Source organism: Phoxinus phoxinus, assembly GCF_949152265.1.
Source record: "Phoxinus phoxinus genome assembly, chromosome: 7".
In the NCBI taxonomy this organism is placed as follows: domain Eukaryota; kingdom Metazoa; phylum Chordata; class Actinopteri; order Cypriniformes; family Leuciscidae; genus Phoxinus; species Phoxinus phoxinus.
The window spans coordinates 5958993-6103171 of NC_136882.1; the positions used below are offsets into that span (position 1 = coordinate 5958993).

Below are 144179 nucleotides of genomic sequence, written 5' to 3' on the forward strand. Positions count from 1 at the left end.
ATAAAGGACAGAAAGATTTGTTGCATTACAACATTTTCCTGACGAGCACAATGTGTCAAAATGTTGTACTTTTGATTTTGTTGGTAATTCTCATTATTTTTTATGATTTTATTTAGATTCTCATTATTATACAGTTATAAAAGTCATCCTGTCTGGTCACAATTAATATTATTATTATTTATATATTTTATTTGAATACTTAATAATAATATGAATAATATATATATATATTTTTTTTATTATCATTGATTATTTTTTTTTAGTTTACCAGCATTACATCAGTAATTGGTCCATCCAGTTGGTTTATGGTATATTTCATATTCAATAACACAGTACAACTGTTAAATTCATGTTCAGAATGCTTTTTCCTTCAGTGTTTCTCTTGACATCACAACTCAGGATGTCTAACACCACATTTGAGGTTTATGTAATCAAACAAAAAGTGTTCACAGCTGGAAAAAAAAATCCAAATATCTTTAAATCTAAATGCAGATTGTCAGCACAAATGGATGCTTATTATCCAGTCGTTTTATTTTCTGTTTTCCTGAGTGAAGGGGGAATTCTAGAACTATGCCGTAGTATTTGGGGAAAAGAAACCCCCATTTGGGTTGTCATGGATGGACTGGCTGTAGGGAGAAACTTCGATAAAGCTAAATTTATATAAGATGTAATCATAAAAGTTTAAAGTTTTTAAGTCGCTGTTCACTGGGATCAAACGTGATAGAATCCTGATTTCCAGAACTCTTAGAAGGAAAGGTTCTATATGGAACCTTAAAGGGTTCCGTCAGGCACTTCATATATACAGCAGAACCTTTTAGGAGATTCATTTTATGGATTTATTTTGAATTAATTTGGTTTTAACTGATTTTTTTCATTTTGATTAAAGGGGTCATAAAATGGATTTTTGTTATGTTCCTTTATAATGCTCATCCTTTATAATAGGTTAATTTACAAAGTTACAGTTTTTTTGCACAAAAAGCGTAAAAAACTATTATTTTCAACCCTCATTCTGTCTGAAATGATCAGTTTTTAACGCGTGGCTCCTTTAAGGCTTGTCAGTAAACGGCCACTGTTATGATTGGCTAACATCATTGCATAGGAAACAGAATCGACGCACACTCGCTATTGCACGCAAGTAAGTGATTTGAAAACATTATCCATATAAAATCATCATTTACATACAAAGCATTGTGAAAACCTTTAACAACGGTTTGTGATGAAGCTGCTGTCAGATCCAATACAGTTGCTGCTTCATCTGTCAATCAAAGTTTCTTTGAATTCTCCATTACTCTGTGCCTCATTCACAAAGCAAAATGCTCCGAACTAACATAATCCTCCGACGCCATTAAAGTAAACCATCCACTTGTTTCTGACGCCGGGATCCTTCTGAAGTCTGTACAGAAACACAAACGAGATGTTTAAACTGGACGTTCCTTCACTCTTCCATTTGTCGTTGTTGTCGGCGGACTCAAGCGTGTATACGTCAGAAACTGAACACACACCTGTATACCGTATCAGTGTAGACAGCGTCATTGACTATAATGGCTTCTGTTTGCTTTTGACGTGACACACACATCCACTGTAAGCAAATGCCAGCTGTTCAGCGACAGAACGCCAGTGGGCGGAGCCTGATGTGATGATGTAAAACTATTGGTCGATGTCTTGCTCAGGAGGCGGGCATATGCAAATGTATTTGCCCATGAGACATCACAGCTTGATTGAATAAATGCTTTGTTTATAATGAGGCGGATGTTTTAAGCTGAAACTTGCAGAATGTTTTAATGGTGAATGTCAGATCAAGGCAAATTTGATTTCTCATGTCATGACCCCTTTAAAATGACTGGATTAAACAGCTCGCAAACATACTTTATCACTAGAAATAATTGCAATTACCTGTTAAATGAAAGTATTATGCAATCATTTAAGAAATTTCACTTAATATAGAACCTTTCTGGAATAAAGAGTTCTTTAAAATGGAGTCAGGAACCCGAGAGTTCTAAATAGAACCTGAACCTTTTCTTCTAAGAGTGAAGTCTCCCTCCACCAGAAGGGTAGCTATAGTCCACATATAACCACACATATTCACCTGGATCAGAACCTGTGTTTCTTCCCGGTCTCATGTCCGGATTTATATAATATGTGACTGCACTTTGATGATGTGTTGTGGTTTTGAAAGCAAAACGTCCACATGCTCTCGGGAAACTGAAGATAAAATGCCAATTGATGGAGAATAAAATTGAGTTGCATGAAGAAGTGTCTGAACAGTCACGCTGTAATGAGATTCATCTGTACTTCATTATTCAGTACTTGAGTTATTGTACCTGCATGAAAGCAACTGTTGCATCAGTGGGGGGAATACTTTCATATTGTGTAACTGCATTATTCAGAAAGTTTTGCATTATTCAGAATGATTTCTTGGGGGGTTGGTTATTGCTGTTACCACTTCTCTGAGGCGTTATGTAAGTGATGAGGCTGTCTTGAATTGTCTTGTTCTCTTGGTTCAACTTTCCTTTTGTCTGGCAGAGATTTCTGGAGAATCCTGAAGCATGATTTCTGGAAGTGTAAACTGTCCGATTCAAATAAACGTGCTGCTAGAAATAATGAGTTGGAGATTTCTGCGAGTAGTTTGGAGAATTCAGGTGTAAACTTCTCGCAGTTGGTCCGACACTTGTAAAATCCTATTTACTTTGCCTATAAAGCTTATGTAGCTCCGCCCCTTTTCAGCGCTTCCGGTTTGTGTTTCCACAGCATGAAGGTGAGATCTTACGGATTTATGAATGAACTTATAGTTTTAAAATCTTCCCGGTCTACTGACATTTGTTAGGACATCCGCTTCTTACATTATGATCATGATAACTTTCATTAACTCTACAGTAAGTAAATCCACTTCACCAGCTAATTACTCTTCAACAGTGATGCCATATAAATATACAGAGCTACCGCAAAATTTTTAATTTTTAAAGATCCATTCTAAAGAACTTATTCCAAAGATTTTGTGTGCTTGTTTCTCTGACACATAAGGTCTATAAAAATGTATCATTTTTAAAATCCCTGTGGTAAAAATCAAGTTTTTAAAGTTGTTTATACGTCTATGTGGTGTTTTTAATCTGCTTTAAGACAAACCATGTGTAAGTTCATAAGTGGACAGCATTGCTGAGTATTTTCTGCTTAAAACTGCAGTGAACCAAAGACCGTCTCAAAAACACGGTTAGAAATCGCTGGTGTTTCTGACGTCACACACTACCTTGTAACCAATCAGATCAACGTGTGATCGTCAACCAGTGGTTCTCTGAGTGAGTGAGTGGAGGCGGGGCTCATTTGCATATTCATAGAACTGTATATACTAAATGAGGCATTTTAAGGCATGAAGACATTTTTTCATGGAAAATAAATGTTTAAATATGTAATTTTGGTGATCAAAGATGAGTTTTTAAGGGATAAAGTTATTGACTACATGGGTGCTTTAAGATTTTAAATGTTAATTTATAAACCTGTAAAAAGAGTACTTACCTAAACTCTGATGTCGTTGATGACTGAATACTTCTGTTAATGATAACTTCATAAAAAAAAAAAGAAGCAGTTCTCAATTAAGTAATTTGCATGCTTCAGTGGAAGAGTATTTCTGTTGTTGTTGCTTAGGTCTCAGATTGCAATGTTGTGATTCATCTTAGAGCCGGATGGTTTGTTTCACAGTAGCCTCTATGCTGAAAATGAATCAGAAATATAAAGGCAAGCAAGACTGCGATGAAACTGCGGCCCTGCAGCACTGCTCATTTTAGACGTCTCACTAACCTGACACACATAATTCAGGTCATGAAGCACAAATGAGTTCAGTTCATTAGTCAGGTGTGATCAGATGTGTTACATAAGGAGTAACATCCAAAATGTGCTCATGTGCTCCTCCTGTAGGACAGACAGACACCACACAACAGTGACACCGTGTGGTTACATTACACAATGATCTGCAGCTGAAAGCCTATTACAGAAACTGAGTGTCCATAGATTACAATCCTTTTAAACCAGTGCTCGAAGTGGGCCGTATACGCACCGGTATCATTTGAAAATTATTTTTTTTACAATTAAAACGTATTGTTTGTGAGACATTAGATTAACAACATGCGCATAAATGATTAAAGACACAATCACAATGTAAAAATGATTTGTTGGTTTAACTTACCCTAACCTGGTTGCCTAATTTAAAGTCCCCCTGTGGTGAAAATCCATGTTATAATGTTGTTTATATGTCTATGTGGTGTTTTTAATATTAAGTTACACATGGTTTGTTTTAAAGCATAAGTCAACACCAATGCTGAGTGTTTTCTCCTTAAAACTGCAGTGAACCAAAGACGTCTCAAAAACGTCTCGGGTTACGACTGTAACCCTTGTTCCCTGTGAAGGAACAAGACACTTAAGGGAATGCCCCTCAGCGTAGAGCCTCTGAAGCATGAATGAATCTAAGCCAATCCTGATTTGTGCTGCATCATGACGTAACGTGTGACGGCATACCCGGCACACATCAGAGTTAGCTTTCTGTGATGAAGCAAGTCGCTCGCAGGCAGGGGAAGGCGTGGCAAAGGGACGCAGTTTCTCATTCCCTTCTCAGGGAACAATGGTTACAGAACTGCATCGTAAGCGACACTTTGGGGAACGAATAACCACTATGCCACAACGAACCCCGCCTGTCCTAGTGTGCGAGCACTCGTGCACCTGGCGTTGAAGGAAGGCTCAGACTGTAAAGTCTCATGAATGTGTGCGGAGTGGCCCATCCAGCTGCATCACATACTTCATGGATAGGGGCCCCTGAGAGGAGGGATCTAGAGGACGCCATGCCTCTGGTTGAGTGAGCCCTCGCGGCCAAAGTGAAGGCAAGCTGCGCACCTGATAGGCCAAGGAAATAGCCTGAACTATCCAGTAGCTGATGGTCTGTTTGGAGGCCGGGAGCCCTTTCTTGGGTGATTCGAAACACACCAGGAATTGGTCCGACTTCCGCCATCAAGAAGACCTCTAAACATAAATCTTGAGAGCTCTGACAAGGCAGAAAATGAAGTCTCTCGTCATCCGCCATCTTGTGAGGTGGAGGATGAAATGCCTGCAGAACCGTAGAGCTTGCCGTGTAAGAAGGCACCTTCGGCACATAGCCCGGCCTTTGATACAAGATAGCCTTAATATTTCTGGGAGCAAACTCCAGGCACTCGGAAGATATAGAGAGGCCCTGAAGATCTCCTACTCTTTTTAGAGAAGTGATGGCTTATAGAAAAGCTACCTTAAGGAAAAGGTTCTTGGCCTCAGCCGACTTCAGAGGTTCGAAGGGGGCCTCGACCAGCCCTTCGAGAAGCACCGCCAGATCCCATGTGGGAACTCTGGTACGAGCCGCAGATCTCATCCTCCAAGCCCCACGAAGGAAACGTACGACCAGCTGATGTCTTCCCAGAGGCCCATAACCCAGAGGAGTGTGGAAAGCCGCAATGGCAGCCACGTACACCTTGAGTGTGGACGGGGTAAGACCAGCCAAGAAGCGATCTCAGAGGAACTCCAGCACTGAAGCCACCGGGCAGTTAACTGGGTCCACCTCACGCTCTCTACACCAAATGGTGAAAACTTTCTAGTTTAGGCCATACAATCTCCTCGTGGAGGGAGCTCTGGAGCTGAGTATGATCTCGACTACTCCTGCTGACAGGCCAGCTTCTAGATACTGTGCCTCCTCAGGGGCCAGACCCACAGTTTCCATAACTGGAATATTGAGCCCTTTGCCTGCGGAAGCAGGTCCTTCCTGATGGGAATCTCCCATGGAGGGCCCTCTAGGAGCAATACTAGGTCTGAGAACCATACTCGGGCCGGCCACAATGGGTCTACAAGCAGTAGACAGACAGACCCCGTCGTGATGGACCCTCTCCAGAACTCCCTGGAGCAGAGCGATGCCCACCAAAGCAGATGTATCCCAGCAGGGTTTGCTGGGCAGCACCGGGGTCTTTAGGGATGACGCAACGTCGGGGGACAGATAGCTAGCCAATGGCTCTTCCACCTGGGGCATCATCCCATAACCATTTTCTCTCGACCCCACGATGTTGCTGTAGTCTACAACTGGGGGGTTGGACAAACAAGAGGTGTGTGGATTGTTCCACGATTTAAAAATGGGAAAAAATGCTAGACCCCGGCGATGAAGTTGCAAGAAGCGCTCGTCCAACTTGCTTTTTGTTTGCGCATCCTGCCTTTCACGTGGCCAACTAGGTTTAAACAAAGGTTTAAACATTTAAACGGCATATTTAAACGGTCCACGGCACGAGAGACAACCTCGACCAGCTCCACCAATGCGGGGACATGAAGTGGCGAGTCATCTCCAAAATCCCCACCTTCGATTCTGAGCACAGAAGCTGAAGCTCAAGCAGAGGAATCTTGAGGAAGTGCCTCAGCAGTCTCAGGGTCCCCTGTCAGATCCATTTGCGAAAACCCATGATGTGAGCCGCCCCGCACCATGGGGAGCGTGATCCTGACCATCGTCACTGAAGATGGCCAGACGGGAGCACAGCACTCGGATTGGAAATGCATCACAATGTTTACAGGCAGCCCCCACTACGCTGAGGGGTGTTCCCCAAAGTGTCGTTACGACACGGTGCGAATTCCCTCGAAAGGGAACACGGTTTGAAATTGCTGGTGTTTCTGACGTCAATCAGATCAACGTGTGATCGTCAACCAGTGGATCTCTGAGCTGCTGTGAGTGAGTGGAGGCGGGGCTAATTTGCATATTCATAGAACCACGTATACTAAATGAGGCAAGAGTGTAGAGTTTCATTCAAGCCATTTAAAGGCATGAAGAAACATTTAAATATATAATTTTGGTCAAAGATTATTGGTAAAATCATTGACTACAGGTCAGGGGGACTTTAAACTAAAAATGTGAGTTGATACAAAGAAAGAGATTACCGTAGTTTATTCAACAGAAACTCAACATACTCAGTTATCTAAACGTTTGTTAACCTGAGCTAATTTGAAAAAAGGATTTCTGAAAAGTTGTGATCAATCATAAAAATAAATATGTTTTATGGTGCAGTGACAGATAGTTAATGCACTAATTTAAAATGCTGATCAGAGTGACAGAAACAGAGAAACATCATGACATTATTTCGTTCTACTAAATAATGACCCAGCAGCTGATTATGAATTATAGTAATTGATAGATTCATGTTCTGCTATTCAAAAAATAAATATAAAGCAAAAAAAGTAATGGTTTAATATAGGGCAGATTAAACATATTTTCAACCACTTCCAGAGTAGAAAACACATTCGACCGGATTGCTTTCGTAGTGTAAACACTCATGTGTTCAAACAGACACAAAAGACCGTGTTTTCTCCGTCTACTGATCTAATGAGTGAACATTACGGGGAGTACGCTAGCCGGACAGGGTTTAAACTGTCGGCTGGAGAACCAAGTTTGGTTTGACGATGAAAAACATTCCTGATGCAAGGCCTCTGATTGGACAGACCAAACCTAATTAAAACATTTGCAATAATGACAGAGGACACAAGATCTAAAATGTTCTGACATGTTAATTTATTGCACAAACAGCTTTGACAAAAATGTACTCTGATATTAAACACATGACCAAGAAATCTGAGGGAAAGACAAGGGAAACCTTCATTACATTTTGGTTAAAATCTGTTAATACGGCTGTTGTTTTTCTTGAAGTGACGTTAGATGATGAAACCACTCAGGAATCAGCCCGAGGGGCAGCGAAGCCTCCTCTAGATCCTTCATTTCGCGTTTCAGCAACACAATAGTCCAGAAGCAGATGGATTCATAACACATAAAAAAAGCTCCTGACACAATAAACGTGTGACGTGGGAACCAGGAAAGAGGATCTGCTGAACATCACAGCCCTGTTCGACCGGACGTCTGGAAATAAAGACCCTGCCAGGCTGCTGGATTGTGTGTTTAGGCTTAAATGTTTTACTAAAGTGCCACCGTAGTAAAGTGAGCCGTCTGAGCCTGTCGAACAGGTCACGCACGACATTACTCTGATACTCATCCAGCAGAGCGTAGTGGCCGAGCAGCGAACAAATAAAACTTCATCATTAGGTCCAAACATTCAAGCCTTCCAAAATCTTTGAGTATCTTTTTTTTTGTGTGTATATTGACAGTGAAAAAGAAAAAGTGAAAAGTAACATGAAAGTATCAGACTTCTCTTCCTGCAGGAATGACGTCTGGTTCCCTCCAGATTCTCCTGTGGGGTTTTCAATTTATGAGTGGAATAATACATGTGGTAAACATAAATTGACGATACATGGACGTTAAACTGCACACACTCACACACCAAACTGCCTTATCTTGTTACTAGAAACATACGTTTTCTAAAACAAATATAAATAAAACAGATATTCGATATCAGTCCGTCTCATTCATAGCATTGTCTGTAAGTATAGTATCATAAAGTTATGGTTACCACAGACCTTATTTCATTCATTAATTGAAAAACCCTGTTATAAAAAACAGGAAAATCTTGAGGAAACAAGGATTTTAAAGTCATCCCTGCATCACTCTATAATATCAATGTATCAAGTGTTTATGCGTCTCATAACACAATTTTAATGTGCAGAAATGCCAATGAGATTTCAGAGCTTTGGCGATTAGGGAAGTTGTCATCTATAATGTCAATTTCTGAATGTTCCTCGAACAAATCTGACATTACTTGGGATATTGTTTGGTCTACTTTTGATCCTTTTCCGGTTTTTCCATGGTCTAGAAAAGAGCAGCGCGAACATTCTTCCGAACATCTCTCTTTGAGTCCCACAGATGAAACCACATGATTTTCTGTTTCAAGTGAACTACTTCTTTGAAAGAAAGCATCTCCTACATATCATCCACGTCAAACCAAGTATAACAGACTCTCGGAGTTTAATAAACTCGACAACAGATGAACGGAGGAATTCTGACAGGCTTATTTTTTCCTCAAAGTTAAACGCATACAACAAATCAAAGCACGTAACAGTCACACATCATGTTTTAGATCCCAGTTCAGATCATCTCTGGCTTTTTTGCATATGTTGTGTTAAAAAAATACAATTTATCGTGATGGATCTTCGGTGAACATCCTCTCTAAACCGTGTGCTCATGTTTATATACAGGACACACAGATGTGTGTGTGTGTGTGTGTGTGTGGCTGAAGCAAGTCTGCAGTAGAAGAGATGCTGACAGTCTTTGGCAGAAACACAAGGAGAGATTTGATGCAGATGATGGAATCAGCCAGAGCACAACACACACACGTTTACAGGCTCAGCTCACACACACTGCACCTCGTAAAAGAGTCAATCTCACAAAAACACGTCATAATCCCTCCAGAATCAAAAGACAAAAACAACACTTTACAATAAGGTTGAGTAGATTAGTTATGGCTGGCATCATGAACGACAAAAACGATATATAAATACACAAATATACTATTGATCCGTGTTACTTCACATTCATTCATAAAGCATTTACTGACGTTAGAATGTTTTAAAAGTATGTACGAATAATAAATTCTGTATTGTTCTTTATTAATGTCAACTAATGCATTACCTAATGTTGGTGAATAAAATCTTATTATAAAGTGTGAAGAATAAAACTACTTAAAAAAGCAATATTAGGGCAATTTCCATGACATTCATGACAGTAAATATCCTATGGAAACCTGTTTCCGACACAGAATGAAAAATAAATAGGGAAATTGAAACTTTTTATCTCATAATTTCATGATATAAAGTCGCAATTGGGAGTAATAAAGTCAAAATAGCAAGATGTAAACTCGCAATTGTGAGATAAAAAGTCTCAATTATCTTTTAAAATGTTTTATTCTGTGGTGGAAACAAACTTCCATTATATTCCCTCATTCTCATTACACGAATAATCATTTTAATTACCATAATTACGTTTTTTTCATATTTGCTTAATGAGATTTGGTTCAAAAATTCATTATGGTTGAAAAAATTGGCTTTATGTGCTTTTTTTTTTCTTTTGATTTTAGAAGCGAAATACAATTGGGACATTTTTCATGAGATTCACCCCACCCCCCTCAAAAAAAAATAATTACAAACAGTTTATTGAGCTGACGAATAGAAAAGGCAAAAGTTCAGTAAGGAAGAGAGGATAATAAAACATTGAGTCACTCAGAAAGAGGAGTGTAAGACAGACAGACAGAAGGCACACTGCTTTAAAAAGCATAATTCAGTCTGCTAATGTAAGAACACAACAGTAGTGCCAGACACAGACCGCACAGTATCAAAAACCTGTTCAGTCACGGGAAGACCGGCGAGAAATCAAGTCACGTGATCAGGAGGAGGAGCCGCCCTGCCACCTCACTGAAGAGGAGGTCAAAGGTCAAAGGTGGTGGGGTTAATGAGAAACAGAGGTGTGGTTTATCGTGTTACTGTGCGAGAAAGACGGGAATATGAGGTTTAAATCAAATATGATTAGAAGATAATAGAAAACGCATGAGTGTTGCTGAATTACAACAGGTTTCCGCTGCCAAAAATGTTCTGAGGATCCACAAAGTCCTTCACCGACTTGAGCACGCCGAGCCCCACGCCGGACACGCTCTCTTTCATCCATTCCTTCCGGAGCTTTCCCACTGTGAGAGAGGGAGAGAGAGAGAGGGAGAGCGAGAGAGAGGGAGAGAGAGAGAGAGGGAGAGAGAGAGAGAGAGGGAGAGAGAGAGAGAGAGGGAGAGAGGTTGGATGATGGATGTTCTGCGGTGGGCGGCACTGCTGAAACGCTGAGATGTTTTGCATGATGTGATTTATGGAGAGCAGCAGACTATCAAACTCATTATCCCCGAGCTCCCAGAGGAGAGAAACTACAGCAGCACAACTCACATTCCTGTCTGTCTGTCTGTCAATCAATCAATCGATCTGTCTGTCTGTATGCATGTGTGACTGTCTGTCTGAATTACTGTCTGTCTGTATGACTGACTGTATGACTGTCTGTCTGTATGACTGTCTGTCTGTATGACTGTCTGTCTGTATGACTGTCTGTCTGTATGACTGTCTGTCTGTCTGTCTGTCTGTCTGAATGTATGACTGTCTGTCTGTCTGTATGACTGTCTGTATGTATGACTGTCTGTCTGTCTGTCTGTCTTTCTGAATGTATGACTGTCTGTCTGTATAACTGACTGTATGACTGTCTGTCTGTCTGTCTGTATGACTGTCTGTCTGTATGACTGTCTGTCTGTATGACTGTCTGTCTGAATGACTGTCTGTCTGTCTGTCTGTCTGAATGACTGTCTGTCTGTCTGTATGACTGTCTGTCTGTATGACTGTCTGTCTGAATGACTGTCTGTCTGTCTGTCTGACTGTCTGTCTGTCTGTATGACTGTCTGTCTGTATGACTGTCTGTCTGTCTGTCTGTCTGTCTGTCTGTATGACTGACCGTATGACTGTCTGTCTGTATGACTGTCTGTCTGTATGACTGAATGACTGTCTGTCTGTATGACTGAATGACTGTCTGTCTGTATGACTGAATGACTGTCTGTCTGTATAACTGAATGACTGTCTGTCTGTATGACTGAATGACTGTCTGTCTGTATGACTGAATGACTGTCTGTCTGTATGACTGAATGACTGTCTGTCTGTATGACTGAATGACTGTCTGTCTGTATGACTGAATGACTGTCTGTATGACTGAATGACTGTCTGTATGACTGTCTGTCTGTATGACTGAATGACTGAATGACTGTCTGTCTGTATGACTGAATGACTGTCTGTCTGTATGACTGAATGACTGTCTGTCTGTATGACTGAATGACTGTCTGTCTGTATGACTGAATGACTGTCTGTCTGTTTGACTGAATGACTGTCTGTCTGTATGACTGAATGACTGTCTGTCTGTCTGTATGACTGAATGATTGTCTGTCTCTATGACTGACTGTCTGACTGTATGACTGACTGTCTGTCTGTCTGTATGACTGACTGTCTGTATGACTGACTGTCTGTCTGTATGACTGACTGTCTGTCTGTCTGTATGACTGACTGTCTGTATGACTGACTGTCTGTCTGTCTGTATGACTGACTGTCTGTCTGTCTGTATGACTGACTGACTGACTGACTGTATGACTGACTGTCTGTCTGTCTGTCTGTCTGTCTGTCTGTCTGTCTGACTGACTGACTGACTGTCTGTCTGTATGACTGTCTGTCTGAATGACTGTCTGTCTGAATGACTGTCTGTCTGAATGACTGTCTGTCTGTCTGTCTGACTGTCTGTCTGTATGACTGACCGTATGACTGTCTGTCTGTATGACTGTCTGTCTGTATGACTGAATGACTGTCTGTCTGTCTGTCTGTATGACTGACCGTATGACTGTCTGTCTGTATGACTGTCTGTCTGTATGACTGAATGACTGTCTGTCTGTATGACTGAATGACTGTCTGTCTGTATGACTGACCGAATGACTGTCTGTCTGTATGACTGACCGTATGACTGTCTGTCTGTATGACTGACCGTATGACTGTCTGTCTGTATGACTGACCGTATGACTGTCTGTCTGTATGACTGACCGTATGACTGTCTGTCTGTATGACTGACCGTATGACTGTCTGTCTGTATGACTGACCGTATGACTGTCTGTCTGTATGACTGACCGTATGACTGTCTGTCTGTATGACTGACCGTATGACTGTCTGTCTGTATGACTGACCGTATGACTGTCTGTCTGTATGACTGACCGTATGACTCTGTCTGTATGACTGACCGTATGACTGTCTGTCTGTCTGAATGACTGTCTGTCTGAATGACTGTCTGTCTGTCTGAATGACTGTCTGAATGTATGACTGACTGTTTGACTGTCTGTCTGAATTACTGTCTGTCTGTATGAATGAATGTCTGTCTGAATGACTGTCTGTATGAATGACTGTCTGTATGAATGACTGTCTGTCTGTCTGTCTGAATGACTGTCTGTCTGTCTGAATGACTGTCTGAATGACTGTCTGTATGACTGTCTGTATGACTGTCTGTATGACTGTCTGTATGACTGACTGTCTGTCTGAATGACTGTCTGAATGACTGTCTGTCTGTCTGAATGACTGTCTGTGTGACTGTCTGAATGACTGTCTGTCTGTATGACTGTCTGTGCGTATGTCTGTCTGTCTGAATGACTGTGTCTGTGCGTATGTTTATCTGTCGGTCTGTCTGTCTGAATGACTGTCTGTCTGTCTGTGCGTATGTCAGTCTGTCTGAATGTCTGTATGACTGTGTCTGTCTGTATGACTGTGAACATGAGCGACAGACAGACAGACAGACTAAACTCCACTGAAACATATACATCAATCAATATCAGCTAAACAACTTTGTAACAAAATCTTACATTATATCTTATAAATATAAAATCTTGAAATACTAAAGAACCTATCAAAAATACTTAAGTGCCATTCATAAAATATGACATTATATAAAAACTGATGGTTGCCAGGGCGTCGCTGTTCTGTGTTGAGGTAATCAGAGTGTTTTTAATATGTTGCTGTGTGGTTAGGGTGTTGCTTACTGGCCAAACAAACAAACACTATCAATCACTGATATTAAAGCCTTTAAGCTGAAGACTAATTTCATGCTACGGCCGATAAATGGCTGATATTAATATTCTATAACATTTTGTTAAAAGTAATTAAAAATAAAACCCTCAAATCTTAAAAGTTTTAAATGCTACAAGTGAATTTAGGCATCACAATATTATATTGTAGAGTGTGATATTGGATATTAATTTAGAAATTAGCTAATGATTGTTTTGAACAATGTTATTAAATTGTTTAGTCAAGATCATTAAATTATTGTTATTAAAACATTATATCATAGTTGTAGTTTCAAGATGAATCAAGTCAGATTAAAGAACAAATCTATGGATGGATAGAACGGTGGAAAGAACGATGGTCCCTAGATATAATTCACACCTTCAAGTATCTATGAAATTTAGTTAATTAAAATAATATAAGAATTGAAGAGAATAGAATGCAATATAGTTATGATTTCTTTCTAATATCATTAAACCAATGACACATCCTTTATGCGTGTTGTGTTAATATAATCCCACACAGCATATTTGTCAGAACAGCAGTTTAGAAAACCTCAACGTCTCTCACACGCTTACTATGATTGATAAGCGACCAGACGCCGTTTCGTCATAATGCGTTACCGTTTGAGAGAGGGCGGAGCTTAGGGCCAGGGCAGATCGCTATTGGCAACTGCCCAAACCATGCATATGCAAGCAGGTCTAGTGGCGACAGAGCCAATCATCTCGCATGAGAGAACAGAGGGCCGGCCCACCGAACGCACACGAGCCAATCACGAGCGGCCCCACGCCCAGCGTGTGTGTGTGTGTGTGTGTGTTGTGTGTTGTGTGTGTGTGTGTCTCTCTCTCTCTGCTGGGCGACAGACAGAAACAGAAGGAGGCATGACTGCATCATTGCCTCCATCACGGAGATAATTTACACATCTATCATCTCGCCATCAGCTCTCTCTTTCCATCACTATCCTGTCACTATTCATCTCTCATAACCACTTTCACACAGCTGAGACATGCAGAAACTACAGCCAGGGACAAAAGCATATGTGTGTGTGCCCAACAATGGCTGAATAAAGAGGAAAAGCTCAGGAGTGCGAGTGTGTTTGAGGCTGATGCACTCGTATAACCCCTGCTCTTCACCTGCACAAACATACACACACACTGTTGGTGTTTCCTCAGCCGTGTGTTCACACATGCTGTGCTCAGAAGACACGTTTAAGCATGTCTGCATGGTGCCAAACAAACAAACCCAAAAAACAAAACTCCTACTGCGAAGACCAACAAGAACTCTTAGAATCCGGGTCACGGCACCAAAAAAGTATTGTACTCTGTAGCGGTCACATTAGTCCAAACACTTCACTATAACTATACACGTAGGACAACTGAGGTGATCGTTGGTCTGGACAGCACTGGAATATTTTATTAATTTTAGTGAATCACTTTGTTTGGATAGTTCCTTTGAATGAACAACCTAAACACAAATGATTCACTGATTCATTCAATTCATTATTTTCACAATGTACTCCCTCCCTTCATTTTTTTTGCAGGGAAATAAATGTTCAGTTAGTTCTATTTGCTAGATTTGTTAGGACAATTCACTAAAACCAACCGCTTAAACACACAATTGATTCACTGATTCATTTGAGTCATTACTTTCACAATCAATTGATTCATTCTCTGATTTGCAGTGAAATACATTTTTAGTTAGTTCTGTTTGCTATTGCTGTATTAAACTTTAATTTTCTCAATGTTTTGAAGACGTCACCAATCTCCCACCAAAGTTATTCAGTCAAGTGATTGACAAATGCTTTGCAAATCAGTTCAGGTTATTTCCTGGCATTCTCCCTCACTAAAGGCTGTGTGTGTGCCTCTCTTTAACTCTTTATCTCTACAGACCAGCACATCTATTTTAACATGTTCTTTCAAGGTTCAAAAGGCATATTTTTGTTGGTTTAGTTTGCTTAGATGCGTACACACGGTCAGTGGGCAACAAAGAAGTGTGTGTGTTTGTGTTTAGAGCGAGTGGAGGTCTGGCAAGCGTGTGTATTCACAGTTCTGACCCGTGGTAAACACAGGTTAGTAAACTGTGTGTTTCTCTCCTGCGCCCTCCCACCTCGCCAGCCCAGACTACATCTGTTTTTCCAGATACACACACACTCACTTCATTTGTCATGCTGTGATTGTGTGTAGACAAAAGGGCCTGTCGGCAGGCAGATAGTGCCGCAGTACCGCTATTAATCACAATTACAGAGAACTACCCCCCTCTCTCTCACACACACACACGGCTTTCTTTCTTTTAGATAGCAGTCATGAAAGTTTATAAACATCAGCTCACCATTTCCTCTCTCATTTTTAAGGTATAGTTCATTCAAAAGTGAAATATCACCTGCACATCGTTTCAAAGAGACTTTATTCTCTCTCTTCTGTGAAATAAAAGATGTTATTTTGCATCTGATCTTTGAATGATTCATTCACAAATCTGACTCAATGATCAGGTCGCAGCATTAGACAAGTCTTTTGATATTCTTTTCTTACTTATTTGTAACTCGCATTTTCTCAATTATTAATCTTCAGAATTGTATCTTTTGTATTCCACAGAAAAAAGAAAGAAGTCATTCAGTTTGGAACGACATAACTGTCAGAAAACAACGTTTTTGAGTGAATTATTCGTTTATCAGTCCATTTAAGACTCGACCTGTGCGTACAGATCTCTCGCTCTCTCTCTGTGTGTGTGTGTGCGTGTGTGATTAATGAGTATGGTGACGTTTAGCAAGCAGCAGGCGGACGGTAATGTAGATAAGTCATGTGTCTCAGACCCAATAAACCAGGACAAACCAGCGACCCCAGCGCTACCATTCTCTAAAAAGCTGAACAGTCTAGAGGCCGAGTTGTGTGTGCGTTCGGTTTAGTGAGGGTATAGACTCATTTATTTCAGATGATTCACGTGCTGTGTGGTGAAATTCACCTCCGTGGTGGTGAGACAGACTTCCTCCATTGGCAAGAATCTCCTCCCGGGCCGCATGCTACACAATAGAAGCAAAACAAGACGTTAATTATTTTTTAAGCCAAAAAAGAGAAAGATTGTCTTGCAATTGTCTTGTTCATTTGGATGGTTCATTCCAGAGAACACACAAATGATTCACTGATTCACACAAATAAACAAACACAAATGATTCACTGATCCGAGTCATAACTATCAAAATATTTAGCAAGCCTTTACTTTTGTAGTGAAATAAATGTTTAGTAAGTTCGATCAGTCTGTTGTGATTGGTCTGCTCTAATTGGTCAGATGGCCCAGTCTGCTGTAATTGGTCTGCTCTAATTGGTCAGACGGCCCAGTCTGTTGTGATTGGTCTGCTCTGATTGGTCAGATGGCCCAGTCTGTTGTGATTGGTCTACTCTGCTCTGATTGGTCAGATGGCCCAGTCTGTTGTGATTGGTCTGCTCTGATTGGTCAGATGGCCCAGTCTGCTGTGATTGGTCTGCTCTAATTGGTCAGACGGCCCAGTCTGTTGTGATTGGTCTACTCTGCTCTGATTGGTCAGATGGCCCAGTCTGTTGTGATTGGTCTACTCTGCTCTGATTGGTCAGATGATCAGTCTGTTGTGATTAGTCTATGCTGCTCTGATTGGTCAGATGACCAAATTATTAATTCAAGTCAAGTCAAATTAGTAATTCAAGACTTTTAAAATGTTCTTGGATGCCCTTATTTTTAGAAGTGAAATACATGTTTAGTTATATCTATCAGCTAGGGTTGCAAGGGTAATTTGGACAGTTCATTTTACTCTCACAGGTAAATATTGAGAAATGTTGTGCTAGTTTAAAGATCGATGGCTAATCTTTACCTTTCTTGCTGTCCTTACCTCCACTTTTTCGTAGACATGAACTGGATCACTCAGACCCCGGTAATTAAAGGCAAAATAGAAATACACACAAGCACCAGCATCATACGTCTGTGTAACTCTGGACAGAGAAAAACAAAGAGAAAAACATAAGTTATGATGCTTTCAAGTCCATCCGGGGAAGAGATCCACCATTTTATACTGACACCTTAGTGGTGTGGATGTAGCCATGATTATTTTTAAATACTTTAAATATTATTTAATTTTATAATATACCTTTTTATAATAATACTGAGTGCACTTTTAGGGGCCATAATTACACTAAAATATACTCATGTACAATGCATCAAATCTAGCCACTGATTTGAAGTTCCTATAAATGAAAAGCTATTGCTAGTTCCATTATTATCCTTCACCTAGATATTATCCAGCAAGCTTTATAACAATTCTTCATCAAAAAGCATGCAGGAATTGTACAGCCCATTTTTACAATCATCATGATACTAATTTACATCAACTAAAGATATCTATATCTATAATACATGCGTTGTTTGCTATAATTTATTTATTTGTCACAGCAACTCAAAAAGTCTAGGTTCAAATAAAATCCAGCTTTTCCCACTGGTAATTACGACACTGTGATGGCCGTCATAATTTCTCTAATTCTGCTCAGTTTTCTATTTATGTTCTGGTATATACACCACATAATCACTTATTTCTATATTTTTGTTTGATGTTTCTATAATCAGTAATCTTAATATACTTGGATTTACGGCTGCGGTGGGGTTTTAATGACTCTAGAAAGGCACAAAGAGAAAGTGAGAGACACTGACATGCTTTCTATCCAGGCCCTGCCTTTGTGACCCTTGACTTTGAGACAAAGTAAGTTGAAGTTTATCTGGTTTTGCAGAGGTTAAATGGCCACATCAATCATGTCTCACGCAGCTGGAAAGCAAACGACAGGAAATGAATGGCTAGGAAACGCTCTTCGGCCCAAAACTCCCTCTCTTTCTGTGTGACGGTGAAGGTGAGATTCGAATGAACACAGAGTTCACTAATCAATATATTAAGCTATACCTCTAGATTTTTACATTTACTGAATAAAATGTGAGCAGTGCTGGGTTATACAATAGTTGCCACCACCATGCTAGGGTCTTGTGGGTAATGTTTCTAGTGTGCTTCTCTTGAACACTAGTCCTGATGGTCATTAGACGCTTACTTATGGACAGCAAATCAAAGGTCAGAAAGATAAGTGTGTGTGTGTGTGTGTGTGTACCTGCATGTGGACAGCGGAGCGAACTGAACTCCTCTCTCCTTACACTCTCTTACAATCCTCTCCTTCACATTCCTGCACAAGTCCAAAATCCTGAAATAGAGACAAATTAAAAAAAAGATAAATACTAAATAAGGTGTGGTCAAGAGTAGACAAGAGTGGCCAAAGTCACCTAATCACTTTTATTCTGAAATGTTACAAATAGTCAAATTGAAGTAATTAAAACTTAAATACAACAAAATTGTAAAGTATGAAGAAAAACATAAAAATACAACAATATAAAATCACAACAAAATAATAATCACAACAATATAAAATACAACAATATAAAAATCAATACAAAATAATAATCACAACAAAATAATAATCACAACAAAATAATAATCACAACCTCCGCCCCGAAAACAAATACACACACAACCACAGTAGTCGACATTTGAAGTGGATCAAAATAAAGTTCATCAAAGTTGACCTAAGACAGTAACAGGTATTGTTCAAAATTCATGTATAACTTTGATGAAAGATTTTGATCCACTTTCAAATGTTGACTAGTGTAAAACCCAACTAAACAAACACTCCAAAAAACTAAACAAGAGACAAAAAACGAATTCACAAATAAACAAAACAACAACAAAATAAAAACAACTAAACTAAAACAAAAATACAACAAAAACACTAAACCAACAACAGCCGCTCTCTAGACTCTTCTCGCTCTATCTTGGGATGCATTTAAACTCCACTGCAGGAGTTCACATGAGTTATGCTTTTAGTTCATAATCTGTGTTAAAACTAAGAGCCAAAATGACAGGTTCACGTGCAGTCTGAAAGTCTTTCCTTTACTTTGTGTCCTTGTAACCTTCCCGCCTCCACTAACGCCTCCAGCCAGAGACGGCACCGCTGTTAAAGAGAGCGTGGAGAGCGTGGGCGATCAACAGAAGAGCAAGACTAGTGACCATCGCTTACCTGTCCCAGGGCACCGACGTCTCAAACGACTCTCCCATCACATAGTAGTCCATTCCCAAATCCTGCACACACACACACACACACACACACATTCAATCCCGCTTATTCAATCCCAGCCTACATTTAAGAACAAATATATATGTTCGGAGATACTAGTGATGCACCGAAATAAAAATTCTGGCCCGAAACCGATACCGAAAATTTAGGATGCACTTGGCCGAAAACCGAAACTAAAGCCGAAAATGGCTTCTTTTAAAAACTTTAATATATATTTATATTGCTTAATTTTTAATGGATCTGAAAAAAAAAAAAAAAAAAAAAAAAAAATCACAAACCAATAGAATAATCATCAAACTTTTATTACCACTAACAGTTACATAACAAAACCTACAATATTTTATATATATTTTATATTACATGCGCTTCATGAGGCACACGCGCGAGGTCTCTTGCTCTCTCTGCCGTGCACGCGCTACACGGTTTGGAGAACAGTCTCTGTCTCGCGGGCGCGCTCGCTCTAGATTCCAGAGATTTTAACTTCGCGGGCATCAGTGAGCCGCTATCAATATGCGGGAAACTCAGGATACATCCCAGACTTGGGATGTCTGTATTTCTATACTGAAATAATATCGGCATTATAATTATTGATTTTTCATTACGCTATTTTCTTGGTGCCCTACACACAGCGCATGATGCGCGTGGTGGGAGTGGCGGATGAAATTTCGGTGTACCCCTAGGAGATACATTTATAAGGATAGTGTACAGTCTGCTGTGTCATTATCTCTAAATAAACCCTGACGGGACAAACAGGATCGCTGACGTAAACCAATCAGTCAAGTATTATATAATAGATATTTATCACACTATCATTTTGTTCACAAGCAGCTATAAATAAATATATACATAATACTTCAAATGCTCAGGGTCGGTAAGATTTTTTTAGTTTTTCAAAATTCTCTTCCGCTTTTACTCGATCAAAATTACAGTTATAATGTGAAATTTTATATCAATTTAAAGTACCGGTAACTGTTTTCTATGTGAATATATATTAAAATGTAATTTATTCCTGTAATCAAAGCTAAACTTTCAGCATCATTACTCCAGTCTTCAGTGTCACATGATCCTTCAGAAATCAGTGTAATATGATGATCTGATGCTCAAGAAACATTTATGATTATTATCAATGTTGAAAAAAGTCGTGCTGCTTCATATGATACATTTCTTTCAGGATTCTTAGAAAGTTCAAAAGAACAGCATTTAACTGAAATATTTTGTAACATTATAAATGGCCTTGATGTAATTTGATGATCAATGTAATGTTTCCATACGGAATACAATTATATATTTTTTTTAAATCCCACGACCCATGACTTTTGACACATGGCGCTCACACCCATGTGTTCCAAAAAACCCCATGCCATTTAGGGTTAGATATATAAAAATATAAGTTATTTGTAGTTATTGGTGTATTTTGAAGTCTGTTGAAATGAAGGGGATTCATAACACACCCGTAGATACGCGATCACAAACGTCAGCATGTAACCCCTCTGACCGTTGTCCTCTCCTGCTGCCAGTCCCCTAAAGCACACACACACACACACACACACACACACACACACAGTAACAAAACAGAGTACAGGTCATTGGGACGTGAAGAGGACTATCCTATATTATCAGCACAGTCAATGTTGCAAGAGAATAACCATCAAGGCGTTTGTGGTCTGGTGAACATTTCCCACATGGACACACACACGCACACAGAGGCAGTGGATCAATAAGGTCAGCTGTGGGATCCATCCATTCATCCGCTTCTATCCATCACAATCGGCCTCTAATCAAATATTCTCAAAATCAAACCAACCTTTAATGCTGAAATCATTCAATCTGTGCTCTCTTTTCCTCACACACCCATCACTGCCACTGAAAGAGCCGTGATGAATGAGGGAGCATGAAAAGACAGAGACAAACGCCAGTGCTTCCGTATACAATCAGAAAGGTCAGTTAAGGTCAGGGGTCACGACCCTACTGACCCATGCTGAACTATACTGGTGAAATAGTAACTCTGGTTCCATAGAAACGGCATAGAGTGGAAGAACACACACACAAACCAAGGGTTTCTTACCCGAATTTGGCTGCGATGTCGTAAACCTGTTTCTCGTGCTGCAAAACCTTCCCACGATCCCCCTCGAATAACAGCGTGGCGACACACAGGTGGTGCGGGTCGAATCCTTTAAACTGAGAACAGTGTTGCACGGTTAGACAACATGAAATCAAAAGAGACGCACAATCCATCAGTGAAGTTTTTTTAAAATAATCCTTTATCATAATGTATGAGACTTTGACATTCTCTGCTTCATCTAAAATGAGTTTTCATTTCTGATTTTATTTCAAGTCTGTGTGGACGTGAATAAATAAAAAAAACCCACAATATTAGCCAATAATATCAGCGGCTACTTTTAACAAGCCAATCAAATCAGTCCGGCAGCAACATATCTTGCTTTGAATGTAGAATACTCTGGCTGACCAATCAGAATGAAGTATTCCAGAGAGCGAGTGATAGAGTGCATTAGTGCCCATCCACTTTTTCAGTGGCACTGGTTCCGGAAGTATTTTTCCATATATTTTGCGCACAGGGATTTTAAAAAGTCTGTTAAAGAGTGACAAGCCATGAGCCGAGCCAACCAGCTCAGAGACCATAACATTAAAAACTTTGATTTGAAGCAAAAAAAATGTGAAAATCAAACAAAAATACAAAAGGAACAAGACCGCGTACTTAACGACTTTAGTGAGGAAAAGAACTACAATCCCATGAAGCATTGCAAATGACAATCAAATTAAAAACATTGGAGAACTACTCATTAAAAACTGCTGATTATATATATATATATATATATATATATATATATATATATATATATATATATATATATATATATATATATATATATATATATATATGTATAGTGTGTGTGTGTGTGTGTGTGTGTGTATACATATGTATTTTTATATATATATATAGGTTTGTTGCATATGCATGTAATCAAATATTTCATTATTTTGAGATATGCGATTACTCATTCGCAGTGCTTCATGGGAGTGGGCGGAGCTAATGAGATATTTTGCCACGTTTAGCTTGTTTTGACTGATTGGTGGAATTTTCAGTAGAGCATCATGGGTAATGTAGTTTTTCACCCCAAATTCGGCTGTTAAACACGATTATTTTAAAGCGAAGTTGAAATAATGCTGACTGACGGCCTCAACAGAAGCAAATACCATGCGCCGCTCACAGTAGGGCTGTCTTTAAAGAAGTTATCGTTAAAAATACATTTCCCTATGTAGAGTTTTTACTTCCAGTTGCGCTCTATAGCAGCACTTAATCGTTGCAAAACTGTAGACACACATTCCCGCTTCTTTCTCACCTTTGTTATGTAGAATTTTTTCAAGCCGTCCACGAACGACGTGAACATGGAGGACACCTGCGGCTTGAGAGCATGACCTGTCGAAACATTGAAAACGTCAGTAAACCTCAGTATCAATCACGCAATCATTTAGCGCTCTTTTATCAGGAGCTGTGTGCAGTCATAAGCCCTCCGCTCAAAACGAATCACTCTCGTGCTGTTCTAACGTCACCACGCATCCCTCAGTTTTGCCCCTCGGATTTCCCAGAGGCCTTTGTGTCAGATTTATTAGCGGTGTGAACAATAGCGCAGTAATGACTGGAGACACAGCGAGGGGGACAGGCCGAGAGGGAACGCTGCACATAAATCATCCTGATAGCAGTTCCTCTGATAAGAAACGCCACAGAAGCTCACACACACGCAGTCAGATTCACCTCAGAACCAACACAAGATCTCAGATAAATTGAAAAAATCAGCTGACATGAATCTGTGTGTGAAATATATATCACACAACAAGTCATGTCGCGGCCTAACGGATAGCACACGAACCAGTGTTGTGTTCACTTACAATATGGCAATATGATAATACTATCAAAATGGTAGTAATGTGTCATCTGGCAGAGATTTGTTGATGTCTGTGGTACACATATTTGAATAGTTATCAGTATTTATGCACAAAAATGACTAAGAACTGTGAAAATGCTTCCCAAATAAGTCAAGACGACGATTATTAGAGTTGTTTGTGGATGCTGTACAATGTTAAAATAACAAACATTAAACTGATGTACAGGTTACAGTTGTTTATATATTTGCAAGAGCCTCAAATGTGCCTTATCCAATCGGAATTTAACTGAATTAACTTTTTATATTCATTATATAATAAACTAATAATTGTATTTACTCATGTAAAATTAGTCTTGTTTTTATTTTATTGTTTTTGAACTCAAGTGTTACAATGTGTTTATGCATGTTTGGCCTTTAGTGAGAACTATCAAGTTAGAATAATAATAATAATAAATATAGCTGCAAGCAACGATGCAGGGCCAAGTGTGGCTCGGTCCAAAGACCATCTGTTGAGGTTTTAAACAAAATTGGACAAAATTTGTAGGAATTTTTCGTTTACTTCGATATAGTGGACAGGCAAATTGATGGAAAGTGACAAATGAGATATCGTAGGAATCCGCATAAACCAAGAATCATAATGACAATGAAAAAAACAATTTCGGACATGCCGATGATGATACCTACCGAATGTTGTGCCGATATGTCAAATCATTTAAAAGATATCGAATTTCATGTCAAAATTCAAAATGGCGCCCGATGTTTCATCTGAACCTGATAAAATCGGCATCCACATATTCGGCATGACTCAAAGAATTCATAAACACCAAGATCATGTTTTTGACAAACTATTCACAAGTTATTAGCAAAAATAGCCATTTTTCAGATCTCATGGCCTGTAAGTGGCGGTGTTCCCACATTTGGCATGGACTCTCAGATCATGGTTCCAATAAATTGATGGAATCGTAGAAAAATAAATGAAAAACTGTACTTTTCAAAATGGCCACTACTGTAATGGGCAGTAGATGTTATTTGTAAGATGTGGAACGTGATCGGCATGAAGAGAGGAATCAAGTGAACTGTGTTTCATTTTTCTAGATCAAAGTGTTCAAAAGTCAACTGGTGGTGGCGCTATAGAGTTGGTACTAGAGATCCCAAATTGGGTCAGATTTCTAGTCATTTCCATCACTACAAGTGTGCAAATGTTCATTATTTTCCCAGTTTCCATTCATAGGGCTGCCATAGACTCCCATTCGGGAAGAAGAAGAAAACTAACGAATACAATAGGGGCCCTTTGGGGTTTGGTGCCTAATAAAAATAAAAAATGAAAATCCAATGAATTGAAGTACCTTTCATTTCTAAAAGTATTTAAGTGACTGAACCACACAAAAACAGATGTTACCAAAGGTTTGCAATAGATACATATTTTTTCTTAAATTACCATTGATATACGCTACTGTTCAAAAGTTTGGGGTCAGTAAGATTTTCATTAAGAAATTTAAACTTATTCGGCAAGGATGCATTAAATTGATTAAGTGACAGTAAATACATCTATAATGTTACAAAATATTCTATTTTAAATAAATGCTGTTCTTTTGAACTTCCTATTCATAAGAATCATCAAAAATAAAATTAAACTTTTTACAGAAATATGAAGCAGCAAAACTGTTTTCAACATTGAATAATCAGAAATATAATAATCATGTTTCTTGAGCATCAGATCATCATATTATACTGATTTCTGAAGGATCATGTGACTCTGAAGACTGGAGTAATGATGCGGAAAATTCAGCTTTGATCACAGGAATAAAATACATTTTCACATATATTCACATAGAAAACATTTTCACAATATTTACAATAATACTCCACAATTTTACTGTTTTTACTGTATTTTTCTACAGTAGTACCATGCTATAATCGTACTTATGCCGTGACTTAATTTTCCTGTTTGACGCCATTAGGTCCATTAAAGCGGTGGTATAATGTTCTTTTCACAATATGTAAAATAAGTCTGATGTCCCCAGAGTGTGTGTGTGAAGCTTTAGCTCAAAATACCCCACAGATATTTTAATATAGCATGTAAAGTTTTTTGGAGGGTGAGCAAAAACACACCGTTTTTTTTGTCAGTCAGACAATGATGGAGAGACTCAAGAAGAAGTGACAACATGTAGAAGAACAGGACATTTCTGAATGGTTAGTTGATGAATTTATGCAGCTGATGTATAGTTATCTTCTAGTCATTGATTAGCATATTCTGTCATGATAATCTATAAATCGTGTTCAGGGGGCGGGGTTTATGCTAATTCTAGTGTTTGTGATGTCACTAACGCGGGAGAATTGTCGTGTAGTCTCTACCAGCCGTTTGTTGTAGTCCTTAAAAAGCAATTTCTTTAAAAGCAAATATCTCCCTTTGCTTTGAACTTTGAGCGTTGTAACTTTGCAGATGTTGTTTATGATCAAACAGCAACATTACACACTAACTAAAGTTAGAAAAGTGAAATCATAATCAACCACCGCTTTAACGCTTCGAGAACGCCAACACTCACACATTCAGTCCCAACGACCAATAGCCTGAGAGGATCCACACCTTCACTACGCTGTACCATTCAGAGATCACACGTGTCTGAACGCAACCTCCTTTTTCTTCCGCTTGCGATTATAACACAGATATAAAAAATAACACTTCTGGGCTTCAAGAGTGTGCAAGCCATTATGATTACAGAGAGCAGAGTCTTCATTAAAGAGTCGATTCATCTCTCTCAGAAGTGCAGCGTGGATGAAAACACAGATCCGCACAGGAGTTAACGAGATCCCTGGAGACGGGGAACTTTTCCACATTTATCTGGCAACCCCTCACAGATTCTCCCACATCTCGGCGTGTACCGTCATCAACCCCGGCGGCACTGAGAGCATAATTGCTGCCAGGGCCATTTTTCATTGTTCCTGAATCGCGTGTTTGTGCATTCGCTCGCTGCTCAGCTGCTAAAATAATGATCAATTTCACTTTCTGCGCGCCGGCGCGAGCGGGGGCTCTCCAGAGATGAATTACACCACAGCAAATTAAACCACTGATGTAATGAATACACAGAACAACAACGAGTAATAAAAACAAAAACAAAGCTCTCAAATGCTAAATCTTGCAATTCATCTCTGTGGAGTGGAAAATGAAAACAGATCGCCGTCTCTAAAGCCAGAACTGGATTGATTGTGGAAACACAGGCTCTCAGTTATCATGTTTTAGTTACGCAACTAACTCATAACACTCAGGGTTATGCTATCAATATACAGCACATCTGGATATTACGCACCGGTCAATGACTTTACAACTCCACAGAAATACTAAACTGTCTAATTAAACATTGTTGCCACAGTAGTTCAATGTCTTAGTTAGGTAGGAAGGAAGCTCATGAATATTATTTAGGTTGTGTGCAAATAATTTAAAATTATGTATTGATTTGGAAATCATGTATGTGGCAGAGTAGTTACAATACATTAATGTTATAAATATTTAACCTGTTAGCCTTCAGCGCCACTTTTGAAAAATCCCCAGAAATAGCATACCCAACCTAAAAAAGATTCAATTAATTGACCCTTTGTCCTAAAAGCTCAAGTATGGTCTCATTTGAAAGCTGACACCTGCCACTTTATTGGAAATGTAGAATGAATTATTGTCATAATGAAAAAAAAATTATGAATAGCTTCAAAGTTGTGTAAGTTATTAGAAATTTATTTTTATGAAACATCTTCATGAAAATTAAATTGAAGTTGGCCCGTCAGCACTCTAGAAATGCACTCCAGCTAAAGACACATGTCTGACCATGTTATATTTAAAATTTGAAGGTGATAAGTCTAAAACTCTGTATTTTGTTAAATGTTTTTCAAGATCATCTCAAATGACTTTATTTTGAATTGACTCTAAAATGCAAACTTGTGTTTATTGTCATCTATTAGCATCTATTCAGTCTATTGTCTCTATTGTTTTGTGGTGCAAACGAGCCCCATTCAGTGTCACTCTCTCCTGCACACATTTACACCTTTCCAGCCGGCTTATGGCCATAAATATTATTTTCCTTTGTCTCCATTATAATCGCTAACGACTGGCTAATCACGGTGTTTCACCCCCTAATTTCTTTCATAATCTTCACTTCACATTTGAAACTGTATCAAATGCCTTTCTTAAATAAAGAAATATTTCAGTAAGCATTCCGATTTAGAAAAAAAATCATAAAAAATAACAGCTAGATGGCAGGTGCAACTAGAGAGCTAGCTAGCATGTTAGCTTAGCACACCATCAATACACGACAATTTATGAGATTAAAACCCTGTTTGTGTTTTAAACTTACTTTATAGTGCAAGTCGAGTGTTTTAAATAATCTTCTATGAGCTTATTTGGCTTCAGAAAAGAAAATCAGACAGAAAATATATGATTTGATATTATTCTGCACTATTGTAAAGTCTATACCGATTAGCATTACATTATACATATAATCTATTATTATAAAAATACCTGACATGGCTCGAAGAACACAGGTAAATCAAATATCATTGCAATCATGTTTATTGTCTTCAAAACATCTTTATCTGCATGTTATAGCGATCTCTGAAAGCTAACGTTAGCTGTGTTTATGTCAGTGACGTCCTGGAAGGTCACAGGTTATTGTTCTTCTTCTTGAGCTTTCATATTTGGAAAAAACTGTGCATAGAGCGCCCTCATTCTGCTGTATGGATTGAAAACACAGTACATCAGAGTATCCAGCGCTCTTTATGTATACATCGACGCATTTGGATATAAATTCAATAAATATTATTCCTGTCTATAGAAATATGATGTAAACCTATGATAATATATCAATATTTCTCCAAATCTGCACATTTTTGAGCCAAAAGCCCTGAGGAACGTTGTTTTGTCACGCGTTCTCAAGACAACAGCACCGGAGTTTTTTTCTGAATGGAGCAGCTGACGCTCATAATTCATATTAAAGGTATCGACTCATTTTTTCATTACATAAATCCTGACACAAATTAAGACATAACTGTCACTATAAGTTTCTCAGAATACAATAGTGGTCAAATACTGAAACGTGAGACTTATATATTTTTAATGATGTATAGTTTGTCAAGGTAATAACATTAAATCTGATAGTAACTTTGAACTATTTAAAAAAAAAAACGCTTCAGAGCGTCCTCGCTCTGGTGAAGGTTAACAGGTTAAAATAAATTAAAAAAAATCCAAATAAAATGAAGCTTCTTCACAGCAAATCATAATTTTAGAATGATTTATTACGCATTTAAATATTTAATTAACACATTCATATTTTCATCTGCATCAAATCAGTTCCAGGATTTTGTAGCTCGGTACAAAAATTAATCAGCAACTTCATATTAAATATGGTGTTGGTCCAGCAGTAATGTTTTCACTTTGAGAATGACAGGTTATATAACTACTATATTTAATAACCATTGCGAAAATCATACCGGTTGTCTGGATAATGACAGAAGGGCTGCAGGACCATAATTATTATGTTTGCAATTACACCTTTAGTAAAAATCCATCCTTTAAATGTTGTTTATGTGTCTATGTGGTGTTTTTAATGTGTTTTAAGACAAACCATGTGTAAGTTCATAAGTCGACAGCATTGCTGAGTATTTTCTGCTTAAAACTGCAGTGAACCAAAGACAGTCTCAAAAACACGGTGTGAAATCGCTGGTGTTTCTGACGTCACACACTACCTTGTAACCAATCAGATCAACGTGTGATCGTCAACTAGTGGATCTCTGAGTGAGTGAGTGAGTGAGTGGAGGCGGGGCTCATTTACATATTCATAGAACCACGCATACTAAATGAGGCAAGGGTGTAGAGTTACATTCAAGCTATTTTAAGAAGCAATGTCTTGTAACATATATTCATGTTCGTGTGTATAGCAGATAATTTTCAAAGTCCCACTGTAGTCAACCATTTTATCCCCTTAAACTCATCTTTGATCACCAAAATGACATATTTCAAATGTTTTTCCTTGAAAAAAATTCCTCATGTCTTAAAGCACACAGATCACTGCGTATGTTACAGTTTCCAGGACATATATATTCCTGAGGACACGCTTCAGAAATGTGACGTAATTTCTGTTAAGGGAGCATAGTGAGCATTGATGCTCCCTGGTTTTTGCAGTGCATTGTGGGACTTTTTAGGGAGCGAATGTTTCAGTGGACTGGAAAGGATTCTGCGATTGAACCCTCAAAATGGCCGACTCCCTGATCAGTGCGCCGACTACTGAACTAGGGAGCCGATTGAGACGCACACATTCAGATTTGTTTAGCATCTCAACACTTTTTGACCAATGACTTTCCAAACCGTTTTTTGTAAGGAAATTATCTTCTAGTATAATCTAAAAGGCTATAGAAACTTTTCCATTATTAAAAGGAAAGAATCCCAAACTGAACCAGTTTGACAAAAAAAATCTTTAGTCCTTTTGAGATTTTAAGTCAATATTTCAATAATTAAACACAATCATATGTTCATGGTTCTCTGATGTCAGTTAATTAGTAAATAAATACCTCCTCTTTTTTGTTGTTTTTATTATTATTATTATTTATTATTATTATTATTATTAACCTCTTAAGATCCGAGACCATTTTTGGGGATTTCCGCCTGGATTTGCATACCCAAATTGAAAAGCTTACCATTTCAACAGTTTTGTCAAAATGGACAATTTTGGTGTCATTTTATTATTATTATTATTAAAGAATAATGGTGCTTTTGATGTGACTTTTTTTGTTTCTTTCTGAAGGCAGTCGTCATCTCTATGAACTGTCATTGTAAAAAAGCTGTTCGAAGCTTCTTCAAAATATCACAGAAGAAAGAAAGTAAAAAAGGTTAGATCAGAAGGACAGACTCACCGAACTGAAACTGCTCGTTGTCCATTAGCCGAATGGATGCTGGAGCACATCTCTAGAACGAGAAGAAAGAAAAGGAAACATGCTCAGACAGAACCAGAGGCGTATAATGACCCTCTCCTACACTTTAAACAAATCCACAGCATTATTATTGCTCAGACAGTAGTTAGGAAACACCTACAGTACAGCAAAATGACATTCCAATTAAAATATAACCAGATTTTTTTTAAAGGCAGCCTTGGGCGAAGAGGACCGGATGGAGGAGCAGTGCAGGTCCTCAACAGCATAATCAATAATGCCATTTTAAGTTTGGATCCCAGTTTGTTTATGGACTAATAAGAGGCAGTGCTGTACAGAACGGCAACACTGAGATCATCAATAAGGGCTACATCAGCAGCAACACACACTAATGAGAAGCCCAGATCTGAGGCCATTAGCTTCACACACACACACACACACACACACACACACACACACACACACACACACACACACACACACACACACACACACACACACACACACGCTCTCACACACACACACACACGCTCTCTCACACACACACACGCACGCACGCACCAAAATAAAGCTTCTTTACTGGCATCGGCCTTACCTTTGACAGCTAATTTTACACTTAGTTTTTAGTCGTATTCTTTTGACAAAAATGCAAATCTACAAAAGATTCAGTCAACTAAAATCTTACAGTTTGGAAATAAGAAACACAAATAAGAACAAATAAATACAACAGAACAAAGATTAAATAAACAGTGCTTTAAAGGGGTCATCGGATGAAAAAAAAATTTTTTTATGGTGTTTGCACATAAATGTGTCTCTGGTTGTGTGTGGACACCACCACCATACAATGAAAAAAATCCATTCACTTCTTTTTTTTTAATCCTCAAAAAGCCTAAACACTCAATCAGGCCGTTTGGATTTTCTGAGCAATATGATGTCATAATGCTCATGCTCCGCCCACGGCCGCTGGACTGTCCCGTATTAGCATGTTTCGCGTATTAGCATGTTTCGCGTATTAGCATGTTTCGCGTATTAGCATGTTTCGCGTATTAGCATGTTTCGCGTATTAGCATGTTTCGCGTATTAGCATGTTTCCCGTATTAGCATGTTTCGCGTATTAGCATGTTTCGCGTATTAGCATGTTTCCCGTATTAGCATGTTTCCCGTATTAGCATGTTTCCCGTATTAGCATGTTTCCGCCCTCAGCCATTTGTATATTGTCCGCCAAGGCATCACTTTATGCGTCTTGTGTCGACACGCCCCATGGAAGAGCGTGTGTGTGTGTGTGTGTGTGTGTGTGTGTGTGTGTGTGTGTGTGTGTGTGTGTGTGTAATTGCTCATTATCACTTAAAGAGACATGCACCGAAACGGGTCACGGGTCAGAGCTGTTTTTGAGGAGGTAAAAGGGTGTTGTTTTACACAACCATTGAGGAATTAACCAAAGTATGTTACACACTTTACATGAAGACCCAAAGAATCAGACCAACTTCTGGAAAATGGGCATCCGATTATTAAGTTTGTCAGGTGTAGTATTCAGGTAAGAAATACAGAAATGCACTTACATGGGCTTCAAAATCTAATTTTCTCTTTATCTTTTTCGGTTTGCGTTAAAGGGATAGTTCACCCAAAAATGAAAATAATCCCATGATTTACTCGCCCTCAACCCATCCTAGGTGTATATGACTTTCTTCTTCCAGACGAATACAATCTGAGTTATATTAAAAATGTCCTGACTCTTCCAAGATTTATAATGGCAGTGAATGGAGGATGAGATTTTGAAGCCCATATAAGTGCATCAATCCATTATTAAAGTGCTCCATACGCCCCCATGGGGTTAATAAAGGCCTTCTGAAGTGTAAGAAAAAGATCCATATTTAAAAGTTTTAAAACTAAAATAACTAGCTTCCGGCAGACGGCCTACGCATCGATTTACGGTGAAAGAGTGACCCTTGACCTGACGCATTGACCAACACGAAAGCGCAGAAGATAGAGCAAAACAAAACACCGGTCACAAATGGGTCCAGAAGGGTTTCGATATATAATAGAAGAGGAGCTTGAGTTTGTTGCAAAGTCCTATTTGTTTGAAACGCGAGAGACGTTAAAGCTTACGCTATTCCCACATTCCACGGGAAAAAATTGTACATAACTGTTTTCATGTGGCTCAAACTGTGGAGCGTTGGCGCTTGCAACGCAAAGGTTATGGGTTCGATTCCCAGGGAAAGCAAGAACTTATAATAATGTAATTGTGTACCTTCCTAGGTGTATAGTAAATGTAAATGTTTTCAACATTGATAATGATGATAAATGTGTCTTGAGCATCAGATCATCATATTACACTGATTTCTGAAGGATCATGTGACACTGGAGACTGGAGTAATGATGCTGAAAATTTAGCTTTGATCACAGGAATACATTACATTTTACTATATATTCACATAGAAAACAGTTATTTAAAATGTATATAATATTTCACAATATTACTGTTTTTTGTCTTTTTAATCAAATAAATGCAACCCTGGTGAGCATAAGAGACTTCTTAAAAACATAAAAAATATTACGGATCCCAAACTTTTAAATGGCAGTGTGTGTGTGTGTGTGTATATATATATATATTAGGGCTGTCCGTTAAACGCGTTATTAACGGCGTTAACGCAAACCCATTTTAACGGTGTACATTTTTTTATCGCGAGATTAACGCCTAGCAAACTTTGTAGTTTTTTTCACATGCTTTTGCAACAACTAGTAACGTTATTAAAACTACAACACCACACCGGATCTAGCTAGACCAGAACACACTTGTTTGGGCTTGCGATGCGAACCGGCCAAATAGTGGACGAGAAGCGCAGAGCCGAGCCGCGTCTAGGTCAACTCGTATCGCACATCGGACGCGCACTTTCTCAGTTTATGGCCAGCAATAAAAACGCCGAATGGCGCCGCCGTTGTGTGTACACTCATAGAGAATAATGTGTTCGAATTTTAAATACGCGACGCTGCGCTTCTCGTCCGGTGTGCGACCCCCTTTAACGTTACATTTTGAGTGGATGAATGATGAGCGCGAGTGCCAATGTTGTTTTCAATAAAAAACATTTGCACAAAGCAAGCCGATCCACCTTTACATGTTGATAAGAGCATTAAAATGAGAAAAAAATAATGGAACAAAAAGAAATCAAGAGACATTTAGAATATATAAAAATGTGCGATTAATCGCGAGTTAACTATGACATTAATGTGATTAATCGCGATTAAATATTTTAATCGTTTGACAGCCCTAATATATATATATATATATATATTATATATATATATATATATATATATATATATATATATATATATATATATATATATATATATATATATATATATATATATATATATATATATATATATGTGTATATATAACCTCACTACCTCAGTGTTCACTGATATGCTCACACAAAAATCGCTGCTAAAGATGCTTTCCAACAGGTTTTATCGTAGTTTTTGTAATACCGTACCTCACAGCACATCCAAAACAAGTCAATGGAGTTGGACAAAACTACGATAAAACCTGTTGGAAAGCATCTTTAGCAGCGATTTTTGTGTGAGCATATCAGTGAACACCCCTGACCACTCTGTGAGTTTCACGTCTTTGTAAACGAAAGTTTAATGCGTTTTAAGAAGGATTGTTCCAGTGCACCTATGCAGCCATTGTGGAGGTGGGGGGGTGTGTGCTACCACAGAAACCGAAAATTCTCGGGCCAGCAGCATGTGTCCAACTTTCAATCTTAACCGTTCTATTTCATCAGAAACGATCTGAAAACAGGGCTTTAAGTGGAAAATACCAAACTTGTCCTTTAACAGAATGAAGCGAATAAAGTTGGCCTGAGCACAGCTGGTCAGTCACATGCAGGCCTGTACTGACCTGTCTGGCCACCTCCCTCAGGCACGCCACACCCTGCTGGAAGTTCGGGAAGACCACGGAGCCGTACTTCTGATACTCAGGAATGGGTCGGATCTTCATTGTAACTTCAGTCACCACTCCCAGAGTTCCTAAAGAGCGAGACACATATACACCATTGGCATGTGTATGAACAGAAGCGAGTCACACCAGTATCACACCAGTGACCGTTTTCAAATGAGGTTTGATCTGATTCAGTATTACTGTATCACACACAAGGGCTAAAAATGTGTGCAGTTTGTAATGTGCATGATCTGAATAGTCCTTAACACCAACAACAGGATATAACAGTCAGTCTGAGAGCTGTACACACACACACACACACACACGCGCGTCGCATATATGAAAGGAGCCCCTGACTCTCTGCAGGAGATCTGCATGTTCATTTTCACCTGAACGCTCAAGTTTCTTCCACTACAAAAGGAAGCAAAGAGATTTACAGAGTGTGTGTTCTGTGACATAAAGCAGGTCAGTATCAAACGACACACTGGGGGGAGAGCAGAGTCGCCGGGGCCCGGCGCAGCAGGCTTTCTGTCCCGAACCAGCATGACCTCTGACCCCGCAGGGGAAAGCCTGCATCTGCTGCTTCTAGACTCATTACCGAAAGCCCAGAGCAAGCGGACATGTATGAGTGTGTAACAGTCCCGTGGAGAGTTTATACGACCCATCATTGAGACCGTATGCTGGATGAAGCTTTATGAGCAGAACATACCTCAGCATCAAAACGCCACTCATCCTCAACTCATATTTTTCAATTTATAGTTAAAACAAGTAAAACGTAAAAATCACATAACATTTTACTGTATAATAATGTCAAATGTATGGCTTTTGGAAGTAAAAACTATGAATTACTGTATAATTTTGGTGAAAAACAGTAAAAGTAAATGGTTTAACATCACGTTATATGTAATCTTACTGTAAAATACTGTCTAAAGGCCATTGCACACTGAGTCCGAAATTGTCGTATATGTTTTTTCGTATTCGTGATTCGGTGGCTCTGAATTGTCAAAGCACCATTCAAACACCATTCAAACTGCTTGTTTAAAAACTATGAATTACTGTATAATTTATAGTAAAAACAGTAAAAAGTAAATGGTTTAACATCACAATATATTGCTTATTGCTTTTGGCAGCAAAAACTATGACATAATATATCATTTATGGCATAAAAAAAAAACAGTAAAAGTAAACGGTGTAACATCACATATGTAATTTTACTGTAAAATACGGCCAAATTTTAGTTTTTTGAAAGTAAAAACTATGAATTATATAAACTATGCTGAAAAACAGTAAAAGTAAATGGTTCAACAGTACATTACATGCAATTTTACTGTGAAATACGGCCTAATTTATGTTTTTAAGGAAACTATGAATTACCATATGATTTCCAGTCCAAAAACCGTAAAAGGACATTCCCAGAAGTCCGCATCACATATGATTATATTTCAATTGTTTGTTGTTCAAATTTTTGTTATCAGTAATGTACATTAAGGTGTTTTGTTACAATTTATGTTATTTAGTTAATATTTATTGCATTATTTTAGTGTAATGTGTCTTATATCACTTAATGAAATATATTTTAAATACACTCTCCTGTAATATCTGAAATATTGTCTCTTTTTTACTGGATTCTGAATTTCTGGCAACAACCGTTTTTATACAATAAATTTAACAGGTTATTTTTACAGTGATCATTATAGCAAGGATTGTTCCCGGTTAAATACTGTACAACTTATGTTCCACAACCCCAGTACACAACAACTGCTCAATAGATTGAAAAGTCAAATTATTTTCACTTAATTTGTATTTAACCCAAAATATTAATTTAAACGTCACAAAAACCCGGTTTACCATCAAACACACACACCTCTGACACTACAATCATGACCGCCGTAAAAACAACAACAACAATTCTGTCATCTGAACTTGTGTGTGAAAGGGGAAATAGTGAAATGTGTCGTCCTTTAGGATGTAAACGTCCCTGACATCACAGAGCCATTAAAGAAGCCAGATGTCCCTCCTAATGGAATCATGAATGTTTAATTAATGCAGATTAAACCTGGGAAACAATCATCCTCCCACAAAGAAATCATATGTGGCGTAAAGAGCTTCAAAACTATTTCTTAAATACAATGCGTCCCCTTGGAATTATAAGGTTCTCTCTGACATTTTTGTCAAAATTGAGTTATTCACATATTCTTAATCTGTGACAACTTATTTACATTATGTGATTTTTTTTTTTTATGTTGTGTCCATTTGGGACTTTTTATTTAAAAAACAAAAATGTTCTATCTACAAAGTCGAACTTGGCTGTATAAGGTTCTATCTGCGTGAGCCAATCAGCACTTTCTCCATGTTTAAATGCATGCCACTAGCAGATAGAGAGTATTAGAAGTCTGCGTTTTAAAAAATGAGTCTGACATTATTTGTGATTATATTCAGTGAATCATTTTTCAATGATTATTCAACTTTAATAACATGCTATTAACATGCTAACGTTTATTGTTGTAATTAAGACCCCATCAATTAAATTGTTGACTATTTGACCTTTAAGGCTTAATATTGTAAAAATGAAGACATTTTAAGACTTTAAAAACTGCAAGAAAACAGACATGCTTCAGCAAATTAATTCTAGAGAGAATTTCGGTGGAATAAAGTCCTGCTCAGATGTATTACAGTAGCTGCTTTCTGTCTAAACAAAAGATTAAAGTAACAATTTCTGCAATAATGTGTTTAATTACCCACCAAATTGGTACCAAAAATTAACATCTGCACTGGACACAATATGTAGACCTACCTTGCTTAATTTGAAATGTCCTAAATACATGGAAGTGCTAAAAATATGAAATAAAAACTCATAGAAAGGATAAAATTGGACTTTCTAACACATGTTGAGACATTGTCACAACATTAATTTTATATTTAATGTTCAAATAATGTTTTGGCAGATAGAACCTTATAATTCTAAGCGAAAAGTGTTCTTTTAGAATTAGAAGGTTCTATCTGCATTTGACCCATTCCAAAAATCCCCATTTACACATTTGAAGGATTTTGATATTGTATATTTAGAATACATTTAGGGTCCCTGTTATTTTCATGTTTGAAAGAAACTTGTTCCCCATATACATTTTCCTATATGTAACTGTATGTACCTATATGTAAATTTGAAGCTCAATATCTCAAAACTGCTCAGAACCTTATAATTCCAAGGGGACGAATGGTTATGGCCCATTTTCATCACTTCATGAATGCCTTAATTTTTAGAGAGACAAATTAATAATAATATAATTTCCATTGGACAAGGGGATACTTTTAAACAGAACCGTGACATGTGAAAAATTTCAAGCACATACTTCTGAGCTGTTGCCCTGTCTGAAGAGAGTCTGTGTGAGAGTGTGTGTGTGTGTGTGTGTGTGTGTGTGTGTGTGTGTGTGTGTGTGTGTGTGTGTGTGTGTGTGTGTGTGTGTGTGTGTGTGTGTAACATTACCACTGTTAGTTGAACATGTTTCACTGCCCTCTACTGGCTAACCCTAACGCCTAAATATAGCTTCAGTCTCAAGGTTTATTTGAGGTAAACTACAGCCTCACAAGGGTTTAATTTGCTAAATTATCCAAAGTATCATGTATTTTAGATTTATCTGCCTCTATATGACGCATAATAATATGAATTATGGTTGGTCACTCACTTCATATGTTAGTCAGACGGTCTCTTGTTGTATAAAAGTGCAGTTATTGCCAAGAAAACGATAACAAGCGTCTCAAAAAGGGCAACATGACCTTAGATAAAGTCCGGTACAACCAAAACTTAGCGCTGTGACTCTCTCTGATAAAGAGGACTGTGTTTTTGAAATCCTGCAGTGATTGATACAAACTCTCACTTCAGTACAAACGTATCCCTCCTCCAGTGACCCGACGAAACTCAAAGAAACTTCACCGTGCACACTGAGAAGAGGAGGCGTAATCTAGATCTGTGTCTGACCTCCAGTCTCCTAATGAAACCTTGAAGACTCATGATTAAACTTGCTTGATCCAGAGAAAGACTTCGCTGTCATGAATACAAACGCACCGTGACCAGATACTAGACTGAGGCATTCAGATATTTTGCTTCTACATGTACGGTAGGGTGTGTGTACAGTACGTGTGATGTAAACGTGCAAAACCCTATTTTTCTTTTTAACTGCACACACTTTGTACCCTCAAGTTCCTCATGCTTCTTGCCCCACTTAGTTTGTCCACAAGGTGGCAACCCAATGTTTCATAGTCAATACAGTTTTTTTGCCATTGTTTGCTTCGATTTAGATATTTTTTGTTTAATTATTTAGGGGACGGGATCAGAAAGGACGACAAGTTGGGATTCAAACTCGGGTCGCCTGAAGCGCAGCTGCAAACAGTCATTTCACCTCAAAGTCCAAAAGATGGCATCATTTACTCACCCTCATGTCGTCCCAACCCTTCCTTTCGTCTGCCACACACACACACACTGGTCCTCACAAAGATAGTTGTACAAGTACACACACACGCACGCACACACGCACACACGCAGGGTAGCTGCACCATTTTTAAAGTCAAATTTAAGGCTTTTTAAGACCTGAAGAAATCAAAATTAATACGGTACATTAGGGGTGTGCAATATTGACAAAAATATGTCTCGATATTTTCAAAGTTGTGTTGATAATAATTCGATTATATTTTACTGATTGTGTTTTTTTTACCCTGGCTGGTTTAGGCCTGTTGTTGACAGCAGACTCGCAAAGATATTCATATTTTTTATATTATATACAGTGGTCAGTTCACAGTAGTGACCGAAATAAATGTTAAATTTCAATATTTGCCACCTTAAATTGATTTCCAGGGGCATTTTCAGCTATATATGGAAATTATTTCTAAACGTATTTAGAGGTATGCATCATGTAGAATAAGAAAAATAATACGTATGCTAATTAGATAGTTTTAATTTGGAAAGCATTTAGATACGATAAGTGAAAGTGTCATCTAAAATTTAAGACCTTTCATAAGTAAAAATAAGACTTTATGGTAGTGGTGGGCGGTATACCGGTTCATACCGAAAACCGGTGTATATTTTCGTTACGATATACATTTTTAATATACCGCCATACCGATGTATTTAATTACACAACGTCTTCGGAGCGAACGTTAGGCTGCGCGACACTGTTTCAGACGGACCCTTTACAATGTTGCGAGGCGTGGTGAGGGTAAACACAGCAGTGCTCTGGTGTTACGTTACAGGGAAGATGGATGCTGCAGAACTAGAACATGACACAGAAGAACTTGTGCCAAAAAGAGGAGCCGGGGCTGTTGTTTGGAGGTTTTTTGGTTTCCAAAAAGAAAAAAAAGGTTTCGAGAACCGTTCATCCAATAGACTTCACAAGGGAGTGCAGTGTCGCATTTGGTGCAATATAGATGGACACGCGAGACGCAACATTCAGAATTATTTCAGAATTCAGACACATTCATAATTAATAAACTTTAGTAAACTACAGAACAGCGCGAGCGGGAAGCGGCGCACCTCAAGCGGGCAGGGCTTATATGCTCCGAGAACGGACACTGGCTATAGTAATATAAAACGTAATCTAATATTTTTTTGACTAACAAATTACTGACACAGTAAAGGGTAGATTTAAATAAATAAAAACGAATTTTAAATAAAGAAAAACGAAATTTAAATAAAGAAAAAACGAATTTAAAATTAAGAAAAATGAAATTTAAATAAAGAAAACGAAATTTAAATAAAGGAAAAACGAAATTTAAATAAAGAAAAACGAAATTTAAATAAAGAAAAAACGAAATTTAAATAAAGAAAAACGAAATTTCAATAAAGAAAAAACAAAATTTAAATAAAGATTATTTATACAAATATTTTTTTATTTTTTTGTGTATATCAAATTTTCATAAAACATATTTTTGTGAAATTTGCACAGTAAAAGTTCTGTACTTTGACTGCAATTGTCTTTGCATTCTGATTCCTCACTTCATTAGAATCATGACTGGCTCTTATTTGTAAACAACAGCATAATTTTCTGGGGCCATGCAAACCTGTATTACTAGTGTGGAATTATTCTACAATATTCACTAATGACAGTAAAATAGACCATCCTAAGTCGATTCACTGCAGTAATTCCTCTCTCAACCAGTAGAAAATGCATTGAACACCTTATGCATGAAAAAAAAAAAACCGTCATAAACCGGAAAACCGGCATAATTTTGAAAAAAAACGTGATATACATTTTTGGTCAAACCGCCCAGCACTACTTTATGGCCTTAAATTTAAAAAATCTAATTTAAGACCTTTTAAGACTTTTTAAGGATCCGCGCGAACCCTGGCACACACGCACGCACACACGCACACACACGATAAAAAGATGGACTACATTGATTTCCATAGTATAGAACAAATACTATGGAAGTCAATGGGGTCCCTCAACTGTTTGGCAAACCATATTCTTCAAAATATATATTTTGTGTGTTCAACAGAAGAACGAAGCTCATACAGGCTTGGAACAACACGAGTAAATGATGACAGAAATGATCATTTTTGGGCGAATTATTCCTTGAGTTGTCAAGATGTATACAAATATCCCTTTGAGGTGAAGTATGACCCAGACATGTTTTTGAGATTCACAGATACACCCCTCACACACAGTGTGTCCGTACCTTCTGAGCCCATGATGAAGTGATGTATGTCGGGGCCAGTGGACATGCGGGGCCCCAGACAGCTCTTCTCAATCACTCCTCTAGGGGTCACCATCTTTATGTGCACCACCTGGGAACACATCAGATCACAGGTAACATGATGAACACAAGACTGGTGCGGGTAAAACACGTCTGAAGTGTGTGTGTGTGTGTGTGTGTGTGTGTGTGTGTGTGTGTGTGTGTGTGTGTGTGTGTGTGTGTGTGTGTGTGTGAACATACCAGGTCCTCGATGTTCCCGTAGATGTTCTTCTTCATGCCCGAGGCGCGGGTCGCCACCCATCCGCCCAGGGAACTGAACTCCATGGAGTCCGGCTCGTGGCCCGTACAGTAGCCATGCTCATTCAACTACACACACACACAATCACAAACACACAAAACAACATCTTATTTACAAAGTATTTTTTATTAAAATAGTGCTGGGCAACGATTAATCGCATCCAAAATAAACGTTTGTGTTTACATAATATAGCTATGTGTACTGTGTATAACTATTTTGTATATATAAAATACACACATATGCATGTATATATATACAATTTATTTTATCTATAAATATTTTATATTTAAATACAAATTTTCTTAAATATATACATGCATGTAGGGCTGCAAAACGATTCGTTTGCAGAATAAAAGTTTTTGTTTACATCATGTGTGTGTACTGTGTAAAATAATTATGTATTTATAAATACACACACATGCATGTATATATTTTTAAAAAAATTACATGTTTATATACATTTTTATATTTAAATATAATTTATATTATATATAATTATAAATACTTAATATATAAATATATTTTTTTCTTAAAATTATACATGCATGTTTGTGTATTTATATATACATCATTATTATACACAGTACACACACATATGATGTACACAAAAACTTTTATTCTGCAAACGATTAGTCGCGATTAATCGTTTTGCAGCCCTACATGCATGTATATTTATATATACAAAATAATCATACACGTATACTATGTAAACAAACTTTTAATCTGGATGCGATTATTCGTTTCCCAGCACTAATTAAAACATGGTTTTCCTATGCCTGCTACACATTGTATGATTTAAACGGTGGTCCTAAACATAGACTGTAAACAAATACGGGCGTAGTGTGCGTCACCCATAGTGTTTCTGAAGAGCATTTTTGAAGCCCAAAGTGGGCGGAGCCGGCCGTCGCCATCTTGGCAGCGCGTCACTCCCGGATAACCGGAAATGTGCAGCGAGGCGGATTAGCTGAGGTGACGTGACGCTAGCAGTGACATCAGCGCCAATCCACCTGTCACTCACGTGGCCACGCCCTTAATTATGCAGAACTTTAAAGGTTGTGTAGGTAAGAATTGTCTAAAGAACTTTTTTTCAAATTGGCTTAAACTGTCTTTATATACCAATACATAATTAAAATGTAAGTACTTTGAAAAAGAGAGTAAAAAAATTGAGTGACTATAGTGTATTTAATCTTCAAAAAACACAGCTCATTAATTCCTACCGGGACGAAACAAGTGATTGGCTTGCGCGACTGTCACTCTCCGTCGCCATGACTACCGCCGCTATTACTGGCTCCGCCCACGTGCGCGCAGTCGCGCACCCGTTTTTAGGTGGGACTAATGGAATTAATGAGCTGTGTTTATTGAAGATTAAATACACTAGAGTCACTCAGTTTTTTATACTCTCTATTTCAGAATACTTGCATTTTAATTATGTATTAGTATATAAAGACAGTTTAAACAAATTTGAATAAAAGTTTAGACAATTCTGACCTACCCTACCTTTAAGGCTTTATATGATTTAAATGGATGAGTAGTTATAGAATTAGCTTTATAGACCAAAACCACTTTTTGTACCAGGCTGTAAACACATTTGTTTCTGCTGTAAAGTTGGGCATTTTAACATGGGGGTCAATGGGATCGACTCTCTTTTTTAACGCACATAAACACAAAAGTGTGGTTCATCTTGCTCTATTTGTTTAGTACTAGCACGTGCGGATGACGTTTTACTCTTCTATACTAACTTGTGCCATAGCCTATGATTCAATAGGTGTCATCATCGTACAGTCTACATACATGTCGTACCCAAGTTTATCAGATCCATGTCGTACCCAAGTTTATCAGATCCATGTCGTACAGTGTGATGTGTAATGATCTTATAGGATTGCAGAAATCACACTGTCTGTAGCAGGCATAAAGAAAAATCATTAAAGTACAATATATATATATATAAACACCCCTGGATAAACGATAGCAGCTGGTGAACAGATGTTGAACATCATCGCTGTTACAACATCGTGTATTTTAGCACAGCTGGATCACTGTCCTGACCAATCAACATCCAGGACCAGGACGAGATCAGTTTCATAATGAAATGTGAATGACAGTAAAACACAACAGCCCCACAGGAAATGAGTTTCTGGATAAACAGAAGTACTGAAGCCTTATGAAGCGTTACAGATGTTTCCTGCGGTCAGACTCGCAGTGTGTGTGTGTGTGTGTGTGTGTGTGTGTGTGTGTGTGTGTGTGTGTGTGTGTGTGTGTGTGTGTGTGTGTGTGTGTGCGTGTGTGTACGTGACAGCCCTATACCTGGGACAGAGCTGATGGACTTATTGATCAGTCTCAGATAAAACACACGCTCCAGGTGATTTTATTAAGCAAACCCCAGAGAAATACAAACACACTTTAATGTTCCACCATCTGTCCCCCCCCCCGCCCACACACACACACACACACACGCGTTTATGATTCATCTCACACACACACTCAGTGATGGGCATGTTTATGAGTCGTCATCCCTCTCACACACACAGCCATTTCTCGACATTAGTTTAATGGGACCATCTGCTGTGTGTGTGTGTGTGTGTGTGTGTGTGTCAACAGGAAGTCCCAAACAAATGGCCTGTTTTTACCCTTCAGCATGGGTTTTCATGTTTTATGGGGACTTTCCATAGACATAATGGTGTTTATACTGTACAAAATGTATATTTTCTCTCATTACACTAACCCAACCACTGAACCTACACATCACACAGAACTCTCTGCATTTTTAAATTGTTAAAAAACCTCTCAATGACCAAACAATGTCCCCGCCAGGACAATGATTTCTGGTATTACTATCCTTGCAGGGACATTTTGGGAATACCTGAACCACCCACACACACACCCACTCACACACACACACACACACAGGAATGTGCAGAAAGCTGTTGTGAAATCAGGGTGTGGATCAATGACCTGTCTCTCCAGATCCTGTCCGATGATCCCAGCCTCCACATGAGCCGTCAGATTCTTCTCATCGATCCACAATATTCGGTTCTGAATGAAAGGAACAAACAGAAGATAACGGGTCACTCGTTTATCAGTCAGGGTCACAGCTCGGTCCATGAAGAGGGAGAAATAAAGCAGCCTATTCTTCTTTCCTCCGTGTCTGATGCTTATGCAACCCTGTCACCGAAAGGTTTTAAATGAGCGTTTCAAAGAACATATTTAGAAAATCTTGTTTCGGGCAATCTTAGAACCTGCGTTTCATTTTGTTATTGCTATATTTTCTAACAATAAACACCACAATTAGATAGTGCAAACCCTGAACTTACAACAAAAACATAAGTTGAATGGTTGAGCTTGATGAACATTTAAGGAAATAAAACAGAAAATGAAATGCAACTATGTTGGATTCACTACCATTTAAGTTTGTGGTCGGGTTTGCTGCATTTATTTAATCAGAAACACAGTAAAAACAGCAATATTGTGAAATATTATAATTTAAATTAGCGGTTTTCTGTGTGAATATTAAAACGTAATGTATTCCTGTGATCAAAGCTGTATTTTCAGCATCATTACTCCAGTCTTCAGTGTCACATGACTCTTCAGAAATCATTCCCTCAATCAACTGTGATACTTTTTTTAGGATTCTGTGATTTCCGAAAGTCAAAGTTAAAAGTTACAAAAAACTGCATTTATTAAATAGAAATCTTGTGTAATTTCTTTACCGCCACTTTTGATCAATTTAGTGCATTTTTACTGAAACTGAATAAAAGCATTAATTTCTTTCAAAAATAAAATAATAATTTGAATGGTAGTGCATGTTTTTGTTAAATAAAAACACATAATATATATTAAAATGTAATATATACAGTGGTGAGCAGGACGAGATGAATGATGAGCGACACTCCGGTCTCGTATCGCTCACGGAGGAGCGGCGACAGTGAAGATGGAGAGGACATATATTATGCGCTACATATTAAAACCAATACAAGTCAGAAACCAGCAGCCATGATCCAACGGGACTCTAAATCCACATTATTATAAAGCCAGCAACAGACTCGATTACAGTAGTCAGTCAGGAAACCCACAGACTAGTTGAATATTAAAATATGCAGGATAAAAAAACAGTATGTGCATATGACCATAGACCGTAAAATGTGAGATACACAATGCAATACAGTCGAGAATAGATTATAAACACAACAGATGTATGTACAGAAGAGAAGACTACCTTCTGTAGCTCAATACACTGCAGATATGCTCACTGAATATAAAGCCAACACATCACTGAGATCATTGGGATCACACCAGCTAGAAACACCAGGGCTTCACCCGAAGCTTTGAGGAGATCAGATGTGCTCCAGCATCACACTCAAATCCAGACTCAACACACACTCTGTTTAGCGGAGCATTTACTGAATGAGCGCAGTGCCACTGTACATCTGACTACACCGTTTTATTTCTGCATCCTGAACTCAAACGGCTCAGAGTTGGGTCGAGAGATGACACATGCTGACGGTCTGGGTCTGTGGTGGAGTACAGGGCTCCCGCGGGGTCTTAAAAAGCCTTAACAGCATTGAATTTATTAATTTGGAAATAATACCTTAAAAAGATTTTGATATCTGGGTCTTAAAAATGGTGCTGTGTGTATCTTCTCCATATTGTATTTTTCACAGACAATTTAATTTATTGTTGAGTTCTGATTTTCGATGTTTATTGTTCAGGGGTCTCTCAGTTCCCCATATTCCCAGCATGGAATAAGTAGCTAGCTAATGTTAAAAAACAACTTAAACATTGTTCGGCAAACTTTCTTGTGGCCTACTGAAATGTTTTTATTTTTCACATCTGCTTGGCTTATCATCTTTTACCCATTCCACATTTGAAAAAAAAATAAATGAACAAGTTCAAGGATTTTGTTTTTCTTTGCTGGTAGGGACGTGAAATAGGTATTCATTTTTTACATAAATGGTCTTAAAAAGGTCTTAAAAAGACTTGAAGTGTGATGGGATTAAACTCCAGGTTCTGTGATCAACTGACATTCCTAGAGCGTCCCAACAAATGTGTTTTTGGGGTTTGGACTGATGGGGCAGTGAACCCGAGGTTACCCAGTGAGTCGTCCTGTCCGATTTTAGGGGAAAATCGGGTCTATCCGAGAAGTCCAATCGATTTCTTAGGCACCGAAATAACACACACACACACACAGTGTGATCACCATGGGAAAATCTCACAGTAAAATTGGGAGTTGTGAAAAATATGATACACTGGTGTTCTGCCAGATGAAAAGTTTTGCCTTTTGATTTATAACTATCATATATCTCTTTTAACTTCTTTTATAACGGTTTTAATTTTTCTAGCTTTTATTTTTGTGATTATTTTAATTCCTTCTGTAAAGCACTTTGAACTGCCATAGTGTCTGAAATGTGCTATATAAATAAACTTGCCTAGTTAAAATGAGTCTAATAGGCTAGAATGAGAGCCGTGATTTAGATTACATTTGATTTGTCCTGAAGCGTCACTAGTCTCTCCTGTGAAGACCTCCTTCCTTCCCTTTACCTCTGTACTGATAAAACAGCGATAAATAATTCTGTATTATAAATTTTTTAGGCCAGACAAGTTTGTTGAGGTCAATTTGTAAAGAAAGACTACACGCCTGCACACACATATATTCAAACACACATCCCTATAGACTAAACACGTGATACGCATGTGCACGACGTCAGCGTTCTCACAGGTTTGCGCTTTTTAAAGTTTATGCAGAGATAACTTTTTTTCAAACATTTTCCAAGGCTTGAACCAGTTTCAAGAGCCGGCAGGCACTGTTGTTGTGTGAGTGAGCGGGCCGGCGCGCGTTAAGGGTTTTCTGTTAGAACGGTGTCGCGTAAGTTAAGTTAATAACTAATCATCTTTGCAACGGAAGTGAATCAATCAAAACTAACTTTAGCTGGACAACAACTTTATTCTAGAGCTGCTGTAAAGCCAACACAACCTCTGCTACTCTAATCTCCTATTATCACTGTAAAGCGGCTTTGAAACCGGTCTTCCTCAAACCACAGCCACTAAACTCAGCTCACATATCAGGTGTGTGTGTGTGTGTGTGTGTGTGTGTGTGTGTGTGTGTGTGTGTGTGTGTACCACAAACCACAGCAACACCAACCGCTGCAAACCATCTCATCTGACACAGATAATCGTGACTTTCCTGTAGTGGAAAATCAGCACATTTCCTCAAGTGAACAATACACACACGATCGCACAGACACACACACACACACACACACACACAATCACACCTTTGCGTGCAGCTCGGGCTTCAGCTGGTGTGTGTTTCCGGCGTTCTGACTATCTTTTGTCCCACAGGGTTAAACGCTCTTCAGGAAACCACAGTTGGCTCCGCCCCTCCGCTATCAATCACTCACTGCGCTCATAAACCAACCGCGCCGCTCACGACACACTGCCTTTCATGTGCACGACCCCGCGACCCCGACACAGGTCAGCCACGGTCAGAGCCGCAGATGAAGTATGCGGAGAGAGAGGAGAAAACCAGAGAGAAGAGCAGACAGGTAGAGAGAACAGAGAGAGCTATATATGCACACACACACACGTGTCACACCTGTATGTGTGTATGTGCAAACACTCACCATCTGAGATGTGTCCAAAGAAACGATGGAGCGAGTCTCCTCATGAGGGCACTCAAGAGCACTGGACACACTCGTGCCACCTGAGAGAGAGAGAGAGAGAGAGAGAGAGAGAATATTATATTTAATATTCTCAAAACTAAATCTCAAAACCACACACACACATTTTACAAGTAGAAATATATGTACAGATATAGGATGTTTAAATAAGACTTCCAAAATGATTGAAATAAAATCGTGATAAATAAAATTAGAACTAATTTTTTTTTATAAATTGTACCCTGTTAAAACACAATTTTTCTGTCACATACATTGCACATTACATTTAGACAACTAAGAACAATTAAATAAATAATTTAAAAAATGAGTATTTAATGGATTTAGGTTCATGTTCTGAATTATACTTTGTTTGAAATTATTACATGAACTACACTGATATTCAAAGGGGTTTTTTTTCACCAAGGCTGCCATTATTTTATATAAAAAAAAATAAAAAAAAGTAAAACAGTGAAATATTATTACAATCTACTGTTTTCTATGTGAATATATGTTAAACTGTAATTTATTCCTGTGATCAAATCTGTATTTTATCATCATTACTCCAGTCTTCAGTGTCACATGATCATTCAGAAATCAGTGTAATATGATGATCTGATGCTCAAGAAACATTTATGAATATTATCAGTGTTGAAAACATTAATATCGCTGCTCCGAATGTGTGTGGAAGCCATGATTTCCACAAAACATGATTTCCAGTATTATTTGACAAATATAAAGTTCAAAAGAACGATTATTTGACAACCAAAGTACACTTGGTTTACTCCTTTCTTTTAAGGTGTCTTAATTAAACTATAATTATACATTTAAGTTCTGAGTAATATTAAGTAACTACATGTTAGAATTAGGGTTATTGTGTGTAATTATGCATCATTTGTGAAGGTACTCGCCTCCGAAAGGTATCAAGCAGACGTTGTGTTTACAGGCCAGATCCACGATCTTCTCCACATCACTGTGACAGCCTGACAAAACCAAACACACTTCATTCAGAACACACAACCCTTGCAAGTAAAGTACTGTTCAAAGCCTTGGGGTCGGTAAGATTTATAAAAAATAAAAATAAAATAAAATACGTTTTTAGAAAGAAGTCTCTTCTGCTCACCAAGGCTGCTTAATTTTTTCAGAAAATCGTGATACATTTTTTTCAGGATTATTTGATGAATCAATATTTTGTAACATTCTAAATGTCTTTATATTATTATATAGTGCTGTGAAATGATTAATCGCATCCAAAATAAAAGTTTATCTTTACATAATATGTGTGTGTACTGTGTATAATTATTTTGTGTATATAAATACACATGCATGTATGCATTTGATTTATTTATATATAAAGTATTTATATACAATATAAATTATATATACATGCAAATATTTCATAAATATATACATGCATGTGTGTGTATTTATATACACAGCACACACACACATATTATGTAAACACAAACTTTTATTTTGGATACTATTAATCTCATAATAATAATAATGTCTCAATATCCTATCGTTTAGAATTCAGTGACTGATGTAAACCGGACTGTGATTATATCCCGAGGGATCTGATTGGACGGTTAACAGGTCATTTCAGAGGCAGAGAAAGTGACTTTTCTTCAGGATTATGAAAAGGAGGATGTTCTGAAGGAGACTGCGGGGGTGATGATGGGACGGGTGAATTCTCCGAGAGGGAGGACATGATTTGCTGGCCGCTTGGGTTTTCTCCTAATCAAAGCTGGGCTGTTAATCAGAGGCGCTGAATGGGTGCTGTCAGGAATCCACCAATCAGAGAGCAGCCAGAGTCTCACTGGATGGAGAACGCCCCTGTCCCTCTAATGAAAGCAGCTTCTCATGAATATTAATGAGGCCGTCACTCACTGGGCCAAACCACCATGTCGGGCACACGTCCGATCCTCCCCTCACGCAGGGCAAAGATCTCATGCAGGCAGTGACCTGAGGAAGACAGAGACAGGAGAAACACTGTCAGAAACACAGATGTATGTATGTATGTATGCATGTATGCATGTGTGTGTGTATGTATGTATGTATGTATGTATGTGTGTATGCATATGTGTGTGTATGTATGTATGTATGTATGTATGTATGTATGTATGTATGTATGTATGTATGTATGTATGTATGTGTGTATGCATGTGTGTGTGTATGTATGTATGTATGTATGTATGCATGTATGTATGCATGTATGTATGTATGTGTGTATGCATGTGTGTGTGTATGTATGTATGTATGTATGTATGTATGTATGTATGTATGTATGTATGTATGTATGTATGCATGTATGCATGTGTGTGTGTATGTATGTATGTATGCGTGCATGTGTATGTATGTACAGTGTTTCCCCTACAATGTAGCCCACTGCAAAATCTTCACATGATCACTAATATTACGACATTCACTTACACACTGTAAAAGAATAACAGTAAAAGTAGACGCCTCCGTCTCAACACGCGACCGTTGCGACGTATAGTCACATCAAATGTTAACGCAGAGGAACTTGACACTACAGTTCACAAAAGTTCATTATTTGCATGTGATTTAAAGCTTTACCGGTTAAACATGTCATTCACGCGCTTTTCTGAGCGCAAACACCCGACGCGCACATGCACTAAAAGCCTGTCTAACAGCGCCTGGTTACTGGGATACGTTATCTTTCGCGTCTTATTGCGCTAATATACTGTCAAATACACACAAGGTTTACATAAACAAAGTTGGTTATGTCTAAAGTGAGGAAAACAGAAAATGTAGAGAGAACTGCTCGTTAAATGCGTGTATATTAGACGCGTCTTGTTCAGGTCTATGTATGTATGTATGTATGTATGTATGCATGTATGTATGTATGTATGCATGTATGTATGTATGCATGTATGTATGTATGTATGTATGCATGTATGTATGTAAGCATGTATGTATGTATGCATGTATGTATGCATGTATGTATGTAAGCATGTATGTATGTAAGCATGTATGTATGCATGTATGTATGTATGTATGTATGTAAGCATGTATGTATGTATGTAAGCATGTATGTATGTATGTAAGCATGTATGTATGTAAGCATGTATGCATGTATGTATGTAAGCATGTATGTATGTAAGCATGTATGCATGTATGTATGTAAGCATGTATGTATGTAAGCATGTATGTATGTAAGCATGTATGTATGTAAGCATGTATGCATGTATGTATGTAAGCATGTATGTATGTAAGCATGTAAGCATGTATGCATGTAAGCATGTATGTATGTAAGCATGTATGTATGCATGTATGTATGTAAGCATGTATGTATGTAAGCATGTATGTATGTAAGCATGTATGTATGTAAGCATGTATGTATGTAAGCATGTATGTATGTAAGCATGTATGTACTGTATGCACTGTATGCATGTATGCATGCATGTATGTATGTATGTATGTAAGCATGTATGTATGTAAGCATGTATGTATGTATGTAAGCATGTATGTATGTAAGCATGTATGTATGTAAGCATGTATGTATGTATGTAAGCATGTATGTATGTAAGCATGTATGTATGTAAGCATGTATGTATGTAAGCATGTATGTATGTATGTAAGCATGTATGTATGTAAGCATGTATGTATGTAAGCATGTATGTATGTAAGCATGTATGTATGCATGTATGTATGTATGTATGTATGTAAGCATGTATGTATGTAAGCATGTATGTATGCATGTATGTATGTATGTAAGCATGTATGTATGTAAGCATGTATGTATGCATGTATGTATGCAAGCATGTATGTACTGTATGCACTGTATGTATGTATGTAAGCATGTATGTGTGTATGTGTGTATGGATGTATGTATGTATGTATGTATGTAAGCATGTATGTATGTAAGCATGTATGTATGTAAGCATGTATGTATGTAAGCATGTATGTATGTAAGCATGTATGTATGTAAGCATGTATGTATGTATGTAAGCATGTATGTATGTAAGCATGTATGTATGTAAGCATGTATGTATGTAAGCATGTATGTATGCATGTATGTATGTATGTATGTAAGCATGTATGTATGTAAGCATGTATGTATGCATGTATGTATGTATGTAAGCATGTATGTATGTAAGCATGTATGTATGCATGTATGTATGCAAGCATGTATGTACTGTATGCACTGTATGTATGTATGTAAGCATGTATGTGTGTATGTGTGTATGCATGTATGTATGTATGTATGTATGTAAGCATGTATGTATGTAAGCATGTATGTATGCATGTATGTATGTATGTAAGCATGTATGTATGTAAGCATGTATGTATGCATGTATGTATGCAAGCATGTATGTACTGTATGCACTGTATGTATGTATGTAAGCATGTATGTATGCATGTATGTATGTATGTATGTATGTAAGCATGTATGTATGTAAGCATGTATGTATGTATGTAAGCATGTATGTATGTAAGCATGTATGTATGCATGTATGTATGTATGTAAGCATGTATGTAAGCATGTATGTATGCATGTATGTATGCAAGCATGTATGTACTGTATGCACTGTATGTATGTATGTAAGCATGTATGTGTGTATGTGTGTATGGATGTATGTATGCATGTATGTATGTAAGCATGTATGCATGTATGTATGTATGTATCATTTATATAGCGCTTTCATATGTACTACTGTACACCTGACCCAATATAAACATCCAGTAACTGAACCTTTTTGTGATTTGAACACATGACTTGATATAGGTAGCATGTAGTTATGCTCTAATCTCTCAATAAAAATACTAGTTTGGAGCAAGTATGATTATTTTAAGAAATTACTACTTTTATTTATCCTTTAGGAAATGTAAAAAAAAAATCTTAAATTTTAGTTTATTTCACACCTAAATCAAAAACTGAAATCATAAAATAATTAGTTTGCAAAAATAAAACCTATTTTAGGGCCATTATCATTTTTAGCATCATCACATTTTAATAAGAAAAGTATATTAAAATAAGCAGAATTTCTGTATGAAACATTTCCCACGGTGAAATATGAGGAAATACATGACAACATTCTTACGCATGCTTGGAAAATTGATCAAACTTCTTTCTGCCAAACACAAAGTTCTTTACCATGCGCTCGGAAAACCCGGTCCTCCGGGTCATGTGACGCGGACACACTCGCTGCTTTCAGATCCTCCACGAAGGGCTCGCTCAGGTTAGGAGGCGCGACGGCACTTAAATTCAGAGTGGGCTAGAGGAACACACACATATCATATTACACACACACACACACACACACTCACACGAGAGCCTGGCACACAGCTGTCTGAAACACACTCACTGTCGCTAGAGATTTATGCTGTAAGTTGGCTCCAAACGTGCCCTCAAACCAGTCCTTCAGACTCGGCAAAATCAGCCCACTCAACCGATACCTGAAACACACACACACACACACACACACACACACTTTCATGAGTCAATCCACTGCAAACCGACACTGGACCATTTCCTGAAATCTACACACAATGCTCTAAATCTGTATTTCCCATGCAAGTCTATACAAAACATGTAATATAAGCGTAAATAATGCCTAGTTCATGTCAACTTTACTGTTATTATAAAAAAATTTACACTTTAATAAAAATCCAGTTCTTTTCTTCTATTTGGATTTTTTATTTTATGAGATTTCTCTTAGTAATTCAATTGTAAACAATTATTTGCTCAAAACTATTGAAGTAAATCTGTTAAACTCTCTCTCTGAGCTTCTCGTGTCCGACTGTGTTCAGTTGTCCAGCCACTAGATGGCATGAGCACATCACTGACAGCCCGAGCTGCTAGCCAATGCAAATACGGTATATATCTAATACCAAGTAAAACGATATTATAACAATATTGTATAAAACAAAACTGCAGTAGTGATGAAAAACCTTCTGGAAATGATTCTGAAGATTTTCTTTGCATGTGTATAACCGTTTTAATCTATAGACATGTTCTTTGAATGACATTTATGTGTGAATGAGACATATGGCAGTGTGTGTGTGTGTGTGTGTGTAAGCAGCGCCACTCTGTCTGTATGATTACTGTGTGTGTGTGTGTGTGTGTGTGTGTGTGTGTGTCCTTGAGACTGTGGTAAACATCTCTGTCCAGACCCGTCTCAGGGAAGCCACAACACTGCGTGAAACTGAAGTGCACTATAGCAATGTTTGGAAAGCACAATGACACGTTTCACAACACAACAATGCTCAAATCCCACATCGCATAACTAGACATATCACGTGCACATGTAACAATAGTTTAAAGTGCCCCATTGTGCTACTTAAAAGGTTCCTAATTTAGTTTTGGAGTCTTCTACAATAGGTTTACACACATCCCAAAAAATATGTTATTCTCTCATAATATCCATCCATTGCAGCGTCATCTCTTTTCTCAGTGTCTGAAATGGTTCAACAAAGGATTCAGTCTCTTAACCACTCCTTTCTGACGGTCTACTCTGCTCTGATTGGTCAGATGGCCCAGTCTGTTGTGATTGGTCTACTCTGCTCTGATTGGTCAGACGGCTCAGTCTGTTGTGATTGGTCTACTCTGCTATGATTGGTCAGATGACCCAGTCTGTTGTGATTGGTCTACTCTGCTCTGATTGGTCAGATGGTCCAGTCTGTTGTGATTGGTCTACTCTGCTCTGATTGGTCAGATGGTCCAGTCTGTTGTGATTGGTCTACTCTGCTCTGATTGGTCAGACGGCTCAGTCTGTTGTGATTGGTCTACTCTGCTATGATTGGTCAGATGACCCAGTCTGTTGTGATTGGTCTACTCTGCTCTGATTGGTCAGATGGTCCAGTCTGTTGTGATTGGTCTACTCTGCTTTGATTGGTCAGATGACCCAGTCTGTTGTGATTGGTCTACTCTGCTCTGATTGGTCAGACGGCTCAGTCTGTTGTGATTGGTCTACTCTGCTCTGATTGGTCAGATGGCCCAGTCTGTTGTGATTGGTCTACTCTGCTCTGATTGGTCAGACGGCTCAGTCTGTTGTGATTGGTCTACTCTGCTATGATTGGTCAGATGACCCAGTCTGTTGTGATTGGTCTACTCTGCTCTGATTGGTCAGATGACCCAGTCTGTTGTGATTGGTCTACTCTGCTCTGATTGGTCAGACGGCTCAGTCTGTTGTGATTGGTCTACTCTGCTATGATTGGTCAGATGACCCAGTCTGTTGTGATTGGTCTACTCTGCTCTGATTGGTCAGATGGTCCAGTCTGTTGTGATTGGTCTACTCTGCTTTGATTGGTCAGATGACCCAGTCTGTTGTGATTGGTCTACTCTGCTCTGATTGGTCAGACGGCTCAGTCTGTTGTGATTGGTCTACTCTGCTATGATTGGTCAGATGACCCAGTCTGTTGTGATTGGTCTACTCTGCTCTGATTGGTCAGATGGTCCAGTCTGTTGTGATTGGTCTACTCTGCTTTGATTGGTCAGATGACCCAGTCTGTTGTGATTGGTCTACTCTGCTCTGATTGGTGAGATGGTCCAGTCTGTTGTGATTGGTCTACTCTGCTCTGATTGGTCAGGCGGCCCAGTCTGTTGTGATTGGTCTACTCCGCTCTGATTGGTGAGATGGTCCAGTCTGTTGTGATTGGTCTACTCTCCTCTGATTGGTTAGACGGCCCAGTCTGTTGTGATTGGTCTACTCTGCTCTGATTGGTCAGATGACCCAGTCTTTTGTGATTGGTCTACTCTGCTCTGATTGGTCAGATGACCCAGTCTTTTGTGATTGGTCTACTCTGCTCTGATTTGTCAGATGGTCCAGTCTGTTGTGATTGGTCTACTCTGCTCTGATTGGTCAGATGACCCAGTCTGTTGTGATTGGTCTACTCTGCTCTGATTGGTCAGATGACCCAGTCTTTTGTGATTGGTCTTCTCTGCTCTGATTTGTCAGATGGCCCAGTCTGTTGTGATTGGTCTACTCTGCTCTGATTTGTCAGATGGCCCAGTCTGTTGTGATTGGTCTACTCTGCTCTGATTGGTCAGATGACCCAGTCTGTTGTGATTGGTCTACTCTGCTCTGATTGGTCAGATGACCCAGTCTGTTGTGATTGGTCTACTCTGCTCTGATTGGTCAGATGACCCAGTCTGTTGTGATTGGTCTACTCTGCTCTGATTGGTCAGATGACCCAGTCTGTTGTGATTGGTCAGATGACCCAGTCTGTTGTGATTGGTCTACTCTGCTCTGATTGGTCAGATGACCCAGTCTGTTGTGATTGGTCTACTCTGCTCTGATTGGTCAGATGACCCAGTCTGTTGTGATTGGTCTACTCTGCTCTGATTGGTCAGATGACCCAGTCTGTTGTGATTGGTCTACTCTGCTCTGATTGGTCAGATGACCCAGTCTGTTGTGATTGGTCTACTCTGCTCTGATTGGTCAGATGACCCAGTCTGTTGTGATTGGTCTACTCTGCTCTGATTGGTCAGATGACCCAGTCTGTTGTGATTGGTCAGATGACCCAGTCTGTTGTGATTGGTCTACTCTGCTCTGATTGGTCAGATGACCCAGTCTGTTGTGATTGGTCTACTCTGCTCTGATTGGTCAGATGGTCCAGTCTGTTGTGATTGGTTGAACGCTTGCAGCCCTTGTTGGAGACTAAATGCACTTGATATGCAGAGATACGAACTGTAACGATGGGGTCGGTTTTACCGTATCAATCTCATCAAACTTTAAACTGAATTAAATCAAATTTAACTTACTGACTATATGCACCTGTATTCCTCAGCAAAAAGAAAGTCATACATATATCAAGGTGAGTACAGGATGACCGAACTCTCTATTTTTGGGATTTTAGTGCACAGCTCTGCTTAACACATTCATATCATGTTGAAATCCACTCAGATCTTTTCTTCATCTGTTCTGGAGAAAATCTGCAGAATTGAATGGGTATTAGTTTGGTGCATCGTACTCACCGTTTGCCTGTGAACTCTGCTTGACCCTTTTTATTGAACAGGAACCTGGAGTCACTGTAACCCCAGCCATTCCACTTCATGACCTCCTGCCTGAAAGAAACACAGGCCACCAGTTTACATGCGGTCACACAGTATATTCAATGACATGCAAGCTTTGTCTTGCACGTCTGCAAATATAATATTCGATTAGTGACGATTATCGTGACCTGCAGAGATTACCCACTTCTGTCTTTGCAGTGTGATAATGACAGAGCTCATGAACGAGTGATAGCGTTACTATGAAGGTCACAGCATTCACTTCTGCTAAGAGTGAAGAGAGCTTCGGATAAGAAACCCTTTAAAGAAGAGTCAACGGAAGTTAAAATATATTTCCTGCTGTCTTTATCTATACGAGTCACTGCATGAAAGGATGCCAAAAAACAGCACTATTTTAAGTGCACTAAAAAATCTGCTGTTTGGCGAGTTTAAATGTATTAGCCATAAACTTCTGGGTTTTTTTTATTTTTGTTTTTTTAATTATGTGACATTTTTTACAAACATTAAAGAATATATCTGCATTTTTACATCTTTATGGTCAGAATTTATTTGACAATATTTCTAAATAATAATAAATTGTCAATGTTGAGTGTAAAATTTTAGTTTAGCAAAATATTGTCATGATTTTCTTTATTAAATCATGTCTCCTAAATGTTCTCTCAATGTATTTGTGCTTTTACAATGGGGTGATTTTGTTGCTTACATACAGCACAAGGAGGATTCGGATTGAATTTACAGTTAGTAATAAAATAAAAAGAAACAAGTTACAAATGATAGCACAAGTAAATACAATAGAATAAAGAGACAAATGAAATGAACAACAGTGCTTTAAGTTTTCCAGGTGCGTCTAACAGTATCAGGTACGAAATACTACAGAAACTGAACAAAGTAATCAAATGTAAAATAACACTGTATAGTCTTAACACTAGAACTCCCAAGACGGTCATTTTGACTGTTTTTTATTTATTTTACAGTGTAATAACTTTGTTCAAATAAAATCAATTTGTCTGTAGGACTCTGACTTTTCCTAAATATGTGTATATTTTATTCTGACACTGTTATTTTATTAAAATCACAAAACAGTTCTGACTATTTCTACCTAGAATGGCCATAGCGGTCATTTTGACCGCACGCATGTATTGATACATAAATCCGCTAAATTTCCCGCCAATTGGTACCCGTTGCATAGCATAACTTATTTACAAACAAGACTGTAGGCTAACGGTATGAAGCTTTGACGTTTCCTAACATTTTTGCATGTTTTTTCACGTGGTGAGTGCGGTGGGGGGAAAAATGTACGCAAAACTTTCCTCACATATGGGTCTCATTCATGAAACACGAGCAGAACTAATTTTTGTGTAAATCGTGTGTAAAGTGGTTCTGGCGTAAATCGTATTTTCCAAATGTTAGTTGGTACGAAAGAAATCTACACCTGCTCCCAGCCACGCCATCCGAACGTTTTGCTCATTAATAAGGCTGCATTTTAATTCACCTTAATCGGGTAGGCTACTTACACAGCATTTTGAAAAAATATTATATATAGTAATTACATACGGTTTTTCTTATTACTTTTATAATGAGAGCCAGTGATAGCATCTGCAAACGGAACACTTTAATCAAATAATTAATTGCTTTCAATACGGCTCGGCTATATTTTTTCGAAGTAAACTAATTCGTTTTTTTGCAGTCGAGCTTCATGTCGAACCATTTTCTTTTCACTTCTGGGACTGTTCGATTAACAGATGAACCTCCAGTAACTGCATCTGTAATATCTGCCAAGCTTCCTTTTATTAGGACCTGATACGCCACTATGTACGCTTGAAAATAAAATGTGGCGTTTTGAATGAACTTCTGATAATAAAATATTATCTGATAATGAGAAATTTTTCTTTTTCATTCGCTTTTGAGAAGACATGTTGAAATCCTTCGTTTGGTGTCATAATATGATGCCCATATATGGTTGTCAGTCGGATTTAATGGGCGGGGTTTATGGTAATTCAGAATGAGCGTGCACGCGCGTCCCATTTACGACTGATTGGAATTCATTAACACAGACACACACGTTTCACTATCACATCTGACGTTTACGAAATATTTGTGATTCAGGAGAAGAGTTTTCGGGAAGGTCTCTTTACGTGCAAATCACTCACATATTTACTCGTATATTTACAAATGTTTCATGAATGAGACCCATAGAGAGGCAGCACCTATCGGGACAATCTTTCTTTTGTGCTTGTTTTAAGGGCGATAGCGTCATAATATGATGACAGGAATTGAAAGCTTCATTGGAAAACTTAAAAAGAAGTTTCCAATGTAGATATGACATGACATATGACGTTCAGTACGGCCAAATGAACGTCCAAGTATGAACGGTCAAAATGACCGCTATGGTCGTTCTAGTAGTAGGTAGTTCTAGTGTTAATAGTATAAATTAAATACAGATGAATGCTTACAATTAAAGTTAATCAGTCAAGAGCAGAGAGTGATTTTCTCTGTCTTTTGTTGTTTGATTACCAGTAATGACAGACAGCAGCAGGTTTATTAGGCAGCTGTCACTTTAAGAGCGAATGCACATATACAATATACTGATACACACGTATTTGCTTTCTCAACTCACTTAAGGCAGACATAACCACTGTGTTTAGGTGAACACTCTCCAAGACGGGCATTTAGACATCCTTTTGTGTGTGTATTTGTCCAGTTAATAGGGCTGTAACGATTTACGATATTAAACCGAAATCGCGACACTCAGATCCACGAACCTGTGTCGCGGTGTGAGAAGGCAGATCGCAATCGACACACCCCTTCCCAGACTAATCTTTCTCGTCCAGAATAGATCCTAGGGCTGTGACGGGGTCTTTTACATATTAGGTATGGGAATTTCAAGCAAAAATAATATTCGAAGATCGCTGGGTATCATTTGATTATTATTCAAAAATCGCACCTCTCCCCCACACGCACACACGCGCGCGAGCACACACACACACACACACACACACACATACATACAAGCAAACACCAGAGCAAGTGAGCAAAGCGCGCGGTGTGTGTGTGTGTGTGGCACCGGCGCGCGTGTGAACTGGAGCTCACCTCATAAACGAATCGAAACTTATATAGAAAGCTTGAAATACTTTTACTTGATTTAACGTTAATTTAAAACATAAAGAAATGGCTGCTTAGGCTAATTCGTAGGAAGTGTGCATTTCTCTATATAGGCGCGTTCACTTTGTGGCAAGCGTTATTCCTGCGCTTGAGATGTGGGTCATGCGGAATAGGCAATATATTATTTGTAGTTTACAGCACAGACAGTAAGCCTCGGTTACCTCAGAATAATTTTTAACATGCTCGAATCATCTCCACAATGGAGTATAGTTCGGTTTGTTTTTCAAAAGTATTTTGTTACAAGAAAAGAGTTATAGCTTTAGCTATTTATTTATTTATTTGCCTTTTAAAATCCTCCCTCCTCGCAAGAATCGCGGTTTGTATCGAATCGTGGGTCAGAAATCGGGATACGAACCGAATCGTGGGTTTGCTGTATCGTTACAGCCCTACCAGTTAAGCACAAAAAAACTAAATTTGGTACTCCTGATCTGTTTGAGAGACGCTTTATGCGTGCGCACTTCGAGTACATTATGGTTTGAAACATCCCCCCACGTCACATTCTCCTTAAAGTTAAGCAACCTCTTAGTTATAGTTGTGAGGATATCATCACTAAGGGTTTTCTTAACCCGAGGGCCTTCTAGCAACAGGCTCCATGTGTCTATGTAAGGCTCAGGTCGCTCAGAAAAAATCCTGCACACCTCTCCTGTGTTTTCTCGAACCATAAGCATGATCAATGGTCATTGTGAAGATTGCCTCAGAAGACAACACTAACTAAAGCACAGGACTGAGCACAGCTGTGATCTCTAGAGCGGTGCGCCTGCTGCGAGACTCACACTAAACACACGCTGTCCGTGTGCAGGAGCATGAGTGGCGGATCAGAGGAGGAGACCGGCAGCCCCTCAAACTCTCAATACAGCCACTGAACACTTCTTACAGCAACGCAGACAAACATGTGACCACTCCAGACAGACCTGACAGCAGAGACACGTCATCTGAATCTGAGTCTAGTGTTGTCCCGATACTGGACTTTCCAACTTCGATGCAATACCTTGAAAAATATTGATATTCGATATAATTTTCAAATGGGGAAAAAAAACGCCATACAGATCATTTGTTATCATCTCATAATTTTTTTTATATTTTGGGTAATTTTGTCGTAATATCTTACATTCAGCACAGGGAGATTTTATTTGAACCGTTGAACTACATTTACAAAAAAAAGACAAGAAAAGTCAGTCATAAAATAAGAACAAATAAACTAATTGCAAACGATAGCACAAATAAAAGAGACAAATGAAATAAACATGACTATAGTTTTTCAGCTGGGTCTAACAGTAGTATTCAGGTAAGAAATACTACAAGGAAAGCAGTCAAATATAAAATAACACGGGATAATCTTCACTGTAAAAGTTAAATACAGATTAATGCTGACAATTAAAGTAACAAAAGTTACACGAGCAGGATTATGCTGTCACTTTAAGAGCTTAATCACGGATCCAATACACAACATGCCTTTCCTCTCAACTATTTATGTTCCAAAGCTGACTATTTCCCTGAATACTTGGCAAGACGGGCATTTTGACATAATTGTGTGTGCATTCAACAGTTTAAGTGCAATAAGCCACGAATAGAAGTCAATTTGGTCGTCGCGAGCAGTTTGAGAGGCGGCTTTATGTGCGCGGCACTTATATAAATTAGTAGTGCATGCGCTTTAGTTGTGAGCGCGAAACCTGCAATAATGACTAAAATTATGTGCAATACAGGCACGATTCAACTGGAGCAAAGAGTGACAGGAGGAGTGTGTGCGTCAATTCACCGTCAGAGAGAAGAACGCAGAGCTGGTATTAGTGTATCTGAAAATGAGTATTGGAACCGATATTTCAGTGTCGATACTAGGGCTGTGAAACGATTAATCGCGATTAATCGTATCCAAAATAAAAGTTTGTGTTCACATAATAAATTTGTGTGTACTGAATATTGAAATTGAACTAAATGACAAGCTGGATTGATTCATTATAATGCACTAAGACAAAAGCTCTCAAACAAAGCAAGCAACTTTCTTTGAATATGCCAAACTAGGTTTGAACGAACCTTGGCTAAATCTACTGCAGTAGTTAGAAAATGTTAGCAAATGGGACCAAACATGTAAAAACGAAAGAAACTATGTGATCTTTCTTGATAAAGGTTACATTTGAGCAACTATGTTCATCTGGCACACACTAGCACCAAGAGGAAATATTTTAAAACCCTACACAGTATAATGCCTGGCATGATAAGATACAAGAATGCTGAATACAGTTCAACAATCTCCACATCTACCATTTCTCTTTGACAACAAACACATACAGAAATTCCAGCAGTATCTTATCAATGACCTGCACTGGATATACAGAGATTTGGGAGAAAAGTGAAGCCTATTGTTCCAAAGTGTTTCTTTCCACACATCTGGGAATGTCACGCATATGCCGACCAGGAGAAGTAAAGTAAGGGCCCGCCTGTTCCTCTCAATACACACACTTGCAGTCTAGGCCTCTTGAGAGTGTGTGTATACGCGATGACAGGAAGTAAGTGGGCAAAACTGTCCCAGGTCTGAAGATGGCAAAGCTCAAAACACACTAAATCCATCTCTAAAACCTCTTCAGAGAGAGCCGCGTTTACATTACCCTTCAAATTACACAAATTAAATTCGCGAATTGAAAATATTAGATTTCGCCAAAACTCCCATGTATCGCAAACATGTTTTTACGCTCGCATGAAGTGGTTTTCGGGCAATTTGGAAAAGGAACATTTCACAAAACTGCAATGGAAACATTTACATTTTAGCATTTACAGTCACCTGGCGTGTAATGTCCTGATGTTCTTCCTGATGTTCATTCATGTTTATTTGATGCTATAAATCAACTAGAAGGAAGAGATGATCGGTTCACGAGCGGCTTTAACTGAGGCGACACAGCGATCTGTCACACACATTAAAGAGCCACAAAACAGCATTTATTGTTTAAATTTCTTTAAAAAAATTACCAAATATGAAAGTTGAGACTTTGTTTGATATCAAAAGTAAGCAGGTCTGTCCTGTCTGTCAGTGTGACCCAGAAACTCCTCATATGTGCCGCTCACAATATAAAGAGCTTTCCTTACAATTAATGCTTGATAACACCTTCAATCACTCCATTAAAAATAATGTCTAGTGCGGTGGCTGGGATACATGTAAACCGGGACGAAGGGACAACATTTAGAAAATATCAAAAAGGTTTTGCGCTAATCTATGAAGGAAACGCGGCTACTGATATTTGAGGGCTAAAGGCCCCGATATACAGACAGAGTCCCACACGAACTCTGGTGCAGTTCGGCTGAAATATGAACGCAACACGGACCAAAGACATCTAAACGAACCAAAAACGGGACATGATGTCACAAGAGGGTCTGGGTCTTCTCATCAATAGAAATGCATGAAGGGAATGAAAGTGTGGATGCGAAGCAAACTATTTTCTCTGCATGGTATTAGAGACAGTGCCTATATACCTGCATGATATGACTGTCAGACAAGAACGGTTTGACCTAAAAATATCAAAATTGAAACTACTGCGGAGACAAAGACACCTACATCTTGGATGCACTTCAGCTAAGATAAAACATACCAACATTTAATTTCAAAGTGAACTATCCCTTTAAGTGTGTCCCATTGAGTAATCAAAAGTTCGACACACACACACTTGTGTTCCTTCACGTCCACTTTAACACTTTGGCCAAACACAGGAAATGGGTCATGTAGGCAGAGAAGTGGTCAAGCGCAAAGACCACAACTGTGCTTCCTCCAGAGAAAGTTCAGTCAGAGAAAACATTTGTGATTTGTCCTAAAACTGCCCGAGGAAACAGCACGACACTGACCGCCCGGCCGAAGCACTCGAATCTCTCAGCTGTGTCTCAGTAGGTCAAAGGTTTCTTCGCCTCGTGTCCCGCACTAGATGGCAGCAAAGCCCCGTTAGCAAACACGAAGTCAGGCCACCCCGGTCCTCGGCCAATCACAGCACAGCTTTGCCATGATAACTTTTGACAGACAAAATACAACTTGTGGGGAGATCACCTCATATTTACATTCACAACCATGGAGAGCGGGACCAATAATCCATCCACTAACTCACAAGAGGAAAGTGATCACGGCTGTCATAGACAGAACAACCTTCGAGAAATCAAATCACAACAGCAGCAGTGCTTTAGGAAGATAATTAGTCTATATAATATGCCATAAAGAGCTTCAGGCCTGAACGGTTGAGAGGCAGAAAACACAGAAATAAGCAACGCCCTTTTTGTTTACAGAAGCATGGTCATCGCTTGCATCATCACAGGACAAGCCTGAACACTCAGGAAACAAGGAGATATCAATCTACACAAGGACTCACAAACCTAGACTTTCAGCACACAGCGACCTCCAGAATTAACAACAAAACTTAAACAACACTGTCTAATAGCTTTCATTAAAGGGATAGTTGAACACAACAGAAGATATTTTGAAGGATGACAGTAACTGGACAGTTGACGACACACATTAACTTGCATAATAGGGGGGGGAAAATACTATAAGTCAATGGGTGCCGACATTCTTCAAAATATCTTCTTTTGTGTTCATTCATTGTAAACTGAACAGTGTTTTTTTGTTGTAAACTCATGGGCGAGTAAATGAGTAAATGATTCATTTTTGTGTGACCTGTCACTTTAAGCACATACATTGTTAACAGATTACTAAAAATCACCACTATATATTCTCCACAGATCCTCTGAACGCTCTCAGGGACTCTGAGCTATAGAGAGACCGTAATCTTCATTAAAGATACAGTTCACACAACTGTACAGCCTTCATCTGCTTATCCCCTCATGTTGCACAACTTTCAGAAGATCACAAGCTATGAGTGTCTGTCTGTCAGCCCCATATGGCTCGGTCCACATGACTCGTGCAACATATTACAATTATCAAATAGCTTTGTGTGAGGAACACAGGCACAAATTTAACTGAAAATGCCCTGGTTCCTAAATCTCGTTTCCTTGAGGCTGAGTGAACTCATTTTTAGGTGACCTATAGCTTTAAGGGCTGATGCGAGTTTATAGTGGAGGAACCAGCAGCCCTGTGACAAGCAGCGGTTTGCTCGCTAAGTGTAACCCCAATAAGAAGTGAAATGACCACAATGATTATGAAAACAAAACAAAAAAGGAAACTGAACGCACGCGCGCGCCACCGCACCCTCCTCCTCCTCCGGGATATGAATGGAGACATTGTTTCACTTCAGCTTTCACACACTGATACTACATAACGCCCGCTTCTGGATCCCTTCACGCGACTGCTCTTTCTTTACATCCAGCGTTTATTTGTGTGTGTGTGAATGGTGTGTGTGTGAGGAGCTGGACCCCACCGCACAGTCGCGCGCACACACATACTGTACCTCCTCTTCGGCACCGGTGTCACACTGCTCGGGTCGGATCGCGACGCCTCGGCTTTGCACTCCTGCGCCGCGACGCTCGTGTTTCCATCTCCTGTGTGTTTCTGCAGATGTCCTGCGATGATTCGGAGTCTCTGCTGAGCGTTGCTGCTGTTTGACGCCATGCTGCTTCCGTGTTTGCTGTCAGAGGTCAGCGCGCGGCTGATGATGGAGGGATGAGGTGGAGATTACTCACTCACGCGTCCCGTCATGCACCGCGCTCCGCCTCCCTCCGAGCAGATCTTCCCTGACACTATCCTTAAAGGGAACCTGTTATGCAAAATGATGTTTGAACATCAAAGTGTGTCGGCAGTGTGTGTACACAACCACACTTTCATGGTAAAAATCCACCCACTGTTTTTTTTTTATCCCCATAAATCATAAACAGAATCTCAAAATCAAAAAAATTTATGCAATGTGACGTCACATTGGGACATTTAATTTAATATTCAACAATATTATTGATCTGCCTGAATTTACACCATTATATGAGAACATCACGGTTTTCTCCAGAGTGGCTATATAAATTAACTAAATTAATAACTTTTTTACAACAAAAATGAAACATCACTGAATTTACTCGAGCTGGACTGTGACGCGATTTTCTTCCGGAAACAAACTTTGTTGCACTATTTTCCTGTTATCTATGTAAAGCTGCTTTGAAACAATCTGTATTGTAAAAAGCGCTATATATATATAAAGGTGACTTGACATTAGAACAGCTAAGCCCCGCCCACAACCGCTGACAGTCTCTGCCCTATTAGCATAGCTCCTCCCCTCAGTGAGCCGTACACAGTCCGCCATGTTTATCTCCTCGCCAGAGCATTTAACAGCAGCATTCAAGTAGAAAATATATTCTCATTAAAGCTACTAAAGTTATTCAGCCAAGAGGAGAGAGTGTTTATCCGTTTGTCTTTGTTGTTGTTATTAATTTTGTTGTTTGATTCATGTTAACAGCAGTTAAGCAAAATAAACCTAAAATTCTCGGGACAGCAGCATGTGTCCAAATTTTAATCTTAACCGTTCTATTTCATCAGATACAATCTGTAAACAGGGCTTTAAGTGTAAAATACCGAACTTTTCCTTTAAAGGAAAGTCCAAAATTCACTTTCACATGGCAGTGTGTGTACACAACCACACTATAATGGTAAAAATCAACCCACTGCTTTTTTAAAACCCCATAAATCATAAACAGTGTCTCAGAATAAGCCCATTGCAGTTTTCACAAGTGGTGGTCACTGCAGAGTCAAATCACGTCCAGCTCCACCTCTCTGGACGTCTAATGGGCCGGAGGGATAGAGTTGTGGGTGGGGTTAGATATTCTAGCTCCGCCCATTAGGCCCAAATTACATTCGCTCCTCCTCGCTGGACGTGTAGCGAGACGGAGCTAGACGTAAGGTCAACTCATTTGCTTTCAGTTTTTATGCAATAGAGACAGAGCGTAACGCGTCGTAATCTGAAGACCACGCCCACACCGGGGGGGGGGGGGGGGGCAATCCAACCGTCTCCATTGACTCTGCATTGCGAGAGGCTGCCTCCTTGTCATTTATTACATTTAAAATGTGTCATTTTTACAGCAAACAAGCTAAGAAACACAGAAATAAGTTTTTATAAGCTGTCGACCCCAACAAACGGGATACAGGCTGGAACGAATGGGTAAATTGTGGGATCCTGACATTAGTATGCACTAAAAACACAGTTACGTGTGCAGTGAGTTCAACATTTGGTCACTGGTGAGTCAATATCCAATGTCAGTTTTATATATTATATTTCTGTAAGATAAGCGATCCTGTGTTGCCGATTACGTTCTCCTCCCGCGGGCGTACGTTAGTTCTCAGAGTAATGAGACGCGTTACGCTCTGTCTCAACTGCCTGATCCTTAAACACTCATTTTTTGGGGTCGACAGCTTATAAAAACTTATTTCTGGGTGTTTTAGCTTGTTTGCTGTACACTCGTCACACAGCAGCTTTTAGCCATTTTTCTGTCTTTAGTTAGAAGCAAGAAATGACGAGGAGGAGCCTCTCGCAATGCAAAGTCAATGGAGACGGTTGGATTTTTTCCCCCCCGGGTGGGCGTGGCCTAAATCCACGAGGAGGAGGAGCTGAAAACGGACACTTTCTGCTTCCCGTAGTGACCGCTCACGTGCTGTTTGCATACTTTACCACAGCAGAAGTGAAATAAATGCAATAGTTCTCAAATACACAGATGTTTCAGATTCGTTTCTGTAGATTTGAAAATCATGCTTTCCCCCGTTATGGTTGAATCACGGAAGCTACACCAGTTACTTTTGCCAAGAGATTTCTATTTATTCACTCTAAAAAAAATTTGGGTCAAATATGGACATTTAATTAAAAATGTTAACCCAACGGTTGGGTTCGTCTATTTTTGACCCAGGTTTGGGTTAAAACAACCCAGCATTTTTTTAGAGTGTATACATGTATCAGACAGAGAGAAAACGGCATAAAGAATAAGACTATAGGTGAAGAGGTCTTCATTGCAGATTTCTCTGTTCCCCATTTCTCTCTCCGTCACCCCATCATGCCTCCACGTTTCTCTGAGTCCGTACAGTAAGGATTGAGCTTATCTACACCTCTGAGGTCCTTGTAAGGTAGCAAAACATGTTGCTTGAGCTTTAAAAATTGAGCGTACCTCATGCACATGGCACAATCCACACTTTCCACATTGAGAAACTTCCCTTCAGTGTGTATACATTCGTGGTACTGTACATTGCATCAGTTGAAAAACATTCATTTCCTTGTACAGAACATGCCACCTGTACACATTGATGCATCGTCATCAGTGGGACATCTCTGCTCAGTGAACGCGTTACATTGCACACATACCTGAACATGTAAGCAAAGTAAAGCTCATCCCATATCTCTCATCAGCACACATGCACAACATACTCGGACTTTACAAAATACATTGTGAAATTATTATGAAAATTAATAAAGAAAAATAATACTAAAAAATAACATTAAACAATCAAATTTTAGTCTTCAGTTTCCATTTAATATTTATGTACTGCTAAATACATGAGCCTATATTTAAATACCAATGAAGTGGGGTCTAAGTTTTTTTCTTCTTTATCAGTGTTATTTTGATTAACGTGACACAATATAACATTGCGACTCCGTGAAAAGAGCTTTTACAATTATAAAAAACAGATTTGTGAGCATTAGTGGAACTGAAGGTGTTCAAAATCTTCGAATAAACAAACTGTAAAAAATATTTTCATGATTTGTTATCACAACTTTTTATCTTTTGTCAAATCAACTTTGATAACTAATGTGTGAAGATAACATACTATTTTGAGTTTCTGTTTATTAAACCATTCTTCTTCATTGTATTAACTAAAAGTTTTAATTACAATGAACTCAAAATTTCAAGGCAACAAGGTAACTTGCTTTTTTAAGGTAAACCAACATTTTTTTTTTTTTACAGTGTGCTCTCGAATCGCTCTCGCGGGACTTTGATGGCATACGTCAGTCATGCGGTGTCGGCGCTGGCTGAAGTCAGACACAATTTATAACCAGCATGCACTGCTTCAATGAAGTCCATAAAGCCTATTCTCTGCCTTATTAGCATAGCTCCTCCCCTCAGTGAGCTGCACGCAGTCCGCCATGTTTATCTCCTCGCCAGAGCATTTAACAGCAGCATTCAAGTAAGAAATATATTCTTATTAAACCTACTAAAGTTATTCAGTCAAGAGCAGTGAGTGTTTATCTGTTTTTCTTTGTTTGATTCATATTGACAGTATATATTACGCTGCTGTCACGTTAATACACAGATCTAATTTACACATGTGATTTCTTTACTTGCTGTTTACATTCACAGACCTAACTGACTGTGAACTTTGTGTTTTTGACCGTTTGACGTGAGTGTGACCGTGATAGAGATGATAATCAGAACCAAACAGATATTTTAGTTTTTAATCAGAGTATCCGAGGCACGATCTGTACAGGCTCCGCCCTCTTCTGCGAAGCTGGGCGGGGAGAAGCAGCTGCTCATTTGCATTTAAAGATACATGCATGAAAACAGCATGTTTTTGCTTCAACTCAACAATTGCCATTTACAACATGGTATAATTAATTATCTGTTGTTGTTTTTTTAAGCTGAAACTTCACAGACATTCTGGGGACACCAGAGACTTATATTACATATTGTAAAAAGGGGCATAATAGGTCCCCTTTAAATCATGCAAATTTATTAAATATCACTTTTTCAATGTCTTACGATATTATCTCTTAGAATAATTATTTTCTCTCAAAAACCTACATTTGGCAGCATTTAAGTTAAAATCTTTGAACTGTGAATCTATTTACTCTCATTTTTGTTGTTTTCATACAGTTTGTTCTCACATGTTGAGAATGATAATTATAATATAGCTAATATAACTTCTAAAATTATACAGTAGGCTAAAATACTATACATCAAATTTATGAAATAATATAAAATGAGTTATCTTAGTTCCAGATCTGAACAACATTTCCCTGGTTTTCAACATTGACAATAATCAGAAATATTGGTTTATTTGAAGCCAACTGTTGTTTAATTCACAAAAAAAGTAGCCAACTTTATGTATTTAGTGCCATGGTTCTAGTACAAAATTACACTAAACAGAACTAAAAAAAATGTATTTGGCTTGTAACAAAAACAAACCCACATTGCCACATTTTTTTGTGTGCCATAAAGACTCATGGTTTGATAATGCAGGTGTAAAATCCCATAAACCATCAGCATTCTTCCCATACTGTACACTATCGGCTGTAAAGTCCCCCTGTGGTGAAAATCCAGTTTTTAATGTTGTTTATGTGTCTATGTGGTGTTTTTAATATAATTATGACAAACCATGTGTAAATTCATAAGTCGACAGCATTGCTGAGTATTTTCTGCTTAAAACTGCAGTGAACCAAAGACAGTCTCAAAAACACGGTTTGACATCGCTGGTGTTTCTGACGTCACACACTACCTTGTAACCAATCAGATCAACGTGTGATCGTCAACCAGTGGATCTCTGAGTGAGTGAGTGAGTGGAGGCGGGGCTCATTTGCATATTAATTGAACCGCGTATACTAAATGAGGCAAGGCTGTCGAGTTACATTCAAGCTATTTTAAGACATGTACTTTTTTTTTTCCAAGGAAAGAAAACGTTTCAATATGTAATTTTGGATAAAATGATTTACTACAGAGGGACTTTGAATAAAACTTTTACCCCCGGTTTCACAGACAAGGCTTATGCTAGTCAGAGACTAAAATGCAAGTTTGAGCAATTTTTACTGAAAGCCACTTCACTGACCTTAAAATATATCAGAGACTTTGTTTTGTCTCTTATTCATACCAGTAATCTCTTCTTCCAAGGCATGTTCATAAAAGCTACTTAAATTAGATCAATATTTATATGGTAAATTATGTTGTTGTTGTTTTTGCGCAAACAAGCACTTGCGTTGCTTCATAAAACTGAGGTTAAACCACTGGAATCTCATGGATTACTTTAATGATGTCTTTACCTTACTGGGGCTTGAGTGTGGTAGTTGCGTAGCTGTCAATGGAGGGACAGAACGCTCTTGGATTTCATCACAAAGATCTTCATTTGTGTTTCGACGGGTTTGAAAGAACATGAGGGCGAGTAAATGATGACACAATTTAAATTTTTGGATTTAATATCCCTTTAAAAGGATAGCTGAGGATTATTAACTGATTACACACGTCTTTACAGAACAGCTGAGTTTAGAGGTGAAGAGATGAAAGTCGTTTTGAATAAATTATTCTCTTAAAGTCCCCCTAGTCAATCATTTTTATTCCTTGAAACTCTTCTTTGATCACCAAAACGGCATTTTTATTTTTTGTGAAAAAATTTCTTCATGCCTTAAAATAGATTGTAGCTACTGTAACTACACCCTTGCTTCCTGTAGTAAACACGTGCAATGAATATGCTAATTAGCCCCGCCTCCACCCACGCCAGCTCACAGATCCACTAACTGTCTGAGGTAAACGCTGCACAATGATATCGCTCTTTACAACGTCGGACACATAACGGTAATTAATATGATTAGCCTTTTGCTTGACTAACGTTATGTTATCAAACAGCTAATAATGTGTTGCTAATGTTACACAAACCATGTTCCCGTTCACCATCTCAGTCTGCCTTCTAGCAATCACCAGAAACGGTTTGAAACACTCATAATGTCAGTGGATAAATTGGCATATAATTCATCATAACATCACAATATACATCCGCTATATTACTAAATCTACTCGATTTTTCACATCAACAGAAAATATACCGGGATGACTGGCATCTCTCGAGGCTCCTCTGCTAGTTCAGGAGATGAGGGGAAAGCCCGCCTCCACTCACTCACTCAGAGATCCACTGGTTGAAGATCACACGTTGATCTGATTGGTTACAAGGTAGTGTGTGACGTCAGAAACACCAGCGATTTCTAACCGTGTTTTTGAGACTGTCTTTGGTTCACTGCAGTTTTAAGCAGAAAATACTCAGCAATGCTGTCCACTTATGAATTTACACATGGTTTGTCTTAAAGCAGATTAAAAACACCACATAGACACATAAACAACATTAAAAACTTGATTTTCACCACAGGGGGACTTTTAAAAACAGAAATTATCAGACATCGACTTGATAACATTACATTATTGAGATACTACACTTACTGAGATTGTTTGTGTGTGTGTGTGTGTGTAGTCTGCCAATGTGTTTGTAAATGATAATTCTGACTCTGATGGGTTAAATGGTGCAGTTTCAATCTTTATGTGCTTGACTAATAAAAAACAGATGCACTTTAAAATACACTTCAACAAAACCTCTCACATTTATTTCCCGGATGCATACTTTACATATTGCATAGTATCTCAGACACATGGAACAGTTTGTATGCTTGGAAATCTGTTTTGTCAGTGCCAATGAAAAGTTTTCAGATTAACCCTTAAAAGTCACGTGACCGTGAGACATGCGCGCGTCTGATGACGTCATCACAAACCTCCATAAGCGTCTCCATTTAAAGTGCTTTTCTCTGCCACCACCGCCTTGTAAATATGGGATACATTGCCTTTACAACAATGGAAAAAGCCACATTTTTTGTGTGTTTCCTGAGGTTATGGAATGGAATGTTTAATTGGAAAGTGGTGTGTTACTGTGCAACGGTTATTTTTAGATATTTAGCAATTGCGGTATAGCCTCCGCTATGCTAGTTGAACACTTGAAGAAAACATTCTGGGAAAAAAATCATATAACACATAATCAATACAACAACTATAATCTATATACAACATCAACGTATCTGTGATTCCCAAACTAAAGGATGTTCATTAAATAAAGGAATGAGCATGTTGAAATGATGAGGATAATGATGTGATTTATTTGTGTGTGTTGTTTGAAGGACACAGGCTGTGCAGTTTAACGCTGTTACAGGTTCGTCCAGATGGGATGATTGTTTCCTCCAGGCCTGAGCTTTAAACTCCCAAAACAAAGTTCTGTAATGCACTGACTGCAAACAATTAAGAGTCGGAGTGTATCACAGAACTTTACTTGGAAAGCCACAGCGCCGCTCGTCCTCTGCTCGGGGAAACTCTTCTGTGCGAGAGAAGCAGACACGTTACATTTCTCATCCGCATCGCAAATCTGGTCATTTATACACTGAAAAAAACAAAATTTGATCATCAATAAGTCATGGCAACATGTTTTTTTCGATTAAGTTAAGAATTTTTGTATATATATATATATATATATAAATAATATGTAAACAAAAAGTAATAATATGTCTAACATTTTATGTTAGATGTAATTAATCGATTAAACAGCACTAATCATAAATCAATATATTAATGTTTTTATATATGTATATATATATATATATATATATATATATATATATATATATATATATATATATATATATATTGGTGCTGTCAAATCGTTTATATATATAGTTTATATATGTGTGTGTGTATGTGTGTATAGTTTATATGTGTGTGTGTGTATAGTTTATATGTGTGTGTGTGTATGTGTGTATAGTTTATATATGTGTGTGTGTATGTGTGTATAGTTTATATGTGTGTGTAGTTTATATGTGTGTGTGTGTATGTGTGTATAGTTTATATATGTGTGTGTGTATGTGTGTATAGTTTATGTGTGTGTGTGTGTGTGTGTGTGTATGTATGTATGTATAGGATATATATATATTTATAGATGTAATTAATCGATTCAACAGCACTAATCATAAATATATTTATGTTTTTATATATGTGTGTATATATATATATATATATATATGCTGTATCGTGTAATCGTTTAATCACTTCTAACATAAAAGTTTTTGTGTGTGTATATATATATACACACAAAAACTTTTATGTTAGATGTGATTAAACGATTTGACAGCACCAATATATATATATATATATATATATACACACATATATATATATAAAAACATACATATATTTATTTATCATTAGTGCTGTTGAATCGATTAATTACATCTAACATAAAAGTTTTGTTTACATATATATATATTATATATATTATATTATATATATATAGGCTACAAAAAATAATATCTAAATATATAAACATAGCTGAACAGACCATTAGATTTGGCATACTTAAAATTAAGGCAGCAAGTGAACTGAAGTTTGAAGTTGAAGTAGGTGGCAATTTGTAACAGTGTATAGTAACAGTTATAATACAGTTATAATACTTCTCAGAATGAAAGATGATTGACAGGTGAGACTGATCAAAGCATCTCTGAGCTGGAGCTGAAAGCGAGGAACTCCTCGAGCTTAGTAATGGCTATTAGAAGAATTTAAATGATGGATAAGATGCATAAACGACGTGGCCTCATTCACACATGCACATAATCATCACATCATGAATGATGAACACATATGGCGGCCTACGGTGCATATGCAGAAAAAGAGCTACGTGCACGATTCCATGCAAATTAAGTGCATGCAACAAAAAAAAAGACGCAAAAGCGCAGAAGAATGAAATGAAACGTGTCACAAAAATCCGATTTAAATATTGCACGCGCTCCTCCACTCTGTCTATTTGCACAGTTAACAACTGGGGCAGCCGAGAACAGCTGACGTGTCGAAAACCGTGGAGCAGTGCTGTCGTTTATCAAGATCAAGTCTGTCATCCCGGAGTACATCGAAACTTAACACAGATATAATCCCACAAACTAAAAGAGAAGTCACAGCGTTAAGAAAGGGGAAACTGAGGATGCCATATGTCACGCATTTGCACGTAACTTCACGCAGACAGTTTACTTTCCACATGAAAACTTCCATTCAAAGTTACTTTAATGCTTCAGTGGGAGAATATCTCAACGAGTGTCGATGTGACAGGGTTTTAATAAGCACACGCGCACAGTCTGTGAGTGAATGCACACTTCTTCCAGAGAGAGGAAAAGAGGAAAATAACAACATACCTGCTGCAACTCGAGCACGAGCCAGTCGACGCTGGAGAAAGTGTGTTTGGAGAAGAAGCTCTGCTGAAACACGGACTCTGTCAGAAGAAGAAGAAGAAGAAGCCCTGTGTGTGTGGAGGATTGAGCAGATGAAGCTCGTGCAACTGTTGATGAAGCGCGTCCGCGTCCGTGCAGCAGCTGGAAGAATGTCGACGTGGAGCTGCCAATCGTGCGCGCGCAAACACGCACGCGCTTCGGGGGGAGAAAAAACTACGTTTTGCTGGTTTCAGGCACTGGGGTACATACTAGCACTAGTACACTGGTTAGTCATCTGCTAGTTAGTGCTGGAGATCAAGTGAGTTCATCATATACGTGTCAGCGCATGGGATAGATAGATAGATAGATAGATAGATAGATAGATAGATAGATAGATAGATAGATAGATAGATAGATAGATAGATAGATAGATAGATAGATAGATAGATAGATAGATAGATAGAGATAAAGTTTCAATAAAACTTTTTCTTTCCTTTTTACAATGCTTTCATCATTTCTTTCTGTTACTCTATAAATGCTTGTTATTTTGTGTTACTCTTCTCACGGGTCTAGACATTCAACTAACCTCAAAACTATGATGATAATAACTATACAACATTTATAATGATAATAATAATAATATTTATAATTATATTTTGTAAAAATGATTTCCTTCCATTTGTACACAAACTACGACTGTAATTTTAACACTTTCGCCCCAAATAAAGTTACAGATGAAATGTGAGACATGAAGAAAACAAAGGGAATATTTATTTAAAGGTAGGGTAGGCAATTTTCGTTGAGGCTAGCAATAGCGAGTTAGCTTTGAAAGCGTAAGATCCCTCCCTTCAGTGCGTCTCCAAAGCACATAACATTACAATAATAATGAACTCAAACAACTTAAAAAGTTATTGTACCACCTGACTGCTGCATATACATTTATGCGTTGATAGTGAAACGCAATTCAAATCACGAAACGCTCCGAGGTTAACATCACAGGTTTCCATCTCTTCCAGATTACATGGTGAACGCAGCATAAGCTGGTTTTGGTTCAGGAGGAACTGTAGCTGCTGTTCGGTGACTGACGTCTGTCTGACTCTGCACAGCATGAAACGCTCTGCTGACGTGTGTGAACAGGAGGTGTGGAAATACATACAGGACATCGGATCATTGCATTCGGTCTGAATGCAATGATTGGACGAACATGTTATGGTCCTACGCCTTCTACAGAAAATATACATATAAATACATTTAGACCACTTAAAGGCACACTGTGCAAGATTCTTGGATCAAAATATCCAAAAACCACTAGAACAATGTTATTTTGTTGTATATTTTTTCAATATATTTTGTTGACTTGTGTACTTACATCCTAAATGTTTGCACAGAGAAATAAGCAGTTTGAACCAGGACACGGACCGTCGCCTATCAATGACATCATATCCGCGTTACCCTTGATTTATATTTTGAAGAAACCATGGAAACACCAAATATGCTTTAATATATTATGTGTTTTATTAGACAGGTGAGCAACTGTTTGGATACATTAATCGACAGAAAACTAATAATTGTTATATATAAGCTTAACACAGTTAGTCTTTTTGTTTAAATCTCATTTTATTGATTTTCCACGAGTACCATGTTTTACCATGTCTAATATCGATCTAGCTCACTGCAGTGTGCAACAAGTGTCTCATATAGTAGCATTATAACAACTTTCATCACACTCAAATGTGTCTAATATGATAAAACTGCGCTGCGTTTCCCCACATACACATGACCGGAAGAAGAGGAATAATAAAAGCTCCACTGCTCGTGTGTCGCGCTTGTCTCTCATTAGCAATCACTCCAGCGGCTCGTTCCACTCCAATGTTAATAAATATTTACCGTATATATACCCGAATATAAGACGACCCTGAATATAAGACGACCCCCCCATTTCCAGACTGATTTTTGGGACAAAAAGATATTTTTGCGGAAAAAATCTGATTTTCAACAGAAAATAATTTTATTTGAAAATTGCTGATAATTCATTCTCTCTCTTCCATCACGCGCGCGCACCTTTCTCTCTCTCGCTCGCTCGCTCTCTCTCTCTCTCTCTCTCTCTCTCTCTCTCTCTCTCGCTCGCTCTGCGTCTCGCGCGCCTCTCTCTCTCTCGCTCGCTCTGCGTCTCGCGCGCCTCTCTCTCTCTCGCTCGCTCTGCGTCTCGCGCGCGCACTTCTCTCTCTCTCTCTCTCTCTCTCTCTCTCTCTCTCTCTCTCTCTCTCTCTCTCTCTCTCTCTCTCTCTCTCTCTCTCTCTCTCTCTCTCTCTCGCTCGCTCTGCGTCTCTAATTTTACATGCAAGTATAGATTTCATCAGACGACGGCTCGATTATCAGGATTTTTGTGCAGATTAACATCTTGGAAGGGAAAGCTTAATGGGTTGCGTTTCAGTCACTATTTCATATTAATTTGTTCTTTCTCCCTTTCCCCCGTGATTTTGTCAATATCGCGAATATAAGATGACCCATTTTTCAGCCTATTTTTAGGACAAAAACCTTGTCTTATATTCGGGTATATACGGTAATACATTATCGCTCATCCATTATGATTTCTGCTGTATTCTCCACCGGCTGTAGACGTGAAGACAATAACTCCCATGATCCCGCCGAATCAAGCCGTCATCAAGCTACGCCTATGATTTGATTTGACTTCTAGTGGCGAGAAATTACATATTGTGCCTTTAACTTAGTGATTGCTATCAGGATGCGGAGACTTTCAACAAATCACCTGCCCTGCCTTTAACTACAGCCTAATCATTTTAAACAAAATTTTCAGAAAAATATGACAGATTTGTCATGTGATGCACAACTACTGGACATTCTTAAGTTTGTTGTTATTTTTATTGTTAGTAAATCACATAAACTAGTGAAAGTTTACTTTTTAAAAGTCCCGACGGCCCACAGTGCCCAATATAGTTGATGAAACAGCCTTTATACACATAATATACTTTGCACTCAGTTGAGTTTGATTGAAGTGTCACGTTGTGGGTTGATCTTTTAACAAGAGTAATTTTGTCAGGTGTTAAACACACCCCATGCATCAGTGCAGTCAGATCATTCACACTCAGGCCAAATCCGTCATCCATTTGTTTAACCCAAGCTACATTTTAACTTTAGTTTAGTTTAAAGTTGTATAATTATAAACTCTTAAATGGTTTAGAGTGTGGTTTAAAAGGTTGAAGATTCATTACACTGTGAAAAGGCTCAGATGTCATTAAAAGCTTAAGGCCGAACAGCAGGTGGCGCTATCAGATAGACATGCAGGTCACGAGAGTTTGTAGGTGTGTTCAAATCATGTGCTTTTATTGCGTTTTTTGATTGTACGTGTCCGCCAGCGAAAGTACATGCAGGTGCCACAATCTGTTCTGCTCCATCAAGATCATGTGTCTCTGTGTCCAAGATAGATCCTACAATTTTTGGTTCCTGCAACATTCCTGAGGGATTAACCCTATTGTTTTTTTTATAAATAAAATAAATGGCAACACATTTGAACATTAAAACCCCCAAATGTTAAGATAGCCTACATTTAAAATAAATGTTGTTAAAGTGTTATCAATTTTTTTTTAAGATAGAGAAGCCTATAGAGTTATAGTTAAAATAAACGTTCAGCTAAGTTCACATTGAGAAGGTTTACAGCAGATGAAAGGTAAAAGGGGCGTAGACCGCAGCAGCTCAGCAAGCGCTTCCTATTGGTCAGCGTGGAGTGTGGGCGGGGCTAGCGAATGACTGGGGCTTTCCGTGAATTTTCATAACTCCTCAGTCAGACAGCAGCATTTCCTTCACAAGTGCATCGACAATCGGACGTATTTATTTTCAAGCCATATTTCATTTCGCTGTGAAGGAATACAAACAAATAAATCACTTCAGGAGTTACGGCGGACGAGGAGAGATCCTCTCAGACATGATGGAGATTCAATTGCCTAAAATGCACCAAAGCCAACAGGTAAATAATATTTAACAACAATAACAACTAATACTCGTTACTAATGTTACAACAATGTTATAGCCTGTTTAAAATTGTATACTAAAATTATTAATTGTAATTTCACTATGATGTTACATCATGCTGCCCTTTGAACCTCTTCAATGTATTTATTGCTCCTGTCATATTTGTGTTACCAGCTTCCATGTGACTTTTTAACAGCATTGCGTGTTGTAAAGTTTCAAAATGAGAATATTCGAGGCTATTTTGTTCATTTCTATAACTCATGACATGGTGGAATAGATAAAACGTCATTTAATATATATATAGTCCGTGTTAGAGAAGGCGTTTCCTCCAACCCGTTTCTAATCTTTTCACCCAGAATTCTGCATAGTCATTGAACTCGAACGAAAGGAAGGAATAAATATTAAAAATGTGCGTGAAAACATATCACAGAGCCGAATGTCTATTGATGTGAGGCGAATCTGGCAGTCGATTAAACTTCTGTCATGGGATGTGCGTCGTCGCGCGGTGATGTTTGTGCGTGTGATCCAGACGCGTCTGCGCTCTCGCCTTCTGCGCATGCGCGCTCACCGGCGCCTTGCACAATAGCAGGCGGACCCAATCTGGAATGTGTCTGTTTATTTTATCCCTGTGTCCTGACGCAAAGAAGTGATCCTCAGCTTTAAGACATTAATCTCTCTCACACCTACTGTCATTCTTTATACCTAACTGAGAAAAAAATATGTTTTTATAGAGTTTCACACTTTTATATAAAACACTGTAATTGACAAACGTGTATAGCATAATGCTGAATAGACCAGTGTTTTTAGTGAATGCATGAAAATATATGAATCAAGGTTTCATGAGATCTTTTTATACTGACATAACATCCACCTTAACAACACGGATGGTGAAGAGAAAGTCAAATAGGGAAATATTATATATATATGCAAAACACCATAATTATAACACACACGACACTAAAATAAAGCAATAGACATTCATGTAACAACATAAGATGGAACATAAACCCTAATGTACATTACTGATAGCAAAATAATTAAAGAGAAACATAAGATTTAAAATAAAAAAAACTGTTACTCTGAGAAATGTATGCTTTTACTCAACTGTGAATTATTTGTTATTTTTTACTTTAGGTGTTTACTGTAGCATTTTACAGTCTTTTACTGGTAAAATTACAATATTTTTTTGCAGTGTACAAAACAGGGCCGAACATTCTTACACATTAATTTTCATAAACAAACACTTCAGAAAATTGATTGCTAATCACAGCAATTTGAGCCATTTTATTTTCTCTTGCAGTTATTTGCAAACCGGTAAACATGAACAAACACTGAATAAAACATTCAGATTTTTACTTTAGGTGTTTACTGTAGCATTTTACAGTCTTTTACTGGTAGAAAAACAGTATTTTTTGCAGTGTACAAAAATTGATTGAAAATTGATTGCTAATCATAGAGGGTCAATCTTTATTTGAGCCATTTTATTTTCTCTTGCAGTTATTTGGTAAATATGAACAAACACTGAATAAAACATTCAGATTAAACATAACATTTATGAAACACACACACACACACACACACACACACACACACACACACACACACACACACACACACACGCACACATTTTTGGGTGAACTATCCCGTTAAGTAGTCATTCAGTAGGAGCGTGTTGTTTATAAGCTTATGCAAATTTACAGAAAATGTTTTTATTTATTAATTTATGGTACTATATTGAGTTGATCATGTTAAAATGATGACCCTGACTGTATGATCCCGTATTAATAATGGTCCCTGTTTTAATACAGATATCTGACGCATTTAAAACTCACAGCCTTTCATGCTAAGATATTTTTATGTCAGATGAGATTTTATCAAACATATAAAACGGTCAATGCTTTAAAGTCACGTGACACCGTATTAATTAATGTGCCGTGTGTTTACACGCTACCTAATGATCTGTTCGGCAGTATATAATGTGATAAAGTTTTATTAATAAAAAAGATTAACGGTTCCCAAAACTCTGTATAAATGTGTGTGCTGATGCCTAAAGTACACATCTACATATTTGGAAGGGGATTCATATATTTAAGTAATTTGTATGCCTGTAAAATACCGTCCCCCCCGTGATGACGACCCTGCTTGGCGTGTGTAAAAACAACAGGCTTTAGTGTGAAGAGAGTTCACCTGTGCTGAACACCGCAAACCGGTTTGGACGGAGACGACGTGCCTGAAGAAAGAAAGCGAGAACAAGCCGCTCTTGTTCCTACAGTGGTTTATTCCACATTCCCGCAGTCTGGACGGGAACAGGAAGTGAGACGGGCGTGAAAAAAAGTCTCGTCTTTATCAGGAAACGGTGCAGTTTTAATAACAGCTCATGGTTTCCCGTTTCCATTAACCTGGAGAATGATTACTTGAACTCTCTGAGCATTAATTATGTAGTGCAGGTGTGTCTCGGATATTATTTTCACTCCTGAATACAATCCCATCCGTGACATTAATGCAAATGCGATACACACACACACACACACACACACACACACACACACACACACACACACACACACACACACACACGGCTGATGTTTAATATAACATAATTAGTAATCAAGCTTTCATGCATCAGCTCATACACACTCACTGCGGTCAGTAAACAGATCATATTTACTAAATACTGTTTCCAGGAAAAAGCCAGGAGCCTTTTGCATTTTAAAGGAGCAGTTCATCGACAGATGCTCTTTATTTTCCCCTTCATGTCATCCAGGCCTCATAATATTAATGTTTATCTTTCTGTGAAACACTAAATCTTGGGCTCAGTGTTAGTATCATTGATATACTATAAATTTTTGTAATGAATGTTTTATTATATGTTATTTTTCTGTTTTCTTTTTAATTCTAGTTAGTATTATTAATTTTGTTGTGAGTTTTTGTAATTATTTTTTACAAGTTTTAGTTTGAATATGCATATATAGTCTAATTAAGTTTTTCATATTAGGTTATTTTACTATATTAGGTATTTTAGTACTTCAACTTAAAAGAAAATGAGAAATGTTGCCTTGGCATCTTGCTAAAAATAAACAAATATTTGTAAATTATTTTATTTCTGTTTTTTTTTTTTGTGTCAAGAAATTATATAGCTAGTTTTAGTTAACAATAATAACCCGAATGTCAGCTTCATTTTTGCTGTTTGTCATGAAAAGGAGTTAAAGGACTTTAAATATAGTGTACAAGAGCCGGTATGGACTGCTTTTATGAGATATTAATTGTCATATTTGCAGAAAAAAATCACCATCCACCTTTTGTATGGACAACAGAAGTGCTTGTTTAGTGTTTCACAGGAGAAAGAATAATGATTTATTATAACAATAATGATGATGCTGATTATGATTATGGTAATATACTAATAGCCTGCCCCAATATTTTCACTTTCGGATGAACAGTTCCTGTTTAGTTTTTAGTCCTTCATCAGATTGAAAACACATGCTCTTGTAATGCGCTTGTAAACAGCAGGATATGGTCAGAGAGTAAAAGGCTCTTCAGATCCAAACATCCAAACCAAACAGTCGGAAACACATTCTTCATGGAGAGAGAGAGAGAGAGAGAGAGAGAGAGAGAGAGAGAGAGAGAGAGAGAGAGACAGAGAGAGAGAGAGAGAGAGAGAGAGAGTGTGTGTGTGTGTGTGTGTCCCATTGATTTGGATGTTTCATCATCTCAGTCTCCTCCCCCGTCTGTTATCTGGAGTTATCCAGAGAGGTGTGTGTGTGTGTGTGTGTGTGTGTGTGTGTGTGTGTGTGTGTGTGTTTTTGTGTGTGTGTGTGTGTGTGTGTGTGTGTGTGTGTGTGTGTGTGTGTGTGTGTGTATGTGTGTGTGTGTGTGTGTGAGACGGGCATGTCGCTACATGCCCCTGTCTGACGCCACTGTCTGATCCACTTAATTATTATGGATGGAATCACTCATTTAATTATATAGTTTAACTAGATCAGGAATTCATTTGTACTCATTTGTAAAAACTGCTGGGTTGTTTCAACCCGATTTTGGGTGAAATATAGACCATTTTGCAAGATGTAAACAACACTGGTCCAGAAGCACTTCCTGTTTCAGTTTTTTAACACTACATAAATGTTGGGATAAAATACAACCAACAGAACATATAAAACTGAATCAAACATCTTTAAGATGTTTTCTTTACATGTAAAATAAAGAAACCAGTTACAAACTGAAACAGGAAGTGTTTCTGGACCAGTGTTGTTTACATCTTGCAAAATGGTCTATAGACAAACCCAAACCAAATGTTGGGTTAAAAATGTAACCCAACGGCCGGGTTTGTCCATATTTGACCCAAAGTTTGGGTTGAAACAACCCAGCAGATTTTAGAGCGTGTGCTGCTGGATAAAGGCCTGACATGATTCGATTTGTTGCTGAGATTAGTTATGGTAACATGGTGTGTGATGTCTGAATTGCTAAAGAGAGACGCTTCCTCTGCTCGGTTCCTCTGCCGCGAGGACACACTTCTGCTCTGTTCAGTCCCCTGGGCCTTGTGATCCGAAGCGTTCTCCAGACCTCGAGTCACATGAGCGGAGACATGCAGAACGGCAGACGTTTATGCAAAGCTTGGGCTCTGTAGATAAATGCTGGAGGAGGTTGAAGAGTGAGAAACTCATATCGCAGACACTGTGTGTTGATGTAACGCTGCAACTATCAATCAAGACCGTCTGAGGCCAAGGTTTCATAAATATTTTTGTCACTCAGCCTGGGAAGAATTTTAATGACCAGCATTTATAAATGTCTCATCTGCTGATGTATAATATCTGAACAGGAGTAATGTACCATTTCACAGTCAAGCTCGAGTGCCATTTGATTGACAATTTAAAGGGACAGTTCACCCAAAAATTAAAATCATATACAAAATGAAAGACTTCCATTCGTCTTTGAAACACAAATTATGTTAATATGAAACCTGAGATATTTCTGTCGCTTCATTGAAAGTTCATTCCACCAAAACTTGAATGCTTCATAAAGAGATCGTAAAATAAATCCATAATCGAGTGGTTTAATCCAAAATATGATAAACGAAGCTCAAAACCAATGAGTTTAGTTGTTACTGCATGTGTCAATCTCTTCCGTTATGTGTTTCTGCTTCCGTTCACCATATTTGATGTGCGCTCATCAATATATATACAATATTTAAAGCTTAAATGAAACCGCTCATCATATAAAGTGACCGCGTCTCTCCTGAAGACTTGAACGCTGAACGTTTGTACTCGAGAGTTCGTGTTGTGTGGAATTTCAATGGATGGAAAAAGAGGATGAGAGAATATTACAAAATATTCCCATTTGTGTTTTGATTATGAAAAGTCTTGTGGGTTCGAATTTTTGATAGAATTGTCCCTTTTGGATGAACTAACACTTTAATGAATGTATTGGCTAATGAGACAAAAGCAAAATTGCTGCAATTAAACAAACATACAATATTTATCCTAAATGTATTTTACTCTTAACTTGAGAAGTTAATAGAAACTCGATGTATAAAAATCCATAATCAATCCATATATTTATCACCAGTGACGATGGTTGTGTGACGTCCAAGTCTCTGATTCTGATCCTGAAACCGGGTTTAAAAATGTGCTTTGTTTTTCAGGTGTTGTGGGCACATTAATTAAGTTGACCTATCTATTAAGAAACACTGAAGATGCGGAAATGCATTTAATTCTAGGTAATTGTTACAACACATCAGTATTTTTGTAATAAAGCCTCTTTTTTTTATCCTCTGGGAATGTCAGTGTTGCATCAGAGATGGTGGACTCATCGCTGGACTAGTTCAACACTGTTAGTCAGGAATGTTAGCAATACCACTGAAAACCGCTTAAAGGCATTTCACCTTTAAACAAGCTAATGCTAAACTGGTGAGCTTGTCCTTAAACAAGCTAAATGCTAAACTGATGAGCTTGTCCTTAAACAAGCTAAATGCTAAACTGGTGAGCTTGTCCTTAAACAGGCTAATGCTAAACTGGTGAGCTTGTCCTTAAACAAGCTAATGCTAAACTGGTGAGCTTGTCCTTAAACAAGCTAAATGCTAAACTGATGAGCTTGTCCTTAAACAAGCTAAATGCTAAACTGATGAGCTTGTCCTTAAACAAGCTAAATGCTAAACTGATGAGGTTGTCCTTAAACAAGCTAAACGTTCAACTGGTGAGCTTGTCCTTAAACAAGCTAATGCTAAACTGATGAGCTTGTCCTTAAAGAAACTAAACGTTAAACTGATGAGCTTGTCCTTAAACAAGCTAAATGCTAAACTGATGAGGTTGTCCTTAAACAAGCTAAACGTTCAACTGGTGAGCTTGTCCTTAAACAGGCTAATGCTAAACTGGTGAGCTTGTCCTTAAACAAGCTAATGCTAAACTGGTGAGCTTGTCCTTAAACAAGCTAAATGCTAAACTGATGAGCTTGTCCTTAAACAAGCTAAATGCTAAACTGATGAGCTTGTCCTTAAACAAGCTAAATGCTAAACTGATGAGGTTGTCCTTAAACAAGCTAAACGTTCAACTGGTGAGCTTGTCCTTAAACAAGCTAATGCTAAACTGGTGAGCTTGTCCTTAAAGAAACTAAACGTTAAACTGCTGAGCTTGTCCTTAAACAAGCTAAACGCTAAACTGGTGAGCTTGTCCTTAAACAAGCTAAATGCTAAACTGATGAGCTTGTCCTTAAACAAGCTAACGCTAAACTGGTGAGCTTGTCCTTAAACAAGCTAACGCTAAACTGATGAGCTTGTCCTTAAACAAGCTAACACTTGTCCAAACGCTAAACTGGTGAGCTTGTCCAAACGCTAAACTGGTGAGCTTGTCCAAACGCTAAACTGGTGAGCTTGTCACACATCATCAGTGCTGGACAAAGTACTTAAATAAAGTGCTTGAGTAAAAGTACTTGATTTTTTTTTATGTACTTAAGTATTAAATATAAAAAGTATTTATTGATGAGCCATGTTTATTACCCAGCCCTAGTCAAGAGGGAAGGTTAGTGGATGAAGACATTTAATATGTTGTGTTTATATAAACTTTAATTTACTAAAATATCAATTTAAGTTTCTCCAGTTCGAAGAAACAGCGAATCATATATTTAGTAAAAATAATGATATTATGCTTTGAAACTAAAAAACTTAAGTAATAGTGTTGTTTTTAGAATCACTGTGATACTATTGTAGTTTTTATTAATATTTAGAATGAAAAAAATATATATATTTCCTGTTATGTATTTCCTGTTTACTCAAAGTTTTAGTTATTTTGTTGTGTGTTTGTCATTTTCATCAGTTTTTAAATACAGTTTATATGTAATTTCTATTCATTTTTTTTACATAAAGTTAAGCTAAATAAAAAGTAGAAATGTTACCTTGTAAGGGTTTAGTTTAAGGTAAAGTTTATTTTTTTTATGGTTATAGTTCTAGTTAACTACATCTGCACATAATAGAAACATTAAAAGAAAGAAGAAAGCAGGGCTAATACATCTAAATAATGGGATAATTCTGTTGGTCTACCAATGTCACGTCAACACGCCAGCGGCGAGGACGCTAGCCATATTTTCTGTTCTCTGTCCTTGTATGTGACAAACACCCTGATCTCTGAGTCTGTAGTTGAAACAACATGGCGGGTGGCGCTTCAGTCTCGCTGCTGATTGGTCGACTCCTCCAGGTCTCCAGTGCACTTCTCTAGAAAGTGTTTCACCACAAAATATAAAATTACAGTTTGTGGTGTGCAGTTAAAAAGAAGTGTGGTAACCAGAGGAGCTACATAACTAGTTTAATATAATGTTAAAGGTATTTGATGTACTGTAAAACATGACCACAAAATGTCTGAGTAAAAAAAAAAAATATATATATTGCTTTTTTGCACATTTTGCATTCGCTAGTGATTTTAAACCGTCTTGCAGTGTGACAAGCATGCATAAGAAGGCTAAACTGTTTTTAGATATATCACGTCACACAGGACAAGTCAACTTTCCGCATACAGACCGTGTGTGTGTGTGTGTGTGTGTGTGTGTGTTTTTAGCAGTTGAAGAGTTGAAGGTCAGAAATATGAATGATATTTTTCCAGTGTCCTTGCTTTTGATTTTTCATCTGACCTTTAAATCTGCCACTAACATTAATAGTAGGCTAACACTAACCGAGTGTGTGTATTAGTGTGTGTGAGTGTGTGTGTGTGTTTGTGAGAGAGTGTATGTGTGTGTGTGTGTGTTTGTGAGAGAGAGTGTGTGTGTGTGTGTGTGTGTGCGAGAGAGAGAGAGTGCGTGCGTGCGAGAGTGTGTGTTTGTGAGAGTTTGTTTGTGTGTGTGTCTGTGTGTGTGTGTGTGTGTGTGTTTGTGTGTGTGTGTGTGTGTGTGTGTGTGTGTGTGTGAGAGTGTGTGTGTGTGTGTGTGTGTGTGTGTTTTTGAGAGAGAGAGTGTGTGTGTGTGTGTGTGTGAGAGAGAGAGAGAGTGTGTGCGAGAGAGTGTGTGTTTGTGAGAGAGAGTGTGTGTGTGTGTGTGTGAGAGAGAGAGAGAGAGAGAGAGTGTGTGTTTGTGAGAGAGTGTGTGTGTGTGTGTGTGTGAGAGAGAGAGTGTATGTGTGATTTGGTATTTCCCAGAGATGGGATGAAAAAGGAGAAGCAGCATGTATTATTCATCCTGTCTTGTCGATGGCATTGTGTGTGTGTGTGTGTATCTGAGGAGGGCCGGGCTCGACAGGCAGGGTGTGGTCAGGAGTGTGTGTGTGTGTGTTGCCTCTCATCCCATCTCTCTCTCTCTCTCCCACTAGGACATGGATCTGATAGATATCCTGTGGAGGCAGGACGTGGACCTGGGAGCGGGCAGGGAAGTGTTTGACTTCAGCTTCCGACAGAAGGAGGTGGAGCTGCGCCGGCAGCGCGAGCAGGAGGAGGAGAAGCGGCAGCAGCGCTTGCAGGATCAGGAGAAGGCTTTACTCGCACAACTCCAGCTGGACGAGGAGACCGGAGAGTTCGTGCCTCGACGTCTTCCGGCGCAAACCAACACAACTCATGGAGAGATCACACAGGTACGCACACACACACACACACACACACACACACACATGTGCTTGCTCATGTTACTGGGTGCAGCTGCCTAGTTGCTTGGTAACTGCCACAATGGCGTAATTACAGGAACTCGGGAGGTAAACGCAATTCTACGAAATGGAAACACAAACAATCCCAACACAACACGGATGGGACACTAAACACCTACTTTTCCCTGAGGAGGTCAGGCACATTGGTGTTTCGCAGATGTACTACGTGATTAAAATCATGTAGTGATTTTGAAAATAAAAAGTAGATAAAAATGAGTTTTCCTTGCATAACCTTGGCATTAACTTATGGAGCAAACTGCCTAAAAGCTCGTTCACACCAATGACGATAACTATAACTATATTTTAATAGTAATTGAGAATAGTGAAGTCCACACCACAACTATAATGATAACGGCACAGAGGAACAATGTTATTTCCAGCTGATGAACGATAAAAACATCGACAGCCGATCAGAATCCAATCAGACATTGAAGAACTCCGTTATAATAAACTGAATGTTATCGTTCTGTGGCCGATGATATAGTTATTTTTCTTGGTGAGAGAACAGGCCTTAACCGTACCTATTGAGATTAATACAGACAAATGTGAGACAATGGTTGACACTAGTTTACAATAGTTTACAGATATAAAATGATCGTAATGCAGTAGCTCAGATCATTTGATGAGAAATGTTTGAGATCACATTGAATTGACAGCAGCCCTGATAGATGAGCTTTGATCCTTTTGGTTAAGATTGTCATTCGATGTTTAAAGTGTGTTGGGTCATCACACATTGGAGGTGACAGTGATATTGAACTGACGCTAGGTGTTAGATCAATATGAGTTAGCTCAGTTAGTTCAAGAGCAGATGGCTCTATGCTTTTGAATCGCTCTCGCTGTACTTTAATGTCATACACCAGCGCCACTTAGAGTCAAACACACCTATCGATTTGTTGTTGTTGAGCACAAAATCCTGGAAGTGTGTCTCTGTGGAAAGCTAGAGGTGTTCCTCAACCAGCGGGGCGTTTTCAACGCTGTACCCGATTTCTTCTAATCCACTGGGGTTTGGTTTAGGGGTTTAGGGGTTTAGGGGTTGGGTCTTCCAGTAAAGCGGATGAAGAACACCCATTGTAGTTTGTAAATGCCCACTGGTTTAGGACATGCTTACACGACAACGATGTACTAAAAACTGAAACGTTTTGTCTTAGCGTGTTTCTCAAAGAGACGACAACGTTGTCAAAATGATCCGCGATTAGAAATGCTGTATTATTCATGCCAGGCCACTAGTTGGCGAGGTCACTTTTTAAAGATACCCATGTTTTCCCAAATTCACGTTTTTGTAGTTTCCATGGAGACAATAACTGTATCATATTCAAAAACTTGCACTTTGAAGCCCGTTTTCATAAGCTAGCATTTTCAGGCCCCCAAAATGCCAGTGTCGAGTAAGTGAACGGCCAAAACGCACAAGGTTTCTGTCTTCAGTTGAACAGTGTCGTGTAACGGCCCCTATGAACACATGGATGGTTCCACACGTGCCCTTCTCAGTAGTCTAATTGATGCTTCCTTATTAGAGAGAAAACACAGGTGCGTCCTGTACAGAAGTATTGTTTGTTGAACCAGCTGATATTCACACGACTTCTCTGGCACAATTTCTAACATTTACTTTATTAGTTCTCTATTCCTTTGTTTTGCATTCTTGGTTTTTGTGTTTAATTTTTATTGTTACTGGCTTTAGTTACTGTTTATTAGGAAATTCCTGATCAAAGTTCCAACAACATTTAGCAGATTTATTGAAGTGCCAGTGACACAAACATAAGAATATCACACTTAACACATGTCCCGTTTAGACCATAAAACAGTATGTCAACAGTCCTGGGGGAAAATCCAGCATGAATCTGATGCTGGTCCAGGCTGGTTAGTGCTGGTTTATCTGGTGGACCAGTACAGTCATGTACTGACCTTGAGCTTGTGAAGCTGGTTCACCATTATTAATCAATGTCATCTGAAAAAAGTAAACATTCAAACTGGTGAAACATTTCAAAGGATCAAAGGATTTGTCTACTGTTTAAAAGGATCTGAACACAAATCCGTTAAAAAAGCTTGTGTACATTACAAAACAAAAACATTTAGAGATAGGAAAACAGAAAAATGCCAAATGACAACATAATCATAAGCAGTTTGTTCAATGACAGGGGCTATGAGAGAACCTCTTTCAATGGGACATTGAATAGCAACTTAATAATGAAAATTTCAAAATTAAAAGTTGCTGTTTTCAAAAACTTTTTTGGGAACTTGTGTCAAAATCCAGCTGTCAGTCACTGATTCCAACGGCTGTACATAAAAGGTGTCACTGCAGTCAGGAGCATGACATATTGTAGACAATAGTGATAGCATGGACTTCCATCAGTTGCTGAAAGAAAATGTATTCAACCAAAGTCAAGGGCCAAGAGCCCAACTAAAGGGAACACTTCAAAAAGACTTCAACAACCTTTATACATGTACTATGAAAGAAATAAAGCCAAACAGGTCATAATTGAACATGCCGATGTTGTTATTGCATCCTCTGGTGAGATTGATATTAATTGCAGTTTATTTAATCTAAGTCTGAGAGTCAGTTGTAGTTGTTGTGTTTCTACTTGTCTCTTATCTTAGTTCTGTTCTCCTTGTTCCTCTTATCTTCAGTGATTCTGCTTGGTAACCGCTGGTGTCTAATGTTCAATCATCACATGTAGAGTGAATCTAGTTTATTTCACTAACTGTAACATTGCTTCAGCATTACTTTTACTCTAGATTGTGACCATATGAAAACTGAGCATTGATCATTTAACACTGAGGAGTTTACTGTGTACCAATAAACAACCTGCAACATGTGTTTTTCTTTATTCAATTATTTCAATTAATAAGATAATTGTTTTGGTCTTTTCTTTAACTATGAACACACACAAAAAACGTAATCTGTAACACATACATTAGTTTTGTTGTGGTCTTGCTGGGATCATACCAGCACCCAGATGATAACATATGCTGGTCCACCAGCACAGGCGCTTCCCAAGCTGGTCCCAGCGTGCAAAACCAAAACCATCAACCCCATCCCATGTTGAGGACCAGCAAACCAGCAACCAGTATCCCATCTTGAGGTCCAGAAAACCAGCAACCAGTATCTCATGTTGAGGACCAGCAAACCATCAACCAGCACCCCATGTTGGGGACCAGCAAACCAGCAACCAGTATCCCATGTTGAGGTCCAGAAAACCAGCAACCAGTATCTCATGTTGGGGACCAGCAAACCAGCATCCCATGTTGACGACCAGCAAACCAGCATCCCATGTTGACGACCAGCAAACCAGCAACCAGTATCCCATGTTGAGGTCCAGAAAACCAGCAACCAGTATCTCATGTTGGGGACCAGCAAACCAGCATCTCATGTTGACGACCAGCAAACCAGCATCTTATGTTGACGACCAGCAAACCAGCATCCCATGTTGACGACCAGCAAACCAGCAAACCAGCATCCCATGTTGACGACCAGCAAACCAGCAACCAGTATCCCATGTTAAGATCCAGGAAACCAGCAACCAGTATCCCATGTTGGGGACCAGCAAACCAGCATCCCATGTTGACGACCAGCAAACCAGCATCCCATGTTGACGACCAGCAAACCAGCAACCAGTATCCCATGTTGGGGACCAGCAAACCAGCATCTCATGTTGACGACCAGCAAACCAGCATCTCATGTTGACGACCAGCAAACCAGCATCCCATGTTGGGGACCAGGAAACCAGCAACCTGTATTCCATGTTGGGGACCAGCAAACCAGCATTCTTGTTGACGACCAGCAAACCAGCATCTCATGTTGACGACCAGCAACCAGTATCCCATGTTGGGGACCAGCAAACCACAACCGACATCCCATGTTGGGGACCAGCAAACCATCAACCAGCATCCCATGTTGGGGACCAGCAAACCATCAACCAGCGTCCCATGTTGGGGACCAGCAAACCACAACCGGCATCCCATGTTGGGGACCAGCAAACCATCAACCAGCATCCCATGTTGGGGACCAGCAAACCATCAACCAGCATCCCATGTTGGGGACCAGCAAAACAGCATCCCATGTTGGGAACCAGAAAACCACAACCAGCATCCCATGTTGGGGACCAGCAAACCATCAACCAGCGTCCCATGTTGGGGACCAGCAAAACAGCATCCCATGTTGGGGACCAGCAAACCACAACCAGCATCCCATGTTGGGGACCAGCAAACCATCAACCAGCGTCCCACATTGGGGACCAGAAAACCAACAACCCACGTTGGGGACCAGCAAACCAGCAACCCATATTGGGGACCAGCAAACCAGCATCCCATGTTGGGAACCAGCAAACCAGCAACCAGCATCCCATGTTGGGGACCAGAAAACCAGCAACCCACGTTGGGGACCAGCAAACCAGCAACCCATGTTGGGGACCAGAAAACCAGCATCCAGCATCTGATGCTCATCCCAGTATACAAAATCTACCTTATGCTGGTGTCCAGCAATGCGGGGTTTTCCAGCAGGGAGAGTAGTATGTAGAGTAGACCTACTACTTCCTGTGAGATTCTGAAGTGTGCATTCGATGGACACTTTACTGTACCATGAGACAGCGAAGGTCACATGACAGTAACAAAATGGCGAATGGAGTACGTCCAAAATTCATTCATAACCCACACACATTTGTACTACATGAAGAACGTTCTTTTTTAGTGGTTGGATGTAGTACTACCGATGTCAGACGCAGCGCATGTCTTGCATCAGTTACTCTGCTTGCACAGCTCCTTGCCTTCAGTAGGAGTGAAGCAGATGAGGATGGACAGTTAAAGAAACGAGAAGCCCCGTCCTGACAATGCTGACCTCGACATCATAATCACCTGACCTCGGGCCCTCTCCTGCTCCCTGAATACTGCTTCATCAGGTAATCATTCATATTCCTCAATCTGTATTCAATGTGAGGGATGTAACCGATCTCCATTAGTTTTTTGCCTTTTCCCACTTAAATGCAATCTCACAAATCTTGTGTTTATGAGAAAATTGACTGACATGGCTTGGCTATGTAGTGATATTTAAAGAGTTCAAGGTCTACATAAGCCGCTTTAAAGAAATTTTCTTATGAAAAAAACCTAAGCTTCTTTATTCTACAAGATAAACTTGGAATACTTGAATTCTATGCAGTTTCGTGGAATATGAGCTGAGATATACAGTAGTTGAATAATCTTCCCATCCCTTCCTTAAGCTCAGAGGTGTTTATTCCTCTTCCTGCAAAGTTGAGCTCCATCACACCAGCCTGTGATCCCAATGACCTTGAGTATCTGCTCCAGGTGTGTTTCACTAAAGCTCGAGATAAACTCAGCTGGAAAGATTGGACACTCCTGCCATAGCGCTTCCATTTGTAGAAACCGCACTATTGAAGCATTAACAGATTTAAGATAGATTAAATAAACAGATTTAATATTTCTGAATGTGACTATGACAACTGAATTGACGTCATGCTTTCTTTTCCAGATTTCAGAGATCCCAGAGGAAGAGTAGGCTGATGTAAGCTAGATTTTTTAAAACCTGAACCATTGGACCACTTGTAGTTATCATGACATCAGACTTCTGAAACTAATTATATTTTTTAAGGTTGTAATGCTTGTCATTTTTTCCCCCACTTTTACTTTTTTTAAGAATGATCTTTTGTATGTTTTTGTCATTGATTGTGTTAAACTATTAAATAAAAGAAAAGTGACTCAACTGCTGGACAGGTGTCATTTTTATTCAAGTTTCCACCAAACTTTGAAATGGTCATGTACCACTGAAGTGTAGTTATTGTAAATATTGTTTCAGCATTAACTCTGGGTACCCTGTTTTATGTTAACATTACGTTTGTTTTATTTTCAATGTTTCAACAAAAGTGATTCGGAATCCTACAACAACATTACCAATGATAAAGCAAGATGAACAGGAAAATAACATGTTGCAGGCATCCCATTCAAGTAAAAACATTAATAAAACCTTTCATTAATGCATCCAGAGCACACATAATTACATTTACATCACACCCACATCTACACAATCCACTTCACCAGTAACCAGAGATAATAGAAGTGTTGTTAATAATTGTTACTCAATGTTTGTTTAAAAAACGCATGTACTTGTTTGTGTCCTGCTGTGTGTGTAAATGCAATGGTTTTATTTGACTGTGTGTCTGCAGAATGGGGCTTTCGCAGAACATGAAGGTGATGCCCTGTCATTCGATGAGTGCATGCAGCTTCTGGCGGAGACTTTTCCGCTAGATGAGCCAGCTGAGGTAATTACGGGATATATATATATATCGCCCATATAACACCTCACACCTCACGGCAACACAACACCTATACATGTCACTGCACTCCAGTCTAATTGTCTCTCTCTCTCTTCTCTGTTGTCTGTGCAGCCAGCTCCACCTTGCCTGGATGCCTCTGTTCCCCCATCCACAGATCTCATGATGCCCGCAAACATCCCAGTCTTTACCCAGAATCCTTTGCTGCCAGGCTCTCTGGATCAAGCCTGGATGGAGTTGCTCTCACTCCCAGAGTTGCAGGTATGAACCCTAAACCAGACCTCACTAACACCCTGGAGCTACAATTTAAAACACATACTCTATTATTATATTCCAGTTTCAAATAAAGTTACCAGCCAAATACCGGTATATTCATATGTCCAAGCAAATTTATACTTGCATCTGGTGTTAGTTTTAGATCCTGGTCAGATAAGATGCCACCATCTCTACAAACACTTTATAATATCTTATATTAAAAAATTAATGTGCAATCTTAATGGGATGATTCACCCCTAAATTACAATTCTGTCATTATTTACTCACCATCATGTCGTTCTAAACCCATAAGACTTTGGTTCATCTTCAAAATGCAAATAAAGATATTTTTAATATGACCTGAGATCTGTCCCTCCAACAAAAGTCTATTCCACGAAAGATTTGACACTTCAAAAAGTTCACAAAGACATTGCAAAATGAATTAATGATGAACAGATTTAATGTAGGATTTTATTCACGTATAAACCTTGATCAATGCAAATACACAGAGCACATCAAATATGCTCACACTTTTACAATGTCTTTATGGACTTTGTGAAGTCCACTTTCAATGGAGGGACAAAAATCTTAGGTTTCATAAAAAATATCTTCTTTTGGTTTTCGGAGATGAACGAAAGTCTTGTAGGAACATGACATCCATGTCTGGGTGAACTATCCTTCAACATAGTTTTCCGAGAGAGAGGCTGTTAGGTACTTCTTTGTGTAATCTGGTTAATACCACCTGTGGTTTAGCAAGGCGCAATTAAACCCTGTCGCTGAGCAACAACCAAATGACCCTCTCTGAGCTCATGCTGTGGTTTGACAGGCAGCTTGGGATATATACTTCATAAAGCTTTAAAGTAGGGCTGCCCTCGACTACAGATTTTTCTAATCGACTAGTAGTTGTTCATTTAAGACATAAGTTGACTAATCCCACGTTTATATTAATGAGCCATAAATCATAATAATGCGCCTATATAAAATAGATAGTCTAATCAGCACTCAAATGCACACATAAAGCTTGCCACAGCGCACTGGCAAACGTAATGATTATGAATGTGTCGTGAAAAAAAAAACAGGAGGAGACTGTCTAAATATTTTAATAATTTATTGGTAATGTTTTCTGTGTCAGTGTCATTTGCAGAGATTAAGTCAACAATGCTGACTCGTCATCTCCGCAGTAGTGGACGTGCATATATGCAAATTTCATACAGATTACATAATATGTTCATTGAAAAGTAGAAATTTCAAGCTTTCTATAGATTTTCAAGTATACGCTGAGTTTCGGTTTATTTATGTGATGCGCTCAAGTTCACTGAATGACATAATTGACAGAAAGCGCCATTATTTTTAAAAAAGCTAGTTTTGTTGTTGTGAGTTTAAAAAATAAAAGTAGACCCTTTACAGTTTGCATTACTCTGATCTGTATGACCAAAAATGACAGAGTTAAATGCAAGTGATCGCGCCGGCGCCTGTATGTCATGCAGTTAGCGACTCTCCACACAAACACTTGAATATGCGCCCACTAATAGCGCACATTTATCTAGGTTAGCATTAGAGCGTGCAGACTTGTAAAGTTGCTACTACTTACATGTTTCAAGTGATAAGCCATATTTGAGGTCGAAGAATGATAGGCGAATGTTTGGATTTCCTACCGTTAACGATCTGTCCGTTACAGCCTGCGTGATTTTTCTATTTATTTTTCTGCGACTAACCGACTAATAAAATCTTAGTCGACTATTAGGGGGCAGTTCTTGTTTAAAGGATAATTCCGGTATTTAACACCTTGAGTCTATATTGTAGTATGTTTTGGATGAACAAGAGTGGTGGACAACATTTTTTTGACAATGGTTCCTCTCTCGAGTTTTTGACTATAAAAGAATTGGCCATGGACCCATTTAACATTGGAGTCAATGGGCATGTCCGAAAATGTCATTAAAACAACCTTTAACATTAGTTTTCAAAACTGTGCAACTCACCGAGGGATTAGTGATGTTAGTTGATGTTCCAGAAACAAAAAGTGTTGCGAAATACAGTTTCTGTCGTGTTTTATTCGTCATTTTGTAAAATCCCATTGAATTCTGTTGAAGGACTGAGTGCTCGAAAATGACGAATAAAACACGACAGAAACTGTAATTGTAACTGTAATGTTGTCCAGCACTCTTGTTCATCCAAAACAAACTACAATATAGACTCAAGGTGTTACATACCGGAATTATCCTTTAAAGTTAAGGTCCTTTTATATGACTCACATCAACATTCCCCAATGCTACAATGTTACCTAGCAGATCAAGCGTAGAAACACTCAAGTTTAAACAACTATAACTTATAAAACAGTTTAAACAAGTGTAACAATGCTTTGTTCCCAACTCATATTGCTAACCCTGTTTGTCTCATACGAGTGTTCACATTGGATTGTGGTGCTGATATGCTTCTCTTTTGTATTTGTAGCAGTGTCTCAACATGCAGATGCAGGAGACATTAAATATGGATGGATTTATAAAACCTTCCGGAGAAGCACAGAACCCGAGCTACAGCCAATATCTGCCCGGGATGGACCATCTCTCGTCCGCCCAGACCGAGGTGTGTCCCCCTGAATACATCAACACCTATGACAGATCCTTCAGCAACATGGTGTCGCCCAACCTCAGCCAGATGAGTCTGAACGTCCCGGATGTGGGAGCCGAGTTCGGGCCTGAAGAGTTTAATGAGCTGTTTTATCCTGAGATGGAGGCAAAAGTGAACAGCGGCCCTCTCACATGCGACAGAGGACATGTGGTCAACCAACAGGCCGAGGTTTCCAACGATCCTCCTGTAAATCCAATGGATCTGCAAAGCTTTTCACCAGGAAACTTCAGCTCAGGAAAACCAGAACCAATGGTGGATTTCATAGATTCTGATTCTGGTTTGTCGCTGGACTCCAGTCCTCACATGAGCTCCCCGGGGAAGTCCTTAAACGAAGATGAATCCTTCGGCTTTAGTGATTCGGACTCTGAAGAGATGGACGGTAGTCCGGGAAGCATGGAGTCCGATTATACCGAGATATTCCCGCTGGTTTACCTCACTGACGAAGCTCAGGCGTCTCTCTCAGAGAAATCCTCCGCAGAGCAACAGGAGATGAAAGCAAAGAACCCAAAGACGGAGCCGGTGGAGGCCAGTGGCTTTTCCAATCCTCCCTTCACCAAAGACAAGCAGAAGAAACGCTCCGAGGCCCAGCTCTCCCGTGATGAGCAGAGAGCAAAAGCCTTGCAGATCCCGCTGACCGTGGACATGATCATCAATCTGCCCGTGGATGACTTCAACGAGATGATGTCCAAGCACCAGCTCAACGAGGCCCAACTCGCCCTCATCCGAGACATCCGGCGCCGGGGCAAGAACAAGGTCGCCGCGCAAAACTGCCGCAAGCGGAAGATGGAGAACATCGTGGGCCTGGAGTACGAGCTGGACTCGCTGAAGGAGGAGAAGGAGCGATTGAAGAAGGAGAAGAGCGAGAGTAGCACCACTCTGAGAGAGATGAAGCAGCAGTTGAGTACCCTGTACCAAGAGGTCTTCGGCATGCTTCGAGACGAGCAGGGCAAGCCTTTCTCACCCAACGAATTCTCCCTTCAGCACACCGCGGACGGCACCGTTTTCCTCGTTCCTCGCCTCAAAAAGACTCCCGTTAAGAACAACTAGCTCTGTTTTTCTTTTTCTCTCTCCTTCCACACTTGCTTCTGTTTTTTGGTACTGCTTTTCTCTTGCTAACACGGTGTCCTGACCAGGCATGTGTGTTTGTGCTAACCAGCCACAGGACAGTTTGTCAATCAATTGGCTTTAACTTGTGCAGCATTGAGGTGGGTAGCTCCGCCCACAGTGGAATCTCATTGGTGCAAAAATTTGCTGCACATTAAACATCAACTCTGATTCGGTGCAGTTTAGTCGCATGTAGTGTCGAGAACACCGTCGCCTCCAGAAACGTATCACACAACTGGTTAGGACACGGTGTAAGTTTTACGCAAAGGAAACAACTAAATAGGAGCGTATTTTGCTTATACATCAACTGTTGAAATGGCAGAACTATTATATACGTTTTGCGTATTCTACTTTCCTAATATTCTTAATCTCTGTTGGATTTTATACTTCTTTATATTTTCTCTGAGATTCTTTTACCTATATGGTTTGTAAATACATTTATACTTCATTTGCTATTGAGATAGGAACTAATGTATTGTACATAAATAGATCTTGTTTTAGTATGCTAAAAATGGTTATGATCATTTTAAGTCTGCACTTATGTCAGTTTTTATATCTTAATTTACTATTCTATTGCTATTTTATCTCTTGACTTTATGGCTTTATATTAAATAAATATTTAAACCAGTGAAGTCTGATGTGGTCTTGAATGGAAGTGGGTTTGTGATGACACAGTGGGTTTGATGACGATCAACATATGGAAGGAAAGAGGAAGTGGATCATAACAATAAAGGAACAAGGAAGCAGAGTCAAAATCGATTAAGTCATCACATATAAAGTATCAAAAGAGGTGACCTATATATTTTAGAGATTGCACAATGGCACATGTCTACTACAAACGTAATACTGTTCAAACCGAACACAGAAAACTATTGACACTTTCCATGATATGTATTTACAAGGCATTTGCCCACCGGCAACTGCACTTTTGACTAAGTATACAAAAAACTATGGATCTCTTGTAAGATTTGTTTTGTTTGGATGATTCTTGAGACCTTCATGATTATGTAGATGTATATATGTCAACAAAAAAATCGTATTATTAACATGAAAATGACCTTTCTTTGGGAGGGTTTGCCTTCGCCATGCTTCCTGGAAGTAGGAAGTTGACAGCCTCATGTCATGTGACAGGAAGGAAGTGAATACCTTTTTTTCTTCTTGAAATCCTTTACTTGGTTGTTTGCTTGCATATCATTGAGACATTAAACATGGATAACATCTAGAAAAATACTTACAAAAGGAAAATGACAACTATAGTTGCCGGTGGGCTTATTAACTTGTTGAGGCTGCTGTATATTATCCGCCATTAAATCATAATCCATCAGGAGAAGGTTTAGAGCTCAAATTGTTCATTTTGGCTCACCACCAACACTGTAAAACACTACATGCTCACAACATCTACCATGATTCTTGAGATTTAACAAAACCATAAGCCTTTTGGGGGTGAAAAGGCCATTTTTGTCCGTTCCCCTCAACCTAACAGCCCCGATCTCCCAGTGTTATGCAACAGATCTGCACTGTTTGGCAGCGTCCCATGGTAGACGCCTACATTAAAGCCATGCTGGACAAAGTGCACCAGTAAAGAGCAGTTGTTTGCACTGCCAGGCACTTTCACTCACACACACACACCACCTTTGAACACACCAAGCCCTCTTTTTCACACTACAGTGATTCTCCATTGTCAGCAAGTCACGCCACACAAACAGGGTCAACCTGTTCAAAGACCCGTATTTACACGTCACAATGTAGGATCTTTTCACGATCTACAGCTTAATGCAAGATAATAAAAAAAGGTCATCAATCTTCCATTGAATGCTTGTTCTCATGACAGCATTGCATGCGTTCTCTTATCAACAGACCCGTCCTAGAGCCCACGGGTTAACTTGTATGGTACAGTACATGATCGATTTTTAAAATCTGGTTGCTTATTAAATGCTACAATTCTTCAGTTTAAAGCCATCGAGTGCGAGCGAGCATGTGACTGATCTAGGGCGGCTGTATCTTACACATTTACCCATGGTCATGACCTCAATTCAGGGTCAGGGGAACAAAGTCCCCGTGGCAGGTTTTGGAGACAGATAAGCATTGCGTGAGAAGAAAAGGCACTGCGCTCACACAAAAACAACACAGAAAATGAAGCATTTTCTCAGGGCGTTTCAAACGTTTTTATTCAACTGTCAACATTTGGCAATGCAATCACATATATTCATAACGACATTGTGAGTGATGTTTTAAGACTATAAACCTTCTTAGGAAAATATTGTGTGGATATGGATTTACCCTGATTACAAAACATCCTCACGCACAAAAAAAATACAGTACACTGTCATGTTATAAACATCCAGTGCCAGTGCATATTAATATTAACTGGCAAAATACTACAAAATTTTTCACAGTTCATGGAAGTTCCTGTCAAGTGATTGAATATTCAGCAAAAATGTCCTCACTTGCACATCAGTGAATGAATCTCATTAAAACAAGTCGGGTCACATTCCCCCCCGAACTCAATATACTGTAAGCTGCCAGTCAGACATTTCATAAGATTATTAATTCTTTAAATAAATTTTTAGTTAGATTTACAGTACAGCGGCCACATTTACCCTTGTATAGTGAATTTCTGCAGTCAAAATGCAGTCATGAATCGCTACACTGTACATTTTGGTGACGTTTTGTGGCCAAAAAGGGTCTATTATTAATTGTCTATTATAGGCCAAAAATGGTCTATTATTAATAATAGTGTATGAAGTCCCTTTCAATCCGGGCAGATTTCTCTTGGGCATCACAGTGAATCCACATGACAAACTTCCAGCGGTTGTGAAATCTGCGTGGGTGCATGTTTCACCATCAAAACTCCCATTGGTGTGGATTCCTACTGACATGACTGGATTTAGCCCACGAACACTCGCTGAACAGCGGTAAATGTGGCGGCACCTTAATATTTAGTACTATTATACTGCTAAAAGTACCAACAAAAATCAGCTCGAGTTAATGGCAACAACAAGAAATGTAAATACATATTTTGAATTTTTATAATATACGTGACTCAGGACCACAAAACCAGTCACATGGGTCAATTTTATGAAATTGAGATTTATACATCACCTGAAAGCTAAATAAATAAAGCTTAAAGCTTTCCATTGATGTGTGGTGTGTTATGATATGACAATATTTGGTCGAGATACAACTATTGAAAATCTGGAATCTGAGGGTGCAAAGAAAATCGAAACATTGAGAAAATCTCCTTTAAAGTTGTGCATTTATGTTCACGATTGTGCTGCATTCACTCACAAAAATACATGTTTTATATATTTACGGTAGGAAATTTACTAAATATCTTCATGGAACATGATCTTTACTTAATATCCTCATGATTTTTGGCATAAAAGAAAAATCTATAATTTTAACCCATACAATGTATTGTTGGCGACATGTGACTGGTTTGTGATCCTGGGTCACATATGGCTGGTCAGGTTAAAAGCTACTCTCATTTTTCTGAACAGAGTCACTTTTTAAGCTGTAAATGTGACGTTTGCTTTAATTTGATATATATGATATATATAAAAACAATCTTCTTTTGATTGTAAGGTGAAATAAGACCCCAGGTTTGTGAGATTCATCCACACATGGTCTATACTTGAGCCGAATGTAGTTTCTGAATCTCTCGACTGTGCGACTACGAGGGGATATCTTGATCATATCACCATATATCTTGCACGTATTAATCTTACCCATCCAGAACCGTCGCTGAAAAGACTTTCAGACACTTACTGTAGATCGGGCGCTGCTTTTCCCATCTGTAAATTAAGCAGAAGAGTTACTCTTACCTTCCTCGTCTTCTGTCTGCCTCAAACCCTCACGCTAGCCTTGGCTCTCCGCTAGCCTTGGCTCTCCGCTAGCATTGGCTCTCCGCTAGCCTTGGCTCTCCGCTAGCCCTCCTGTCCAAAACAGACGCTAGACACACTGGTCCAGTGGAGGCTGTCCTGTTGTCAGTTCGTCTGTCTCGGCCTGAAGGCCTTTCTACTCTCATACACAACAACAACACGCGCTCAGGACAGCTGCACTCGCTTTCAGACTCAATGACGCACTAAACTTCATTATTACTAGAGCACAACTTTATTTCAACTGGTTTCTTTTTTCAATTGTCAAAATAGTTAAACAATCTAGACTTGGGTCTTTACAGGTTTGACATGTTACATGCCCTCAGATCTGATAAAGTCTACTCTGTTTATCATTCAGAGATAAACAACACATGTACTGTATGCTCACAATATATAAAAATACACGTTACACTGTCTTCAAATCAAAAAATTAAAAGCCCTCAAAATAATATACTCAAGGCCACAACATATTGCATACTCACAACATATCATTTTGAACTACTCTGACTACAGTGTTTGATAACATAATATTTTTTTCACTCAAAAATAAATGTAAAAAATAAAAATCACAAGGGATTGAGGGTGAGAGAAAAGCACAAAGAAAATCCGAGCGGGTGAAATGCAGCAGTAAGGAATGTACAGTACATACACTAACTAACACACGCTACTCTCGCGCGGCCACCGTTAAACACACACCGCTGAGGTAAGAGCTATAACTGGCAGATCTTGGCCCTCAGTAATCTTTCCTCTCATCTCTCCTCATCACCATCTAACTCTGGATCTGAAGCCTGTTGAACACACACACGGTAAAACATCACAAGTCATCATCCTGTGTCACACTTCTGTGGAGTCTGAGGCTGCGTCCGAACATGCCTACTTCCATACTGTATAGTAGGCTAAACAACAGTCTATAAGGCCCTGGGGATTCAGCCGACGCAATCACGGAATCCAGTCATAAAAATTTACGGTGTAACACGGAATTTACGGTGTAACACGGAATGTCACGGAATTTACGGTGTAACACAGAATGTCACGGAATTTACTGTGTAACACGGAATGTCACGGAATTTACTGTGTAACATGGAATGTCACAGAATTTACGGTGTAACACAGAATGTCACGGAATTTACTGTGTAACACGGAATGTCACGTAATTTACGGTGTAACACGGAATGTCACGGAATTTAAGGTGTAACACAGAATGTCACGTCACAGAATTTACTGTGTAACACAGAATGTCACGGAATTTACGGTGTAACACGGAATGTCACGGAATTTACGGTGTAACACGGAATGTCACGGAATTTACAGTGTAACACGGAATGTCACAGAATTTATGGTGTAACATGGAATGTCACGTCACAGAATTTACTGTGTAACACAGAATGTCACGGAATTTACGGTGTAACACGGAATGTCACGGAATTTACGGTGTAACACGGAATGTCACGGAATTTATGGTGTAACACGGAATGTCACGGAATTTACTGTGTAACACGGAATGTCACGGAATTTACGGTGTAACACGGAATGTCAGGTCACAGAATTTACTGTGTAACACAGAATGTCACGGAATTTACGGTGTAACACGGAATGTCACGGAATTTATGGTGTAACACGGAATGTCACGGAATTTACTGTGTAACACGGAATGTCACGGAATTTACGGTGTAACACGGAATGTCACGGAATTTACGGTGTAACACGGAATGTCACGTCACAGAATTTACTGTGTAACACAGAATGTCACGGAATTTACGGTGTAACACGGAATGTCACGGAATTTACGGTGTAACACGGAATGTCACGGAATTTACGGTGTAACATGGAATGTCACGGAATTTACAGTGTAACACGGAATGTCACAGAATTTATGGTGTAACATGGAATGTCACGGAATTTACTGTGTAACACGGAATGTCACAGAATTTACGGTGTAACACGGAATGTCAGAGAATTTACGGTGTAACACGGAATGTCACAGAATTTACGGTGTAACACGGAATGTCACGGAATTTACTGTGTAACACGGAATGTCAGAGAATTTACTGTGTAACATGGAATGTCACAGAATTTACGGTGTAACACGGAATGTCAGAGAATTTACTGTGTAACATGGAATGTCACAGAATTTACGGTGTAACACAGAATGTCAGAGAATTTACAGTGTAACACGGAATGTCACGGAATTTACGGTGTAACACGGAATGTCACGGAATTTACGGTGTAACGGAATGTCACGGAATTTACGGTGTAACATGGAATTTACGGTGTAACACGGAATGTCACAGAATTTACTGTGTACCACGGAATGTCACGGAATTTGACATTTCTGATCAATAAATAAAAAGGTCAGTATATTTAAATCAAATCACGATATAAACTATTGTCTGTAAATATTAAACCACAAAAATATGTATAAAAAATAACTATTTAAATATGAGTTATTGATGTTCTGCGTGTCTCTGTGTAAATGAATGGCTTAATTTTACCTCACACACACTAAAGCACGCAGTGTTTTCAGCCTCTGACACCTCACTATATGAATGCATGAACTTCATCTCCAGAGTCACTTTACGAGCATTTTACCATTTAATTTGAGAAAAACTATCGTCATATAAACACACAGAGATAAAAGTTTGGTTTAACTTGAAGAAATTGTGACAGGAATATATTACTGCTGTACAGCAGAATTTAGCTACGTCTCTGAGAATTGAGGTCACATGATAACGGCAGATGAAGTACGTCCGAATTTAATTCATACCACACACATTCATACTATATAGAACATACTTTTTTTAACAGCCGTAAAGTAAGTCTCAAACCGAATGTAGCAGCTACTATACAGTATGTGATTTGGGACGCAGCGAGTGTGGGCGCTGAACTCACCACAGATAAGCTGATGTGTTAATATCTCCTGGAGTTATTATACCCGCCGCCGCCGCCTCCGCCACCAGAGCCATATCCACCTGAACACAGCAGTGCAGAGGCTCAGGCGAAAACAACACTGTGATCCATATTATATATATATGTATACGCTATTTACCTCCGTAAGGTCCTGAGTTCCTTCCTCCAAAGTTATTTCCCTTCATGGGGCCGTAATTGGACTGTTGTCCTCCGTAATTCCCGAAATCATTGTAGTTTCCTCCTCCTCCTCCTCCTCCTCCACTATTGCCACCAAAGTTACCTGTGATGAAGGTACAACAGCACAACTCATCTGAATGAGCCACAATGAAGATCATTTCAATGCACATTTATTATTCTACTATGTACATTTTTTATTCTATGAGTGTTTTTTAATTAATCGAATTAATCGATCAAAAGCGACAGTAAAGACTTGCATTACATTATTACAAAGAATTGTTTTGCATAAATGCTGTTAACTTTCCATTCATCAAAAGAAACACGAAAATTTAAAGCAGGGCAACTGATAGTAAAACATTTACTAACATTGATAGTAATATTATAAATGTTTCTTGAGCTTCAAATCATCATTAGAGTGATTTCTGAAGGATCATGTGACACTGAAGACTGGAGTAATGATGCTGAAAATACAGCTTTGATCACAGGAATAAATTACATTTTAACAGTATAAAAATAGTTATTTTAAATTGTAATAATATTTCACAATATTACCGTAGTGTTTTTTCAGTATTTTTGATGCAGCATTTGAGAGCAAACAAGACATCAAAAACATTAAAAATCTTACTGACTTAAACATTAGAACGGTAGTGTATTTTTTATCAGTCGTTTCAATTAAGTGATTCGTCTGTCCATGTCATTACAAAAAAAGCTTAGTCAGAATATCACATGTTGCTCCGTCTCTAAAACGACTTCCACGTTAGGATGACATCACTGAGCCCTCATGTTTAGCCCCTCCCCTTCAACCACCTGTCAAGTATATGTCTTAGCTTTCACGATAATGTACCTCCAAAATTCCTGCCATCATTGTAGTTGTCATATCCTCCAAATCCTCCTCCGCCTTGGTTACCGTATCCAGGGCCTCCACCGTACCCCCCACGCCCCCCTCCACCGCCAGCACCTCCTCCATAGTTATTATTGCCTGCGGTCGCAAACACAGCAGAAACCGGCACTTCAGTGATCAGCTTCTCAGTCTGGCTCTCGGGGAACGGGACTGATTGGTTGATTGGGATAAGTTAGCACTTCATTTGGATTGTGACATTCGCACCACTTCTTAAGTGCTTATTGTATTGTGCGTATCCTATCAATTCGGAATAGCAGTGTTGACTCCCAAAAATAACATTATCAAGTGTTTTATTTTGGCCTGCAGCTTAATAAAAGTTCATTAGAAAAAAATGGTAGCAGCCTATGAAACAGCAGCTGTTTCTGAATATTAGTTTAAATATATGTACATAATGAATATTAAACAATCACAAAGTATGACCATTGTAATTAAAATTATTTAAAATATATATATATATATCGACAAACACATTTACGCATTCAGAGTATGAATGTTGGCAGCTCTATTATAACTTACTGGAAGCGTTATACTTTGCTGTAGATTAAACATTTTTTATTTACTTCTATTTGTAAATAAATAAAGCAGTATTTTTTTCTCTTTATAAGCGGCTAAGGAAACATTGAAAGAGAAAAATAACCTTCCTGTTTTTGCTCATAACGAACAAATTAGTTTATAATCCCCGATTTTAGACAAATAACAAATACATTACAGTTTGAATACAAGTTTTAAAACAGCGCTACACATTATAATTAAGCAAATTAAACGTATCGTCATGAAATGCATCTACTAAACATAGGCATCATTCTTATAATCACCAAATTTGGTTCTGTACAATTGTATGCAATTGTTCTTCTCACGAAATTAAATTCATTTCAAACACAAATTCGATAAGAACCGTGTGGAAATCGTTAGCAACACTAGCATAACAGCGAAGCTAATGTTTTATGTTAGTTTAAGCTCAAACTAACCAAAGTAAAACTTTTAACGTTTCAATGATTAAATTAAACTAACTGAATCAAAGGCTATCATTATATAAAGTGCAGCTAAACTCAACATGCGTGTTGTGTCCTGCCGGGGCTCGAGTAAACGATATAATCTGATAATACGTTTAAATAAGGCGATTATTGATACAATATTTGTATTGATATAAAAATAGCCCAGGTGTTTCTAGTGTTCTTATTAGCCCTAATGTTTCTTTGTGTTTGTCAGTTGTTGTTGCTGGATTTGTTCCACGTTTGTGTTTCGTGATTTGGTTATGTTCATATTTCGTGTTTTTGTTTAATTTAAGTTACCCGTTTCCTGGCTTTTTGTTGAGCTCTTTTCACTCATAAAAACCCTTGAACTTTGAGCCACTAGCTTCAGCCTGGCCGTTCCCTGATCCTGCCTGCAGGTTTGTTACAACACGTTTGATCAAAGTGATAGTTTTGCTTATTGATCATGTAAGTGTCATTATACTGTCCCCACCAAATCCGTTGTATCCGTCTCCTCCGTATCCGCCCCGGCCTCCTCCGTACCCTCCTGTAAAAGATACAGGGTTTAGCACAGCGTTATTCACACCTGAGGTTGTGCTCTACACACACACACACACACACACACACAGGATCAGATGTACAGTATCACATGTCATCTCACCTCTGCCAAAGTTGTCACCTCCGAAGTTTCCTCCTCTGTTCATGAAATTATCCCCACCTCCACCTCCACCTCCACCGCCGCCACCGCCACCTCCACCGCGGTCTGAGAACGCATCCGACACAGCATGTTACATATTATTAACAATAACCACATGCAATGTTTTGAATATTACAGGAACAATTTATCATGAACCTTTCAAAATGTAAACAACATGTCTATTTCTATTAAACACACTACTTACATCTCTGATTGGAACCAGACTGCATCTCCTGCTTTGGAAGGGCTTTTCTTACTTCACAGTTATGAGAGTTGATTGTGTGATATTTTTGTGCTGATGAAAAAGGAAAAAATTTTTTTTTAAAAAAGGCAAAACAGAAATATGTTTGCTCAGCTACTGTATAAAACCTGTAAGAACGGGTATTTCTTGACATAATATGGGTGGTTGACACAGCATGTTTGTGAACTTTTATACAGTTATGGCCAAAATGATCTACCTACAAGTTCGATTAAACAATCAAAATATGAAGACGATATTTTAGGCTATTTAAATAATTTAAATATGAAGAAAGAACAAAACACTAAACTTGGTAAGGCATGTATCTGACGAATTTATGTGCCAAAAAAAACTACATGCAAACCATTTTACTATGCAAGGCAACAACAAGAAATGCCCAGAAAAACTTACATTGACAACTTAATAAGTTATTAATATTTCGTTGATTCTCTCTTTTTTTGTATGTGTTCATAATTACGGTAACACTTTATAAAAAAGGTCTAATTTGATAACATTAGTTATTGTATTATCTAACATGAACTAACAATAAGCAATACATTTGTTACAGTATTTATTTAATCTTTGTTAATAAAAACACAGTTGTTCATTATCATATTCATGTAAGTTCATAGTGCATTAACTAATGTTAACAAATACAACTTTTGATTTTAATAATGCATTAGTAAATACTGAAATTAACATTAATAAATGCTGTAGAAGTGCAGTTCATCATTAGTTCATGTTAACTAATGGTTTCCACAATTTCATTTTATGACAGCCTGGCCAAAAATAACACAAATATCTCCAAGTACAACTACACAAGAGCTTGCAAAATCTTTAACACATTTATAATAATATTTGAATGAAGAGTGATTCAATTTCACAAGGCCGTACATCACTTTGGGCCACTACTGTACATCAACATGAAGATTTTAACTAAAAATAAATAGATTTTTTTAGGGGACCCGTTTATTTTAGTGTATTATTGAGTTTTAATTTTAACCACTTTTTTTTGCAATCACTTAAATAGTATTTTACAAAAATGTTAATATTTAGACTGAAGTACAAATATTCCATGTAATATATAAATTAATGGCAGTTCATAACAATCAGCAAAATGCTGTTTTAATCGTTTTAGATGGACTAATTTACCCATAAACCCATTTATTCTGTCAGTCAGTCTGTGTAAATGGTCAGTAAATGGTTTCCATCCAAACTCACCAACAATTTTATCCACGGTATCATGGTCATCGAAGGTGACGAAGCAGAACCCTCTCTTTTTCCCAGTGGAGCGCTCCTCCATTATGTCGATGGTCTCGATCTTCCCGAACGGCTCAAAGTACTCCCGGATGTGATACTCCTCTGTGTCTTCCTTGATTCCCCCCACAAAGATCTTCTTCACGGTCAGGTGGGCTCCAGGTCTATTAGAGTCCTGGATAATCAAAGTACATTCATTTATAGTAGTATCAGGATTTCTGAAGGATCATGTGACACCGAAGACTGGAGTAATCGCTGATGTAAATTCAGCTTTGCATCACAGAAATAAATTATATGTTGCTTATATTCAAATAGAAACCCTGGAGTAATCATTCAGATTATTTATATAGTAACAAATCAATATACCATATTTTCCGGACTATAAGTCACACTTTTTTTCATAGTTTTGCTGGTCCTGCGACTTATAGTCAGGTGCGACTTATATATCAAAATTAATTCATACTGAGATGAACCAAGAGAAAACATTACCGTCAACTAGGGCTGGGACGTATGGATTTTTTCTTACCGTGGTTGAAAAGCAAGAAATTCCCCCGGTATAGAAATAAACCGCTTTAAATCCCCCACTCCCTCAACAACAGAATTTCACCCAGCGCGCACGGCTTAAGACAATTAAACATAATAAGGAACACGTTTATTACATTTATTAGTTCACATTTAGAACAGAAATGGAATGTCTAAATAAAGTGCTGGCAAAAAGAAATATAGGCTATGGTTTACATTTTTTGCTAGACAGACTTAAATGAGTTAAATGTTGTTACCTCCGGAAAAAACTAAACTAAAAACGAGCACACTTTGAAATAGTCAAATTATCATCAGGCAGTAATAAATTATATTCCATATTTATGTTTACATAATATAATGTTATTTTATTATTTTAATTGAATCTATGTTGATTACCGGTATATGAAAAGTGAACAGCATGAGTAGGATCATAAGATGGGTCAGAGATTATTTTGACCACTTTATTAAGATTTGTTTTGTAAAAAAGCCTTTCTTTAAATCGAATTTCGTTTTGTATAAATTGTACCTTAATTTTAATCACTGTTTCATCAACCAATTGCCTGGAATTGATAAATAAGAAGCAAATATAGCAGACATATAATGAGGACGCGGAGGCGCCGGTGCGATCTCTTGCATTGCACGTGAACTGGAGCTCGTCTCATGAATGAACCGAAACTCAGCGTATAGGCCACTTGCCTCACAGACACGAGAAATAAACAGGAAGCATGTTGAAATGATGTGCCAAATTGCGTTTTTTATTACAATGATAAAACTGTACTGTAGGCTAGCCTAGTCAGGTAAGGTCAGATTTGCCGATGTTCTAATGTCATTAGAATCAATGAATCCATGTCATTAGACACAACGTGCACACATGTGCAGGCAATGTTTTTTTTTTTGTGATGACGGTGACGAGTTCAGACCCGCGGTAGGAGTCACGTGACCGCGGTATTGCGGTAGCCGTCCCAGTCCTAATTGAAAGGCTGTCACATTGTTACGGCAACTCATTTGAGTGAGTCATTAAACCGTTCATTCAGCGAACACGTTCACAAACGCTGATTCATTAAAAGATAGATATAATGAAACAAGGTACTACCTGGAAATGCGTACTACCTGGATGCGATCATGTAGGCTACGAAACAGATCGGTGTCCTTATTTAAATTTCCTAAAAACGATCACATCAAGAAGAGGTGGATTAATTTTGTGAAGAGCCACCTTGATGGAGAGCTGAGGATCACCACCAAAACCCGCCTCTGTAGTGATCATTTTACACGGGATAGTTTTATAAACTTTCGTCGGAGACAACTGGGATGCTCTGATAATCCGCTGTTACTGGTGAATGTGGCCGAACCGACTATCTCCCGCCTCGGCCGTCATCCTCCCGTCGCGCCGACACCTGGTGCCATCCTCGGCAGTGCGTGCCCACCAATGAGGGTAAGCTGCCTTGTGTGCTTATGTTATAATTATAGTAGGTAGTCCACAGTAGGCCTACGTACTAAATTCTGCAACCCTCTAACGTGATTTTTTTTGTTTATTTATATGATCAATATGATTCCTTAGCCAAGTAATTGGGTGGCTAATAACACATTTTTCTGTGATATGACAAACTCAGAACTAGGGGTGGGCGATATGGCAAAAATATCATATCACGATTTTTTTCAGGAAAATCACGATTCACGATTTTATCACGATTCCTTTTCATGTTGGTTTTACTATTTTGCAAGTGACTGAGCATCACAGCCAAACTAATGTCCCTATTTTAAAAACAAAGCCTTAGGTAACAAAATATAAAATAAAAAAGAATGGCAGACATTTAGGCCAAAGTGGCGAAGATAAAAAAATCTTTGTAATTTTCTTTGTTATTAAAAATTAATAACAAAGATACACATACACAACTTAATATACAAATTAAATAAACAATGCTTTATTTTTTCAGCTACAGGTGTATTTAACAGCATTGAAGAAAGTAATTAAATGAACAAATATGAAAATAAAAACACAACATCGACTTTACTGTATAAATTTTACATTGATTCTAATTAAAGCTACTATTAAAGTTATCAGTCAAGAGTGAGTGAGATGCTCTTTGTATTTTGTTGTTTTATTAACAGGGATAGTTCTCCCAAAAATGTAAATTTTCTCAAGCCGCTTTAAACCCGAATAAGTCTCCCTCTTCTGTTGAAAATAAAAGTTATTTGGAGGAATGTGGGTAAACAAACAGTTGATGTACCCCAGTGACTTCCATAATAGTTTTTTTCCTACTATGGTAATCAATGGGGACCAGCAACCGCCCGGTTAGCCACACTCCTCAAAATATCTTCTTTTGTGTTCAGCACAAGAAACAAATTAATACAGGTTTGGAACAACATTAGAGAGTGAGTAAATAATGACAGAATTTTTTGGGGGGGGTAACTGTCCCTTTAAGGACAAGCGGCAGCATGTTTACTATTAGGGCTTCTGTCACTTTAAGATCTGCGCGCAACGAGTCTACACGCATCTGACAAGCAGATTTTTTCTTAATTTTTTCTATTGTTCTTTCACTTTAGACATAACCAACTTTGTTTATGTAAACCTTGACAGTATTAGCGCAATAAGACTCGAAAGATAACTTAGTCCAGTAATCAGACGCTGTTAGACAGGCTTTTAGTGCATGCGCGTCGGGTGTTTGCGCTCAGAAAAGCGCCCGTTAGAACAGCGCATCAGCAGCGAATGACATGTTTAACCGGCAAGGCTTTAAAGCACATGCAAATAATTAATTTTTATGAACTACAGTGTCCCGTTCCTCTGCATTTCATGTGGATAAACGTAGCGCTGTAAAGTATGTTGAGACGGAGGCGCCAGAACTGCAAACTGATAAAATGGACGATCCTACGATATTTCTTCAAAAGCAGATCGTGGAGACATTTTAATCGTCCACGATCAAAAATCGTAATATCGCACACCCCTACTCAGAACACATACTTAATTTTGACTTTACAGGGACTTTAAACGTTAAAATGACGATACATCAAATATTTAGCTTTCCTTGGACATGGCAACCTTTCCAGGAATATATATGACTTGACCTCATAGACAGACGCAGGTAATGTGCAGTTGTGCAGTCACGGACATGCTGTGGCCACCCTAACTGGCCACAGCTCGATGTTCTGAGTGAGTGTAACCGTACCTCTCGGGAAACGGCCCGTTTGGGCTCAACGACACGACCGTCCACTTTGTGTGGCCGAGCTGCCATTGCAGCGTCAACCTCCTCGCCACAGGAGTACGTCACGAAGCCGAAGCCTCGCGAGCGCTTGTTTGCTGGATCTCTCATTACCTGAGGAAAGACAACATCAAGGATAATATCATCAATAACAGTGGTTTTATTGCTGTTGTTATTAGTGCTATTTCTATAGATAGACCATTTTTGCGCCATTTATTGAATCATCTATGATTGTATATTGTTGTGATTGATTGAGACTAGACTTTTTGAAGAACTGGTAAGAAATAATAATCAAATACGCAAGTTAAAAAATGTATTTGCTGTATCTGGATTTTTTTTTTCTAGAAAATATTCACATCTTTAAAATTTTACTGTAATGTCACTCTTTACATGGTGATCTTCTGGCCTTGGCGCTGGCTAGGCAGAGCTTCGGATCGTACCACACAAGTCTTGTACCGTACGTGGCCATTCAGCACATAGTTATAGACATCTAGACAAATTTCTGAATATTGCATATAAAAAATAAGTCGCAGTATGGAAATGCCAAAATGCACATACACAAATACACATTTTTAAAATGTGCATGCAAAAAACTTAATTGAGGCAGATTATTATTTTTTTTTTAACTGTGATGGAAATGCATTGGCAGAATAAATCCGTTGATGTGCAAAAAAAAAGTCATGTGACTGCCTCAACAGATCATGTGATCAGAAAAATGGTAGAGAGAGAGAGAGAGAGAGAGAGAGAGAGAGAGAGAGAGAGAGAGAGAGAGAGAGAGAGAGAGAGAGAGACGACGAGGTCTAAACATTTTTAAACCTCTTTTTTTAAAGAAGTGACTTCAGTCACACTGGGTTTCCTCGATTGTAGCAGCTTCCATTTTTTTTATTACTGATATTTTGTGCCAATTTCCCAACTTTGGATGGAAACATAGCTGGGATTGCATCTTCTGCAGACACATTTCAAAGTGAACGCAACTAGTCTCTAAAGCGAGACTGAAAAGCATGTGATCTGACGGCCACTCACCACGCAGTCTGTGAGTTTGCCCCATTGCTCAAAGTGAGCTCGTAAACTGTCCTCTGTGGTCTCGAAACTCAGTCCACCAATAAACAGCTTCCTGAGCTGCTCCGGCTCCTTACTGACTCGACCCTGCTCACAGAAAACACACAGTTACATATCGTCACCTTCCTAAAATAATTGCCCAAGTCACTTTTCAGTTTTTTTGTGTTTTCTGAGAAACCTGAAAAAATTACAATTACTTGTTGTCTTCAACCTTTGCCTTTTTACAAATATGCGTCATTAGACAGATACAACTGTCCCTTTATGATGCATAATGCTGTAAAGCTATTAAGTTAATTGTTTAAAGCTGATAATGACATGTGTTCAGTGAATGTGTGGGTGTTTCTGCAGGACTGCATCAGGCCATACTTTTGCCATATTACGTGAAGGCTAATTTAATATGCATTAGATTGAGTGACGTAAGCCCACCAATCCCTCCTTATTGGCTGAAAGAGTGACGTTGAAAGGTCAGTTAGCCAATTAACTTATGTTACTGAGGCTTGATTCATGAATATTAAGTAGAGCGCGTGATTGGACGCTCCAGAAAATTACCTCGCAACCTTGTTAATATTCATTAGCTAACCCTATGCCATAGTAAGATTCGTATTTCGGCCAGTGGCAGAAGGTTTCAATGGCATTACATGACCAAAAGGACTAGAATGGCTATGTGTGAACACGAAGATCAAAGATTAAACGCGCATTCTTCCGAGATAAAGACCAAAGTCAGGAGGAGACGGTTGGGAATAAACCGGAGGCTGAGGGGGAGCGTCTAGAACATTCCTTCCCAACGAGTTCACGCGCCATTTTAGATTTCTTTTTCGTGTTTCCTATGGTTTCCTCCATATTGTTAGAGATAATATTAAAATTAAAAATTACATTCTTGTATCTGTATATCATACGGTCATGTTTGCAAAATAACAGGCCCAATATTTCGTTAACGATAGTCGACAACCCCCCTCCCTAACCAAAACATTAGCAGCACGTTAAAAATTGAACCACGAGTGCATGCCCGGCACGGGTTTGGTGTTTAAGACAGTAACTGTAACACCAAGAGTCTCGTGTTTCGTTTGGAAATAGTAATATATCCGTCTTAACAGTAACGTTAACGTTATGCTTTCAGTATCTGCTCTGCTCTCGGCCGCAGACACACGGCTGGGTTAACATGACAGCAGCAGAATGCACCATATTAACACCAAGCCACTATAATAAACTCACATGAGATATGTATTATTATTAATTCTCCACACTCCGTATAAAAACAGGAATATTGATAAATTGGTACCTCCATGCTGCAGCTTTTGCGCCCCCTCGGTCTCTGCACGCCACGCGGAGTAAAGCGCTGGTGTAATGACACACTTCGGCCATTGGAGGCGCTGTCGGACACTTCAGTGGCGGCAGAAGAGCACTGCGTGCGTCTGGCGGAAGAACATTGTAGCCGGAGCTACTTCTCTCTGTTTATGTATAAGACGAGTCACGCAGGTACTGGGCTACTCCGCAGCGGCTGGTCTAAAATAGTCCCAATATAAACACTCATTTTAGGCGTATTGTAGTGATTCAGTATAAGAAAAATACACAGTTTGGAAGATGGATTCATTATATACATTTTGAACAAAAAAAAGTTTATTTAACTATGGCTACTAAATTCTGTAAAAATATATAGTCCATAGTTCATGTTAACTAATGCATTAAATAACTAATCTTAATAAATTAGACTTTGTTGTAAAGTGTTACCACTTTGTTGTTTTCATTTGTGCTGATCCTAATAAATATGTTATGCATTTAAAAAAAAAAATCTATGTAGGCTACATCCAGCGACTTAAGCTACAGAAAATAGTTTTTGACATATTTTTGACAAGGCAGTGGACACACGGCCTTAGAAAATATGATACACACAATATGATACCCACCAAACTAATCATAGACTATCAGTAGTACTGTTGCCAAATGTTGGCACTTATAATATATACTTATTAATATAATTTAATGTGAAAGACATACAGATATTAGCAGTTGTTGGATGGATGGATGGATGGATGGATTGATTGGATGAAGGATGGATGCATTTATGGATGAGTGGATGGATGGATGAGTGGATGGATGGATGGATGGATGAGTGGATGACGGATGGGATGGATGCATTTATGGATGGATGGATGGATGGATGGATGAGTGGATGGATGGATGAGTGGATGGATGGATGGATGGATGGATGAGTGGATGGATGGATGGATGGATGAGTGGATGGATGGATGGATGGATGAGTGGATGGATGGATGGATGGATGGATGGATGGATGAGTGGATGGATGGATTGATTGGATGACGGATGGATGCATTTATGGATGAGTGGATGGATGGATGAGTGGGTGGATGGATGGATGGATGGATTGTTTGGATGACGGATGGATGCATTTATGGATGGATGGATGGATGGATGGATGAGTGGATGCATTTATGGATGGATGGATGGATGGATGGATGAGTGGATGCATTTATGGATGGATGGATGGATGGATGAGTGGATGGATGGATGGATGAGTGGATGGATGGATGGATTGATTGGATGACGGATGGATGCATTTATGAATGGATGGATGAGTGGATGGATGGAGAGATGAATGGATAGATGGATGAGTGGATGGAGGGATGTGTGGATGGATGGAGGGATGGGTGGATGGGTGGATGGAGGGATGGATGAGTGGATGAATGGATAGATGGATGAGTGGATGGAGGGGTGGATGGAGGGATAGATAAGTGGATGGATGGAGAGGAGAATGGATAGATGGATGAGTGGATGGAGGGATGCGTGGTTGGATGGGTGGATTGATAAATTAAAATTAGTAAATTAGAATTACTAAATTCTAAATTAGTATTAAAATTAAATGATTTTTTAAAATCTCAGGCAGTGTATACTGTACCATGTATCTCACTGTCAGGTCTGGACACTGTGTGTCTTGCTGATGACAACACAACTGCACTATAATTGAGATGATGCAACTGTGACTGTAAACAGGGCCGGTGTCCTTCTGTGGATGTGTTTGTGTATCAACATGTGACTCATAGACAATGCTTTAGAAATTACAGTAAATACAGTGAAAACCCAACCAAACAGAGAATTCCCTAAACCGAACTCTCACTCACCATTTCATTACATTTCCAACCGGTCTAAAGGTGCTTTTATTTCAGATTTTCCTTGAGTTACTTCATAACAACATTAATTACATGACCCACTAATGTTTCACAAACACAGAGTGTCACAATACTACTTGTTTCCTTGCCGTAAAACAATGCTGCTTAGTTTGATATTTGATATGAAGGCTTTCTCTTGGAAGCAATACCTGATCACATTGTGTTCATGAGGAAATTATGCGATGCTAGTTAAAACGAGAAAGTGAGGGCCTACATTCATATTCAATAAACCGTGTGATCGCGCGGATGTTTCCATGACATCATCCACCAATCAAACCAAAGTGTGTGTGGAGAAAGATGCAGTCAGACTGGTTTTTACACACAGGTTAATCAGCAAAAGGCCATTAATAAACACATAGTCCAGTGCGCCACCTGCTGGCCACCCATGCGTTGGCATACTGAACTAATAACAGAAGTCATTTAACATGTAAGCAGCATCCTACTTGTAATAGTTGAATAAATCGACGTCAATGGCCTTGGCAAAAGCTCTCTGGTAGAAGCGTGAATGCAGGGGTGTGTGATGATTTACAGCAGTTTTATGAGATGGTTATAATGTGTGTCATCATTACCACAATGTGACAGATGAAATACTAGCATAATAAAACAGCCACTCTCACTTCCAATATTAGAGCTCGTTTATTTATTGGCAGATGTCTGATTCAGATTTATTAGAGAAGCATATTTTGTTACAGTTAAAAGAGGCGACGAAATGAAGTCTCTCTCTCTCTCTCTCTCTCTCTCTCTCTCTCTCTCTCTCTCTCTCTCTCTCTCTCTCTCTCTCTCTCTCTCTCTCTCTCTCTCTCTCTCTCTCTTCGCAACACGCTGGACTGGTAAACGCATGTTAGTTCCAGATCATTTGTTTCTTAATTAAACAGCTAAAAGCTCTCGGACAGGGTGGCATTATGTTCTGCTGAACACTGTGACCTTTAATGAGTCTCTCGGATCGTTTTATCTAATGTCTGTGGGTGATAATCTGATTTATTCTGATTGTAAACAGTCCATTCAGTGCTATAAAAGCGTCAGTGTCACTCGAGCCGAGAGAAATGCAGCTCAGGTCTCCTGTTCTCCGGTAATAACGCTGTTTTAACAGCTGAAGACTTCTCTCTCAGAGGTTTGGTTATCAGAAGACGTTTTCAACCAAGGCCTATGCAGAAATGCTCAAAATGGCAGCAGCTTCAGCATTTAAGCAGCCATTTCATAATATTTTTGTTTTATAATTCACTATTTTTAATAATGCGAGAGTAGCCTAATCTTAAAATAAATGAAAGGCTAGTTTCATGTGCACAGAGTTGAATAACTATTTAATAATGGAAGTCGCGATCTCGCGATAGAGGAAGGGGAAGTTATTCTGATTATAGATTAGGCCTACGAAGAACATGAATTAAATCAGAGCTTTCGTGCAACTTTATGGACATTTGTGTCTTTTTCAGTTTCGTTTTATTTATTTATCATTTCTTCTGTGTTAATGCCAACTGCATACATTTTGGCACAGTACTATTTCAACTCCATTTCCTTTCATAAATCTAGTTTGCATACGTGTAGATACATAAAGTTCCACTCAGGACCTTAAAGGGGGGGTACAATGGTGTTTCATGTATTCAGAGTTGTTTACAGTGTTAAAGAGATGGATTCTCATGCTAATAATGGCCAAAGTTTGAAAAGTTATTTTGAATGAATAACAGAGAATTTCTGTGCTGAAAATCATACTTCCGGATTGCAACACGTTTCGGCTGTTTTTTTTCTATCGTAGATCTAATGACGTAGACCAGAGTGGAACTCCTTATATGAGCATTGCTCTCGGAAAAGCGCGTTCACGCACACGTCGACCAGAGGAGAGAAAGACCCTCTTATATACTGTCTATGGAAAGACCCAAGCGCATATCGACGCGCTACTACCGGAAATCATCATCATCAGCGCTAAATAGGAATGGTTGATGTCAAGAATGTCTCCAAAAAAGTGTGTTTTGGGATGTGAGGGAAAGTTTACCTTGTTCAGCTTCCCAAAGAACCCAGTGTTACTGGAACAGTGGATGCAGTTTGTATTTCCGGGACAGCAAAGGAGTGTGGAAAGTGCGGTTTTGTGTTCTTCTGGTCATTTCAGTGACGAATGTTTTATTAACAAGGCCCAGGCCGTCGCTGGATTTGCAAACCGGTTGCAATTAAAACCTGGCGCGGTCACAGTGATAAAACACCCCATTCATGTAAGTACAACGGTATCACGCGCTCCCGCTTGACTCTATAGCTCCGCCCACGCCCAGAATCAAGGACCTCGGCTTTTTCCGGATAGAATCGGAAAGCTGTATTTTTATTTTATAAATATGATGAAACTAAATACTTTTTGGAGATATGAAGGACGCACTATTACTCTATAGGTACTCAAGATTAACATGAGATTGACTGAAACTAAGTATTTTACCCCCCCTTTAAGGACAAAAAATGTCCCAGTTGAAATAAAACTGCATTTGTAAAAACCCAGGGCCGTTTACTATGAAATTATGTAGGCTAATAATTGTTAATAGGCTTTCATTTTGTTGGCAAGGCTTAACATTTGTAATTGTTAAACTATTTTTTTTTTCCAAATGGTGCCATTTTCAAAGGTTTGGCCTATAAAGCAAACAGTCACGGCTCGCTTTATTCCTGTTTTCTGCTTTTGCATATTATAGAGCCAATTGGATAAATTATGCAGCGATAATTGTGTGGGTGTGTTGGTATGGATGTCAGTGCGTGGTTTGTATGTGTAATAAAAAAAGTGTGTGTGTGTTTGAAATATTTGAGAGAAAAACTACCGAAAGCTAATTTTTTGAGATATCAACCTCAAATTTGGCACACAAATTGTTCAGACTTATGGTTTTGATTTTCTAGCAGTTTTAGAGTTCAACATGTTCCCTAAAATATATTCTTTATATACAATATTGTTCATAAATCATTTTTATAAACTTAAACATCTTCAACTTTTTTTTTGGTTTCACTTTTTTAAACGTTTACTTCAACAATCAGCCAAGGGTCTTCTTTAAAATGAGACTAAACTTAAGTCTGTGCTCCTAAGCTAAGCGTCAACATTTTATAACAAGTTTTTTGGACACAAACATTTTTGTCCTCTATGGACCACTGTGTAACTTTATTTAATTGATGCACAAGGGTTAAACTAGACACCGTGCTCCGAGGAAACGACAGGCCTAATGAAACATCAATAACTTTTTCATCTCCAGAATGGACAAATACAGATATAATGTGGCCCTCCTGCACTTTATTACTGTTGTTGTTCTTCTGCTGTTCTTTTGCCTCTGGTTTTCCTCCTGAGTGTGTGGTGACGTTGATCTATCGGGTCTTTTGAGATCTCCCCACACACACACACACACACACACACACACACACACACACACACACACACACACACACACACACACACACACACACACACACACACACACACACACACACACACACACACACACACACACACACACACACACACACACACACACACACACACACACACAAACACACACACACACACACACACACACACACACTCTCATGTGTTGTTCAGTATCTGAGCTGTAGTATGATTGATGTGTTGAGTGTGACTTCTTCTCACTGAGATCTTCACTCAGCTGTTGATCATACACTTTTCTGTTAGAGTTTAGAGCCGACAGTCGCCTGACAATGGATGTATCAAATCCCACACACACACACACACACACACACACACGCTTGAGGTCTCGAAGGCCCTGAGCTGCTGACTGAACGTGTTTTGTAGCCGGTGAAATAAAAGCCTGAACGAGGACCTGTAAAACCGAGAGATTCGCTTTTCATAACATTTATGCTGAAATAATCACAATAAAACTACACCATGCAAGTGAAAAATCAATAAATGAAAAGGAATACAAAAAGAGTCCACGCGGCGGAGAACTGAGTGATGGCGGCTTGACCTGTGGCCTCGTGACGTCACTCACGGCTCACACACACACACACACACTGCGTGATCTTCTCCGGGTTTCAGGACAGCACTTAAGGCAATAATTAACCAAAGTTTTATATCCTCTTAAAAAATAAGTGAATTATGTAACGCTGGCTCTGTGTGGCAGCAGCTGCGGTCAGCAAGTCTTCTGAATAAATCTGCGGACAGGGAGGAGGATCTGCTGATGGACCCGGAGACCCCTGCAGTGAACCTTCATTTTCAGTTATTTATTTATTTATGTTTTTAATTTGGGCTGGTTTCAATATCACAACCTGTTTCAGAAGAAATAGTGAGGTGCTTTGTGTAAAAATCGCTGATTCTCAGCAAATGCATTAGTTCAAGCATTGGTAGCCTATATAGTCAAAGCATTAAATAAAATATAGAGTTGCAGGAGAATACAAGTTTTTCAGTGAAGCAACTGAAACCATCAGCATTTCATTGCCTGTTTTAGTTCAGCCATATGTATAGCAGAAGTTGGGGGTCAGTACACCCCCCCCCCCCCTTTAATAAATTATTATTTATTTATTTAGGCCTATTTATTTATTCAGCAAGTTGGTATCTTCTTTTTAATGTTTTGTTCATCAAAGTATCATGAAAAAATGGAGCACATTTCCTTCAGGAATATTCAGCAGCACAAATATTTTTATGTAATAAAATATGTTTCTTGAGCATCAAATCATCATATTATCATGATTTCTGAAGGATCACGTGACACTGAAGACACTGAAAACACAGTAGCGATGCTGAAAATTCAGCTTTGATCACAGGAATACATTACATTTCACAATAAATCCGCATAGAAAGCAGCTGTTTTAAATTGTACTGTGCTGCACAGGTTACAGTGCAGAGTCTCCAGCTCAACTCTCATGATGACCAGTAGGTGGAGCTGCAGGCCGAGCTCATCTGAGCAACTGTGCCTTGACTCTTGATTGAGCATTGTGCAACCATGATCCAAAAACAATAGGTGGTTATTATGTTCCCAAAACAGGTTCACAAACATTATTCCCCCGCAGAAAGCAGTTCTGAAGACCTCATTATATAAACGCGGTCTGAGGAAACTACATGTTTGCTATCCAAGACATAGGAGAATGTGGTTATATGAACCCTTTCCATATTTAGAAAATGTATACATAGAAACAGTTTTTAAATATTTTACCTTTCGGAGTATAATATAAAATGACATATTTGTACCTTTTTACTCATAAAAGATGCATATCTTTTTACTTTAGAGTACAAATACCTTAAGGTACTACTTTGAACCTTTTTGTGGTAAAAAAAAAAAAGGTAGGCCTACAAAGATGTTCTTTTAAGGCTAGCCTGCTGCCCCATGCAGTGACAAGCTGCTGGACCCCGAAAGGTACAGTTTTTACACCTTTTTCTCTCTGTGTAACAATAATCCCAATAAATTCAAAATCCATGGATTACTGCTAACATTTCGGCTACCTGACATCACACATTATTTGCGCATGCACCCGCAGTGTGTTGTGCGTAAAGCATCCTGTAGATGGCGCTCTTATCCACGCAAAGCTCCATGCATCATGAAGAATCATTGAGCATTTATGACACAACAATAATGCATCAGCGGTCAGTAAAGGCATGTTTCTTTATTGACGACGTGTATTCATTCTCTTCCCTTAGAATATAATAGTTTCCCATTCCAACTCTACTCTTAACTCAATAGCCTTCCTCTTTTAAATCTTCTCAAGATTAGCTATATTTTGCTGTCAGATTGTCTGATAAAGCGAAACTTTACCGTGGGTCATTGACAAGAAAGTGCTAGTATTTCTATACACATTAAATACAAAATAATTAATTATTGAAATTAATAATCTTATAATCATTCTTGTAGTAGAATACCTGATTTGAGTAAAATACTTTTTTTTTTAAACAGGTTATACTATAAGTAATTAAATAAATGCCATTTCCCACAACATTTAAAATAAAACAGCGTTAATGGCTTTTCAGCAAAGTTTAAGCTAAATTAAGAAATTATTAGACAAAACAATTAATAAAAATGGACAACATTATATGCAAAAAAATATTGTTTTGCTAAACAGAATCTGCAATTGATGAAATGGATCAAATTATTTAAAAAAAATAATACAGTATTCCCAATCTGGAAATCTTGCGAACACAAGTTGACTCTTGTCTGAAAGTCATTGTGGTTTTATTGTTTTCACATGTTAACAAATGCTATTACAAAAATATTATGATATTGGAATTGAAATCTTTATGCGCATGCGTTCAGCTCTTAATATAGATCTTGTGACAACTTTCCTGCAACTTCTGACATGATCTCAAACTGGCTTTAGCAAAGCATGTTATTCCATATTTGTTTGTTTATTTTTGCTGTGCCATGATGAGATATAAGAGCAAGAGAAGCCTGTCATGGCAGTTCATTTTTTTAAAGCAAATTATAGGCCTACTTTCATTGTGATCAGATATATATGTCCTATCAAAATACACCCATTTCAGTGATTTTTTGCGGATCCCAAAATCAAGCATCATTGACACGACCCTAATGAGAGCTGGAGTCTGAACACACACACACACACACACACACACACACACACACACACACACACACACACACACACACACACACACTGATAAGCATTTGTTGGAGTGACACCATCATCACAGTGCGCGTGACCCGTCCTGATCAAAGGGCCACTGTGTCCGGCGGGCGTGTCCCAAATCGCGGCCTCTTCATTCCTCATGTATGAATTAAGTGTCCTGGTGACGTCATCACTGGGCGCTGCTGACCTTGCCCTGTCCCGCGCGGATCGAGGGGAAGCCCGACCGGCCCACACGGACATACGCAAGTGGAAACCAGAAGGAAATGGAGAATTGCAGAAAAGGGAAGCAAAGAGTCCATATAAGTAGCGTTTACCAGCCTCTCTCACGAGCGCAGAGAGCCAGAGCCTCGGTCCACAATCTCTCTCCCAGGAATTGAGGAAAAGCGCAGTCCCGCGCATCTGTTTCCTCAGACCGCGCGCAGAGGAAGCGGCGCGTAAATCACACACAACACAAATAGAATCAGGGCTGTTATTCACAATGATCTGGGAGACTTCGTCCTTTTTTTTCTTTTTCTTTTTCCAGGGCTGGCACAAATTTACACTGGCATCCCTACAACAGACAGGCCATACCTATGCTTTTTTTTAAATAAAAAGATCTCTGGCTGGGATCTCACTCTTCAGTGGAAAAAAATAAATAAATAATTTATACTTATATATGTATACACTCTTATATATTTATTTATACTCACATATTTAAGTCAACAACATAACTATTTACAATTCAAATTTTATTGCACAAGAAACAAAGGTTGTTACATTTAACCCCTGCATGGCTGGACATGTTGAGACACTGGCTAACGCAGTCCCGGAGAGCCACTGTCCTGCAGAGTTTAGTTCAAACACACATGAACAAGCTAATCAATGTCTTCAGGGTCACTCAGGCTACACTCAGGGGAGGGTTTTCAGGGAGGGAGCTAAACTCTCCTGGACCAACGGCAACGTTCCCCACCCCTGCACTATGGGGTAAGTTGTCACAATAATACCTGCTATTTATTGGCACTGATTTGAGACTAGCCTACATTTTACAGGTTATACTAAGTAAGTAATTAAATACATAACATCTCCCACACCATATTTAGATTACAATCAGTTTTAATGGCTTCAAAGTTTAGGCTAAGTGAATAAATTATTAAACAAAACAATTTATCAGAATGGACAACATAAGGCAAATATATAAAAAATATTGCTTTGCTAAACAGAAACTGTAATTCATTAAATGCATAAAATTATATCTGATAAAAAATTATACAACATTCCCCGTGGAAATCTTGAGAACAAAGTTTTCTTTCATCATAGTTGACTCTTATCTGAATACACATGTTAACCAAATTATAATGAATAATCACAAAAATATTATGATATTATGAGAGTTTTGTTTTTGAAACGTTCAACCTGCGTTCATAGGTCTTGTGCCAACTTTCCTGAGTGACATATTCTCTCGAACTGGCTTTGGCAAATCATGATATTCAATATTTGTTTGTTTACTTTTGCTGTGCCAAGAGATGAAAATTTAGCACAGCAAGAGAAGCCTGTCATGTAATCTGTCGAAAACGACTGCTTGGCTGCTACCAAATGTATATTAGCCTACACTCTATTGATACAAATAAAATGTGAATTATGCATTGAAATGTGTCCAGTGCCATCTGGCTAAACAGTGGGTATTAAATCACACATCTGAATAGCTCGGAGAGTTTATGGAAATTCCTCGAATCTCGTAAACAGCTCTGCATGGCGTTTCTCCGAGGCCAAGAGCCACAGCGATGAGCTCCACACGCATCCTTCAGCTGCCGTCGGTGTTAACAGCCGTGTGTGTGTGTGTGTGTGTGTGTGTGTGTGTGTGTGTGTGTGTGTGTGTGGAGAGAGCTTAGCATGAAGGAACAGACCGTTGGCTAAATACTGGACTGCTCTCTCGCACACACACACACACACACACACACACACACACACACACACACACACACACACACACACACACACACACACACACACACACACACACACACACACTAGTTCACTTCCAAAACCTAGTGAACCTAGTCTTGGTATCTGCCTTCAAGGTATCATCATAACTGAAATATGGCACCTAATAAGTGACTGATGTGGAGAGCTTGTAATAGAGTTTGATGTTAGCATGTCACTAAGCTAATGTAAGTCTCCATTTAAAAGCATATTAACAACAGTCATTTTAATTAGCATTAGGCTACAGTCATGGTGCACCATTGACTTCCATAGTATGGGGAAAAAAATACTATGAAAGTCAATAGGGTCCATCAACTGTTTGGTTACAAGCATTCTTCAAATTTATACAGGTTTGGAACAACTTGAGGGTAAGCAAATGATGAACTATCCCTGTAATGCTATTTGGGCATAATAAGAAACAACATTTATGGGACAGTTCATGTCAATTTTTTTAGCTCATGGTTTTTGAAATATTATTTGAATGTGAGTTTCCCAATCATGTAGAAAGGACTTGGTCTTGGATTCCCAAAATAGTTGCCCAGAGGTGTTGCAAATATGTGCTCCAAATGAAATGACTTTCTTGAATAGACTTTGGACAAAATGGGGCATCTTGAGCAGTGTTTCTCAGCCAGGGGCCCGGCGGGGAGTTTCAGGGGCCGCAGGGCCATTTAAAGAGGCCTTCTACGAAGTCTTGTTTTTGATTTTGGGCTCTACTGGAATAATCTACTGGTTTTCATGTTTGAATGTTCAAAAACACATTTTTTTCCTATATTTAACATTGCTGAAGCTTCTCTCTTCCCAGTCTAACGCTCTGTTAGTTCCTGTCTCTGTGAAGCCCCTCCTTCTGAAAAGCGCAGTGTGCTCTGATTGGCTGGATCAGTGTGTTGTGATTGGTCAACTGGGTAAGCAGCTAATAGCTTTTGGAACAGATCTAATGTTTCCCCTGACTTATATGAGAAAAAACAAAATTATTAGGGGTTCAAACCCTATTGTAATTGTTAAAATGTCCAGAGATCAGCATTCTCCCCCATAAGTGATCTGGCAGACCAAACCGTAAGTCGTAGAGACTTGAAAGTTTGAGGGCTGGTGGTACTCACACCGTCTGCATTGTCTGCATTTTCGGGTATTTGGGATTTTTTGGGAACTAGTCCTATAGGTTTTTGGCCCGATCGGAACCAAACCAGTGCAGCAAGATTCTGATTATCAATAATTATTATATAAAAAAAAAAAAGTTACAATTTCTATTTAAACATTCGAAGTGGGAGAAGACACTTTTACTAAAATGGCTATAACTCGTGAACGGAGTGAGTATACAGTATGTAAGAGCTCATTCTGTGGTCGTGTAAAAAGCATGCGGCGACTGGCCACTTGGTGGTGCTATAACATGGAAAAACCATAAAAAGTGCTATAACTAAGCAACCCTAAGTCTGATTGAATTGAAAATTGGTATGCTGTGTCTTCGTCCAAGATGCCAAAACTGCCTTTGAGGACATTCGCATATCTTGAAAAATGTATCCAGTAGCGGGCAAATTTTTTTTAACAGCTATCAGACAAGGTTAACGGAGGGTGATCGTAACAAAACTCGCTGGGCCTGTTTGACTCACGGCCCAAGAGGCCTGTGAGGAATTAGAAAGAACTCGCGTTTTTCACGTGCGTAAAGGATTTTATACCATGCGATTTTTGGCACACATCCACAACATTCATACCGCATGTTGTACATCTTCATTCTGAGCAACTTTGCCTCTCGGACCACCACTGTTAATAGCATTGTTTATTAAATATTAAAGATTATTTCAAAAAACAACTTTAGCAAACTAGTCCTAGGTTTTTGGCTCAACCTTAATAACTGTTAAAAGCTTTTAAATTCCCATGGTAAACTGCGTGTATTGGCTAAAAATGGTATTGATCGAGAAGGTTACACACTTGCTAATTAAAACATAATACCTTTTTACGCATGTGCTTAGGCCTTAAAGCGCCTGAACACAGATAATTGCTGCTCGGAGCTATATTTCCTATATATTTTTTTGCTTAAATCTATATAAATCAGCCAGTCTATAAAAGTTCCATGCAATGAATGTTCGCATGTGACGATAAAGCTCGTATATAGGTTTCAGATCTCAAGGGCCTTTGTTTCTTTATGAAACAATAGCCTTATAGATTCACTGTCAAGAGGAATGACATAATTCTGAATAAAAACCAAGAAGATTTTGTATACTCTGTTGTGGTTTTGGAGTGCATTGATGCCTTCTCAGATAATGAGCTCGCGCCACGGGCCGTGAACACCGAGACGCACTACAGCGAAGCCTCTTCTCTGGGACTAATACATGCTCCAGACTGACGAAGACGTGATTAATAACTGTAGAAGAAACAGAAACAGAAATGTGGTCCTAAAAATGATAATTTAGTCATAGCTAGAGGGTCGTCCTTTTCAAAGGCAGGCCGCACAGTTTGCTGTTGAAGATAGCGGTGGCGTGTGGAGATGGAGCGGCACTATTGATGTTTGTGAAGGGGACATCAATACTGCTCTGTAATAAAGCTCTGTTGACTGCAGGGAGCCTGAGTCGCGTTTCCTCGCCCCCGGTCCACACACACGCACCCTTCTATCGGCCCTGCTCTCAGATGTGATTACCTTGCTTGGCTATCCATTTAGGAAGTCTTTGTCAAGTAAAATCATCTCTGACTGTGATGAGCGAGCAGGGCTATGTGTGCGTTCATCTCCGGGGTGTTATGGGTCATTCCTTTCATGCTAAACATGTTATGTCCCCATCGTATGTGTTCATGGATAACACTCAATCTTAACAGATAGAAATCGTATTAGCTAGTTTTCTTTGATCAAAAGGAGGAAAATACTAGGCTAATTCAGGCCTATCAAGAAATATCCCAAGTGTTGCTTCCTCACATCTAATTGGATTTCACACAAAACATGTTTTCATGCCAATACTGAGGCCTCATCCACACTACTGCGTTTTAGTTTAGAAACGGAGAATTAAAACGAATACGATCTCCGTCCACACCAGCGTTTAAGCTGCGTATTAGAATTGATCTCCGTCCACATTAAAACGACTGAAAACGTGGATCACGTGACCATTCACCAACACTGGACATGAGCGTGGCCAACCCGATCTCACGGCAATTCGTACGAATTTTACGAGGTGGCTAATTCGTACCAATTCATACGACCTCACTCGTACGAATTTGTACGTTTTTTGCTAAATCGTACATATTTTACGATTTGGCAAAATCGTATGAATTCATACGAATGACCTACCCCTGACCCCGCCCCTAAACCCAACCGTCACGTGGGTTTAGACAAATCGTACAAATTCGTACGAGTGAGGTCGTACAAATTCGTACGAATTAGCCACCTTTTAATCACTCGTACAAATTCGTACGAATTGGTCGTGAGATAACGTTGGCGTGGCGGTGTAAACAGGCGCATAGGCAGTTATGTCATTGTAAAATGCAGGATTTACTTGCACAATCGCTGCTAGCAAAGACATCAACGTCAGTAACGCTTATCCATCTTTTCAATTCTAAAACTCTTTGTTAATAAATTAGATAACTTTATTGAAAAACATGAATTATTAAATGAAAATCAGTACGGATTTAGGTCAAATAGGTCTACAGGCTTGGATATCGCGAAAATTATTGAAGACATAACAACCGCAATAGACAGAAATAAATTCACAATAGGAGTGTTCATTGATTTGAAGAAGGCATTTGAAACTATAGATCATCAAATTCTTATTTCTATATACTTATGGAATTAGAGGAGTTGCACTGGACTGGTTAACCAGCTATTTACAACAACGACAACAATGTGTTGAGTTTGACGGTCATAGGTCAGAATGTATGAATATTGAATGTGGACTTCCACAAGGCTCAATTTTTTGGACCCAAACTTTTTATTTTATATATAAATGAGATTTGTGAGGTATCAAAAAAATTACACTACGTATTATTTGCAGACGATACAAATTCATACAGTTCAGGAAATGACTTGAAAACTTTAGCTAATAATATTGAAGATGAAATGGTTAAACTAAAATTGTGGTTTGATGTAAATAAATTATCTTTAAATTTGAATAAGACAAAGTTTATGATATTCAGCAATAAAAGAAAGGAGGAAGTCAGCTTATCTATAAATAATGTAAATATTGAGAAGGTGTCTGCAATTAGATTTTTAGGAGTCACCTTAGATGAAAAATTGACGTGGAAAAGTCATATATTGCATGTAAAAAATAAGATGGCAAAAAGCCTATTTATTTTGAATAAGGTTAAATACAGTTTACCGTATAATACAATGAAGATGTTATATTGTTCAATGATTTTGCCTTATTTAAACTATTGTGTAGAAATATGGGGAAATACATATAATAGTAACATCATGCCTTTATTTATGTTGCAGAAAAGAGCCATTCGCATTATTTTTAAAGCAGGATATAGAGACCACACAAATCCACTCTTTATTAGGTCAGGATTATAAAAATTCAAAGACATTGTAGAATTACAAACTTTATTAGTGATGTTTAAAGCTAGAAACAAAGCTCTTCCTCATGACTTACACAAGTTATTTGTTTTTACTTCTGAAGATGAAAATCACAGACGGCCGTATGACTTTAAACATCTAATAGCACGAACAAACCTGAAACAAATGTGTTGTAAAGTAAAAGTAAAAAGCATGGAATCTTCTAAGGAAAGATTTAAAAAGTTGTAAAAATATTTTGGAATTTAAAAAGAGTTATAAAAAGAAACAACTTGAATTATATCAAACTGAATTTTGATTTGGACTGTATGTGGTCAATGTAAAAAGTTTAAACAAATATCAGATATGTTGGAGATTGGGTGATGGTGGAGGGAACAATGTTAATGCCATCTACTATTTATGTCTATAAAGGGGGCAGATAAATATAAGAATATTATTCTTCCATCTGCTCCTTTCTGATCATGGAAATGTAAAGGATTTTTTAAAATGAATTGTATGTGATTAGTACAAAAAATGCATTTTCATGAAAAGAATAAAAGAGAAATGAAAATGAAATGAAATGTTGCAGTCACTAACGTTACGTAGTCCAGGCTGTTTTTGTATGTTTTCTTCCCGGGGACGGGTCATGTGATGGGTGTCTGACGAATCAGGGAAGGATACGCCATGACTGATGACACCCAATCATAGAGCCGAGCGTGAGCCTCTGCGTCGTCGTTTCTAAAGTCCTCCGTTTTGACCGTCTTCACTAAACGCCCTCCGGAGATTCAAAACGCAAAACGGGGTCGGCAGCGTTTCTAAACTTCTCCGTTTTAGGTCTTCGTTTTTGCCGTTTTAGTCTGGACGGGAGGTGCAAACGTAGCAAAAGGTCTTTTCTAAACGCAGTAGTGTGCATGGGGCCTGAGTTTCATTCTCAAATAACTGAGTGGTTTATTTGTGCTTGTATGCATACACCTGAATTTGTTCGTAACTATGTTCTGATGTTAATGAATTCAGATGAACCTAAATGAGAGACCATGTACCTTGGTAATTTGCATAAAGCATGCACACATAATCTTCATATATGGGTTTTCCATACAACCTCACTTCTCTCTCCGGCTCCTCTCACTGGCTGTGTTCGTAATCACCCCTCATTCACTATTCCCTACATTAGTCCACTAATATATTCCACTTGAAGAAGCAGTGAGAGAATTCGGACACTAGCCTACTGGAAGTTTAACAATCATTTGAAACTTGGCAAACTGGTAGCTCCAGTAGTAATGAAAAGATTTATCTTGTTTAAAACATTAAACAATTTAATAATCAATTAAAAAGGAACTTATACCAGTATGATTTTACGCTGTAGCCACATTGGACCAGCGGTTTGGAAAATGGATGAATGGATGATTTAGACGTTATGTAGCCCCGCCCCTTTTCAGTGCTGCGCTCGTTGTCTGTTTCATCATCATCACAGTGATCTTGCGGATTTATGAATGAACGGCTCGTTTTAAAATCTTCCCGGTCTACTGACATTTGTTAAGACATCTGCTCTAAACATTACAATCCTCATTAGAACTTTCGTTAACTTTACAATAAGTAAATCCACTTCACCGGCTATTCACCGAGCGATGACAGAGCGACCGTAAAAACGGATGTTCAAAGATGATATTCTGAAGATGGCTGCGCGCGTTTTTCTCTGGTGCATCAGATTTAGGCCGTGTGTCCACCAAAGCGTTTTTAGCCAGCTAAAAACGCTAGGCGCTCTGCTGAAAACGACGCGCTGTGTGCGCTTGAGAGCGTTTTGGCAGTGCAGTTTTTTTTTCAGTTGAGACGCATCGTTGCTATGATACAGAATATCCGTTGATCGGTGTGGTATTAGTCCCGCCCCTCCTCCACTGTGATTGGACGGTTGGCTAAAAAGTGACAGTGATGAGCGCTGCGTTTTACCCAAAGTTAAACATTCTTCAACTCTCGGCGACCTGTAAAAAACGCAGAGCGCTCAGCGCCTCGTTACGCTCCTGGCGTTCTAAAAACGCGGCACTCCCATTGAAAACAATTGAAAAAACACGGCAGCCGCGTGAAAAAACGCTTTGGTGAACACACGGCCTTAACCTGTGGAATCATTCATTCACAGACAGCATAAGCAGTTGTTCAACTAATGAAGATTTTCATCGCTGGCAAACAATAGGATGCTTTTGCAGATTTGCTTTCACTTCACTGTAGGTCCACGGCCACTTCATCTAACGCTCTTGATGTTCTTAAATCTTCCTGTTTTACAACTCCACGTGTTAAACCGCTTCAGACGATTCAGTGCGTGCAGGAAACTCAAACTGATTCGCGAACCGAGTAGGTGCTTTCGTCCGAATGTGCGCACTGACCTCACACGGACGCACGCTTGCTCTTATGGCGACGGGGGTATTAGCGTTCCCACAGCGTTTCGACGCAGCTCGAGTTCCCTTAAAAAGGGAAAGAGGGAACGAGACGCTGCGTCCCCCCGCCATACTCCCAGAAAGCCTGTGATCGACTTGCTTCAGCCTATCAGAAGCTGGCGCTAATCTGATTCAGGGGTGCTTTATAGTTTCCTGGTTATAGTTCCTTTATATGCCTTAGAGATGCGCGGATGGGCTATTATTTCATCCGCAACCGCATCACAAAACTCATCATCCGTCCGCCATCCATCCACACCAACGTTTTTGACCAATTTTCAAAACCGCACCCGCCCGCCATCCGCTGATTGGGCGATGGAAAGCAGCTCTTACCTCAGAATATCAGCAGTGAACTCCGTCTCCGATCGGCGCACAGGGACAAAAATAAATAAATAGCCTAAATTAAACGCACTTCGGCAAACCTGACCTTATCTGATAGGCTACTGTACAATATATTCATTGTAGCCTAATAGAAAACGCATTTTGGCACATCATTTCAACATGCTGCTATTTAGCCTACTACTAATGAATGCCTATCACTATTTTTTAGCAAATAGATAGAAAGCTCAAATAAGTCATTATAGGCAAACTCTACGCACTGTCATGTCAGGGTGACGACTATAGGACAGCGCCGTCGCTCCCACCACGCGCTTGACGGGCACCAAGAGCTGAGGGGGCACCAAAAAAATAGCCTAATGAAAAATCAATAATTCTAATGCCGATATTATTTCAGTATATAGAAATGCAGACATCCCAAGTCTCCCGGAAGCTTTGGGAGTTTGCCGCATATTGATAGCGGCTCACTAATGCCCGCAAATTAGTTAAAATCTCCGGAATCTAGAGCGAGCGCGCCCGCGAGACAGAGACTGTGCTCCAAACCACGTAGCGGCAGAGAGGGAGAGAGCGCATGTGCCTCAAGAAGCGCATGTAATATCATTCTCCTATTTTCTTTTTTTGTATGTAGGTATAGTCAGATAACAATATTTAACAATGTATACATATATTTTTCATTTTATTGGTTCAACCGCACGCCACCCACCTGAATTTAATTAAAGTATAATTTTTCGTCACGTCATCTGCCCGATCCGCGGTTTATCCGCGGAGTCCGCGACTGTAACCGCCAACCGCGCATCTCTAATATGCCTGTGATATTCCATCTCGCTGATTCCATTGGACAGATTCCATACGTGCTTCATGACGCACTCACGCAGGAGCGTTCCCACAGTGTTTCGACGCAGCGCCTCGTTCCCTCTTCAGGGAACTAGGGTTACACACGTAACAGAGCCGCTTACCTGTTCGGCAAGTTTAATGACCCGACGACAACATCTGTACTGTAGTCCCGCCTTTTTCCGAACAAGAAAAATATGTTTTTAAAAAAATCTGAATTTTAGCATACAAAAATATGTGCTGTCATCCCTGCAGCACTCTATGACATCATCCTCCAGGAAATTACATAGTTTCAATGGGAAAATAATTTAGAAAGAATTAACAACAAATATTAGCAATCTTAAAAATTCCATCCTGTTTGATAAAACTAGAAGAATTTGATACAATTAAAATGTACCTTACTTTCTTTCTTACAGCACAATTGCAACACAAGCATATTCATTTTGTGAATGTTACAGAGTTCGAAAGGTACTGGTTAATAGGAAAGGCCCCCATAAAAGCTGGCAGAGACTGAGGTCCCCAGGCTCATCCCGAAAATGACCTGATCCCACCTCACTCCCTTAATACCTGTACAAGCACAACAAACGAGCAGGAAAGTGCTGTCCTGACAGTTTGTGTCTGTTGAGCCAGGAGAGGAGAGCTGGGCAGGGCAGGTGTTTCCCGCGCCCCCCGGGAGCAAGCAACTACACCTGCCGGCTGCAGGCCATGTGATGGATCGATGGAGGAGGAACTGACTCAGCGCTCTAGCTCTGCACAGGACCTGATTGAAACACTCTGTCATCACACAAACAATAACAGACATTCATCTTTTAGCGTCGGCAGGGGAGGCTGCAGCCTCGTGCTCGCGCAGGACTGATGAGGGCAGTAAAGGGAAGCGGACGGGTTGCTTTAGGAAATGGTTCTGTGGACCCGCACCGTGTCAAACAGCCTCTTCAGCAAAGCTTCTTTATAAAGCACAAACACCTGCCTAATATCTACACAGGGGGACGGCCGTTTAACACCATCCCACTGACACTTACAGTCATCAGACTAACTTCATTAGTCATCTGCATCACATTCAGAGAGATCATCTCTCCAAACACAGCTATATGTACGCTGTAAACCTGTGTGAAGCTTTATTATGAAAACACAATATTCATCCATAGGTAAGACAAGCAATGGATCAAATAACACAGAGCAGTCGGCAAGTTTTGAGTCAAAAGTCCAAACGCTCATTTTGTATTTAAATATTTTTTTAGTACTGTCAAATCGATTAATTATCGATTAACTAACATTAAAGTTTGTGTTTATTAGGGCTGGGCAAAATTTTTTTTTTTTTCGATTAATCGATTTTTTAAAATGTGGTCGATTCAAAATCGATTCTCAAAGGCCAAAAATATTTTTTTTTCCATATTTATTTATACCTATCACCCAAAAGCCAGTATTAGTTTTCCTACAGTGTTCATAGGCTTGCAGTCTCCATGTTACAGCGAATACTGTGAGATTTCATGTTAGTTTTCTCTTAATCATAAAATAACCTGATCCTGATTGATCAAGGCATGCGACTGTTCTGACTTGTCTAATTTTCAGCCTCAATTTTTCATATTGCATCAAAATCCTGTCTATTCATTGTATGCATTTGAAATTGGGTTTTAATGTACCTAAAATAAAAAGAGTTTAATATACAGGTTTGTTGCTCTATTTCTTTTTATTAATTAACCCTTCGTAAAATTATGTTCACCATTTAAAAATAAATAAATATAGAATTTGTATTAAATCTATATTCATTGAGTCGAATCGGGAATCGAAATCGAATTTAGAGCTTGCGAATTGGAATCGATACCCAGCCCTAAGTGTTTATATATATATGTGTGTGTGTGTCTGTGTGTGTGTGTGTGTGTGTGTAATATATATATATATATATATATCCACACTTTTATATTATATAAACAAACTTTTCTGTTAGGTGCGATAAATCAATTTGACAGCACAGTTTTATTCAATTTTATAATGGTTTAATTTAGCTGAAAATCCCTTAAATAGTCTATAGGCTAATACATTATATATATATAATTTTGACAAACTGGTATTCTTCTCAAACCAGTGACAAAATGATTCTCCCATTGAGAGTAATTTTGTGTGACAACATGTCCTGCTATATTTCAATGAAGCCTTTTTTTTTAGTTTCCAAAAACGGTGAAAATGTTAAATAGTTTTTATAACCAAGAATTTAAGCTATGTGCCTATACAGATAGTGACTTTCAAACATACCTTAATTAAATTATTCACTGGAGTAAAATTCACAACTTGCCCCGCGTCTTCAGTAATCATATTCATATGTGGGTCTATAAGAAATGGATAAAGAGTCCGCATTTCACATGAGGTTTAAATATGATAATTGAATGTGATAATATGAAAATGATTAAGCTGTAATTATAATCCTTTAATTAGACAACCCTGAAAGGTGATAGCAATCAAAATGGCGTGTGTGTTGTGCCGAAGTGCAGTCCGTGTGGTCGGTGATCAGTAGAGGGCAGCCTGATCACACCGGCTCCACAAAACACACACACGTACTGCATCTCCTACACAACTTTACCATTGCACATGAAATTAAGAATCAATTTTTCATTCACGAAAGTCTTATTGTACTCAGAGGTTCGCTTGCAACAGTAGACATGAGGAAACGCACATGGGTTTGAACAGAGTCGTGGAGTCCGAGTGTCTGACAGTAATAGATGGACTCCAATATTACGCTCAAAAACCTTTGAGGCTTATTGAAAATGGGAAGCTAATCTTATCTAAAAGTAACACGCTTTGAAGGCGTTATGAAGAGCCGCTTTGTGTGTGCATCGCCGCCGCCCCACACACTCATAAATCTTCAGGTGGAATAATTGTTTACAGTTGGAATTAATGTAACACGCATTCCTCAGCAGCTAATAAATTAGAGACGCGCTCATTAGCATCTGAATTGATTTCCCCCCTAATTCTCATCCAGCACACAACGCATGCGGCTGGGTCGCGCTCAACTTTCTCTTTCTGGAGTCCCAAGCAACTACAGAGAAAGAAGAAGAAGAAGGTTGAAAAGAAAAGAAAAGAAAAGAAAGAAAAGAAAATAAATATGGACTATAAAGCCAAAGCTTGTCATTGGTATGCAAAAAAGGAGGGTCCCGGTTATTCTGTTATTCTCTGTTGTGAACACTATAATTTATAGCTTCAGTTAGTGTATGGTGTGCAGTAATGCTCTCTCGGTGGAGTTCAGGAGTTCTGGTGCAGGGAATAGTCTGAAGAGTTGAATAGTCTGTCATCATTTACTCACTTGCATGTTGTTCCAAATCTAAAACTGTCTTTCCAAACAACAAATGCATAAAATCACAGAATCTGTCGACTCATGCATATGAAGCTGATCCACCGGCAGGATTGGGTCAATTCTCGGTTTGTCACCGATTGCAACAGTTTGAAAAGGTGAAAGTTCACCATCCTCAGAGAAAAGAGAAGCTTAATGTTTTGTTTCATTGAACAATTAACAGATTCAGAATGACATGAACCAATAACAGTGGAAATGTCTTATAATGGTCACACACTGATATGGGTGTTTATTAATGGCACACACTCTACACTCTAAAAAATTCTGGGTTGTTTTAAACCCAATTTTGGGTCAAATATGGACAAACCCAGCCATTGGGTTAAATTTTTTAATTGCATTTTTGATCCAACGTTTGGGTTTGTCCATATTTGACCCAAAATTGGGTTAAAACAACCCAGCATTTTTTAGAGTGTATGAAAATAATCTTGTTTTTGTTAATGTTAATCTGAAGGATTATTGTACGATTTGACACCATATTTTGAATTGTGCATTGCACTGTTTTCTCTTGGATCGAATGAAATGTCCATATATCTTATCAGATAATGAATTAAAAAAAATTCTAACAGTGTCCACCACAGATATTTAGGAGGATGTGCATCATCTAACATTTATGTTTTTTTCTATGAACAATTCTTAAAAATGCTTCCCCATCTGAATATGTGGTTATGGCCTTGGTTTGTTGTGTTGATTTCAACCATGATGAACCTGTGTGTAGGATTAGATTAGTTCTTGAAGAAGCAGTAAAGAAGGGTTTATCCTGTCGTGTGTGTGTGTGTGTGTGTGTATGTGTGTGTGTGAGTAAGACTGGGTTGGCAGTGCTCTCTTATCTTGTCCTGGGCTGCTTATCTGCTCAGTGTACAGCAGCGGGTCTGCTCAGATCCCAGAGCCCAAACCTCCAGCCAGGAACAAGAGAGAAACTCAAACACTCACACACACTCACTTTGCTGTCTAAATTAGGGCGAAGACTTGAATTAATTGAGCAGTGTAGTCCAAATTTTCTGAAGGGACACTATTGCTTTATATGATGAACATTTTGAATTCAGGCTTTTATTCACATAAAAATATTGATCAGCGAACGTAAACCGAAGCTTACCCGAACTTGCTTGACTCACGAGAATGAACCGGATTGGTTCTCGCACATCAAGCAAACATGCTTGAGTCTCAGTTAACTGATGTGTGAGTTGATGAATGTTTATATCATATAAAGTGATCGTGTCTATTCAGAAAATTTGGACTAAACCGCTCATTTGGATTAGTTTTACAATCTCTTTATGAACTTTTTGAAGTGTCGAAGTGTCACTTGCGTATCTGTCAATGGAGGGACAGAAAGCTCTCGGATTTCATCAAAAATATCTTCATTTGTGATGCGAAGATGAGCGAAAGTCTGACGGGTTTGGAACGACATGAGTGTGAATAATCATTGTCAGAATTTTCCTTTTAGGGTTTTTGGGTGAACTTTTCCCTTAATTTTTACATTTGGTCTCTTAATCTTGAATATTGGATCACATCTTTGCCACACACAGTTAAAACAACAAAAACATGAATTCAGGCACACACACACACACACACACACACACACACACACACACACACACACACACACACACACACACACACACACACACACACACACACACACACACACACACACACACACACACACACACACACACAAATCCTCTAATTCTACACTAAACACCAGCAAACAGCTCCACATTAACCTCTGACCCTGTATCACTGCAGTCTAATAGTCTCTCTCTCTCTCTCTCTCGGTGTGTGTGTGTGTGTGTGTGTGTGTGGGTGGGTGTGTTTCCGCGACCGAGGCCGTGATGACAGATTTACAGGATGTTGTGGACGGTATTGGTCAGCACTTCGCTGTATTGAGGATGCATGTGACACATATGACTCCCGTGGTGTCGCGGAGTGATGACATCCTCTTCTTAATGAGCATTGTTAGCGTAGCATGAGCAGAGCCGCGGCGAATCATAAATCAGCCGCTGAGACGCACAGGAAGGATTCCCTAATGAACAGCCTCTCTCCTCTTTCATGCGTGATGTGAAAGCACACAGACCCTGAACACACACTCCAGTCCTGGTGCCCGCTGGTCTGGGAATGACATGCGCTTGAACACAACACTGAACACACACACACACACACACGACACGCAGGGCTCGGAAGATCTGAAGCTGCTGGTCTGAGGGGTGATTTGTTGAGTGTCGTGGTTAAAGGTGAATGCTGTGTGTGTGTGTGTGTGTGTGTGTGTGTGTTCTATCCCGGTGGGGACTTAAACCTGAATGGACACAGACTCATGGAGACTCGTGTCGCTGTGGACTTAAATTGAGGTACACAAGATTACAAATCATACAAAATTAGTTTTGAACCAGACTGTGTGTGTGTGTGTGTGTGTGTGAGAGAGAGAGAGAGAGAGAGAGAGAGAGAGAGAGAGAGAGAGAGAGAGAGAGAGAGAGAGAGAGAGAGAGAGATGTAACTTTTTCACTCTACTAAAGCATAAAAATACCATAATGGGCCCAATCTTGCACCCAGCGCAATTGACTTTGAACACCGACGCACAGCGGACTTTTCCCTCCACAGACGCACGTCGGTAAATTAGGGAATGAACTTGCGCTCGCGGGGGCGGTTCAGCGCAAAGAGGAGTGTGTTCCGGCGCAAAACTGCCCTGGTGCTATTTTCCAGTTTTAGAAAGCAATTGCGCCACTGACCAGGAAAAAAACAGTCTAAAGACAGTGGCGCGTTGCGCGTTAGTGATATGGTATTTTAAGGGAGCGTGCTTGGCCATAATGTAGTGTGTTAACGCGCATCCACTTTGATTCTCTAATAATTATAAACAGACGCAGCAGTTTTCATTTTTGCAAATCATACATTATTACAAGGAAAAATATTAACACACGAGGGAAATCATTGTTGTGTCCGTGAAGATGTGAAAAAGATCTATCTAGATTTAAAAAAAAAAATCTAGATTAGGCTACACATTTACCCAAAATATACGCCTGTTTAACCGAAGCTAATTTGGGTGGATTTCTCCCATCATCCCCAATGTCACTTCTCTGTGTTTTACGGCCCTGACGAGAACGTCGGTCTCCTCGGCTGTGAACTGCTCCTGGCGTGCGCTGGCAAATCCGCCGTTATGATAGCAATTCGCCGTGGAACAAGCGCGCCGGCTCTTAAAGGGAATGTGAGAGGACGCTCTGATTGGTTTATTTCACGTTACGCCCAAACCACACCTATGAGTAATGAAGCGACTTCAGACCAACACATTTTAGATTTGCGCCAGGCGCAAGAGGCATTTATCCCGCCGGTATAATAACAACAGTGCCCGGATCCGCCCACAAAGTTACTTGCGCTTTGCGCTTTGACACTTGCGTTTCAGAGCGTTAAAATAGGGCCCTTTATGTGTTTGGAGATATTTAGGAAGCATGTTGAGTTCACATAGTACTCGTTTCTCTGAAAAACACTTCTACAGACAGTTATTTTACTTTAACCCTTATGTTCTGTTGTGGCTGTTTTCAGCCACTATGGGGTATTTTTGAGTCTTATTTTGGCCATAACTTTTTCCGTGTTTCAGCAAATGGAATGATTTTTGGTGACAAAGCTTATTTTTACACATATTTTAGGAAAATGCTTTGAAAATTTTCAAAAACTCAACAGTACACTCTGGGCAAATTCACTACCCTTTCGTTATGTTCGTGGCTGAAAACAGCCACTACTTTAAACTGCTGTAAAAATTGATCAGATAAATATTTTTTTGCCATTTTTTTTGCATAAATCTATTAATCAACCTCAGTCCTGTTCAAAACTACTAAATGTTTTTAAAAAAATCAAGATTTTAACTCTTTAATTGCCAAATTCATAAATTATGTAACTGATTTGGGAGGGGAAAAAACACAAAATTACTTATTTTCAATATAAAATGTGATTGTGGACTGGATTTTTTTTTACCTTTTATCACAGTCTTGGACATGTCAAAGATTAGAAACAACATTGGTTTTGATGCATTGTTAGTTTTTGTGCAGCATCAGATTTTAACTTTTTCTCCCTCATTTACTGTTCGTGGCTGTTTTTGCCCCATTGACTTCCATTATAACCACATTTTTTGATTGCAAAGCCATGACACCATAAAATCATGCATTTTTGATTGTTGGTGGTTTTCCCTGTTGGGAAGAGGTAAAATTAGTATTTTTACTGTTGATAACCAGGTGGCACAATTAACCCTTTATATAGGCCTGTGCAAAAAAAAAGCTTAGTTTCTGGCTTTTACATGGAGTTATATGGAGTATAATAGCATAATAAAGTGTGTGTGTGTGTGTGTGTGTGTGTGTGTGTGTGTGTGTGTGTGTGTGTGTGTGTGTGTGTGTGTGTGTGTGTGTGTGTGTGTGTGTGTGTGTGTGTGTGTGAGTGAGTGAGTGAGAGAGAACTCACCTTGATGCGTCTGAGAAAATCAAAATATGCACCTCAGCTCTCAGAACTACATGGAGTAAACAAAAACAAAGTAAGTGTATTTATGCATCTGCCTTTTGATGGTGAGAAATGCAGACTAAACAAAAACTAAGCAAGTGGATTTGAACACTTGCATGCAAGCCTGCTGTCATTTGATGGTGAGAAGAGCAGCAAGCAACATGAGAAAGGGCTTGACTTGCAGTGAAGTTTTAGAGATGATCATGCAGCCCGACCCCTCCAGCGAGCTGCAGGATGTATTGTCTTCTCCCTCTGACACCACAGACTCAGGAGAGGCAGATCCTGATTTGGATGTGGCACCCTCATCATCCTCTCTAGCTTCCACTGAAGGCGAGGGGGATTCGGAAGATCCTGGGTCTGGGTGGATTGGGAGAAACGGCGAAGTGTGGTTTTCCACCAACGCGGAGACAACTCCCTTTCTTCAGCCTGCCAGAGGCGTGACTTCATGGCCGACGAGATGATTGACCTCATTGTCAGCATGACCAACCTCCAAAACGCAGAGCTCTGGTGATTTCTTGAATCTTGAGAGGGACATGGTGGCTCTAAAAATCGCACGACCACTGTGATCATCCCACAGGCAACGTGTGGACTCCCCTCTGGACCTGTAGACACCGGCCAAAATCAGTAGCCCCATGTAGGCACGGAGATCTGTGGAGTCCACCCCGGTCCAGTTTCTCATTGTGCGGCGCCCGTAAAAAACAGATTGAACACAGAATCAATGTTCTGGACCCTTGCGATGGCATAGCGCGTCGGCCATGAAGTCACGCCTCTGGCAGGCTGAAGAAAGGGAGTTGTCTCCGCGTTGGTGGAAAACCACACTTCGCCGTTTCTCCCAATCCACCCAGACCCAGGATCCTCCGAATCCTCCTCGCCTTCAGTGGAAGCTAGAGAGGATGATGAGGGTGCCACATCCAAATAATGGTCTGACTCTCCTGAGTCTGTGGTGTCAGAGGGAGAAGACAATACATCCTGCAGCTCGCTGGAGGGGTCAGGCTGCAGAATCATCTCTAAAACTTCACTACAAGTCAAGCCCTTTCTCATGTTGCTTGCTGCTCTTCTCACCATCAAATGACCAGCAGGCTTGCATGCAAGTGTTCAAATCCACTTGCTTAGTTTTTGTTTAGTCTGCATTTCTCATTATCAAAAGGCAGCAGATGCATAAATACACTTACTTTGTTTTTGTTTACTCCATGTAGTTCTGAGAGCTGAGGTGCATATTTTGATTTTCTTAGACGCATCAAGTTCTCTCACACACACACACACACACACACACACACACACACACACACACACACACACACACACACACACACACACACACACACACACACACACACACACACACACACTTTATTATGCTATTATACTCCATATAACTCCATGTAAAAGCCAGAAACTAAGCTTTTTTTTGCACAGGCCTATATAAAGGGTTAATTGTGCCACCTGGTTATCAACAGTAAAAATACTAATTTTACCTCTTCCCAACAGGGAAAACCACCAACAATCAAAAATACATGATTTTATGGTGTCATGGCTTTGCAATCAAAAAATGTGGTTATAATGGAAGTCAATGGGGCAAAAACAGCCACGAACAGTAAATGAGGGAGAAAAAGTTAAAATCTGATGCTGCACAAAAACTATCAATGCATCAAAACCAATGTTGTTTCTAATCTTTGACATGTCCAAGACTGTGATAAAAGGTAAAAAAAAATCCAGTCCACAATCACATTTTATATTGAAAATAAGTAATTTTGTGTTTTTTTTCCCTCCCAAATCAGTGACATAATTTATGAATTTGGCAATTAAAGAGTTAAAATCTTGATTTTTTTTAAAACATTTAGTAGTTTTGAACAGGACTGAGGTTGATTAATAGATTTATGCAAAAAAAATGGCAAAAAAATATTTATCTGATCAATTTTTACAGCAGTTTAAAGTAGTGGCTGTTTTCAGCCACGAACATAACGAAAGGATGGGAATTTGAACAATGCACAAGGGTTAAAAATGTGTGTTCTGTGTGTTTTTGTTTTGGTCTGTGTGACTCCGCCCACTGCCAGTTCACCCAATAGTATTTCGACACACCCCGGATGCCAGTTGGCAGGAAACACAACGTATTCCAGCCAGCAAACAAACTGGGTCAGAGATTTCAGATTCTGCCCAACCTAAAAATCCTCGGTATCCATCTAAAGATGAGAGCATATTAAAACGCAGATAAATCAACTTACTAAGTAAGTAAGTAAGTAAGTAAGTAAGTAAGGAGTAAGTCTCCTCGGCTTTCATCGTCAATTGCGTTCGCTCCTGTTGCATGTCCTCAAACTGGCAATCCGTATGCTAGCTGTCAATCTTACAGACTGCACCTTTAAAGGGGGGGTATAATGGCCTTTTCAGAAGATGTAA

General features: G+C 38.9%; 4 protein-coding genes across 4 annotated transcripts in view; 2 read left to right on the forward strand and 2 right to left on the reverse strand.

The window, feature by feature from the left end:
- Positions 1 to 213, forward strand: part of pde11a (phosphodiesterase 11a) — a 91409-nt gene extending 91196 nt beyond the window's left edge. The window contains exon 22 of the mRNA XM_079618367.1: positions 1 to 213. This exon is cut by the window's left edge and continues 279 nt beyond it. The gene's annotated coding sequence lies outside the window, so the exon portion shown is untranslated.
- Positions 214 to 7527: 7314 nt separating this feature from the next.
- On the reverse strand, positions 7528 to 65846 carry agps (alkylglycerone phosphate synthase). Its single transcript, XM_079619728.1, has 20 exons — positions 65562 to 65846; positions 56989 to 57078; positions 53378 to 53468; positions 53167 to 53287; positions 49935 to 50009; positions 48956 to 49027; positions 48012 to 48091; positions 44347 to 44427; positions 41337 to 41462; positions 41079 to 41187; positions 34371 to 34498; positions 30455 to 30506; positions 23018 to 23094; positions 21721 to 21833; positions 21107 to 21176; positions 19599 to 19660; positions 18639 to 18728; positions 17384 to 17483; positions 16486 to 16543; positions 7528 to 10601 (listed from the first exon to the last, which is right to left on the reverse strand). Exons 1-20 carry the CDS (start codon positions 65720 to 65722, stop codon positions 10480 to 10482), a joined length of 1878 nt encoding a protein of 625 aa, XP_079475854.1. The 5' UTR covers positions 65723 to 65846; the 3' UTR covers positions 7528 to 10479.
- A 13016-nt stretch (positions 65847 to 78862) lies between these two features.
- On the forward strand, positions 78863 to 99166 carry nfe2l2a (nfe2 like bZIP transcription factor 2a). Its single transcript, XM_079619006.1, has 5 exons — positions 78863 to 79050; positions 87838 to 88095; positions 94332 to 94427; positions 94554 to 94700; positions 97146 to 99166. Exons 1-5 carry the CDS (start codon positions 79009 to 79011, stop codon positions 98367 to 98369), a joined length of 1767 nt encoding a protein of 588 aa, XP_079475132.1. The 5' UTR covers positions 78863 to 79008; the 3' UTR covers positions 98370 to 99166.
- Positions 99167 to 102516: 3350 nt separating this feature from the next.
- hnrnpa3 (heterogeneous nuclear ribonucleoprotein A3) lies at positions 102517 to 115629 on the reverse strand. The gene is made up of 11 exons (XM_079618368.1): positions 115510 to 115629; positions 114195 to 114317; positions 113139 to 113285; positions 109417 to 109627; positions 108163 to 108252; positions 107922 to 108023; positions 107754 to 107807; positions 106233 to 106367; positions 105351 to 105491; positions 105194 to 105273; positions 102517 to 103092 (listed from the first exon to the last, which is right to left on the reverse strand). Exons 1-10 carry the CDS (start codon positions 115513 to 115515, stop codon positions 105212 to 105214), a joined length of 1071 nt encoding a protein of 356 aa, XP_079474494.1. The 5' UTR covers positions 115516 to 115629; the 3' UTR covers positions 102517 to 103092; positions 105194 to 105211.
- Positions 115630 to 144179: the final 28550 nt, after the last annotated feature.

What these genes read in the sequence shown, in the direction of transcription:
- nfe2l2a (XM_079619006.1), top strand. Translation starts at nt 79,009, where the DNA reads ATGATGGAGATTCAATTGCCTAAAATGCACCAAAGCCAACAG. An exon ending in CTCATGGAGAGATCACACAG is followed by an intron (nt 88,096 to 94,331) that starts GTACGCACACAC and finishes GTGTGTCTGCAG; the next exon opens with AATGGGGCTTTCGCAGAACA. An exon ending in CGCTAGATGAGCCAGCTGAG is followed by an intron (nt 94,428 to 94,553) that starts GTAATTACGGGA and finishes TTGTCTGTGCAG; the next exon opens with CCAGCTCCACCTTGCCTGGA.
- hnrnpa3 (XM_079618368.1), bottom strand. An exon ending in GCAAACTCACAGACTGCGTG is followed by an intron (nt 113,286 to 114,194) that starts GTGAGTGGCCGT and finishes GTCTTTCCTCAG; the next exon opens with GTAATGAGAGATCCAGCAAA. An exon ending in AGACGGATACAACGGATTTG is followed by an intron (nt 106,368 to 107,753) that starts GTGGGGACAGTA and finishes TTGCGACCGCAG; the next exon opens with GCAATAATAACTATGGAGGA.
- agps (XM_079619728.1), bottom strand. Translation starts at nt 65,722, where the DNA reads ATGGCGTCAAACAGCAGCAACGCTCAGCAGAGACTCCGAATCATCGCA. An exon ending in CTTTGGACACATCTCAGATG is followed by an intron (nt 44,428 to 48,011) that starts GTGAGTGTTTGC and finishes CCTTTCATTCAG; the next exon opens with AACCGAATATTGTGGATCGA. An exon ending in CAACGAGCAGTTTCAGTTCG is followed by an intron (nt 23,095 to 30,454) that starts GTGAGTCTGTCC and finishes ATGTTTCGACAG; the next exon opens with GTCATGCTCTCAAGCCGCAG.